We start from the raw sequence: 144,179 nt of genomic DNA, 5'->3' as shown, positions 1-144,179 counted from the left end.
TATTTGAAATAATGCCAATCACAATGGCATATCTTTAATGTGGTGATCTTAGATAATGTCTCTGAAGTATTCCTGATGTGCAGTATTTAATACACCAGACACCATCAATCAAACTTTAATTCATCAGAATGTATGTGTGTTTAAAAAAATGGATCTGCTTGCTCCAGGTAAATAACAAAATAGACATTAACTCTTACCATGTTGACACAGAAGCATCCCTTCAAATAATAAGGGAAGACAAACTGAAAAATATAAGGGGAATGTAATTGCTTTAAATGATCTGAGACAAGTTAGTGTTAAAAGACAAAAAGGCTTTTAAGAATCGATTATCTATTAGTTCATTTAAAAAAAAAAAAAAACAACTACTTTTATACCCTACGAATCAAAAAGGAAGTTGGTTATTTTTTTTAAGTGTTTTGTTTATATTTCTAGCCTTTTCTAATATAAGTAAGCTTATATTAAAAAATTAAGTGTTTTTTTCTGAAAATTGAATTTTCTTTTTTTCATTTAGAGGTATTGAAGTGGGTATTTGGACCATTTACAAAACATTTAACAACATTCTTGGTCAAAGACATTTTCAAAATAAAACCTTCTCTGGTATCACCGAAAAATTCTAAGCTCACTGTAATCAAAGCAAAGTATGGCCATACATAAGCCAGGAAGATGACAGAGTGGTCAAACACAATTTGAAAGAGGGAGGAAGGTCTAATAGAAAGCCCAACAAGGGATTTGAAACACTGTGGACAACTCATTTCATGTCTTGCAACATTCAGTATTGTAACAGTTTCTCAGGTACAAGCATTACATGATAGTTGAGAATCTCAGCTTCCTTTTTTAGAAAGAAATTTTATAATTCTTAAAGCAAGGATGATTCCCTCCTCCTCTCTGCCTTATACAGATACCTCAGTATTAGCTAGCAGACCACATGCTGGCTGTGGACCATGCTGTGGGAGAGGACAGAGGCAGACAGGCTTTTTGGAGCTAATCAACAGATAGCTTAATGTCCTTCCTTGGAAAAGCTATTTAAGAAGAGCTCCATTAGTTAATGGAGAGAGGCTTTGCTTTCTTAATGAGTTGATAAACACTGAGTTAGGGGTGATAAACTTTCCTCGCTAGGATAGCTGGTGGGGAGGGGAAATAATCAGAGCATCCTGCCCGGGCCTGGCCATACCCCCCCCTCAGCTCTGTCCTATGGAAGCAAAGGGAGGGCTGCTCTGATACCCCCAGTTTCTAGCCTGAGCCACTGCAGGCATGTTGCTGCATTTCTGGGATCTCTGTCTGGGTTACAAACTGATTTAGCCTGGCCAGGTTAGACGAATCTGCAAAGACTGAATCAATGCAGGCTCAGTCTTTTTGAGTGTCTGTCCCTAGCCTTGATGTTTAGGGGAGAGTTTATGTTAGTTACCTTCCGGTTGTAGTTCTCTTCCCTTGAGAATATCAAAGCATTGGAAGTTGGAACTAGGAAACAGGGGAGAGAATGGATGTCTGAGGGAGACAAAGATAGCTTAGTCACTTAAAGAACATTCATCCAGGCCTCCGCTGCTCCATAATAAAAAAAAAAAAACAATTATTTTCATTTTTCCATTTTTATGGTTCTAGCACAAACCAAAGCATTTCCAAAGTATAAATCTGTTTAGGTTTCAAACCAGTAAAAATAGATTTCCAAGTCTAATTTAAGAATTCTGTTTTAAAAAATGCAGTTGATCGATTCTGTAGGCAGAGTTCATTACACTATTCCATTCACCCTTCCAGCATACTTGATGCAGAGAACCTCTGTACCACCTTGCCATTCCTCCTTCATTGCAAGGACAACCTCTACTTCCACTTTTTCTGCCCCAACTCCTCTCCCCAAGCCTCTGGCATGTGGAATACAATCCTCATTTGTTTCCCAAACCCCTCCATATTGTTTCCTTTTCTTTCCATCTGCAAGAGAAGTGATTTAGAATGTCAACTTTCAAGTCTCAGGCAGCTGCATGTACCAGTCTAGAAGATATTAATCAACTTAATCTTTGTTATGTGGGCAGAGGTAGATGAAGCTGCCGGGCCTGGTAGCCAGATGAAAGGAGCTCTGGATAGCACCCCACCTCCTTTCAGTTTTCACTGAAATTAACAGGTTTCTGCCCATTGTTACCTAGGATAATCCCTAAAATTTTGGAATTAATCTGATGCAACTTTCAAAAGTTATGTTATTAACAAAGAACTACATGAAGATGAGGAAAGGAGCTTGGTAGAAGGGAACAATAAGAAAAACATACTCCAGTTCCTGCTATTTAAAAGATGATTAAAGTGATATATTTCTACCACCACTGGTATGGATATTCAAGTATTTTGACATGTTGTATGTGTACTAGGCAGTTTTGATTAAATGTTCAAAAGTAATAACATTCTGATTGCTCTACATTTGGTCATTATCCAGTTTTCTTGTGCTTTCTTTTGAAAGATAGCGGTAGAGTAGTAACATGAAATATTTCACTTCTCAAGAGAGATGACCTGAAAATGACAGTGTTTGCAAACAAGACTCAGAATATAGGTAGGACTGGTGCCAAGGGAAGTAGTGACTGGTTGCTTATCACACAAGTGAACCAGACTTACACCCCAAGTTAGCACACACAAACAGGGACAGGATCTTCAGATCAATATGTTTGGGTGCACATTCAGTACTGAGCTACTGTGAAAATATTTCCCTTTGTTGGACTGATATTTAGTTACGATGACACGTGACAAATATAAATGAAGAAGTTGCACTTAAGACACGTTTAATGTAGACACCAACGAACAAATGTGGCTAACATGATCACATTGCCTTTTGTACATAAAGAGAGTAACTGCAATAAGGGAGCTGAACTTGTACCCACTGAAATCAATGGCTAGTTACAGAACAAAGTACTGGTTTCAAGGGGAACCTTGTGAAAATTCAAAATATATAGTTAGATGTGCCACAGATTGTTTATTACCAGAGTTGTCTATACCTGAAATGTTGTTGCCCCGTCTTCAATTGCAATTCCAGTCTAACTAATAATGCCACTATATTTTGGCATGGCATTTTTTTCTGTACATATACTACCTAGTACTTTGGACATAGAGACCTCAGTGCAACTGAGTATGTAAATATCCTCCTAAATCCCATTAACTCCAGTGGGATTTAAATACATGATCAAGTGCATCAAACTGTATTTTCCTGTTGAAACATTTACCTGTGCATCAAATCCAGTGTGATTTAAAGCAATAGGTGCCTTCTAATCACAGGTGATGTGGAGGTCCTACCTTTTTTGTTTGCTTTGATATGGTGAATTCTAAAGTAACAAACCCTAAGCCTAGCTTTTTATCCTTCAATCACCCAAAACTAAATCCTTTGTGCTTTAGTCCATGTTGACTCTCGTCTTTGGAGGAGTTCCTTCTAACAAGCTGCAAAGCTACTCACTGCCCTTCAACTACAAAATACCCACCTTTTCCTCTTCCATAATGCCTAAAAAACAAGAAGAGGCTGCTGGCATGTAGAGACAACTCCCAATCTAACTAATCCTGTATGCCACCTCTATAATGATTCCCAGACTTCTGCCAAGAAACCAGACCTTTCCACTCATGCACATACTGTTTGCTAAAACTTTTTCCATAACAGCTTTTCAGCCCATGTCCAGAGATGTTCTCAGAACCTTTTTCTCTGGCATGCTCTTAAGAGTGGCACTGGGAAATTCTAGCACAGCCCTAGTAGCAAGCACACAATGGCTGTTTACAGACATGATGTTTTTCTAGGCTTAATCTGGATCACAGCCATCATCATATACACATATGGATGTCTGTAGTTTTAATTAAAACTGGCTCCAGTCCAAATTAAGTAATCCTTATTGAATGAGGATTACAGTTAATGTAGACCAGGGCAGTCCGAATTAAGCAATTTACACTGTATTAATTAACATGTATAAATGGTGTTCCTTTTAGAAAATGCAGCCCTTAGGAACTCAGCTAAGCAGATAAGCATGGGTCCCTGCAAAGGAATCTCACTTGGGTTTTTCCAAAACAACAGAGGGCTAATAGGCCACATAGTAACACCTTTACAAAGTCAAATGTGCCAACAACATCTCACCATGACAAAGTATCGGATCAGTTATGATTTCTGGAACAGCACTTTAGATAACTTCAACAATGTACCAGGGCTGAAACAGGTTTATTATCACCTCCTAATTACTTCCAACTCAAGGCCTATTTGGACAACTGCTAACCCAGGAGCCTAGAAAAAGGCTGAGACCCAAACCAGAAAGTCCAACAGCCCAGGAAAAGGTTGAGTTGGGACCAAGGGTGTGCAAGCCCAGAGGAGGGGCCCAAAGGGCCAAGTGTGTAAAGAAAAACATCAAAGGGAGGACACCCAGGAGACTTGGGGCATGGCATAAGGGAGGTGAAGGAACCATGAATGCAATTTGCCTTTAATGCTGTTGGTGCTCTACAGGGGCCTAGTCAGGCTGAGATGGATTTACCAAGCCTGAGCATTGGTTCAAGGCCCATGAGGTTTCAGGAGAGATCCAGTAGAAAATTATTGGGATCAGGGCTCACTTTAAGGTCTGTTGGCAGCCTCCCTGAATCAACTTGATAACATTTAGGAACCAAGCATAGCAGGCGAGTAATCTAAGGGGGAGTGGCATTAGCATTTGAGCCCAGCAGGAGCAGTAAGGCCACTAGGAGGCATCATAGCCACCCCTGTGGCAGTGAGCCTGTCACAGTTACTTAGGAGTCCAAGTAATACCATCGAAGCTTCAAATAGAAAATGCAACAAAATGTGGTTGCTGAAAGAAACTGGCAAGCTTTGCTAGGAGATTGTTGTAGGTGTGTCTCCCAGAAAAATCCAAAATTGTATATCCATTATATTGGGGAACAGAAACTCTACTTTAGCTCTGGGAGCATTTTTTACCCAGCCTAAGATGACTTTAGTAACTAGAGAAGTGCTCCTTGCTCAAGGAAGGTATAATGCTTTATTATGGGTTAAAAATCAGGTAAGCTGAGAGGGGTAGTTAGCTATGTTAGCTTGAAGTTAAGCAAAAAGCAGGAAAGGGTGGCTTTCTTTACAGACTTATAGACCTCTTTTATAGATATGTTTATAGAACTCATAGACATAGTTAAACCTCTTAGGGAGCATCTACACATCACCCTACAGTGATGCAGTGATGTGCTACGTTGTCATATGGCATGCTATAGCGATGTAGTGAGCATGTGGGTCTACACAAGATCAGCAACTATATCACCATAGCAGTGCACTCTCCCAGTTTAGCGCACCACTCCAGTGACATAGCAGCAAAATCCAATCATGCACCATGTGCACAGCGCAGTAACCATTTGTATTGCACCATGCTTTAATACTTCTAAAAGGAAGTACTAAAGCATGGCGCCATAGCGATGTCACCATATGGTGACATGTAGACACACCTTTATAAACTGCTTATAGTTATATCCTTTTTATAGTTATAGACCTTATAACTGTGAATTAGTTAATTTACATGATGTCATCCTGCCCTGCCTTCTGCCAAACTAGCATTAGTGCAGTCGTTCATGTTAGAAATAGTGCAGATTTATTGGTAGATTCTATCCTATGTAGAATTGCTAGGACATGACAGCTCAGTAATAGACAGTGGTGCCATCAAACCTCATGAGTGTCAGGTAGTGCTGAATCACTTTGTGCCTGCAGCAAATAAGGATCTATGTTCAAGTGGAAAGAGAAGCTGTAGCAATCATGTTCTGGGACAAGAAAATTTCCATCATCTTCTGTCTGAGAGCACTCACCCTGATCTGTTAGGACTCTTGTTCTAAAAACACTGGAGAGCCTAGCCTTGGCTGCTTATCACACTACCTGGATTAGTTTTTGACTCCTTTGTTCCTATGGGTTTATTGCTTGCTTGTTTGCTTCTCTCAGCACTGCTTTTACAGTTCTGCCTTTTGTATTATAATTCCTCTCCTCGTATACACTGCTTTGTGCATGTCCTTTCACAGCACCTGATGAAGTGACCTTCAGCCTACAAAGCTTGAGATAGTGGGTGCATCTACATGAGACACTAAAAATGCAATACACTAATTCAACTGCACATTAGAGCACCATGGCAAAAGCTGTGCTAACACACTAATGCTGAGTAGAATTAGTCTGCCTCACATTAGCTTCATGTAAAAAATGTGCGCCATTGCTACTGCTCAGTAGTGCTGATTACAGTGCATTTAGTACCTGTTATTACAGGCACTGAACTTAATGTGCCGCAATTGCAGTGCATTAATGCACATGTAGACATGTCCAGTTACTTTGATTAGTCTATAAAGGTAGAAATCTACCCTGCTACCTTCTGGATTTCACATTTGCTTAGAAGTGAGCATTGCAGGATAAAAGTGGGAGCATTAGAAAAGTATCTTCATGATTGGTGCATTGCAACCAAATTATATTAGAAACCCCTTATTTAAAAAGCATCTTATTGCCACATATAAAGTTGCAGTAAGTCTAAAGAGACATCATTTGTGTATATAGGTGGGGAAAAAAAAACAACTGTTCCTATTTAAAGGATGGTGTGAATAACCTGCAAGGTGAATTTCTTGCATTAGAGAATCTGAGAAGGAAAAATTTGATGAGACAACATACTGAGTTTACTCCACAGAGACTAAAATACCTGCAGGCCAGATTGTTTGCAGAACTGCAAAGAAGTCCTACTGGGACAGATGGCATTAAAGCTATCAGCAAAGTTAGGAAGACAGAATCAACAAAGCTATGGCAGAGCATGTTGTTGGGCTCCTGATGTGCCAGAAACATCATGCTTCCTCTGACAGATATGCTCTTTTAATTGGTATGCCTTTAAAACTGGTCTAGAGATAAGTCAAATGAAGCCCTGGCATGAATGGACACAACTGATGAGGTTAACAGCCAACGTTATGTCCAGTTAAAGTTCATAGTGTAGTTGCTTTTAATATTTCCTGAAAAGTGGAAAAGATTTTTTTTTCCCCCCTTGAAGTAGTCATTTCCTGAACTGAGGTGCACTGTGGCAGAAACCAGGTTATCTGGCTTGTATTTCCTGGTTCAGCTGGCAGCCAGATATGTCTCCTTAGCCTAATCACCAGGGATCTGGGTTTTCTGTTTCCCCTGGAAAAACACAGAAAACATGGATTTTCTCATTTAAAGAAGAAAAATGTGGGAAACCATGGATTTCCCCTTGTAGGCTGGCAGTGTTCTAGACTGGAAGGAGTTTCTTGAGGTTGGGAAGAGGGCAATTGGACGCAGGGGGCGCCACATGCATATAGGCACACATACACATATGGCCAGCATACAGTTGGGGAGGGTGGCAGGAGAAGCCCCACCAGCTGGATACAGATAAGTCTATGGAGGGGCTGGAGGGCCAGGGCTTAGGGATTGTCCAGGTGATTGGGATGGGGGTGGGTGACAGGGGTACGTGGAGTGTATGTGTGTCTGAGGTGGTTGCCTGCTTGTGGTCAGTGAATGTGTCCAGTTGCTAGAGCTATGGTGGGACAAGGGGTTCTGCGCCAGTGCTCAGTGCCACTGGAGAGTCCAGCTCCACACTGTTGTCAGTGGGGCCTGCCCGGAAGAGACTTTCCTGTTAGTAGCGGGAGGGGGTACAGTGGTTCTTCATGTGTGGTGGGGAGCTATGTGGCCAGGCCAGTGGCTGGTGCCTATGCTCTCAGAAGCAGGGGCAGAGTGTCTGGGAGATGTTGCCTGGGGGGTTGCGGGGAAGGGGGTATGGGCCATAGCCAGGCTGCCCTGCCATCTTGGGGTGGGGGTGCCACAGGTATTCCCTCCTCCTTCCTCCAGCCCACGGCTGGGCCAGCCTCACTCTGATGCCACCTGCATGAGCCAGAACCTCCGCATATACCATGCTCCAGCCCAGGTGGGATGGAGACTGCCTGGAGCCCTCACTCTCCACCTGCTGTCCTCAGCATGGCCCAGGCTAGAGCTGTGCTCCATTTAATGCTACTACTGTGGAGCATGGCACAAGTCTTCCCCACCATGCCGCAGCCCCGGCCCCAGCCCCAGCCCCACCTGGCAGTACAGGGCAGCATGTGGTGACCCAGCTGCTGCCTGAACTTCCACATGAGGTTCATTGCATGCAGCTCATAGAAGTCATCTCTGCCTTGTCCCTGCAGACCACCATCCCGTGAGTCTGCATGGGTCCAGGCAGGCTGGGGTAAGCTAGGGGCTCCCTTCAGCAGGGCTGGGGGACCAAGGAGCTGCAGGTTTAGAGTGAGGGGCACTGGAAGGGATGGGGGGGCTGTGGGTTAGGAGTGATGGGCACCATCATGGCCAAAGGGGGTGGGGGACTGTGGGTTAGGAGTGAGGAGCACCAGCAGGGCCAGGAGGCTGTGGGTTGGGAGTGAGGAACACTAGCATGGGCAAGGACAGGGCATCGGCATATCAGGGTTGCTCAGCACTACAAAGCAGCTGGGTGGGGGGCAGCTGCAGCTGGACCTACATCCTGGCAAGCAAAGGAGGCAGAGAGAGCTCTGATTTTCCATGTTAAATAAAACTAAAATGAGATGCCAAAATATACAGTTGTTTAGAATTAATTTTATTACTAGTATAAATGCCTGTAAAAAATGATGGGCAAAAATAGGCCACTTGTTATAGGGTACCACATTTCTGTTATCCACTGTGTCATTACCAACTTGCATTGTTCTGCCTGGTCTTCTTCTATACAACGGGTATCTATCAACATTTCCAAGTGTCTCCTCTGCAAACTCCTTCCAATATTTCTTCAGACATTAATGATTTTCCATGAATGATGCATTTGGATTCAATACTCCACATGGTCTATGAAGCATACATCTCGTCACAATGATCTTTGTTCAACAGGCAATGGGCTGCTGTACGATCAAATGTTTGTTTTAAAGACCTGGTAAGGTTCATTGTTCCAATTCGTCATCAAATTCCACAAATACTCTGAAAATGGTCTTCTTGGAGGCAGAATCACTTTACCTTTATGATAACAACTCCAGAATTGGCCATCTGACAGTCTTTCAGCTTGGAAGTTTAAAGAGTTACCAGATTGGCACACCACATTCATCAATCCACAACTATGTTCCTCAATCTCATTGTTAGAAAATCTATTGTTGTCTACTCTTTCAGCCGGTCTTCTATTATCTCTGTGAACCCTTTGCCTTTCCATTGCATCTCTTCTAGGACATCCTCTTTGCTTATTTTTTGTTTTGTTTTGTCTTAATCCTCCCACTCTTTCTGCATTCAATTGCTGTCTATTCTCTACTTCATCTTGGTAAGGGTGTTATGGGTTAAAGTTAAAGTAAGGGTGTTAAGTGACAATTTTTGCTCAGATACCAAGAGTACACCATAACAAATTGAAATCAATCACTAAAAATCCAGAAAAGTGAGCACAAATATGGTTTTTTGAGCACAGACAGAATGACAGAGAAACAAATGAAGCAAATTATTATAGAGGATAATGACTGAGGCACAGGTAGGCTTCCAAATTGCTTTAAAATTGTAAATATCTCAGTAAAACATTATGTTCAACTGATACCTGTATATATAGTAGTATTTCAATTTAATCACAGAAAAATGTGGATTTTTTAAAATCAGAGAATTTTTTATTTTTTAACAGAAAAAACCAGGATCTCTGCCAATCGTTTTGTTTGATTCCCCTCTTCCACCCATTGTCTTCTCTGTTTAGACTGTCATATCTTCAGTACAAGAAGCACCTCCTGACACCTTTTATACAAGCCTAGCACAAGGAGGCTCCCTACTTATGGTTGACACCTATCTGCACTATTGAACAAATACAAAAAACCCTCAATTTATGCTTGAGGCATTCCAGATATTGCTATAAAAGTGACTCTTGTCCATCCGGCATCTAAGAAGCTGATGCAGTATCTTGTTCCATCACTAAGAGGAGCAATAAACAAGGTACAAGACTGTCATTTTCTCATACTGTTCCCTCAATCAACAATGTAGCAGAGCTGGGAGACATTTATTTTTAAATGACATTTGAGAACCAGATTTCCTTAAGACCTTGAATAGCAGAACAATTTCAGAAGAGTAAGCTGAAGATAATGGATGGAATCTTATCAGGTATTCTCTCAGTCACCAGGTGCTTAAGGCATCAGGGCCAGGTACAGACAGTACATTTTTACCCATATAAGTGATCAGCAATCTTCCTATACCCCTAACAGAACAGAAGTTCAGCACATATAGACTGGTTTAATAATGGTGGAACATGATCTAAGATTTGCTCCCAGCACCAAAGGCCAAATGTATGTTCTGTTCACTTCCAATCTAAACTACGCTGTTAACAGAAAACTGCATAGCTTAGATCAATTCCATATCAGGCTTCTTGCGTATCTGTACCTAGCACAAAGGTAGAGTGGAAATGACACAATGCAATAAAACACTTCTATTGGTAACAGATAAAAGTTATTCAACTGGTAATAATTAGAAAACTTGCTGTTAGAGCACTCATCTTCTCTCAAGTTTCCCTTTTCTCCAAGTCAGAGAACAGGACTACAAATATCTTCAGCAGCCTGGATTATCTTGTTATCAAGATCCACAAAAAATAAAGACTTAGTACATCACAAAGGCTTCATTTCTAAAAGCTGCATTATTGTTTATGAGTGAAGAGGATGTTCATGGCACTAGGATAAACTTCTCAAAGCTCACATTTTCTGAAATGCTTTTTTCAATTCTAATGCACAGAAAAGTCTGATGTTTCATAAGAAAAAAGCCTTGGTTCTTCTGGTCAGTCTAATGTTTTCTGAATGAACAAAAATCTTTCATTGATTTTTGGACTGACAGAAATGGTAAATATTGTCCAAATAAATCCAACTTTGCAAGTTTTACTTATTCAATAATACAGCTGTTTGGGACAATTATATATTATATGTTAATTAGACTTATATTTCAAAAGTGCCCTCTAACTGAATTAGTAAAGTTAGAGTACTTAATGTCCAATAGACGGGATACAAATGCTCAACAGAACAGGAAGCTAGTCTCAAACTGGGCATTCAAGATTAAGAAACACTTAAAAGCATAACCCATAGCTAATTTTTTAATGATCTCTGTGTATACAACATTCCTTAAACTGAAGGATACGAGTCAATTTTTCTTGTTACCCAAAAGAGTATAACACATGGCCTCCCAGACTGTGGTTGCAGCGACCTTTCAACAGACTGTGCAGACATCCTGCCTATCTTAGATCAGGTTCCTTATATTAACGTAGATTAAACTTTCTAAATGTAGATCCAAACAGCTGTTATACAATTCTCCAATACACATCAAATAAAAAACAAGAACTTCTTACTGAAAAAGGAGACAGACTTGTGCAAATCGCACTTATCTCCTATAACTGTATATATCCCCATTACGTTCAATACTTTGGCTCAATATTATTAACCATTTGAAAAGCATAGCCCCAGGCCCTTTACATCTATACAGTGTAGCTAAGACCACACGTTTCACAGAATTCCTAAATACAGACTAGGGCTAGGTAAAAACTCTCTGTGGTTATAAACTGCACATCAACAGAGGGACAAGACACATCACACATTCATTACTTATTACTCACTCCATCAAATATGTTGTCTAGAGATTTAGATATAAGAATCAAGGTTACTACTTACTGATCTGACCGTGTCCCTGAGATCATATTAATATTGAATCAAAAAGACAGCATGGCAAGCAAATAGATCACGATATATTTAAAATGTGCAACATGGTGGGGAACATTTCATTGGTATGGAATGTGCCAAGATAAGAACTCAATATATCTGCTACCTAATACATCAATTTGTGAAGTAAATTGATACAGCCACTTTTGGAGATACATATAAAGAATGCAGGTGAAGCTAACTAGCAGGAAGTGATTAAATTAACTGAACTTCCAAAGCAGCAGTTTAGTTTTTCATTCTGACCTTCTGAAATGATACTCAGGAATTTTCTTTCTTTCTTTCTTTTCAGAGTAAAGTTTCTGATCAAGGTGAATGAAACATTTAGAGAATAGGAGTGCAGAATCTTATTTTGGCAACCAGAAGCAAATAATGCAACACTAGAGCCACTAAAAAAAATTGAAGTTTGACAGTTTTATGAAGACAAAAACAAAAAGGGACACATCTAAATGATCACCCTTTGAACCAGATCTATTTACATGTTGGTTGCATAGTTAGAGACAATGTTAAACCTAACCCTTGCCTTGAATGATTCACAATCTAATGTAAATACACAAGCAAACACCGACAGCAAAAAAGGGGCAGGTCAAGTGCATATACTGTGCACTCAAGCTGCATGATTAACTAGATCTCTGACTTATTTAGAAGTACCTCTAACTAGAAATAAATAGAGTTGATCTAACCCTGGCCATTCTTTTCTAGTAAATGGAAGGCTCGTTTCTATCTCTCATGGCAGAAACAGTTCTTTAGGAATCTGAAAAAAGCTATAAGAAGGGCATTCTAAATATTTAGGTGACTTTTCTTTTGATTGATAGGCTTATCAAGATGCACAGCTTGTTAAAAAGGTTTCAGCAAGAGCTCTAAGCCAAGCATTTGGGTTAGGAAAAGAAGTTACACATAAACCAGTTTCAGTGATCAGAAACAGGTTTCAACCTATAACAGAACACAAGTTCAGTGAACAAAAATCACTTTCAAAATGCCCAACTCCAGTTTAAGATAATCCTGGAGGGATGTAGTATTAGACTTAACTGATTTAGGTTAAAGCGGCTTATGGAATTTCTGTCCCAGATCCCTTCCTGGTTCAAGTTAACTCACAGCTCCCTAACATCCCAGGATGCTTGGCAGCCCTGGGCTGTGCTGCTTTCTCCAGCAGAGCTGGCCAGTCCTGTCCACAGCTGTCAAAGAGCTGAAGCAGTAAAGCCTCTGATCCCTAGACTGCTTCTTGCCTGTCAGTTCGGTGCCATGGGGGCCAGGGGAATGGATCCCCAGTCCCCACTAGCCTGGGTCTGCACAGTATGAGGGGAGGGAAATCCTCCCGTGTGGGGCTTTTTGGCACCCCCTGCAGCCCGATGAGCCAGGCTGAGATCAACACAGCCCTGCCTCTCCCCAGCTGCCAGCTTTTGAAGCGGTAGGGCAGGTGGCGAGGAATCCACTGGGCCCCCAGCCAGGGTCTAGATGGTATGGGAGAGAAAGCCCCTGCAGCACAGCAAACTGAGCTGGGATTACCTCAGCTGCACCCCCTCCACAGCCACCAGCTTCTGAGAGGCAGGAGGGAGCAGAGCAGGGAATGCAACCAGGGGTCTTACTATGAAACTATGAAACCCCCTGGACCAGCACCTCCCCCCACTCAGAACCTGGTGGTGGCCAGTGCTGGGATTGGGGGGGTGCATTACCCTCCCCACCTCTCAATCAGGCATGGGAGGCTGCTGCACTGGGTTCAGCAGCCTTAGGCAGGGTAGCATTGAGGAGTGGTATGTGTGAGCAACCCCGGGTTCCTAGCCTGGGCCAATGCGGGCTTCTGCCTGTATTGGCCACCCAAACACCAAATGTTAGTTCAGTTGTTTATTTAATTCAGGGGTTCAGTCTACACAGCTTAGAAAAACCTGCAAGGAGTGAATCAACTCCATCTTGGGCTTTTTGAACTTCTGTTCTTAGCCTTACAGAGCAAGGGCTTAATGAGATACTTTTCTTAGCTGTCCCCTTTGGTGATGGGATTATAGCTCCCACCTGCCCTTCTTCTGAACATCCCATCTACAGCTCACCAATACTTCCTTTCCACCTTCTCAAAGTCATAGCTAGGCATGCAGCCATAAACAGTCCTCAGAGAGTATTCAAAATAAAATAATACCTTTACTAGAAGGAAAGAGCCAGTACTAGATCTCCTCCAAAGTGAAAGCTAGGCTTTGGAAGAAACTGTTAAGAGAAAGAGGCCCTAGCCTTCAGCAAATAACAGTCACCTTAGCAACTCTCAATAGACAACAATGCTAATTTCATTTTTTTTTCCTTTTACCAACTTAAAGCATAGACTAGTTTCTTCAGACTTAAATTTTTAATATTTCTAAATCAAAAGAAAATTAACACAAAGAGGGATTGTGCTTAAGAAAGCAAAAACATGTTTAAAAGGACTTCACTTGAAAAAAAACAACCTAATCTTAGATTTTTTGTTCCCTAGGGCTGTGCGAAATTTCACCGGCTGTTTTGATTCGACACTGTTTCAACTCATCTTGAGTTCAAAACAGTGAAATCAAATCAATATGAAGGACTTTGAAAGAGCCTCGAAACAAAACAAAGCTAGTCAAAATGTTTTGGAAGTTTCAAAACTTTTCGAGTTTCAAAGCAACCAGCAGCCTGGGAGAGCGGGGAGAACCAGGGCTGCATTCCCAGTGACTCCGCAGTCCCATATGGCTCAGCCAGGAGTGCAGTCCTGGTTCTCCCTGCCTCCCATGGCTGGGCTGGGGGAAGCTGATCACAGTACAGGGGAAGGGAACTGAGCCCGGGCTCAGTTCCCTTCCCCAGCTCTGTGATCGAGCTGGGGAAGGGAACTGAGCTGGGTCATTCAGTTCCCCTGCCAAGTGCTACAACTGAGCTGGGAAAAAGAACTCAGCCCAGCTGGTCTGAGTTCCCATCCCCAGCATTAGATCGGGCTGTGGAAAGAAATGCAGCCTGATCTAGCACTGGGGAGGGGAACTCAGCCCAGCTCGGCTGAGTTCATTTTCCCAGCTCGATCGTAGCACTGGGGAGAACTGAGTGCTGGGGCTCAGTTCTCTTCCCCAGCTCCCCAGTCCCAGGCAGCAGCACCCGGCTTCCCTCCTTCATCTGGCAGGAAGATTGGGGGCCTGCAGCCCTGATAGGACTGGCATAGCCCCCTCTGCCTTCCCGGGGTTGGGGGCCCCCCCATCTGCCTGCCAGATGAGAGAGGCTGTTTCGAGCTTCTCAATTATAGCACATAGCCAAAACATCAAAACAGCATCGGAACAGCATCACTGTTACGATGAAGTGAAACGGAATAGTAGTTTCGAATCTAAATGCAATTCGAAACAAAACAGCGTTCCGTCAAAACCTCAAAACTCATGTCAAAATGGAATGGTGTCGTTTCGCAGAGCCCTATTGCTCCCCTTTACCAACCCTCCAGGCAGAGTGTTTGTGAAAGAAACCAATTCTAGTAGCTGCATTACTAGCCTCTGTCAATTGACTCTTTCTTCCCTCTCCTTAAGCCCCATTGATTTTGATTGGGTCACTTGCTCTACCATTTTGGACCTATGAAGAACAATGTGAAGTAAGCCTCCCAAAAAGGATTGGATATTGCAGTGCTGATTTGTGCAATGTCTAAATTTTAGGTCACTGGTGTGAGAATGAACTCCAGAATCCTATTGTAGGTATCTGGCTTGCATGGAATTATTTAGGCACCTCATAATAGGATGCATGGACCCTACCAAGCTTAGGTGAAAGCTGCCTACAGTAAACATGAAATGTGGTGATCTGTTTTAGGTAACCAAACAGGGAGTAGTCACTAATTTTGCCTCTAAGTGGAATTCAAATCCCATACTTGTGGCATCAGGGGGTATGTCTACATGTTCATTAATGCGCTGTAATTATGGTGCATTAAGTTTAGTACCTGTAATAACAGGTACTAACTTAATGTGCCATAATCAGCGCTACTGCACAGTAGCACCAGCACAGTTTTTGTGACACTAATACGCAGTAGACTAATTCTGCTTTGCATTAGTGCAATAGCATGGTTTTTCCCTGATGTGCTAATGCACAGTAGAATTAGTCTGCTGTGCTTCTAGCGTCTTATGTAGATGTGCCCAGGGAGGTACATTCATCCACTCAGTATCAGCCCCCAAGTATAGATGACTGTAACCTCTTTCAGAAGTGGAGCAGGTGGCACTTTTTGTTTGAACCACTGTTAAAGGAGAATATGGTGCTAGCACTCCTGCTTTTATAATGGCTAGAGCATTAAGCTAGGATGCAGGAGATTTTCATTTAATTTCTCTGTGTGCTTGAGGAAATTTAAACAAAGGAGAGCATCTCAACCACCTGCCTAGAAGCCAGAAAGGGCGTGTTCCCTCTTCTCACTGTAGATTTGACCCTTTTCAGTGGAGGATGCAGGTGTTAGTGGACAACAATCACAGAAAAGTAGGCTTTGATTGAATAGCAGGAAAAAACTTCTCCATGGTTCAAACAGCAAGGCACTAGAATAGACTGCCTAGTGAAGTTGTGGACCCTTCATCGCTGGAGGTGTTCAAAAAGAGATTGGACAGCCACTGGCCAGGGATGATTTGGACACTCTGGATTCTTATTTGAAATCGCTAGTCTCCAGAGATATGTGGGGAGCCTGCTCTGATGCACTGGAAATCCAGTGCGGAGCAGGCGTGAGTAATCACGTCTGCTGAAGCATGGAAACTGACATGCTCCAGCAGCCTTCTATGTCACATATCAGCATGCCCATGTATCCACATGCTAAAAAAAGGTGGCAGGATGCTTTGAAATAAAACACATTTGATGAGCTTTAGTTCAAAGTGCCCCGCCACCATTTTTTCAGCACAGGGACACTGACACATGTGACTCATGGGCACTTTTAATTAGCACAGCTCGCTAATTAAAACACCCAGCACCACATCCCAGAGCATATGTAAAAATGCCCTCTGTGTTGATCTGGTGAATCATCTGTATGTATTAGCTAGGAGGACTTAATTAGAAGGGCACCAAGAAAACACCTTAGTTTCAAGGCACACATGGTTTACTGATCCTGCTACAGCATCAGGTGGTTGCCAAGTTACTGAGCATTTTGAGGAGCAAAGCACTTCTAAACATACACAAAGAAAGTACTTTGGGTGCCTGGGGAATTTCCGAATGAAAAAAAAAAAAAAATAGATGCTGGATAGCTGGGGTGCCTCTAGGATAATGGAGGAGCTGAGCAAGTAATTTCAACTTCCCAGTTTAGGATTAGAATTTAAAGACTTCATTCCTATTTTTGCTGCTGAAGTCCTTTTCTGAATCTGACGGTCTCTCTTTAGTGTTGTCTACTGACAGGTAACTACTCTACCTCCTGTTTCCTTGAACTCTGAGATAATTTGCCAAGAATTTTGAGGTGCAGCCTATCATGCAGTCTGGGTCTTTGCAGAGACTCTAACTTGTTTTTCCATTTGTTGGCCCTCTTAATCTAAAAGCACAGTATGGCAGCAGGGGATATGAAGATAAGAGATCAAGCTTTGGCCCCAATTTGTGCCCAGGTGGACACAGCTTTGTGGCCATTTGAGCTGGTGAATGTAAAACAGCTTGATAGGATGCTAGGCACCTTATATCCTTGTGTACCATTAGTTATAGACCAAATTTAACAATCATAATTAAGGCCCAGGTCATGTAAGCAATGATATTTGATTTTCTTTCCTTGAAATCAGTGGAAATGTTAGGAAACATAAAACTATATTTAAGTTTACACAGTATTGGAGAATAAATTTGCAGATATACTCTCCCAGGTGATAGCATATTGTCATACACAGGTCAGTGCTGTCAGTGTTTGTACAGTGCCCAATATTAATTTAAATTGTCTTCCCCATAACTTCTCTTTGTTCTCAGAAGATATATTCCTTGGCATAATTCTGGTCTTCTACAATTCAAGATGTCTCATTTCATAGTACTAGTTCTTTGTGCCCACAAAACATCTGACACACAGGCACCAACAAGCAATAAAGGCCTCTCCCAAGTGAAATACAAGTTTACTTTAATTAATGGCTTTTGCATTAATGGTGTTTTGTTTGTTTATGCAAATCTTCAGAACTAAGGATTTTGGTATTAATTGTACTAACATGCGCAAGATCAGGAAGCAGTTGAGAAAAGAGACAAATTAAAAATAGAAGTTCAACATGATGAACTATTTCATTAGAGTCCTATCATGATTCAAGACCTTAACCTTTTTGAAAAATTTAATACCAACATGGGACAGAATATAAATAATTTCTACCGCTATGAATATGAACTTCAAAATGAATTAGTATTTTGTGGAATTTCAGGAGATCTCCCCACTCTCTCCCCCCAGAAGTAACATCACAGGATGCAGAAAACTGTTTCACAATGAGATGCCAGTGCAAGAAAGAAAGAAAGAAAGAAAGACTTTTGACTTTTAAGAGACCTTTATTCCCCGGAGGGTGATAACTCGGAGCCAGTAAAAAGCATGTACAAGGATGCCCGAAGCTCTGGGCCTCATGGACAAGGCCTGGGCTCATGGCCTGCAAGGCCTGCCCGTACACTCTAAAGAAAAAAAAACACAACACAACGAACATAAGGACTATTTACAGTATTTACAGTTCTGCCAGCAGGGACACCCATGGAGGCCTCTGGGGTCGACCTGCATGAGCAAAAGTCCAGGGCCTCAGCCCGCTTGACGCGTCTCTGCGGCTTGAGCAGCCGGTGGCATCACAGTACGAGGATCAGGCGTCCCGCCTCGACTCGGCACAGCACCCCCTCGAGGGCCCAGCGCTCCTCAAAGACGGGCACCGTCCGCCGGAAGACAGCGTGCTCAAACTCGAGCGAGAGGCGGGCCCGCACCAGCAGGCGGAAGAGCTGCAGGGCGTCGACCATCCCGGTGCCGGTGAGCTGGTTTCGCCGGCTCTTCAGGGTGGCCATCTTGGCCTGGCCCAGCAGGAAGTTGGCCAGGCTGACCGTGGCCCCCTCGGCCGCCCGGTATGGAAAGGAGTGGACGTAGGCGCCTTCAGAGAAGTCTCGGCCCAGTACCCGAAGCAGTGCGCCCAGGGCGGCAAAGAGAGGCTGCAGCCGGGGGCAGTCGAGGAACGCGTGGAAAATGTCCTCGTCCAGCACCCCTGGGCAGAAGGGGCAGGCCGCCGAGTCCAAGTGACGCACAAAGGTGCCGGTGGCCAGGATGCCGTGCACGAGCCGCCACTGCAGGTCGCCGGTCTTCTTGGCGATGGGTGCCTTATACAGCGTGCGCCATGCCGGGGTCCCGGGCCGTGCCAGGCGCCACCGCCACACGGTGTCAGGGCGGCCGGCCAGCACCTGGGCGTGCCAGGTGCGCACCACCCACATGTAGAGGCCCTTGCGGGGCAGGGTGCCAAAAGGGCAGCCCGTATTGCTGCTGGGGGGCACCGGGAGCCTGAGCAGCGTGTTGGGCCGCTCAGCCAGCTCGCCGGGTACCGCTGGGATGACGGGTAGCGGTGGGAAGGCGTGTTCCGCGGCGTCCGCGGCGGGGAGGGGCCGGCGAGTCTGGAGATGGGCTTCCAGGGCGGTCGCTGCCTCCGTCGGGAGGGCGGCCCTAACGGCCTGCAGAAGCCGCCCCGCGGTGCGGACGGAGCGCATCGCCAGCCGGGCAGCCAGGGCCTCAGGTGACAGCCAGTCCGACCGAGCGGGGTCCAGGAGGTGCTCCAGGCGGGTGGAGCGTGCCTCGACGAGAGCTGCCGTGAGGCTGGCGGAGGCCAGGCTTGGCACGACCCGGTGCAGGGCCGGGTTGTGGACCAAGGGCTCTCGAAGGAGTTGCGGGAACCGCAGGTGCCTGGCCTGGGGACAGAGATGGAAGGCCGCCCGCCAGGCCCGCACCATGCTGCGGTAGAACGGGGGAAGGACCGCCCCGTTCAGGAAGGTGAGGTCCAGTTGAAACAGCTCCCGGTCAAAGCCGAGGCCCCCCACTCGCCGCAGGAATCGGCACGCCAGCTGTCGCCACGGGAGGTGGCCTTCTGTGTACAGGAGCTGCTGGAGGGCCTGCAGCCGATAGGCGGCCACCCTGCTGGCCAGATCGATCAGGCCCTGGCCCCCCTCGCCGGGGGGCAGGTAGAGGGCAGCTCGTGGGAGCCAGTGGCGTCCGTCCCACAGGAAATCGACCAGGAGCCGCTGCAGTCTCTCCAGTAGCTCCGGCGGAGGGTCCAGCACCGCGCACCGGTGCCACAGGGTCGCCGCCGCCAGGTTATTGATGACGAGGACGCGCCCCCGGTAGGAAAGGCTGGGCAGGCGCCAGCGCCACCGCTGCAGGCGGGCCTCCACTCCCTCCTCGAGGCCATCCCAGTTGCGCGCCATGAAGGTCGTCGGCCCCAGGAACACGCCCAAGACCTTGAGGCCCTCGCGGCGCCAGGCGAGGCCCCCCGGCAAGTCCGGCGGAGGCCTGCCAGTCCATGCGCCAAGCAGCAGAGTGTCACTCTTGCCCCAGTTGATGCGGGCAGAGGAGGCGCGCTCGTAGGCCCGCTGGCAATCTGCCAGAGCCCGCACGTCTTCCTGGGTGGCGAGGAAGACGGTGACGTCGTCCGCATAGGCCGACAGCCGGAGACGAGGGCCAGCGGACGGGCCCGTGGCTGATGGCAGGGCCACCCCGCTCAGGCGGCAGCGCAGCGCGTGTAACAGCGGCTCGATGGTCAGGGCGTAGAGCATGCCCGACAGCGGACAGCCCTGGCGAATGCCCCTGCGCGTGGGGAACGGAGCGCAAAGCACCCCGTTCACCTTGAGCAGGCTGGAAATGTCCCGGTACAAGACCCGGAGGGCCCCGGTGAAGAGGGGCCCAAAGCCAAAGGCCTCCAGCGTGCGGAAGAGGTAGGCGTGGCCCACGCGGTCAAAGGCCTTCTCCTGGTCGAGAAAGAGGAGGCCGACGTCGAGGCCAAAGAGCTCGCTAGCCATGAGCAGGTCCCGCAGCAGGAACAGGTTGTCTTGTATGGTCCTGCCCGGCACGCAGTAGCTCTGCTCGGGCCCGGTGAGAGAGGCCATGACTGCGTGGAGGCGGCTGGCCAGCGCTTTGGCCAGAATCTTGTAGTCCGCGCACAGCAGGGAGACCGGCCGCCAGTTCTTCATGTAGCCCAGGTCTCCCTTCTTGGGCAGCAGGGTCAGCACCGCTCGGCGGCAACTGATCGGCAAGACCTTGTCGGCGAGACTCTCCTGGAAGACGCGCAGGAGGCTGGGGCCGAGGAGAGGCCAGAAGGTCTTGTAGAACTCGGCAGGCAGCCCGTCGAGGCCCGGGGCTTTGCCGGAGGCGAGGCCGGCCGTGGCGGCCGCCAGCTCTTCCAGGGACAAGTCCCGCTCCAGCTCGCCGGCCTCCAGGGCATCGAGACGCGGTAGGCCCTCGTGGAGTTCCCGCGTGGCCTCGGGGCTAGACCCGAGGGAGCGATGCGGCTGCTGCGCAGGAGTGGCAGGTGGTGCCTGGTGATATAAAGGCGGTCGAGGCGAGCCATGGTGAGACCGCCGGTACTCATCTTGGCCCAGGTGTACTGGCACGCATCGGGATGCAGGGCTCGCCAGACGTCCACGAGGTCTGCCCCCTCCAGGGCAGCTTGCAGCTTGCGAGCGGAGGGCAGGTGGGGCTCAGGCCCTGTGCGGTCGAGGCGCGGGGCAGTGGTGCAATTGAAATCTCCCCCGAGGAGGAGCAGGTCATCATCCTCGCTAGCGTCGCGCAGGAGGGCAGCCAAGGTCTCAAAGAAAGCGACCCTCTCCTGGCCATCGGAGGGCGCGTAGATGTTGATGAGCAGCAGACGGTGTTGCGCGAGGGTGACGCGGATGGTCAGCAGGCGGCCGGGGACGACCTCCCGCGGCACCGCCGCGTCAAGCTGCAGCTGCGGCGATAAGAGTGTCACGACCCCCGCGCGGAGATTGGTGCCGTGGCTCAGGAACACCTGTCCTCGCCAGGCAGCCCGCCAGGCCGCCTGGTTGAACCTGTCAGAGTGGGTCTCCTGTAGGAAGGCGACGGCCAGCCTCTTCTGTCGCAGGAGCTCCAGGACGGCCTCGCACTTCACCGCGTCTCGACAGCCGTTGACGTTGAAGGTGCCAATGTTTGTGGCTGCCATGGGTGTGGGTGTGGGAGAGGAGGAGCAAAGCAGAGTGCGGGTGGAAGAGCGAGCACCCAAGAGCAGAGCAAGGCAATACAGACAGGTCAGGGAAGGCCTACTGTGCCCTACTCTAGTCGAGGGACCCGCCCAGGCCCCACTCCACTCTCACCCTCTGGGCAAGCTTGTCCAGACGGTAGGCCATCTGACATGTGCCCCGATCTTGCTGCATGAGCTTGACTGCCGCCCTGGCAGCCTTGACAAACACTTTGGGGTCCGCACACCACTGGGTGATGCGCCCCGCTACATTTTTCTGCCCCTTGGTTAGCTTCAGCAAGGACAGGAGTCCCCCATAGTCAGGAGGGACCCAGGGGGGCTCCGCCAGCTTGGGGTGGATGTTGCCTATGGAAGAGCGGCGAGGCCGCACCCCCGGCGGGAGCTCGCCCGCAACTGTAGCGTCGACCCCCTCGATGTCCAGGCACATCAGCCGCCTCTCGTCGTCCGAGTCAAGGACCGGCTCCGTGAGGACATTCCCTGTCTTCTTGGGGGGGGAGGGGCCATCCCGCTCACGACGTCTCTTGCGAGACTCCGAGAGATGGATCTCCATCTCGCTAACTTCCCCATCTGCTCCGGTAGGCTGGGGCGTGACCAAAGGGGCAACGGGCTCTCCCGCCACCCCCGGGGCCAGGCCACCGGAACAGAGACATTTGCCACTATCCCTGCTGCCACCCAACTCCGGAGGCTGGGGGACAGGCGAGGGGAGGGGGACCCCTGAAGGCCCCTCCCCCCCACCCGCTAAGTCTGCCTCGTCGGTGGCTACATCCGACGGGGCGGGTGGTGTGGCAGCCGGAGTGGGGTCCGGCTCTGTAGTGGGGGGGCCCTCGGCACTGGCCGAGGAGGGGTCTGTCAGGGATGGGGTGTCCTGAGAGGCCCCCCTCATCTCCCTCTCTTTGTCGGGTGGTTGGGAGGATGCCTGAGCCCCATCATCCGATGAGGCTCCAGCGCCGCAGTCCCCGGCCACCCCAGCCACTTCGGCCAGGGCAGGCAGGGGGCAAGGGGAAGCTTCCGCCCTTCCACCCGGTGGGGCTGCCGCACCGAGGGCAGGGGGCGCCACAGACGGGGGAGGGGGCGGTGGGGCCATGGTAGTAGCACCAGCCCCTCGGCTGCACGATGGCTTCCCACTGGAGACCCCGGTCCCCTGAGATGGAATGGGGGGGGAAGGAGGTCAGGAGGAAGCGCTCCCAGCCTCCCTGGGCCTGCCGCGTGCCCCAGAGGTCGATGCACCGTCTTTCGGCGCTGCCGCAGGCAGCAATGGTCCGGCCACCTTGCCCTGAGGGCACTGCGCAGCCAGGTGGGAGGAGCCCCCGCACTTGAAGCATGTGGTCTCTCCCACAGATAGATAGATAATAAACCTCCGCCCCTCGAGCGTGAGGCTCAGGGAGCGAGGCAGCGACTGGGGGCCCTCCTTGAGGAGCATGAAGACCTGCCTCCGAAAGGACAGGACGTGCTTGCCCTGAGGGTTCTTGTTTCCCATCGGCAGGCGGCGAAAAGGACTCGCAGGAACCCCATAGGCCTCGAGTCCCCTGGCCAGCTCCCGATCGGAAACGTGCGGTGGGACGTTGGAAATCACCACCCTCACTGCCTGAGTCTCTAGGGACGTGACAGGGTAGTGGATGCCCGCAATGTCCAGGCCCTCCGCACACACCCTGTCAACCAAGGTGGGCTTGCTCAAATAGATCATCGGGACCGTGTTCACGCGCCCCGCGTAGCAGATGGTACGCCATCCCAGGAGGGCGGCCAGAGCCTCCACGCAAACCTCGAGCCCCACATGGAGAGGGGCATGAACCCTCAGGCCATGAGACAGTGGGAGGTCCCGAGAGACATCCTCATGCCAGCTGCCAGGCGTAGGAGCCGCCATTCCTCGCCAGGACAGGGTTAAACTGCGAAGCGCAGCAAAAAAAAGCCTCAGGCTGACACGGGGGACTGGGACTGGGAGGGGGCTGAAAACGCCCCAAAATCGGCCTGAGGGGGGGCAGAGCAACCCCGCAGGGGCTCAGGGCAAGCCCCAAGGCAGGGGCAGATGGCAGGGACCCAGGGAAGGGGCCCTGGGGGAGGGAGGCAGCAGAAATCAAAGGGACAACTCAGGCGGGGGTGGGGGAGGGGCAGAGGCAAACGAGGCTGCCAGAGCCCAGGGGAAAAAGGCTCAGAAAGTGGGGGGAAGGGGCAGGGAGGGGGTCCCCAGGGACAGGGTGGGGAGAGGCAAGGGGTTTTTCTGGGGGGGGGGGACAGGAAAAGGGGGGCAGGGAGTGCGAGGCAACGAGCTGAAAGCACCTGAGCTGGAGGAGCTTAGAAGGGCTTCGGCTGTCGGCGGCCATCTTGAAAGAAAGAAAGAAAGAAAATAAATAAATAAAGTAGGGGTAAATAGCACAAAATGCATATGTAAAATGCTATCCTGTCTATCCAGCAAAGAAAGACATTAAAGTCACCCTCAGATCTGTTTCAGGGCAGATTTTATAACTTTAAATATACCACTAAACCCAGGGGTGGGCAAATGACAGACCCAGCCAGCTGCCAGACTCCATTTCCCAGCAGCCCCTGCCCACATGGCTGGGACCAGTTTCCATGAAGGTCCCAGCAGCAGCCATGCTGTGATAGCCTGAGTCGAGGGTTTCTGTGGAGACTGGCCTCAGCAGTGCCAGCAGGGCACGCACCAGGGCGTAGAGCTGCTCTGCAACCAGGCTGGAAGCTCATGGTGGTAACACCCTGGTCCAGAGCCAGGACAGAGCCATGACCTGCTGTCTGTATGCCCCTGCCTGGAGCAAGAAGGCTGTAGATCATGGCTCTGGACTACACTGTCATTGTCACAAGATCCCAGCTCAGCCCCAGCACAGTTCCCCTCCTTGCCACACACTCTGCCAGCAGTGGCAGTGCTAGGAGGAGGTTTTGGGGGGGCTACAGTCACCCCCAAATCCCACAGCCACCCCTCCCAGTGCCACAGCCTGCCCTGCACAGGTGGCAGCAGCTGAGCCCACCCTGCTCCCACCCTCAGCACAGTCCCACCCCCAGGAAAAGGCTGGTGCCACTGCTGCTGGGACTAGTCTCCATGGAAACCCCATCCCCACACTATCACAGCAGCCTGCTGCTGGGGTACCCATGGAAACTGGCTCCAGCTACATGGGCAGGGACTGCTAGGAAATGGAGTCTATTGTCAACTAGATCCGGCCTGAGGGCTGGACTTTGCCCACCCCTGACTAAATCAAAGCAAAGTATTTCCACTGTCCACCATGGGGGAAAAAAAACACCTCCCAAATGCTTTTCTCCTTGCCAGTCTCAGTAGCAAAATCTTCCATTCAAGCTCCCTGCTTCGGAACTTGACCATAAGAAGTCACTGTCTTTTGTATCACTTCCTCACAGCTTCCCTAACCCTTTTTTTTTTTTTTAGTAGAGATAAGTCTTTTTTTTGTACTATCTTTTATTGGACCAAGTTTATAGTCAGGAAAGCTGTTGGATAAGCTTCCAGGCATCAGGTGCTTTTCTTCAGATTGGAAGGAGAAGCAAAGGCAGGCAGACCTAACTACCAAAGAAAGGACTATATGCAAATACAAACAGTTTGCTTGGAAAGAAGGAGGAGGGGTGCAAACTAGGAATTAGGGCTGTGCAAAACACCATTGTTTCATTTCAATGTCTGTTTCACCATTTTGAAGGGACAGCATTTCATTTCATCGTTTCGTTTCAAAGCACTGTCCTGTTTCATTTCATCGAAACTGTTTGCTCTTTTGACTCATTTCAATGTTTCGCCCACAGGCTTTAATGGGAAATCATGAAAATGCCCAGAATCTTATCATTTGTTGCCTGATTCAGATGCAAATTGCAGGAATGCTAGCCTCTTCCGAGTGCATGAAATCTGCCAAGCTTCAAGGAGATAAGTGAGGTTTCTCAGAAATTAAACCTCAAATTCTTCAATGCAAAACTCATGATATTTGCCAGTAATGGCAGCCTCCAGTGATCCAGCACACAGATCTGGGGGCCTGCACTCCTAGGAGGGCTGCAGGGCTGTGCCGCACTCCTCCCGGGGGCGCAGACCCCTGGACCTGCGCTGGATGACAGGAGACTATCATTGCTGCCTGGGACTGGCACTGAGTACAGCCAGCACCAGGCTCCAAGGAGCTCAGCCCAGTGGCAGGAGAGGAAGTGCAGCCCCAGCTCTCCCCACCTCCCACCACCAGGCTGAACTTTGAGCAGCTCCGCAGTCCCATGGAGCACAGCCTGGTGGTGGGAGTGGGGAGACCTGGGGCTGCACTCTGTCTCCCACCACCAAGCTGCTCTCCATGGGACTGCAGAGCCGCTTGGAGCACAGCCCAGTTGGTGGGAGGCAGGGAGAGCCAGGGCTGTGTTCCCCGCCAGGCTGAGCGACATGGGGCTGCAAAGCCTCTCCTGCAAAGCCTCTCAGAGAGCAGCCCTGACTCTCCCCTGCCTCCTGCCACTGAGCTGATTTGAAACTCGAAACATTTCAAAACTTTTGAAGCATTTTGAGTGCCTTCATTTCATTTAGAAGCTGATTTGAAGTTTTTTGCTTCATTTTGATTTTGCTGTTTTGAGCTCAAAACATGTCGAAACAGTTTCGAAATGAAACACTCGGTGAAATTTCACACAGCTCTACTAGAAATGAAGTGTTGCTTACATGGTTTTTGGTTGTAGCCATGTTGGTCTAAGGACATAGGCAGGCAAGGTTTGTTGGGTATATGTAATATGTTTCATTAGATCAACTGAGTAGTTGGAAAAAAGTTCTTAGCAAGCTTTCAGGGTCAGTTACCCTCCATCAGGCATAGGGAGTCTCTGCTTACATTAATTTGCAATTTAAGGCTGTAGAAAGTGGAGGACAGAATGTGGCTGTGGCTTCTTTATTGACTTGCCTTTGTAATCAAAATGGAGAGAAAAGGCAAATTACCTGCATTTATATCTTTGAAAATCTACATTTCAATGCAATTAGTTCAGCTCCTCTTCAAGCCTCAACTCCAGTGGCACGGATTTGATGATGTTCCATATGGATACCTTTAATCCTCTTTATCACCCCATTTTCTCTCCTGGCAATAACTTTTCCAAATTGAATATGTTAATCAAAATCTGTGACCATTTTAAGATGTGTGGTAGAGCTAAAAGCTTTCCAATGTTTTGCTAGCATGTATTTTATACACAAAGTGCTACAGTAATTGTTTCTTTCCTTTCTCCTTATGTTTATTAAAGAATTTATGCAAGGTATGAAACAGGAATATCCCTCCAGCTGTGTCTAACAGCACCTATCACTAATTATGCATGTTCCCAAAAGGTCCCAATCCCACAATGAGCTTTATTTGGACAGATCTTGCACCAATTCACAGCTCTATTGAATTTAGCTGCATTTCTCATGATAATAATTGTCTAATTAAATATATTGCCTCTACCACACTGACTTTCTAGCAATATTATTTTGCCATTATAATGGGTGAAGGTAACCAAAAAGCTACATCTTTCTAACAGAAATGTAAAGCTTACCTTGCTGATGTTATCTATTTCTCTCTTTCCATCTTCTTGGACAGACTCCTGCAGATGGGAGACTTGCAATACAAGTAAATAGGGTGTCACATAGGCATAGGAGTCTGCCTATGCTGAGTTCACATGAAGATGTCCAAGTAGCAAAACCCATTTTGCAAGTGTACAATGTAATCCACAGATTAAGGCTAGAGACAGACATTACACATAAACCAGTCTAAGGGATCAGAAACTGGTTTAAACCTGTAACAGAACAGATGCTCAGTGCACATAGCCATTCTCAAACTGGTTTAAAACTGGTTTGAGATACTACATTCAGCCAGGTTTATCTGACTTAACTGATTTGGGTCAAATCAGTTTATGCAATGTCTGTCCCAGACCCCTTGCTAGTTTAAATTAAATCGGACTCCCCCAGCATCCCAACATGCTCTCTGGGCTGGGTGGGGCTCTCTGTTCCTTGGCTGCAGCTTTGGCAGTCTCCATGGGCATTTGCCGGGCTTCTGCTCCCTACCTCCCCTCCCCTCCCCACTCTCTGCTAAGCATGCATGCATTCCCCCATCGCTCACAGATGCTTCTCAGCATTAGCTAGCAAACTACATGCTGGCTACCTCTGAACTGTGACGCACAGAACAAAGGCAGAATCAACAGATGCCTGGTAATGTCCCTCTGTTGTTTGCTTAATGGGCTAATAAATACTGAGTTAGGAGTGATAAACATTCCCTGCTGGGCTGGTCAGGAGTGGGAAGGAACTCCTCCTTAATCATAGTGGCGTATGGGACCTAACCATATCCCCCTTCAGTTCAGCTCTGTAAAAGGGAAGGGAGGGCTGCTCTACGCGCTCTCCGGCTTCTACACTGAGCCACTGCAGAAATGTCCCTGCATTTCTGAGATGCCTGTCTGATTACAAAACTGATTTAGCCTAGCCAGGTTAGATTAACCTGCAAAGATTGAATCAATTCAGGCTCAGGCTTTTTGAATGTCTATCCCTAGCCTAAATGATTTTGCTAGTAAAGGTAGAGCTAGCAGTGCTGCCTACTGCTGCAGTTGCTCAAGCAATTGACATTCTACCAATCCTTAGTTTCTGAGTGTAGGTCCATTAGTAAAACCTAGGATCCCCCATAAGAGGCTAGATCTTACAGTGGAAATGCACAATAAGAAAAAGGTCTCTACTCTAAGGACTAAAGGCACAGGCTGGTTAGAGTGACTTACCAAAGGTCACACACAGGTTAACAGCTCAAAATCAGGCCCTAAATCTCAGACAGAAATTGCCGCTATACTGCACCTCTATCCGCGCTCCCCCACTCCCCACAAAAAGAAACCCAACCACCAGGGGAAGACTGCTCTTTCAACTCTAGCAAACACTGGAGTAAAACAAAACACTCAAACATCTCTACATCAGTAAACCTCATCCTGAGCAAATGGTTCCACCCAAACAGAGCTCCCTGCAAAATACAGGCCAGAGACATTTCCAAATGAGATGCATCTGATCTTCAACCTTCATTAGTTATACATGGAACAACTGTGATAAATTAAGAGTGATTCTGACAAATGAACATTGATGGAAATGCCATTATCCTGCAGCCCTAAGGTCCTTGTCAGTCATTTAATAATGAATCCTGGTTAAGTCTGCTTTGTGAATAGCCCTGAAGAAAGGCTGCCACATACTACAAGATTTTTAATTGCCACATACAGTCAGAGCCTCATTATGGCACCATAGCTTCCATTCAGTATTTGCTGACTTGGAAGTAGATTGCTATCTAAAGTGCCGCCATTTCCCAAAATACATGGAGGAGACTTTTAAAGGTATGTAGGCACAGAGGGGAAGGCTCACAAAGGAGATTTAAATTTACCATTGGACATGACCAACTCTTAGGTGCATTACTGCTCAGTGGAATGCACAGCCCTGAGGTAAGCACCTAGGCTTCAGATGTAAGGCTGAGAGATGTACCTAAGACTGTGATTTTCATAAGCCTGTTGGCTGAGTATAGAAGCAACCCAGTGCAGCAAATATGCCATGCCACAGAGAGGAGGGACGCTTAGGCCACATCCTTCTCATGGCATGTCTATGACACTTACGCTACCCACAGGAGCACTGCTACGGGGCACGCCAATTTATTTGTCCTCTCACTCTCACCCTATATGTACCAAATCAAGCAAATATGATGGAATTGAGCTCAAGCCAATAAACACTCCCAGACAAAGTGTGCTCTTAGCACCAACTTTATGTCATTACACTGCCTCATTTTTGTGATTTGACATGTTGAATAGGAGCTAGTGGGAGGGGAATGCTTAACAGCAGCTGTCTCAGCTATGGCATGGTATCAAACTACCCCCCTCCTAGCCCTGCTGGTGCCCCTCATTCCCAGCCCGCAGCCTCCTGCACCTCCAGCCTTTCCAGTGCCGCTCACTCCTGACCCTCTATGCTCCCTGCTGCCTCTGATCACCCTCCCCCTGCTCCCACCAATGGAGCAATGCAAAATCACGAACTCAGCTTCCGATTGCGCATGTGCCATGCTAGGGAACTGTAGTTCTACCTAGCGGTGGCCATGTTGAAAATAGATCAGGGGAGGAAATCCAGGACATTTGGCTTGCATTTAAAAAACCTGCCTGGACACAGGCCTGGGGGCCAAAAATTAGGATGTATCCAGGAAAACCTAGATGTACGGGAACCCTAAAACCACTGTGTGGTGCCTAATCCTCCTCCTGCTTTGTACACAGGGAACACGAGCACTTAACTCTGTGCTGAGTCCCTCAGAATTAGATACTATAATGTTGAGCCTTTTGGCTTTATATGTATTTGGCTTTTTGTATATTACTCGGGTTTTCATCTGTGACCAGGCATTTAAGTCCCAATGAAATAATTGGGAATTAGGCTCCTACATACTTTTAAAAATCTTAGTAGGAATCTATTTGCATCTCTGGGGGCCTAACTACCTTTTAAAACATGTGCCTGTTCACCATCCATATATTGTCCCAGTCCCAAAGTATTTACCCTAGGAAGCCTAATATGAGCAAAGTTCAAGAGTGTTTGGCAAAGCAAGGAGCCATTTAAACTTATTGCTGCCCATCTCAATTAAGTGCATCATCCAAATACTTTTGCAGTTATTGTCTCAGAGTTCTTCAATAAATCCAGGGTAAATGAGATAAATCACATCATGTTCATTTCTATGTTGGTCTCATCGCATGTCCCATTAAAGGTTAATGATCCATAATGCTTGCTAATAGCATGTCTTGTTTAAAAAAAAAAAAACAAAAAAAAATTTTTAGAAAAGCCCTTTGCAGGGATACTCAATCACCTCTCTGTGGCTTCACATGGGAAATGCAGTTAATTGGTAGTAATGGAATCTGTCTGAGAAGGGATAGAGTAGGAATACAGGGGGGAGATTTAATTTCAATGTTACCATCCAACAATTCTGAGAAGGAAATCTCTTCACCAGCACAGCCCCCACACACTGTCCCTTATTTGGCCAGGAGAAAATAACTTCAATCCAAGGACCTTGTAAACCTTCCTAAAGCAGCCACAGGAGATAAGGAAGAAGCAGGGGCATGGTTTGTAACAATATGAGAAGGTTGCATGATCTATATACAGCCAGGGACAAGCTGCTTAATTATGGCAGACCTCTATCACTCTCCAGAATCACAAAGGTGCTTTAAAAAACAGCTTCCTTCCTCTGCAACACATAAACTGTACATGATTTCCCCAATCAGTTTCCTCCTAAACTCCACATCCTGCCATCTTACCAGGACATAACCCAAAGGACAGTCCTTTCATAGGTCTTTAGGCTTCTCCCATTTCTGGTCCAGTTGAGGTTCCACTAATATCCTCCCTTCTTTTTACCTCAATGAGCACCTATACACATTCAGTGAAGCTGCTTGGATGTGCTGTAATTACAGGGCATCAGAGCAGACTCAATTAATCAAGTCTGCTGGAGCGTGGTAATTATTGTGGTCCAGTAGAATCCAGCAGTATGTATATCAGTTTCCCCGCATTGAAAAGTAGCAGTGGGGGTGCTTTAGTTAAAGTGCCCCTGTCACCATTTTTTAGCCTAGGGATGCTGATACCCATGATTAGCATGCTGTCACATGTGCCTGCATGGCCATGCAGCTTAGAGGGAACACTGTCCATGATGCTCTGGGCACTTTGGATTAAATTAGTCCAAAAATAGCCAGCCTGCTCTAACTTAGCTCACCTTCTAAGAGCCGCTCCGATTAAAGTGTCCCCTTCCCTCCACTCCCAGAGTACATGTATAAATGCACTATGTGTCTGAGAAAGTTTGACCTGATGCTCCTTATCCTTTCTGCTCCCTTTCCTCTTTGGCTTTGCATGTCTAATTTCCCATGATATCAGAAATAAAAAGCCCTGATGAAACTTGATGAAGCAGTACAAACTAGTTCATACTTCCTTTAGAAATATAGGGAGGTTTGTAGCAAGTCACCTACAAGTATCTTTAGAATAGCGGTAATCAAGGGGAATACAGGCAAGCCAATCTGAAGATCTTCATCCTTCTTTATTGTTATTATTTGTGTTATATTAGTGGTTAGAAGCCCTGAGTGGCATAAGGGCTGCAACATGGCAGGCCACTTACACAAAAAACAAGACAGAGCCACCTGTCCCATCAGATTTATTCCTGAAGGGGTCAGTCCTGAGAGTGTTTATAAACACTTGCTTAACTTGAGGTCACTGAGGTTACCAGCTGCATTAATCTGTCACCAGTTCAACATTTCCACCCTGCCCCTGCACACCTGTCTCACACCTCTTGTCTTCCACCCCTCTAATCCTCAGTGTCTTGCCTTTGCATTTTGGCAGGCCTGCATTTTGCATTTTGACTTGCATTCTACCTAGGAAAGCACACAATTCACCAGCAGACTATATGCCTCAGGAAGGGTGTTTGTGTCTGAAAGCTTGCAAAGAACAATTTTTCCAACTATTTAGTTGGTCTAATAAAAAATATCACATCTACCCAAAGAAGCTTGCCTGCCTATGTCCTTAGACCAACATGGCTACAACCAACAACTCTGAGGTTACTCATGAGCTTACAATTAAGAGTGTGCACAGTTTCTGCAAAACAAGAAGTCTGTTATTATACGGCCTCCCTTGGATTGCTGGACTCATAGTTTGTTTTTTTTTGTTGTTTTTTTTTCCCCCTTTCTGTAACAGCTGCGTATTGGTGATGTTGATGGAAGCACAATGCTGTATATCCAAGAACAGCCTTTGCCTCCTACTTGCTTGTGCTGTGAGTCTCATCATCTGTGTCACTAAGGAGCTGTTCAATACTCTATGATGTCTGAAAGAAACTGAATGAATCATAGAAATATTTTTTTTCCATTTTTTAGCTTGGTTCTGTGTTTTGCCCCATAAATAATACAGGTGTCTTTGATTAGTCATGAAGAAACTTAAGTAAAGTCAAGCCACTCTCACAGCCACTGTTTAATCTGTTACCAGCTGTGAAGATAGTATGAATAAATCCCCAAATTCCCAATCACTCTACTTAATTAGCTGATGTATTTGTAATATATATCCTTTTTGCTGGCCTAATCAGTGAATAGAACAGATGGAGGTGGTTTATTTTGAGTCACATTAATTAAAATAACCAGGACTGTCAGTGCTTTTTCACCTAAGCAAGAATGAAATTCACAACAGAATAAAGGTTTGGCTCCCTAAAGGTGTCTGCAAAGAATGAGCTGTTGTGAGAAGCTGGACAAAATATGAATCCACATGGGATAATTGAGACCAAGTGGAGGGTTAATTTAGAAGATGCCATTCAAAAATGTATGCAAATTAGTGTTTGGCCATCAATAATATTTGTTCTACTGATACAGTGATTCTAATCTGTGTCATTATTAACTGAATATTTCCCCATGTGGGAGTACTGGAAGTGCTGAAAGTTCAGAAAACTTTCTAGATGATTAAATTAAATAAAACCCTAATTAAATGCAGCAACCTTTTACTGTATTCAGTGCTTCCACAGCTTAGTGTTCCCCGGATCTGGCCCTAAATACTGGCTGAAGAAAAGTAAAGCTTTTTTTTTTTTTGGGGGGGGGGGGGTTATTGCTTAAGAGTAAAGTGTACACTTGTATTTGCCTTTTGAGCATTTTCAACAGATTCACTTTGAACTTTCTCAAGGCATGCTACAACCTTCAGGGCTTTGTTGTTGAATACAATCATGCAATCACATTACTCTAATACTTTGGGGTTTAATGTAAAAAGAAAACAAAAAAGGGAATCTCATGCAATTCAGAGTACATATATACAGAGCCGACCCTATGGGTGTGTGGGGCCCAGGGCATATCAGCCTGTGCAGGGACTGGTGTGGGGAAGGGAGGGCAAGCAGCTGGAGTGTGAAGCTGGCGGTGCACAGTAGCTGTATGGAGTGGTGGCACCATCAGCACTGTCTGCAGGGCCCCCCCAAAGCATGTGGCCCGGGGCCGTTGCCCCGATTCACCCCCCTCAAGGGATGGCTCTGCATATATAACTAATAGCAATTCTGAATGGATCACTCCTACTCCTCCTGATGCAAAACCTTGGGATATACACATCTTTAAATGAGTGCAGAATAGGAAGTTTCATCATATTTACGTGGTAGGAAAAGAAAGAAAGGAAAAATAATTTTCAACATGTTTCCCTTTTTCTTTCTCCCCACCTTTCCTTTGCTTTTTCTTAATGGGACTATTGAAAGAATGCAGGGTTAATAAAAATATTAAATTATTTTCAAGAACAAGAAGTTATAATGGTACCTAGGATGCAATTATAGTAAGCTCTGCTGCGATGACACAAGCTGATAGTAAAGTGGAATGGACGTTTCAAATTGTTTCAAAATATTTGCTGTGTGCAGTTGTATTTTAAGTGTATGTACAGATGTTGTAACTAGAGTTAGGCTGATCTAAGTGCTGGTCTGTACAGGTGTTCAGGGAGATTAAATTGGTCCAAAAATGACCAGACTGTTCTAACTTAGTTCACCTTCTCATGTGAACTAAGTTAGATCAGGAATGGATTAATCTATGAGTCGGCAATTATTTGGGCCCATGGGTGACACAGGGAGTTTTGTTGAGCTGTTGTGGGCCAGGTTAACCAGCTCACGAAAATTCTCTATGTGGGATGGAGCTGCAGGCAGACAAGGAGCAGACTTCAAGAGTGGGACAAGTGGGCAAGGCCAGGATCATGGGGTGGGGTCACAGGGTATGGCAGTGTGGGACCAGGGCCTGGGGCAGACCTGCAATGGAGTGTCCAGGATCCACTCCCTGAACACCCATGCCTGTGGAACTGGCACCCCTTGCAAGGGCACACAGGCAGTGGATTATGGCTCTGCCCTGGGCCCCAGCCCTATGTTGTCACCATCCCAAGACCCTGGGTTCTCCTTGGCCCTGCCTGCCTATCTCACTCCTGGATACCACTCCCTGCCCACCCATGGCCCCGTCCCAGCTCTCTGGCCAAGTGCTCTGCCCGTCCAGGCCCCACCCCCAGTGGTGGGCGGTAGGGGAAAAGGATTGGGCTGCTTGGGTAGCAGGACTGGGTATGGCAGACAGAAGGAGCCACCACTGCCAGGGCTGCTGGGAAATAAGAGTACAGCTGTTTTACCAACCCAGCCCCGATGTACATCTGGGGGTGGCAGGACTGGCAGCATGCACCGTGGCCCCGTGCCTGGAGCAAGTGAGACTGAGGGACTTGTTGCAAGCTGGACAAAATCCCTCAGTGGGCCACATGTCGCCTGCAAACTATATTTTGCACCTCCCCTGCCACAGATTAGCCTTATCTAGCAAATGTTTGTATGTATTTGGAGTACAGTCGCAGGGCTGGGAAAGCCCAACCACTCACCCCAGTTCCAGGGCTGTGCTCTTCTTAACTCCCCAACTCCAACCAAGCTATTTTTAACTCCCCAGGCTCCCACAGCTGGACCTACAACCTTTCTGCAGACCCACCAAACCCCTCTGCCCCACAGACCCACCAGCCCCCTCTGATCCCAAACTCCCCTAGACCCACTACAGTCCTCCATGGACCTACTAGTTCCCCTCCCTCCTCCGATTCTACCTACCTCTCCCTCTACCCTGACTTACTCAGATCAAATCCCTGACACAGCTCCTGGCACTGGTGAATGTCTGCACAAGTGGGACCTGATCTATGATTGCATGATTTAAAGCAAGACATGTCATTGTAGATTGGGTCCTGTGAATATGTCCTATGGGTGTAGGAACATCCCCGAGAAACAGTTTAGTGATGTTTTCCATTCATTATTAGAAAGTGTATGCAAGAGAGAGGTGAGACGGGGAGGGAGGGATTTTTAAATTTATTTTTTAGTACTACTCTGTTATTCCCTATAGCTGGGTCAGACTGGAGTGATCTTTATGGGTCAGAGACATAGGGAATGACTTCAAAAGAATACCTGATTCACTGTGGAGGATCTGAAATTTAAACAGGTAGGAAGTAAGTTTTCAAGCAAGAATTTGGTACTGATGCAATAAACACCTTTCACTAATCCTTTTATTAAAATGCAAGGCATTACCGCTGTTTACATCTCTAGCCCAAAGGCTTATATAACAAATATACTGTAATTGAAATGTTCCATGAAACAGAAAGATATTTTGGATCACAAGGTATTTACACTTCAAATGAGCTGTCAGGAATAAGCATTTAATTTAGATTTAATAAAGCAGTTGCTAAAGGTTAATTAATGGAAGATAAAATATGTACTTTAACAAGCAGGGAAGAAAAAACAAACCTAGCTGCTCTGCTCTTAACTCAGAATTATATAGGTAATAACTTTTGATCATCATTTTAACATATTAAAACTTTATAGATTGAATGGCAACACTCTGAAATAAACTACAATTATTAATTCATTTGATACGCATCGTAACAGCATTCATCAAGATTAAATCATTTGGCAATAACATGGCTGCAGAGACAGATGGAGAGTTCCAAAGCAATTGACTGAAAGTTGCTAATAAAATAAAACTAAACAGGAAGGTACATCTAATAAAAGCAGGAAAGATACTGACAAGTCCTCCTTTTTTAAATTAGATGTGTGTGTACTGGTCCTAATACAACAGGAACTGATCTTGATCTTCTCTCATCATTCACAGAAAGCTTTTTGAAGTTGTAAAAGACACTTGCATAATCCTTAATGGATTTTTTAATACTGCTCTGTTCTATGTTTCATCCCATAGCAAAAGCAGAAGCATCAGAAAAGTAGCAAAACAAATCTATTCTCAGCCAATTTCTAACTCTACTCAAACCACAAAGTGCACTTTATTTCTTAAGAAAGATGGCTTTTGAGGTACTGAATTTCAATTTTTGAACTTCAGTTTCACTGCAATGTGTGTGCCTCCATAGCCATTTTGAACTGTGGGGATGCTGAATACGTCACGGTGAGGCTCTTGGAGTGTTCTAATTACAACTCTTTGGAGTTGACATCCCACATGTGTACAAGCACCCATTGCTTCTGGTCCCATCCCCTACAGGCACAGAGAAAAGCCCACTTTTAAATTCAGTAATTCTCCTTCAAGTATTTGAAGACAAACCTGGATTCAATTTTCTCTTCTCCAGATTAAATAAACCTCGTTCGCTCAGCCTAGTTCATAAATCAGGCCATGGGCTATATGAATGGTTTGGTTAGTGCTCTACAACAGCTTTTCTTAACCCATGGGTCACCATCGAAAAGCAAGAATCTATAAAAGGGTCACAAACAAACGTTAAACACAGATCAACAAATTTAAAAAATGGATTAATCTTTAAAGGAGAAACAGATGGGAAAGGGTGGCTTTTCCCTTGCAGACTGGCAAAGTTGCAGCCTGCAAGGCACTGCTTGGGGTCTCCCATACACCCCTCCACACACTGTGGGGCTGAGGCCTGGGAGGGCAGCAGGTCAGGAGTGAGGGGCACTGGGTTGGAACTGGTCATTGATGTTTATAAATGAGTCATGGTACAAAAATGTTGAGAACCACTGCTATACAATAACCTTAACAAAATTAGATGGCATACTTGGAAATAATATGAGAAAGTACTATGCTGAGTGATTTCTCTGTATCCAAGGCAAAGTTCAGTGTCCTCACCTCTTTGCTTCCACTAACAAACCAGCAAAATAAATAACATTTTCATGTGGTGTGAGAAATTTGTTCAAGCAAGTATGTGATTAACTATGACCTAATAGAAATCCCTTGAGCATGCACAACTGTAACTATTGCATGTGCCTCTAGAAGAAGATAACCTTTTGACCCACTATCCTATTTTTACAGTCTGGGCATGCTTGATGGATACAGAATGTGTGGCAGGAAAGAAAGGAGAGCGTCTGAGGTAAAAGTGATCAACTGATTTTGAGTGACAGCCAAAAGTTTCCAGTGGAAGAAACAGCTAAGTGAGATTGGCAGTTATCTGAGTGACACTGAGTGAGTTTACCACAGAGGATTGGTTGATGGAACGTGGTGCAACTGGAGTATATATAAACTGCATCAAAGGCACTGTGCGAGTTGTTCAAGTGAGTTTGTGGGGGTGGTTCTAGTGGGTTGTTCAGTGGGGTGCTGAGAGGTTTGTGTATGGTTTGGTTCTTGGTTGTGTTTGTGGTGGTTGTTGGATGCATCTGGTCCCATGGATTTGCTGTGTGGTGTGTTCTGTGAGACGATACTTCTGTGTGTTTTGGGAAGATGATCTTTGGGTGCCTATTACTAGTGACCACAATAGCAGACAGTAGAGTGGAGAGAAGCTGATAACTTTGTCTCGAGGATGGACAGAATAACAGTTCACTCCAGCCTTTCTCCTGTGTCCCACTTATTCTGGTTTTGACTTCTTGGATTGCTCATTGCATTTTCCAATGCAGATTGTTCTGGAGCTGTTTACTGTTGTCTAATCTCTACGCTTTTTCGACAATACTGTTTTGTTTTGTTTTTCTTTTTGTCCAGAGCTCCTTGTGTGGGATGGGATGCAGGGAGAGGGTGGCAGCAAAGGGTCGGCGTCCACCATAGACATGCAGCTCCATGCCCACAAATGGGATGATTTCCACACGAGACTGTATCTGCAGCTTGGAGGTCCCAGCGCTGGCCAATGTTAACATGGTGATGGGAGGAATGGGGGAGATAAAAGTCTTCACGTACATGGATGACTTGAACAGTTAAGAGGCTGTGACTTCGATGACTACACAGTCCGGTGGGTGGTGAATTGGCTAGAGGGTCGCACCCAGAGAGCCGTAGTGGATGGGTCAGTATCGACCTGGAAGAACATGTGCAGTGGGGGCAGCAGAGGGCAGGGAACAACTACAAGCAGACCTGGACAGGTTGGAGAAATGGGCAGAAAACAACAGAATGCAATTCAACAAGGAGAAATGCAAAGTGCTGCACCTAGGGAGGAAAAATGTCCAGCATACCTACTGCCTAGGAAATGACCTGCTTGGTGGAACGGAAGCGGAAAGGGATCTTGGAGTCCTAGTGGACTCCAAGATGAACATGAGTCGGCAGTGTGACGAAGCCATCAGAAAAGCTAATGGCACTTTATCGTGCATCAGCAGATGCATGATGAATAGGTCCAAGGAGATGATACTTCCCCTCTATCGGGTGCTGGTCAGACCGCAGTCAGAATAGTGCATTCAATTTTGGGTGCCACACTTCAAGAGAGATGTGGATAACCTGGAGAGGGTCCAGAGAAGGGCCACTCGTATGGTTAGGGGCTTGCAGGCCAAGCCCTATGAGGAGAGACTAGAGAACCTGGACCTTTTCAGCCTCCGCAAGAGAAGGTTGAGAGGCGACCTTGTGGCTGCCTATAAGTTCATCACGGGGGCACAGAAGGGAATTGGTGAGGTTTTATTCACCAAGGCGCCCCCGGGAGTTACAAGAAATAATGGCCACAAGCTAGCAGAGAGCAGATTTAGATTGGACATTAGGAAGAACTTCTTCACAGTTCGAGTGGCCAAGGTCTGGAACGGGCTCCCAAGGGAGGCGGTGCTCTCCCCTACCCTGGGGGTCTTCAAGACGAGATTATATAGGCATCTAGCTGGGGTCATCTAGACCCAGCACTCTTTCCTGCCTATGCAGGGGGTCGGACTCGATGATCTATTGAGGTCCCTTCCGACCCTAGAATCTATGAATCTGTGTTTGATAGCCACACAATTTTTTTTAGTAAAATATATTGTCTGTGTTTCCCTTGTTGTTTCTATTGTTCTCTTTCATTCCATTCCTTATTTGCTATATAAATAAATTATTTTGATCTGTTAATCCCTGCCTGCAATAGGAAGTGGTCACAGGTGGTTGGCTTAATATTACCTTAACCTTCACTTATACCAACCGTTAACCACCCATGTGGGTCTAACCCTAAAATTCTCCCACATTACATTGCTTTTCTGATGGGTTTGGTTCCATCTGATAGAAGACAGAGACATGACTGGAGTCCTCAAAGAACATTCAGGTACAGCAACATGTATATAGACAAAAGGAAGAAAAATGGGTCAAGTGCTCATAGTGACATAGCAGCTTCTAGATAACACACTAGCGTGCTCTCATATGCATTTGTGGTGTTGCCCATCATCAAGATGGCCACCATAACCACCCAGGGTCTCAAATAATAATGGCTGTGCATACTACGTAATCCCATTAATGCTAGAAAATGGATCACAAAAAATGGACTTTTGTAGCTGAGTGCTGGCTGCATGCATCAGTTATTAATAAGATTGATGCACACTGTATGAGATTAGAAGTATGGTGCTATCTGGTGCTATGGAAAATCCAGATTTAAGTTCTGTTTGATGAAGCTTTCCTTGATGTCCTTCAGTAAGTCACTTAGGAGACATCTGTACAATGCCCTAGTGCTCACCAGAGTACTACTAAGAAGCACAGATTTGAATATCTAACTCCTGCTCCACAGGAGCCAAATCTAGGAATAATGCACTTAAACTGCCCTGAGAATAACGCTTCTCCCAAGCATACCAGACTGAGATGTCACAGTTGCAGGATGGTTTCACTGCCTCATTTTCAGAGTGAGGAAACGGTTCTCAGCAGCCCTCTCAGGAATTCAGTGGAATGAATATATACATTATCTTTGAGTTAGATCCACAAAAAGACTTAGGCACCCAATAGCCTGCCTAGCTGTGCCCTGCCGGGACCTAAATTCTAAATCGAGATCCTTAAAGCTGCTTTGCCACCAATCAAATCTTGCAAGAACCTGAAGTCCACAGGCATGTTAGTTTCAACAACAAAGTTTCCCTGGTACCTGGGGACCAAAGTCCTTTCTATATATTAAGGCCACAGGTACAGGTGTACAAGACAAACACAAAAAAGGAGGCTAGCTTAAAATAATAAAATAGGAATGAAGAGTGGGAAAAATGTTCTGAATAGAGGTAAGTGAAAATTGGAACTTCTATCCTGTGGGAAATTCAACTTTTTTACATTTGTTTCAGGCCTTAATTAGCCTGAAAACCTAAATACTGTGATATTTCATGGAACCAAAAGTCCAATTTTCACTCACTTCTACTCTTAAGAATTAATTAGAAAATGATTACACTTGTTGAAAAATATTTATTTGGCAGAAACTGCAGTATACATTAAAATACAATTGACAGAAAACAATCCTGACCACCTTTATTAGGCTACTAAACATACTGCAGGAAGCAAAAGGTACATATACCCCTGAAGACGGACAACAAAAAGGAAGAACAAAATGAATCATTATGGTTACATGATGACTTGTAAGCAGCTAAGCATGAAAAAGGTGCACTTCTGTGACTTCACTACTTACCCTGCTCTCCCCATAAAAAAAAAAAAAAAAATAGTCCGAGGAATCCAACCAAATGCCAGAACTATGACACACAAGGTCAGTCATGAAAAGTGCAATCATCAGAACTTTTTCCCCAGATTATCTTTAGACTTTCCATTAGAATATTTAAACACACATTTTTTTCAAATATAAGAATTTATTAGTCTATAATGAGTGTCATCTCACCAAGAGAATGTGATGAATGTCCTCACTTCCCTCTCTGTGATTTATGATCTTCTGATACATGGGAAGCACCAACTGTCCCTTTTTTTACTAGAAGTACTTGGCAAGTATTCTGTAGGAGGTAGTTGCTGATTGTTAGTGATTTCCTCTTGGTGGGACAGGAGCTGCTCATTGTTATCTGTTCCCACTGCCTTAGACTGACTCATTTCAGATGGAAAAGTCTCCTCTTCTTTGGGCTGAATTTGTTTACTGTTACCCATTTCTTCTGCTTGTGACTGGATGTTCTGTGGGTTAGGGGTTTCTCCTGATTCAAGATGACTCTGTGGGTACTGGAATGGTATATCAGGCCTTTCATTACCTGACAGACTGCCACTAGAAGCAGCTGAGCATTCACAAACATGACTGCTGCTAAAGCAAGCCTCCCTTACAGATTGCAGATGCTTTACTTCTTCCTCATGTTTCATGTCCAGAAAACTGGGGAGTGATTCAACAAAGTATGATGCCATTCTCTCAGCTATTGTACTGATGATGGAATTCTTAAAGGAAGAGCAGTTATTGTCCTCATCTGAATGTGTGTCCCTCCGAAACCACCTCTGGAAATTGTCTCTTCTGGCAAGTTCTTCAGAAGACCCAAGAGTGAAAACCGAATCATCAACAGCCTGCTCCACACTTGACCAACTTGATCCTGGGACTTCATCATCTGAAGGCTCCTCATCATTACTGGCTGTTGATTCATCAGCAGTAGTATGACAATGACTCTCCTCCTCTTCCTCCTGCTCCAATTCTTCAGAACCTTCTTCCTCATCTGAAGATGTAGTAAGAGAAGAGTAAGACTGGTATACCTCTTCATGCAGAGGAAAAGGAATATCATAACTGGCTCGCCAGTCATATACCTTACTGTTGAAAGGAGATCGGGCAAAGTTGATGAATTCGTGCAAGAAGTGATTGGTGTAATAGAGCAAGTGAGGCTGTAAGATATCTGCAAATGCTTGACTCTCAAGATCATAATAAGTCATATTATGTAAGATGATATGCTGTATATCATTGACTAAAGACACATGAGAACCACACAGTACTCTCAATTCACGCTTTAGCCAGGGAACTAATCTTCGAAGGCTGCCTGGGTTTTGATGAAAAAAATCTGCGGAGATGTTCCTGTAGAATCCTCCAGACGGGACACTTCTCACCCTCACACCAGATCTATAGAGTGCTCTCCTGAACTTAATTGTTAACTGCTCCCGTACTTTCCCAAGAGATATTCCACCTGGATGAGATGTTCTCCTTATTGCGAAACGTCTCACCAGCTCATCAATTGCTCTCTCCCTCACTCGAGTTAGTGGACCTGAAAATCCATCATGCAGAATCCCATCATCTAGTGGGGATTCAGGCCTTTGAGTAGAAGCTGACCTTACCTCAAAAATGACAGATGACCTATTCTCCACAGGTAGGACATATTCCTCAAAGTCATTGTCAGCTTTGATGCTATGAAAGAATGAATAAAAATGCTGCTTGCAGAGAGGACATTCTGCTTTCCTTTCTGACCACTCCTGTATACAAACAAAACAAAACCCATGGAAACATGGATTTAAGTAGGATGCATTTTGGATTCTCTCCAAGCAAATAGGGCATCTTGAGTCTGAAGATGCATCTGTTGGCATAGACATATTTTCATTGCTTGTCCCAGCTGTGGAAGAAAAGCTGCCATCAGTTTTAAACTCTTCACTCGAGGATGCCATATCTGATGAAAAAGAAAAAGAAGCAGATCAGTAGGTTGATTCAGTGGTAGGCTTGTCTGGCTAGAGTAATGGGAGGAAATGGCTTGTTTTACCACTCCACCTGGTTTCTAAATATCTTTTTTGTCTAGAGCACATATATCCAGTGTTCCCTGTAAGGGTTACTGATCAGTGAGCAATCCTGGCTGGGATTACGCTGGTGTCTCAGTGTGCCCACCCCTCCCCCATCCTGCAGCAGCCTGTGGCTGCGTTGGGGCAGGTGGCGAACAACCAGACACAAAGCCAGCAGTGGTGGCAGAGAGAGCATTGGCATCCCCCTTGCTACAGCACTGGGTGTCCCCCCGAGGCCAGCACCCAGGGGCCATGGCCCCCTACCTCCCCCCACATTGGTTTGCCACTGTGTGCGCTGCATTAAATGTTATTGCATGGTATGATTTTTTTATTGTGCACAGCCATGCATGCATATAGCTTAGAGGGAACATTGCATATATCCACTCAACTAGTCGTGGTAAAAATCTTCTACTATAGGAAGAATACTGAAAGATGACAGGGAAGAAAAAGCTTCCTTTGAGGGTAATTACTACCATGCAACTTTTGTCCCAAATGCTAGCTACAACCTAAAGCCAAGCCAACTTTCTCTAAGCCTGACCCTACCATAACTTAAGCAGGGTGACTGGGACAGTACATTTATGGCAGGGACCACTGCTCTGGGAATGACACAGTTGCCTGGAACTGCCTAGCTGCACCTCTGAAATAAGTGCTACCTAACTCCACGCAAGAAATGGATCAGATTCTGGAAACCTGATTTCAATCGGATTACTGATTTCCAGAGGAGTTTAAGGAACCTGGATGCTTAATACTCTTTGTTCATTTGAAAGTATCAGTCCATGGGAGTAAAGGCAGCATACTTTTCCTCAGAAAGACAATCTGCAAAGTATGATACTGTCTGGCCCACTGAAATTACTCAGTCTGTCTCAGATGGCTTTTCCCCTCACATTAGCTCAGTTCAATAGGGAATTATCTAACTTCAGTTTTCTGTGATCAAGATTTTTTGGAAATGCCTTGAGGGTTTCAGGTGTTTTAATTTGTGTGTTCAACTTGAGAGACTGCACCTGAAGAGAAGGGAGGAAGGAGGTATTCAGGCCTCTTTAAAAATATACATCTAAAGTTGGATATTCAAACTGATGAGCCCAAAATTAACAGTTCTGTTTGAAAATACTGGCAAAGTCCCAGCAAAGCCAAGTGATTTCAAAAGGGAAACTTCTCCCTGCCCAAGACAGCAAGAGACTTCAGGGGCTACTAAATTGCTAGAGTTCATTTTTAAACTATCAGTTAGCAGCCCACCATTGCTCTCTCATTTGTCCTGGGCCTCTTTGCTTAAAAGAAAGGAAAAAACAAAACAAAGGAAACAGAATTGCCCACGCTTTAATTCTCATCAATTTTCCCAAAGGAATGACAACCCTTCCTCTCACCATACTATTTTTAGATCAGTTATTAAGACAAGTAGGGTTACTGGAATACCCTTGGGTTCCATGAGATCTTTTTCAGGATAACATGGGGCACGATGAAATATTAGCAGTGTTAGAGGTGCAAACATCTACACATGGTTCACAAACTAAACCCAGAGTTTTCAGATAGGAATCCATAGTGTCAAAAATATTTTGACCCGTTATGGTTTTTCTGTGCTCTTTGAAACATAAAAATTGCTTTATTATTTTTCAGTAGTCAAAAAAGAGGGAAAGCTAAGAGCAGCATTTTCAAAAAGGAACCTTGAGTCTAATGAGTGGTTCCTCAAGTTGGAAAAGGTTGGGAACTACTGATATAGATCAACCCTTCAATGGCAGTAGGGAAGGGGGAGGAAAATGAGGGAGGGGGAAGGGGGTGGAAAGATGCACCCAAAAATCCATTGGCAAATACCAGAGGCTCATTCTTACAACTCATCTTTTAAAAACTGAGCAAAACATGGAGACCTAAAAGCTGAAATAATTTGTTTTCAATAAGCATCATGATTTAAAAGACATGATTCAGAACCTATTCTTGAAACAACTTCACCACTAGAAAAGAAAAATAAAATATGTTCATCCTTGGTGAATGGCATTAAATAACTAATGACTTATACTCTTCATATGACCCAAAATGTACCTAACCTTCCTCCCCCAATCTCAGTGATTTTTAACCCCTGTAAGTACCCTGAGAGCTTTGTCTGTTGGATATTATATATTTCCATTATATCTGCCACCTTCCCCACCTATTAGAATGGAAAGCAACCCTCTCAATGTCATGGCCCTTGCATTACCAACACCTATAGGGACTTAAATGAGACTTTTCTCCAGCCTGCAAAATGCTGCAGGATTCTTCATATAGTCATGGTTCTTGTTAAAGCAGGTGGAAGACAAAGGTGACTCAACTGCTTCAGAACTAGAACTAGAAAGAAACATAGGTGACTTCTTGCCTACTGAAAGCTTTGCATTTTCATGTCACTGACCTCCAAATAAGAGTTGCACTTCAGACAGATGGATGCTCAGCCATATTAAGAAGCAACACATGAATAATTCAGACATCTGTGACAAGTGATAAAGGGTCTGGAAATAAAGTGACTCAAGGTCTTTGTGAATAGATTTAAAAACCACCACAGACATAATAAACATGTGTATTACAAGAGCATCAACAGGCCTGCAGTGGAGAGGATGCTGGACAAACATGAGACACTGTCCTACCAAAAGTCCAGAACAAACTTTCAGATATTAAAGAGTAAGTAATTTTGGGGGAAATATATGCTGTCTGCATCTTCATATGTAATTAAAAAAAACGAAGCCCTGTTCTAAATCCAAAGCACAGCTCACATTTGATTATGGAATCACTACTGATATCCATGAATAAGAAACACAAGTAATAGTAAACACTTTGTAAAATGCTTACCTCAAAGTAGGTCCAAAAGGTTGTATTGTTGGCTTTTCTGTTGCACTCCCTTATATCTCTTCTTCATTCCAATTTGGCATGGGCACCTCTCTCCTTTATAATATGTCTCTCTCTTTCTTTCCTCATGTCTTCAACTCTTCTCTTGGTCTCTTATAGCTTCAAAAGCCCATGTCTCCTCTGCTCCTTCAGACAACATTCTGATTGGATCTTTTTGGTGATGTCACAACCACACACCAGCTCATAATAGTTGCATAGCTGGGTCCTTGTTGTTATAATAAATACATTCAAAATTGCAAAGCAAGTCATGTTAATCTGGTCCCTTTGTAGAGGAAGTGGTTCAAGAGGGTGTTACCTGTCCTTGGGACCTGTCCTCGTCTCTGCATCTGGCTCCTATGGCTGGACAGTGCGGGGCTCCTACAAGTTGGCAGTGGAGTGCTGTTTCTGCTGTGTGCCAGTACCCAGCTCCTACAACTAAGTGGCACTGGGCTTTTCCAGCTGGACTCCTATGCCCAGATAGGGCAGGGCTGCTGCAGATGCTGCAAAGGTTCTGGGCAGTGGGGGCATCACTCTAGTGCCTCCTCTAAGACAGTGCTTGAGCCTAGTGTGCCTCTCAGCCCTTAGTTACACTACTGGGGGCATCCAGCTACTTCAGGCCTTGAAGCGCTCTACATTCCTAGTTCTCTTAATAACAGAGTATTAAATATGGTTTCTTACACTGTGGAAAGGAGTGAAAGGAAAAGGCCAGTGAAGGGACAGAAGACAATTAGATGCTTTCCCCAGTCCCTGACATTCTTCCTTTAGTATTCATTTCCATAGCACTGTGGTAAGACATTCCTGTGCCACAAGAGAAAAGGACGGAAGGAAATTTTCAAATTAAAATAAAGAAAGTTTAAATTCAATGCCTCAAAACTATTTTATTTTCATCTTTACTTGCTGATTAAAGTCTGGAAACTAAATATTTGGAATGTACACATTTTCCAAATATTAGGATTTTGTTTTAGGGTTCCTTCCCAACATAAGAAATCTATTATGTGAAAGTTGGGGTGGATGGGGGGGGAGGGGGGAAGAGGAAGAGGAACAATTTTTACTTTTTTCTATATAAGTGGGTATTTCTTTTTGAAAACAGAACAAAAATAAAGTTCCAAGAAAAACCTGAAAATGTCACAGCAATTTGTGGGATGGCCTTTTCCTGCTTCCTTAACTGCTTAAGTAGATCAAGAGTTGCCAGCCTTTTGGAAACAAAAGTATTGTAGTTGGCCAAGGTGCTGGTATTCCTTTCAGATGCAGATAGTAATCTCACCAGACTGATAAAGTGCAAGGAATATAGAAGGACATTGGAAGCCTCAGAATCCTGGGAAAAACTGTCCCTAGGAAAAGCTTATAACAGCATTTCAAAATGCACGGAGCATTTTATGGCAGGTTCAACGCTATAGAAGGCAAGGTGGAGCTACAATACACAGAATCAGGACATTTCAATGGTGAGTTATAGCTACCTTTATTCCTCTTACTTCTGTGGACAAATTAAAAAAAAAAAAAATCACAACTAGCAAAGCCTATTCCTAGATCTCTATGGTTATCTTTAAGGCCCAAGATAGTTTTTCTTAGGGTGGCCTGGGGGAGTTCTGATCCAGAGCTGTAGGGGGGGCATCTGTCTCCTGTTAGCAAGAAGCCATTCATCCCGAGGAGTTAGCTGGAGTCCTAATGTAAATAAAGCATGCATGCAAAGTGCCTTTGGTGGCAATTAATATACAGCAAGTAGCCGCTTGAAATCTTAGCATGGTATCAAAAGGGAATGCAAAAGAAGGAGATTCTTTCCCAAAGGCAGGGTATCTTTTCAAAGCAGTTTTCCTTGACAATTGCTTTATCTAATTTTTAAGATTTGCTACTGCCTTTAGCACAAACAGCCTCTGAAAGAGGGAACAAAAGGTCAGGTTTTTCTCTCTTGGTTAAAGAGAAACCATATGAAAGTGAAACAGACTTTTTTTTTCTTTATTCTGAAAACACCACCCACATCCTCCACAAATCACTCACATTTCTCAAAACAAAAGTGGCTGTTCCAGCCAATAACTAACCTCAAGCTAACAAAACAAACTGTTCTTCCCTACTCCAAAACAAGGTCTGCAGTGTGAGACATTTTATTATATCTGAGGCAGCTTTAGGTAGTGGTGGGAGGGATTGTTTAGGAAATGAAAAGACCAGAGAGTCATAATGGAAAATATCTTTCAGACTTGCTCCATCTGGAGAAGCAAGTGGTTAATAAGCCACATCCATGCTGATGATTAGCACTATATGTTTATCCAAGTATGTTGTAAGTGACTAAGGGAATTTTATGAACATAGGTTTTATTTGTATATGACAGCTTCAGTGGTCTCACACCATAAGAGATATTGTAATGGGTTTACATACGTATGTTTTTTGGTGTAATTAAAATAAATTTGCTTTTATTCTAGCCGTTTACTCCACATTAAAACACTGTTTTAAGAGGACAAGAAATATGCAAAAGGAGGAGGAACAGTGAATTGAACTTTCACCTTGCTACGCGTATGCCTCCTTCATTCTTTGAGATGCAGCCTGGTATAGCAAATAAAGAAATACAATAAGAGTTAAATTACCTGGTGCCAGCTCCACCACAGACCTGCATAGTGACCTTAGGAAGCCGCTTCTTCTATGAGCCTTTGACTTTCAGTCTGCCATTTATTTTTCATACCAGTATTTAAATGGAAAGCACTGCAGGACAGATTATGGACAAATTCAATTCCTAGGATTACAGAGCATGGATGTACAGTAGGGCCTCTATGTACTACAAATAGTACATAGTTTCTCCTGAGAATAAATCTGTGAATTGGTATTCTTTCTTCCATCCTTTGAAGTACACATTCCCTTCATTAACAATGAGACAGGGAATGTATCAGAGTCACGAAGCATCTCCAATAAATATGGGTCAGCAGGAGTTTTCCAGTGCCAAAAATTGTTTGCTTCCCCCATTTGGTGGAAAAATTATGAGCATCCTTTAATCACAGAGATAGGGCTAGAATTCCATCCTGATTGGTCAAGATTCAACAAAAAGTGATAAAGGAATATTAGAGCTAGTAATTATTTTACTATCTTATTAAAATATATATAATAAAGAATCATAAATGCTGTTTTTAAAGTGGGTTAAAACAATCTAAGGTCCATTTTTCATGATAGTAACTACTGTACATCTCATGTTCCTTTCAGCATTATTATTGCTTTTAAAGCATTTTTCATATAAAACACAGTTACAGTTAATTGACTGGAGGTATAAAGCTAAGAGTACACGCAGACTTTACACCTAAATCAATCTAACCCTAGTTAGGCCAATTTAAGCACCTTGTGGATAGATTTAAGTCTGTAAAGATGTTTGGGGAGGATAGATGGGATGAAAAAATGGCTGACCCAAACTTACTTAGTTCACTTTATCAGATGAACTAAGCTAGAAATCGGGAATGGGTTAACCCAATCTAACAAATGTCTCTTTACGTTCAGAATGCAGCCCCTGGGCTGGGAAAGCAACAGCCTCTCACCCCAGCCCCAGGGTTGTGCTCTTTTTATCCCCCAACCCACCTATGTTTAGCCCCTGATCCCTGTACCCCCCAGACAGAGAAGCCCTCAGCAGACACAACAACCACCCACCTGCCCTGCAGACCCACCAACCCCTCTGATCCTGCCAGCCCATTGCAGACCCACTACCTCCCTCCCCTCTCTACGATCCTGACTTAGATCAGGTTCCTGCCATGGATTCTGGCACTGGTGAATGTCTGCTCAAGTGCAACCCAATCTATGATCACACAGCTTAAAGTAAAATGTGCAGATTGAGGCCCCAGTAGTAACAATTTGAAATGTGGAGACACTGATACACAGGTCTTGGAGCCACTCTAATTAAAGCACTCCCATCCCTGCAGCACATGTAAAAATACCCCAGAAGTCTTGCATGCCCTAAAACAGTAGTCACCATTTTGTCTAGAAAAATGCTTATATCTTGTCCACCCATTTAGGATGCCATAAGTATAATTTCCCCAGTCTGCACCCATCTGTTACTTCTCTTCTTTGTTTCTGAGAAGAAACATTCATTTCATTTTCAGTGAAAAATGCAGTATGGTTAGATATAGCTGGCAGGACAAAGAAACAAAAAAGTGTATGTGTGGATGGGTGATATAAGCTACTGGAACTGAAAAGTTAAATTAGTATCTGGCTACACAAACACCCCCAGAGATCATTAGAAGTAAACAGAAAATCAAGTCTGATCATGACCAGATGATTTTCTGGTCTATCAGGTGGCAGATTCCTGTGCTCAACTTTTAAATAGGTGGAACATGACTACACAGATGCAAGTGCTCTCAAGCATCACTTGGAGAAGTCAAGTAGCCTCCTCAGTAGGCACAGCACTTAATTCTTTTGTCAGGTTCGCTGTCTTCGGAATTTGCTCAGAATCTTTATCTTCTATTCCATATGGAAATATGGGAAAGAGATTCTGTTTACTCTGTACTTACATTGGTGACAAGTTGATCCCCAGGAACTGCATGTAACATCTGGCTTATGGCCATGTGGCATCTATCCTAATGCAAGTTCTATGTATAATAGACAATAAGCCTGAAAAATCTGTAATGGCTCAAGATAAGGTCCCCAATGCCTCATCCTTGGTTTGACCAACTTTTTCTCCAGCAAGATGAGAATTTTAACTCGGCATTAATCATTGTTCTGAAAACTTCTAGATCCTACTTCTATACTAGTCCTTCCTCTCAGGCATTTTTCAGGTCAAGATAATTAATCCAGAACTTAAAACTTCTTATTTTCTCCCTCCACCTTCCCAAACTTCCCATTTCCCAACCCCAGTTGCATTCTTCCACAGCTAGTAAATAGAGTGAGATTCGCAGGTTTGCTGACTTTATCACCCTATGAAATCCAAATAGACCTGTCACAGCTAGGTCAAGAAGACTGGAAGGACTACAAAGGCTAAATTTGAATCAGAACTATAGATCAAAATAATGAGGAAATGTACTATCAATGACGCTTCCCCAAGATCTCTCTCAGATGGCATGATAGTTTTAAATAAGTTTCTCTGCCCATTAAATGCACACACGCACGCACGCACGCACACACTTGTGTGGACATAATATTCCATCTTTAAGCAATAATTGATTCAAGCTCTCTGAAACTACAGTTACTTGCTACAAAGACGTAATAAGTACTTCAGACAACCCCAGCAGATTCAACTTTTATCTCATGCTACACAAGACAGTAGATTTTAGGTTCAAAGTTTTTCCAATCTACTTCAGTTTTACCTGTTTTCTTCCCCATCCCTTCAGAGTCCACATTAAGTCTATTTCTACACTAAGTGGCCTCTGCAACTATCACCAACCCACCAAGTGCATGCAAGCCTTCACTCTTCTAGGAAAAACACTACGGGTTCTGGTACTATGGATGATGAAGCACAGTCTGGGAGAGCACCAGATGCTGAATGGACCATGCAGCTAGCTGAGCAGCCTCTCTGTGTACCTTTAGCCACCTGCGGGCTACTGGCAGAATGGATGATTGTGTCCTGAATGGAGGTGTTCTGCCTATAAAACTTTATAATGCAGATTAGCAAAGAGACCTAAGTTGTTCAGACTGTACACCACAAATGGATGCCATTGAAGGGTACAGTATGTTAAACTGAAAGCTCAGGAATGCAATAAAAAACAAGATTCTATACCAACTTTAAGGCAAAATGTCATCTGAGCAGACTCAGAAGACAGTAGGACACTCAGAATGCCTAGCTAGAAATTGTTCTTCACACTTAATTTTCAAGCTGACTTCCTTGGCATAACATTTTAGATCCTTCCTCTTTTATCTGAGCATCTTGCTGTGCAAAAGTAATCTGTTTGGTTTGTTTGCATTTCCAGTGAAGATCTTGGCAACAGAGATCCTAGTTTCCTTTCTTTTGTGCACAAGTCACTTGGGCTTGCAATCTATCTTCCAGGTGACTTAAGGTTAGGCAACCAAATATCTGTGAGGTTTGCCTACCTCAAATGCTGAAACATCATTTGAGGTGAAAAACCACTAGTTTGGAAGGGGCTGGCCTTGCAAAATGGGGAACTGCTCCATGTCTAGGGCCCCTAAGCATTATCACAGAACCAGAAAAATAGGGCTGGATAGGGTTTCAGGCAGCCATCTAGCCCAAATCCTCCTTATTACCTGCCCCCAATTCAAGGCATGATCATCTTGGTCTAAGCGAGGGGTGGGCAAAATATGGCCTGCTAACTGACAGCATCCAGGCTGCAGCTGCCCATGTCACTGCACATGGGGCAAAGCCCAGCCCACACTACACTCCAGCCTGCACCTGCTGATGGCATGGCCTTGGCCCCAGCCAGTATGCATAGCTTCCCAGTAGAGCTGCTCATGCTGCTGCTGCAGTGGCCCAGCTACTGCTTGGCTCCTCCTGCCTCCAGTTGCTCCTCCTCCTGCCCTTCTGCACCACTCTAGGCAGCAAGTAGTGTAGGGAAGTGGATGTGGCTGTGGGGGCACATGCCAGGCACCACATGCCCAAACAGGTGTAACCCGAATGGTACTCCAAGATGTACCCCCTCTCCAATTGAAGTGATCAGAGCAGGTTCACGAGCCCTGAGGGAGGTGGAGGGACCCTCCTTCCCTATTAAGCAGAGCCAGATCACCAATGGGGACTTAACCATACACCTTGTAAAGAGAGAAACAGTGGTAGGAACATAACATATAAACCAGGGGGCTATAGGGGACACTGCAATACCCCGAGGGGATGGGATTCAATAAAGGTTAGGCATTAACATTTGTAGACATATTCATCTAGTTAATAAAAGATAGGTTGAACAAAATATAAAAACACAAACAACACAATAAGCAAAACTAAATGACAAAATATAAAATGCACAAAATACAAAGCACCAAATAACAAGAGATACCTGAAGGGGGAAAATGCAATGACCCCCCTCCACTCCAACAAGTTTCTCCCCTGTTACTTCACTCACCCCTACTTGACACAGCTAAGACTTGAACTCAGATCTCCCACATGGTAGGCAGAAACTCTATCACACAGTTTCCATTGCTGGGCTGGGTCCTGGCTGCTGGGGCTTTTGACCTTCTGGAAGCTCCTACCTCACGTTGCGCTGCCCTGCCTCTTGTTGGAGAAACTGGAAGCAGAGCTGGGAGCCTCTCAGGTCACTGCACAGCTTTCTGCTGGAGCCAGGCAAGGAACCTCTCCTGCTGGCTATCACCTCTTGCTGGGGATCCCGGAGTCCAGCAGGGAGCCTCTCCTGCCAGCCATGCTGCTGAGAGTTCAACTGCTGCCTGTGGGTCCTGCTCCTTTATGCTCTTCTGGGGCAACTCCTCCCCCCGCTGGCCCAGCTCTTTCCAGCTCTTTGAAACTAGTTTCTCATCATCCCTTGCAGGTCTCCTCCAAGTCAGCTGCGCTGCACCTTTTATCCCCCTCCAGGTGACCCGAGGGGCCAATCAGGGGACATGAAGGGTGAGTCTCTGGTGCCTGATTGGTGAGGAAAGGGAATCCCAAGCCCTCCAATCAACTTTTACCCTTTCAAAACCCCTGGGCCAAATCACTACCAGCTGTAGGATAAAGTGCCAGGCATAGGATAAAGCGCAGCTGGGTGGCTCTTGACCCAGCATATGGGGCTCCAGTTCCTGACTACTTTCTACTCACTCAGCCCACCTCACACAATGAGTAGCAACCTGTAGGCAGCCAAGTGTGTGAAAGATAGCACTAATGGGAAGCTGTGCATGCTGGCCAGGGCCAGGACTCGTTCAGGCAGAAGGGCAAAGCAGGATGCTCCAGGCAGGAGCAGGTGTTGCTCGGTTCCCTGCAGAACATCATGGGGGCAGCTACAGGCTGAATGGGAGGAAAAGGACTAGACCTGTATCATAACACCTGGGTGAACTCTGCTGCATATGCTCCCTCCCAGCTCCCCCTGCCCCTGCTTCTCCCACCCCTGGCCAACTCCCGGGACCTAGCACACAGGCAGTCCCCCCCCCCCCACACACACACATGTGCACACCAACACCCATACACTTGCACCCTACACCACCTACCATCCACCCCCCACACACACACAGTCCCCACCTCCCCCTTCCAAATATACAAAAATAAGACTTTATTTTGGGCTATTATGCAATCACCCATATGGAAACCAGTAAAAAAACATAAATCAGAACAAAAATGTTTTTTTTAAATAAAATTAAAATGTTATAGTAGATGTTTGATTTTATATATATATATATATATATATATATATATATATATATATGTCTACAATTTGTTAAAATGATGCCTTCTGAAAGATTCTGTGTGCGGCCCCCAACAGCCCACCAAAACTCATTAAGTTTGGGCAGCCAAAATAATTTCATTCAAGTTTGTTTAAGCCTCTCTTAAAAACTTGCAAAGATAGGGATTCCACCACCTTTCCAGGTAATCACTGAGGCACTGAACTTGGAAAGACGTAGGCTAGGGAAACAGCATTTATATGTAACTTCCTAGACAAGGTGAACTGGTGAACTGTAAAAAAACTGTTGAGAAAAGAAATTGGGGGAGTTACATTTGTGAAACTTCTAAATGCAGAAGGAAAGCCCAATGGCTGTGGTATGGTAGAGTTTAGGAATAAGGACTATTTACAGAAAGCGCAAGAGATGTTGAAGCAATATGAACTTGGGGTGAGACCTTTTAGCATTAAGGCAGGCCCAAGGGGACAGTGGATTAGAAGGGGGTCTTGATGTATCCAGGGGCATGTTCTGAGGACTGGGAAACTTGCTAGGCTGCTGCGGTTACCAGAGTTACCCTTGATTGTCCCAGAACAGAACAGTTGACCTTGAAGTAATAGAAATGTGAAAGTGGGCTGAATCTGGGTTACAGGTTGGGTCAATGAACTGAGTCCAAAGGTCAGCAGGGAAGAAGAGTTCAAGGAAACATTTAGTGTGGTGTGAGTGGCAAAGGCAACAGATAGCAACGTGGATAAAACTGGCAGGGACTGAAGTCGAGGCAGGGTCATGTTTGAGCAGCCCTTAGAGGCCATCCAGGCAGCTTCAGGCTATGATAGATGATATTTGTCAGAAAACAGATGCAGGTTGGGACAGACATCAGATCCACCTCCTATGAGCAATTCCATGTGGCAACACACACAGATGTACAAGGGCTCTCTGATTTAAGGACTACTGAGGACTGGGACAGGAGAAAAGCCAAATCAGAATGTCCTAGACCTGCACCCAAGCAGCCTGCATGAAGGCAGATGACTAGGCAAACAGTATAAAAAGAGAAGAGACTATAAGGAACATCTGTGCCATGGGGCTGAAGGCTGAACATTAAGCTATGCCAGAAGGAGCAAGTTGGGTCATGTGGGAACCAGGCGTACTACGGTCACAGAGAATGCAGTGGGCTAAACTGGCTGTGCGGGGCTACAGAAGCAGGGCCATAGGCTGTCCCTTAATTAAAAGGGGAAACTCCTGTGCATGGCTGGGGGAGCCATATGACAGGAAGGGGGTGGGGTATCAAGGCATATATGCCCAGGGCCTGAACTAAAGCAGGCAGCTGGACCCTACATACTACAGGAAGAGGAGCTCCCTAGGGAAGCAGGCTGCAGGTCCATGGATACCCAAGTTACCCACAGGAGCAAGAGTGAGTTTGTTGCAGGGAAGCATAGCTAGTGGTAGGTTATTGACCCAGAGAGGGGAAGAACTCTATGGAAGCAGTCTGCCTGTATTACTGTTATGCTGATGTTTGTGTTCATTTAGAGCTGGAGGACCAGGTTGTTGTAGCTATGGGGGTGGTTTGGAGGACACAGGGGTGCCTGAGACACACCCAGTAAAGAGTTCCCTAGCAAGAGACTGGAGCAGGGGCCAGGGACCCTAGGTCCCTGAGGCCCAGAAGCACATGCGTGAAAGGCAGGGCTGGGTCCTAAAAGCTGAGACCTAAGACAGTGGACCTTGGGCTAGGGGGCCCAGCTAGAGAAAAGAGGCTGAAGCCAGGGAGGTGGAAGCCCTAGCAAAGGTTTGGAGCTTGAGGGGGTAAGTGCAGAGTCCAGGCCAAAGCCCACCCCCTCTGAACGTTGACTAACATCTGTTAGGCATGGGTGTGGCTATGGGGGCAGCTGGAAGTCATGATTATTGCCCCTAAGGCACAACTGGGGCTGCCTTAAAGAAGAAACCCATCTCATAGAGTTTAGGACAGAGAAGACCCAAGGGCTATAACCTGAGAAAAGGCACCCAAGAAGAGGTACCCTGGCCTCTGGAGGCATCCTCCCCAGTTAAAAGATGCTAAGATCAAGTCATGGCAGGTGAGAGATAGGAAGTAAAGGGAGACCAGAGGGCAGGTAGGTCTGACCACTAGGGGGTATCAAATGCCAGGCAGACTCCTTGATCCTGTCACACCAATGTACATTTCTCTTCTTGCAGTCTATGATCATTACTTGTTATGCCAGGTCATAGGCAGCCAGGTCTGAGGGTACCTCGGGGTCAGAAGCAGCAGCCGAGTTCTAAGGGGAGCGTGCAAAGATGTCTCCTAGACTTGGATAACCTGACTGAAGGGAGGGCCACAGATTTAACTTGCATTACTTTAATCAAATATGCTTACTCATTTGTAATGATTTTCAGTCACTATTATTTATACTATGGTGCTCCCAGAAGCCCCATGTTACTACAAGCATACTGTGAGATGGTCCCTATCCTTAATAGTATACACAAGACAAGGTGAAAAGGGAAGCAGAGGTATGGAGAAATTATTACTTAATCAAGGACATGAAGCCAGTAAGTAGTTAACAGAACTAGGAGAAGAGCTGGCAGTCCTGGGCCCCAGCTTCTAGGTCACACAGACTATTTGATAACTTCTGAAGTTCCTCCCTTCTTTCATGCTCATTATGAGGGAATATGCAAGTGCCAAAGAAAGGCAAATATGGCTTTACTTTACTTTTAAAATGAGGGCAAAGACCACATAATGAAATCCCTCTCAGCCAGCACTGTCTGTATCTAGGGATAAATCATTTTTCTGAACTCTGCCAATTACGAGTTCACTTCAAACTTGCCACTCAATTTCACCATCACATTAATTCATTGGTTCTTCAATCAAAGAACATTTCAAGTAAAAAGTTTTTACTTTTTAAAAATCCCTTGAGAAATGCACTCACTCTCTATCCAGCCCATGGGGCCCCTGAAAAAATTAAAAAATCAAAATTTATCTGCCCCTGGCTGCCTGTCAAAGATCACAGGAGTCAGGGGCAAGAGTACCCAGGGGAAGCTGCTGGCAGGACCAAGCTGCTGTAGAAGCAAGGCCCTCCTCGCCCCTCCAACCCCCACCCCCCCCCAGCCAGAAGCAGTGCCTAGCAGGCTTCTAGCCTGGGACTTGAGGCTGTTCCTTCCTCCCTGCACCAGTGAGAAATTCAGATAAGAAGGGGGAGGCAGGGAGGGAGGCAGGGGAGCACTGCAGGAAACTGCCCCAGTCCTCAAGGTTACATGGCCAGCTGCTATGGTCCTGGAGCTATAGCCAAGAACCACGTCGTGCATGAGCAGCCGGCAGAGGTGGAGGCGGGGGGGGGGGGGGGGGGGGCAGGGCAGGGCAGGGGCTGGTGGTGGAGGGAACCAGCAGCAGCTGCAGGCAGGAGAGCTGGGAAATGGCTGCGGCGGGCTGGGGGAGGGGCAGCGAGTGGGCACATGGAGCACAGCATTAGCTTGGTGGGAGCATGGGACCCTCACCAGTGCACCAGAGCTAGAGCCAGCAGGGCCCAGAATGGGGCAGCAGGAGCATGGGGCCTGGGCTGTTTCCCCACCTCCCTGCTGGCACACCCTGGCCTGGCTCCATAGAGCACCTGCCAGCCTGCACCCCATGCTCCTGCCGCCCTGGGGCCCTGTCATTGCTTTCTCTGGTGCAGTGGTGTGAGCCCCGTGCTCCCGCACAGCTGTTGCTGCAGTCTGCATGCTCACTCGCATCCTGGGCATGCAGAAGGGCTGGGGTGGCTCTGCAGTGAGGCTGGGGTGGCTTCCAGGCAGCCCAGGCCGTGCCAGCTCCTTTGCTGCTGCCACTGGCCCCAGCCCCATGGTACAAGCAGGGACCAGTGCATGCAGCCTGGACCCCACGAGCTCCGTGGTGGCTCTGGGTTTGCTGACTGGGCTAAGCAGCAGTGATGCTGGAAAAACTGCTGCTCAGTACAGGGAAAAAACACACCTCCACCCCCTCGGTCCCCCTGCCCCCACACAGCGCTTCCTGGTTCAGCACTGTGAACGGCAGTGGTGACAGAGCTGCACTGTAGCTTGGTGCGGGCTCTGGGCAGCTGCACCAAAAACAGTGGTCTGTCACCACAAACAATGGTCCCTCCCCCTCACCCAGCAGTAGTGAGGGGAGGAACCATTTTCCCCAAGCCAAGCAACAGTTTCTGCCCAGCACCACTGCTGCTGCTGCTGCTCATTCTGAACAGGAGAGTCCAGAGCTGGTGCAGGGTATGTAAGGTCAGGGCTGCATATGCTGGTCCCTGACCCTGAACACCCTGTGCCAGCTCCAGGCTTGCAGCAGGAGCCAGGACACAGAACTTAAGGATGCAGAATGCAACAGGAGCCAGCCTGGCCCCGCAGTTCCCAGCCAGCTGCTACTGTTACCTCTATGGCTGGACCACTGGGGGAAGCCCCATGCTGGAGCCGCTGGCATCCCCCTCCACCACACAGATACACAGACTGGGAGTGGAGGGAGCCCACCCCCTGCTTCCCTGTGGCGTTCAGCAGGGCTTCCCCATGCAAGGGCTGAAGCTGCAGGCATGGTGCGGAACCCTCGCGATAGAGATGCCCAGGCAGGCTGCACCTCTAACCCCCAGCAGAGCACTGGCTGGAACTGTGCCATGTCATGCATCAATTCCCTAAGCCCCTCCCCTGCTTACTGCTGCTGCTGCTAGCAGTGGGGGCTGCTATGGGGGCTGTGTGGGGAGGGGCTCAAACCCCCAAACCTCACACATCTACACCCTTCCCCCACAACCTCCACACCACATATAAACACATCCCAACATACCCTATGCCCCCAGCCCCACACAGCCACAGTCCCTCTTCCCCCTCACACACCCACACACGGGCACCTCCCACCCAATATAAAAGATTAAGACTGTATTGTTGAGTTATAATACAATACCTTCCATATACACTATACCAACATAAATCACAACAAATATTTTTTGTAATAAAATTAAAATATATTCTAGCAGGTGTTTGACTTTTAGTGCATGATTTGTTTTCTTTGTGGTTTTAAGATGGCAATCTCCCCTCCCAAAAGGAGTATTTCTGGGGGCCAGGGGGAGGGACTTCTGGTGAAAATGGTCAGGGGTTAGGGACCAGGACTTGTGGTTCAAATAAAGGGTGGGGCTACCTATGTGGCCCTCAACAGCTCACCAGAACTCGATAAGTGGCCCTCCACCAGAACTAATCGCCTGCCCCTGGCTTAAACTGCAACAAGGGAAACTTAGATTGGGTTTCAGGAAAAGCTAACTATTGAGGATAGTCAAGGACTGGAATTGATTACCCAGAGAGGTTGCAGAATCTTTGTCACTAGAAGTTTAAGAACAGGTTAGACAAATATCTATCAGAAACAGCTTAGGTTTAGCCAATCCTGTTTTTAAGCAGGAGGAAGTGGTACATGACTTACTGAGATCCTTTCCAGCACTGTGATTCTGTGGGCTATCTTGACCTGAGAATGCAGAAGTAGATAGGTCCGTGACCCTGTCTGCATCCTCCTGTGATGCAGGAAGGGATGGGACAAGGATTGGCTCTTTTTTTCCCCACTATCTAGGCAGCATCTGGTAGCAGTTATGAGCATAGACGATACATAGGGGGTGCACCCCCTGAGAGTGCTGATGCCCCCCACCGAGAGCAAGCACTCTCGGCTTAGGTGACAGACAGTGGGGACAGGTAGAGTGCTGCTTCCCCCCCAAGAAATGCTGTTGGCACTTCTGGGCATGCCGCTGGCACTTCTGGGCTCGGCATCCAGCTGCAGGGGGAACCCCCCCCCACACACACACACACACACACACACACACTGCTGACACAGCTGTGGCTGCTGCTCAACTCACCCTCACCGCCGACACCAGCATCACTGCCTGTGGGCAGTTGCCATGCCCTCCCAGCCTCAGGATGCATGAGTCACCTATGGTTATGAGGTCTCATTTTTTATGAGTGTAGACCAGCAGTAAGTTATTATGCCATGGGAGGAAAGAGGAGTAAAGGAGTCTGTACTGCAAAGAGATGCAACTACAAAAGGGGTAAACATTCCCAAACTAATTTCCAACCAGTTATTTCTGTACTGATAGCAATGAAGCTGCAGCATCAAGAGCTTTAATCACCAAGTATATATTCTGGGTTCCAGGAAGGCTTGGACACCCTGTATTCAGCTCTGTGGTATTGTAGCTTCATTGCACTTGGAATCTACCTACATTGAAGTTAGCTTTGATACAGAATCATAAAGTTAGAAGGGACTTCGGGGGTCATTTAGTCAAAAATCCCTGCAGGAAGGCAGGATGCCTTATTCTTATATTAACCTAGGCAAAGGCCTATCCTGTCTCTATCCAGGCAAGTTTCTATTACAGCTTGACAAAGCCTTGGAGGTATGGAAGAATCTCTCTGAAGCACAGTCCCTTATAGGGCTACTTCTGAGTGCATACAGTACCCTATGCTAATAGTTGTGACTAAGTTCACAAACTCTTAATAAGTAAGGATCCCCTGGCAGCCAAAGGGATTTAATCCTTAACCAATGAGCTCAAGTTACAAATCCTTCCTTGAAGCTTATTCTCAGTGTGCTTCATCTGTCCATTTTCCGATGATAACCACATAATTGGTTTTCAAGTTTTATGAGCTGTTTCAGGCCCCCATCCGACTTACTACGGTGTTGCAGTCCAGGTGGCCAGGCAACAATTAAACTGGGTGGTACCATACAGCTGGAAGGAGCTCTGCTGGTTTCCTTGGAGGCCAAGTGATTAAAAAGGGCCTAGAGATGGAGGCAGTAGGGAAGCATGCCAAACCCCCAGAAACAGATCAGGATGCTTTCCCCATTGTGGGAAGGCACCTGGTGCTAATGTGTCCAGGGAAGTGCTACACACACATCTGGCAGTTGAAGCATCTGGGGAAAACCTGGATGCACTCCCTGTGACTGGCTGGAGGCCAGTTGTTTTTCCTTGCCTGGGGCTGATGTTCTTGGGAAAGCTCAGGAAACCTCAATCACCAACAGGACATCAGGCACCAAACCAGACACCAGCTTGACCAATGTGGCCAGTGGGCCATGAAGCCCAGAAATGACACCACTCTCTATCACCCATGAAAGACCATAAGAAATAAGCCGGGGGCTGGGAGAGGGCAGTCCAGTGGGCACCCTGCCATGGAGCACCCCTGGCACTGTATGCCCTGACAGAGTGTCCATATACCCAGAGCACACTGACAGGGGATTGTTGGATCCACAAGCCTTGTGCAAGCATGGCGGGGAATGCCACAAAGCAGTGCCATAACTAGCTTTGCAGCAGGATGGGGAGAGCCTGAGCCATAAAGCCAAGTCACCAGGAGGTAAACCCAAAGGTGGGTGATGGAAGGGTGCACCAAGCACTGAATCAACCCACACTAATAGGGGAAGCACTCAGCATGGGGGCATCATTGCCTAGCCCACCACACCATCTGAGACACTTAAGTTAGATTTTTAATTGTGTTGTAATTCTTGAAAAATATAGGACAGTAGCAAGACTCCTTGTGGCATCTAGCCCAGGAAGAGAAGGCCCTGTCACCACACCCGAGTGCTGTCAAAGCTGATTGTAACACTCAAGTGGAAAAGGGTGGGGTGTAGTGGAGGAGAAGCCCCACAGAAAATGTGCCAATAGAGTCACTCCTGGGCCCTCTGAGAACCACTGATCACCACCTCCAAAGGGAAAACCCAGTGTGAACTGTAAGTCATGGCAGGATATAGATCCAGGTGCAATGCAGCCCATGGGGGCAGGGAATGCCCATCAGCTGGTGTGGTAGTTGTGAGCCTGTCACATGGGCTTTTGTACTTTCCACCTCAATTTTATATAAAGCTATTTGAAGATGGAAGTATCATTTAAAAGCACAGAAGTAGTCCTTAACTTTCCTTGTAAAGCATTTAGTTTTAACAGGGCCATTAGTCTGATATTTGTCTACCATCATGAGTTACTCATGGAAATGTAAACCATGCTCTCAGATACAGTCATTCTGTGGGGTGTCTGACAAGGTTGAAGCTTTCCCTGATGACTATGGCTCATAGCCTGGATTTTGTTTTGTCTGTTTATGCCAAATGCAACCAGTTTCCATACCTATAGGCAGGCACGTAGGTAATTAAATTCTTGATGATGCAATGCCAGGATTTTCCATTAAAACAAATCTGCAATGAGAAATAGATCAGCCCAGAGAGAAGAGTTTTTAAAGCTGCCTCTGGCAAACATGTGGGGGCGGAAGGGGGACTCAAAAATAAGGTTTGGGAACTGAAGAGGAAATAATTGCATTTTCATTCTTCTGTGTCTATCCTGTAAATTGCATACTGAAGCGGGGGGGGGGGGGGGGTGTTTGTAAGTTAGAGGTGGGCTACTTGGGCTTTCTTAATACACACCAAGGCATCCAATATGCATTTGTTTGATGATACCCATCTCCTACAAAAGCACAGCTTTGCTGTGCTTAAAGCAATTACAATAAACTGCTGCAAAGTTTTTTTCTAAATAAAGCCAGAAGAATACTTCCCCACTCCCTACTGCTTCAGTATAGAATATGAGGAAGCATCACCAGACCTTTACCTAAACTGTACTTTAACTAAACAGACACAGCCATAGCAGAGATATATAAAGTCACAATAGAAATCATTAGTATTTGTCAAAACAGGATAAACATCTCTGGAGGACACGTGAAACAGAGCTTGGCAGATTCAGCAAAGAAAACAGCAGAGTCTAATTCAAAGTACAATAGATCTTCAGATGAGAGCAACTCCTTTATGTGACAAGGATAGATGACCCTTGTTACAGTTTATGGCCTCATCACACTTAAAATAATCTTTCTTCCTCTATTCAGACCCCTTTAATTCCTTTGGGCAACAGCTATCAATTTACATAGATGGGCACAGAGGGGGAAAAAACACAGACTATTTGTCAAACTCAGTCTTTGTACAAACATCTCCCTCAAAATGAGAAGGCATCACATTTCAATTGTATCACACACATTCACCAGGATATTATAATAAATAGGCTCTCCGAAAGCCTATGGGAGAAATTTGATAGAGTGGATTTTAACTTGCCCTACCAAACTGTTTAACTATCTGCAAAGCTGGAAAGGCTGCTGACTGGTTAAGACTTCAGCTAGAATCTGGGAGATCTACATTCAGGTTCCAGCCTGCTGTTCCAAAGATTTCTTCCTTGACCACAGGCAAGCCACTAGCCTGTCTGTTCCCCAGTTTCCCATTTTTAAAATGGGGTCTAGACCACCTTACTAACTGTAGGAAAATAGCAAGGAGAAACATATAGAGGTACTCATTCCTTCTAATGAAAGGGTGTGATTGCAAGTAACATGTAAAAAAAATTATCTAAACAGTAAAGGTTAACCTATAGTTTGATGTTCCAAGGAATTTCTGAATTGATTTTAGTGGGGTTACAGCATCTTTTAAGATCAAGCCACTTATATTGTAAAAGGTGCTTAATTTTAGGTACCCACATATGCAATTTTTATCTTAAGGGACACATTTTTAAAGGCACGTGATGATGGAAATAAATCATTCAATAACAATTTTTAAAGGCACCTAAAAAGCTTTAAAAATGTATTCCTCAGCAGGGTTTTTAAAAGTAGTGAGGTCTGAACTCTTACAGACATCTCACAGGGCTCAATTCATCTGCCCTTAAAATCACTGGGAAAATGCCTATTGATTCCAAACATGAAATGCTCAGGCAGCAATAGTGCATGACATGATCTGAAGACCATGGGAGTGATCCTCAGCTGGTGGAAATCAATACCCCTCTGAAGACTTCAATGGAGCTGGACTGACTTGTACCAGGTACAGATCTGGTCAAAATACTGAATCTAAAGGAGGTGTGTTATAGTTTAGTGATGTTCACCAAATTTTCATAAACTCAGATCTCTTCCTGAACCATTCCATAATATCTTATGTGCTAGGCTACCACTAAAATAAACACACACACACACACACACACACACACACACACACACACACACACAGAGAGAGAGCGAGCGCGCATGCATGAGCAAGCAAGCGAGCCAGCTCCAGAAAGACCTATAATTTCCATAGTCTACATTTCCCACCAGAGACTCAGTAGAAACCTACTGGTAATTTTATCAAGAAAAATAATGGGAGATTTTTTTTGAAAGACATTAAAATATAGTCACCCATCCCAAGAAAATGCCTAACATGTCCTTCTTCCTTCCAGCTCTTGTACTTCTAACTGATGCATTTCACTATTGAAATTGGATTCTGCTCCATCAGATGAATATAGCAGGGTCAAGAAAGAATCAGTTCAGCAGCAATGTAATCCTGCTGTAATTCTACATTTCACATCTGTTTCATTGTTTAAATTTAGAAATGTCCAATAATGCTCTCATATTGTAACAAACAAATCAGGACCTCAAAGGACTCTGTTTGTTTTCTCTCACCACAGAGAATTGTACTGAAGAGCATCAAGAGTTAATGTTGAAGGGACCAGTCCTGCATTATGTGTTGCTCCCTCCTGCAAAATACTATTCCTGTGTCCCCAGATTCAGGGTCCAAAAGCCTGAGTCAGCAAATCAGTCAGCTACATACTCAATTGAAGTGTGTAAGGAGCTCCACTGAAGTCAAAAGGGACTGGTCATTGTGTGGGCCGGGTCCCGATCCCGGCGCCAAGTGCGAGTCGGGGGGGGGGGGGGCAATCCGCGGCCCGTCTTTGCGCACGCGGGCTGTGGCCAGCAGCCCGGGCATGCGGGGTCGGAGAAAACCGGTGGCGAGCTAGAATTAGTCACAAACGCGTAGTGGTTGATTAAAAAATTATTTACTTACACCCAAAGATGGTAGTGGTGTAGGCTGGACAGTTTTCCAGGTGCAGCTCCGCTTAAATCCTTGTTGGAGGACTACGACAAATTCTTTCCCACGGAGTTTTTTAGGCTCCGCGGGTTCGGCAATTCTTTCCCACAGAGTTGTTGAAGCTCCGTGGGCCGTCTGGTTCCCGGGCCCCGGAGTTGTTTAAGACTCCGTGGGTTCGAAAATTGGGTTTGGTTCCCTGGTCCCCCGGAGTTGTTAAGACTCCGTGGGTTCGAAAATTGGGTTTACAGGAAAGAGATACGTCTTGGATTGCGCTCGGCAATGGGGAGAGGCTAGAGGCGGTTCGTTCTTTTGTTCCCCCTCCGGAGTTGTTAAAGCTCCATGGGTTCGACTATTAAGCCTCTATTGCCTGCTTAAGAGAGGCGCATTGGGTCCGCAAGGGTCCATATCACTTAGAGATCTTCACACAGCGCGAAGTCTCCTCCTCCTGGTGTTCATGGAGTCCTCCAGTTTTCTCTCTCTCTCCAGCTTGGGCGGAAACTACCCAAGCCTTTTGTACGGCTAGCAAGCCAATAGCCAGCCGCCACGTATGCCTACATTTAGAACCGGCCAATAATGTGGCGCGAATCTAAATACAAACGGCGGGAACTCCTTTGCAACGTGCATCACTAGTATGCAGCAAAGAAATGCACCCTGCAAAGAAGCTACAAAATGGTGGGAAAGCCTTTTGCACCCGGAGCTCCCCTCCACAGCAGAGAACTCCACCATGCAAAGAAACTATAATTTGGCGGGAAAAATAATTTAGCGGTGCCGAAGCACACACAAACAAAAACCACAACTTTGGGTTGTGACAGTCATATGCATAATTTTAAGTGTGCAACTAAGTGCTTGGTGAAATTGGCACCGAAAAGAGGGCATGGCTGTAACAAGGTACCTTCCTGAGTTTTTTTCAGACATGCAACTTTTGCAAAGGAAATCATTTGCTCAGATGTCTCAGTGGAATGGAAGCCACTTAACACTTTGCAAGAGATGCTTAAGGCCGGACTCAGAGAGGCAAGACCCAGGCAGAACCTTCCATCCACAACCATGATATTCCCACAGGCATTAGAACACAATCTGTAAATATAATCAATCCACAAAAGCCTGCATGGAAATCTGATGACAAAATTACCCCTTTCAACAGTACAATTTAAAACCCCAAATCCAACAGTCTTGCCAGGACCATTCCGGGTGAAATTCTTCACCTTGTGCACAACCTCATGTGTCACAGACAGCACAAGGACTTCCGCCACTTCACATTCACATTGACCACACTACCTTCAGCAAACTTTAAAGTCTAAAACTCACTCGGTCACAGCAGTCAGTTTTTCTCCCTGCTGGGGTCTCTTCTGCAAGAAGTTGATTCTTCTCCCAGCTGCACTCAGACCAGGTTCTTCCACAATCTCCCTGGGGCCTGTTCACTGGTTCTTGGAGCATATCAGGGAGAATGCCCCTCCACGTATTAACCACTTTGACACTGGGCAAAATGGCCTCCATGGTGAAGCTCCTCTCTCCCACTTCCCCTCCTGCTAGCCCTCAAACCAGCCTGAGATCTGTAGTTCAACCCAGATCCCTGGGTCTGGTTTTCCTGGACTTGCAGGGGTGCCACCCCTCTCTGCTTAACTCTTCACAGCCCACAGGCAGGGTTTACATACTCTTCTGTGCACATCCAGAAACTCCTCCCCTGACATAGCTAAACAGATTGGTACAAATCTCCAAACTAGTCCCAATCCAGCTGTAGAAAGTAGGTGGACAAACATGTCCCAGTCCTCTGAAAGGCTAGATTCAGTAGGCAGTCTCAGAGCACTAACACATACCAGAAGGATTGGTCTCCTCATGGTACACTGGCAACCACTGCCTTTTTTAAAAGATGGAAGGAGGTAGCAGCTCTGGCTTTCCTATTTTATGCCATAACTTAATGGTTACTGCTTTATCCAGGATGTGAAAGATGCAAGGTGAACTCCTTCAGCAACATGACGGAACCGAAACCCACATTTCTTACCAACCTGGACACTGTCCACACCATGCAGTTACAGGAAAGGGATACACCCTAGCTATCCTGCTGAAGTCAATCTGATAGGTTAGGATGCACAAAATGTGGCACTGATGCCTTAGCAAAGTAGTCGGCTACATACTCAACTGAAATGTGTAAGTAGCTCTGCTGAAGTCAACAGGGACTAGAGATCAAGACATATCCCCAAAGCATTCTTAGCACCTGTAGGTAAAAACTGGAATTGGGTGGCATGACCTTGTTTTTTGGTAGCAATCCTCAACACAGGTAGACATACCCATACATGGGCAGATCTAAAATTTTAAAGATTGGGGTGCACATGATGAGGTACATTTCACTTTAAAAAAAAAAAGCATGCTTTTTTTTCTCCAGTTAAAAATAAACTAGAAACTTTGTGTGAGCCAGAAATCAAAGGGGTAGGTGATGTGTAAGTGCACCAGTACCTCCCCCCCCCCCCCCCCCGTCACCCCCCATCCACCCCTGTACCCATAGGTTTATTTTTTGTCTCCTTTTAAAACATATCCTGTCAGACTTGTTTAGAAAAAGTCTCATTGTAAGTGAAAATTAGACCCTTTAATCTCTTTATTATATCTCTGTTCTCATGAAAAACTGAAGCACCTGGTAAGCTAGTACTCTAATTTCATGTAATTAATGAGTCTCTACACCTCTCTGATTATTAAATAGAAGAAAAGTATAGCAGATTACTCAGTAAAACAAACAGAATATTTAAAAGGATATTGGCAAACAGTTTACATCTAATTTTCTAGGAGACAATATTGTGGGGTTTGTAATACCTTGGATTTCATTTTCTTCAGTATGTACTGTTCATTTGGGGTATTAATATAAACTTACCATGGTAGACTTACTAAACCATTTGTGTTTGCATTAAGGGTGGCTGAAATTCAGAAAATCCACCTTGTGGGAAATTCTGACATTTCCTGTATTGGTTTGGTCATGAACTGGGCTGAAAGTTGGGAGCGAGCGAACAAAGGCAGCAAACAGGGCAGTTCGCAACAAGTTCCCTGGGAGCAAGAGGAGGAAAGGAAAGAGGAAGAGGACCCAGGCATCTGGCACCAGATCCTGCTCAGAGAAAGTAGGTGAGACAGGGCTGTCTGTGTGTTTGGCTTCCTGAGTATTTGTTTGGTAGGCTGCATTTTTGGACGTGTGCTATGAGCAGCAAGGAGTTCTGCTAGCTGAGTGATTGCTGCCTGTGTCTGACAAAAGCCCTAACCAGGGGACAGAATCAGTCCCAGCCCAGGAGGGTATAAAAGGAGACTTCCCAAGAAACTAGGGAGTGAGTGACCGGGAGCAGCAAACAGAGCAGTTTGCATCAGTTTGAGTTGGTTTGTCATTCCCTTCTTTGAAGAGAAGCTTTTAGGGCAAGCTCCTTCTTTAAATAAGAGTAACTATCATATGTATATTTAACACAAGTAGCTAAAACCCAGCAGTAAGTGAATAATTAAATCCTTTGTTTAATAACAGTCCAGAGCAAGTGTGGTGTTCTCTAAGAAGTTTTGGGGGAAATTTTCTCTCATTCTTCTTCACTGTAAACTTGGTAAATGGAAACAGGTTAAAAGGAAAAAGGGAACTTTTCAGAACCAAGGAGCAAGGGACAAGTTATCTTTCAGGGGTGTTTGCTAGGGAAGGTCTGCTTGCAGAGGGGGGCAGGAAGAGAGAGGCAGCAGATTAAAAAGACCCAGAGAGATGGCTAGAGGACATCACAATGCCCAAGCCACTGCCACTGCCAGTTCTTCTTCTGTTTGTGCCTGTGAGGTATTTGTTCAGGCAGGACTTCCCACTCTCAAGCATTCCTCCTAGGTCCTGGTTTGGCACCGTGGGGACTGTAGCTTGCAGTTTCCTTCTAGTGACAGCCAGGTATGGGAGTGCCTGAAATGTGAGCAGTTCCTCCTGGTGGTGTCCCTTCAGGGAGCAGGCAAGAGAGCTAAAGAAGGAGATGGTGAGGCTCTGAAACATCCTGCACCATGAGGACTTCATTGATTTGCTGCTGGAGGAGACCTCTAGGACTGCAGAGGGAGGACTGCTAGAAGCAGTGCTAGAGAAGGAAGAGAACATGGACCCCGAGGAAGATGGAAGCTGGAAGCTTTGTGACCTCTGGCAGCAAGCAGAAGTCTTTATCCCCACTTGCAGCTGTTTGGCTGGAGAACAGATATGGAGCCATAGTAACAGGGGGGGAACAGCACATTCTGTTGGTGGGGAGGGCCAGGCCAGACCTCCCCAATGCTGGAAGTATTAAGACGACTGCCCCCCAAAAGAGGCAATGGGTGGTGGTGGTTGTTAGGGACTCTCTTCTGCAGGGGGATAAAAGCATCCACCTGCTGGCCTGACCTGTTGTCTTGGGAGGTCGTCTACTTGCCCAGAGTCTGAATCCAAGCTGTCACAGAAGGATTACCAAGACTCATCTGGCCTTCTGACAACTAATCCATGCTGCTTATCCATGTGAGTACCAATGATACTACTAGGAGCAATCTTGAGTAGGTAAATAGTGACTACAGGGGTCTGGGTCCAAGGGTGAAGGGGAAGGGGACTCAGGTGTTGTTCTCTTCAATCCTTCTGGTCAAGGGGAAGGGGTCAGACAAGAGTGGACACATCCTGCAGATCAATGCATGACTGGGCAGATGTTGCCAGCAGGGCTTTGGCGTCTTTGACCATGGGATGTTGTTCCAAGAAAGACTGCGAGGAAGAGATGGGATACACCTGAGAAAAAGGGGGAAGAGCATCTTTGCAGACAGACTTGCTAACCTATTGAGGAGGACTGTAAACTAGGTTTGCCAAGGGCTGGAAATCAAGCCTTGAGATGCATGGGGTGGTGAGTGACCTGGAGGAGGCAAAAGCAGGAAGGGACAACAAAGGAGACCTTCTCATTCTTTCTGAGATAGTAAGGCAATGAGCTAGTTACCTCGGGTGCCTGTACATGAATGCACTGAGCCAGGGAAACAGGCAGGAAGAATTGGAATCCTTACACAGTCCCGGAACTATGATGCGACTAGAATAACAGAGACTTGGTGGCTAGCTCGCATGACTGGAGTAGTGTCATGGATGGGTACAAACTTTTCATGAAGGACAGGCAGAGGATAAGAGGAGGAGGAGTGGCTCTTTTTGTAAAGGAAGTGGGAGACTGCTCAGAGATCCAGAGACAGGCCTGTTAAAAATCTCTGAGTTAGGGTCAAAGGAGAGAGCAACAAACATGATGTCATAATGGGTATCTGTCTGCTATAGACCACCAGACCAGAAGGATGAGATGGATGAGGCTGTCTTCAAATATCTAGCAAAGCAGTTCCTAACCTTGAGGTCACAACCCCATTTGGTAAATGATATGATAAATGATAAACAATGATAAAAAATGCAGTCACAAAGACATACGATAGTGTCGACCAACTATGATGAAAATCACAGAAAAAAAAATAAAAAATCAGGAAATGGTGGATTCCCCTTTCAGGCTGGCAGAGCCTCAGCCTGCAAGGGACTGTTCAGGGTCACAAAAAAAATTCCAGTGTTTACATGGGGTCATGCTGAGGAAAAGGGTGGGAAGCACTGAGCTAGCAGAAGTTTCCAGATCACAGTTCTTGGTTCTCCTGAGGGATGTCAGTTACTCTAACATCTGCTAGCAAGGCAATACAGCAGTACACAGGCAATCCAGGAAGTTTTTGGAGAGCATTGGAGAAAACTTCTTGGTGCAAGTGTTGGAGTGGCCAACTAGAGACCATGCTCTTCTTACTCTGCTCCTCACAAACAGGGAAAATATGGTACGGAATGTAGTAGTCGATTCAACTTGGGCAGCAGTAACCAAGAGTTGATTGCGTTCAGGAAGCTGAGGAAAGAAAGGAAGGAGAGTAGCAGAGTAAGGGCTCTGGACTTTAGAAAAGCAGATGTCAGGCAGGTGGGAAATGATGGGCAGGATCCCCTGGGAGGCCAGTCTAGGGGAAAGGAGTCCAGGGCAGTTGTACTTTAAAAGAACCTTACTGAGGGTGCAGGAACAAACCTTCCCAATGCATAGGAAGATTAGCAAGTATGACAGAAGACAGCCAGCTTGGCTTAGCAGGGAACTCTTCATAGAGTTAACACACAAAAGGTAAGCTTACAAGAAGCAGAAACTCAGACAAAAGACTAGGGAAGAGCATAAGACTATTGCTTGGACATGCAGGGATGAAATCAGAAAGGCCAAAGTGCAGTTGGAGTACAGAGTTGCAGCCAGCAAGGGACATGAAGAGTAACAAGGGTTTCTACAAGTATATCAGTAACAAGAAGAAGATCAGGTAAAGTACGGGTACCCTTATTGAATGGGGGAGGTGACCTAGTGACAGAAAATGCAGAAAAAAAACCACCTTTTATACCTCAGTGCCTTTTTTACCTGAGTCTCCACAGGCAAGGATAGCTCCCAGACTACTGCACCTAGCTGGGGAGGAGGTAAGCAACCAACAGAGTCAAAAGAACAGGTTAGGGACTATGTAGAAAAGCTGGGCCAGACATGGTGCACTTGAGGGTGCTTAGGCAGCTGGCTGACATGATTACAGAGCCACTGGCCATTATATTTGACAACTCCTGGGTGATTGGAAGAGGTCCTGGATGTTTGGAAGACAGCAAATATAGTGCCCACCTTTAAGGGAAAGAGGAGGATCCAGTGAACTAGAGACCAGTCAGCCTTACCTCAGTCCCTAGACAAATCATGGGGCAGATCCTCAAGGAATCCATTTAATAGCAGCCTTCAACTACCTAAAGTGTGGTTCCAAAGAGGATGGAGTTACACTGTTCTCAGTGATTGCAGATGACCGAACAAGGAGCAATGGTCTCAAGATGTAGCAAGGGAAGTTTAGCCTAGCTATTAGGAAATCTCAACAGGAAGGTAGTAAAGTTCTGGACCAGGTTACCTAGAGAGGTTGTGGAATATCCATCCTTGTGTGTTTTTTTTTCAGACCAGGCTAGACAAAGCCTTAGCTGGGTTGATCTAGTTGGGGGTGGTCCTGCTTTGAAGTGGGGGTTAGACAAGATGACCCTCTGAGATCCCTTGCAACTTAAGTTTTCTATCATTCTATGAAAAGCCAACAATCTAGGAATCTTTTTTGCAAATGGAAATAGTCTCAGAATAGTTTGCTTTGACTGTCATTTTGAATTACACACATATCAAGCTGAACAGAAATATATTTAGCATTTCCCAGGAAAGTGGCAAAAATTGAAATATTTCAAAGGAAGAAACTGATTTTGTCACATGATAATTGTCTAATGAAAAAGTGTTCCTTCACAAATTTTTCTACCTGCTCTTGTTTTCAGTGACAGACAAAATATATCCAGTTTTAATAGCTTGACTATGTCAGTTAGGGTTAACTAGCATAACTAGGGGTGGGTGAATGGCTGCATAAGTCCAAGATGCTGATTAAGGGGGCACTGGAATGGATGCGGCTGCACTGGGTGGAGTGGGGAAAGGAGCCAGGAGGTGACAGTAGAGGGGTGCCACTCCTTACACCTCTTCTGTCACTGAATTAGGAGTTGTATATCTTCCAGTATGGCATTTGGTGGTGCCTGCCATGGAGGCAAGAGGCTTGACATTTCAGCTTGGGGACACCTTCCCTCATAGCTGCCAGGACCCTGCCTGGGTCCACCCCCATGACTCCTCCTCTCTCTCCCTGCATCTAAAACCCACAGCTGCCAGGACTCTAGAGCCCCCCTGCCTCTACATCCTATGTTCTGGAAACCAGCTGCCCAGTGCATAAACACTACCAGATACTCCTCATAGGTACAACACTTCCGGCCAACACAACTACACTAGCATAGGTAAGTTATATCCCTACAGAAGTGCCTTTTACTAGTATTGTTTATTTAGGGTCCTGGACCTGAACTAGTTATAAACCAAATAAACAAGTTTAAACCATATATTTGCATCAAGACCAAGGAAGATATTTGCTCCTTTGGTCATTTTGGCATACTTAAAATAACACTTTCTAGATTAGATAAGCCCCTTGTCTCCCATAACTTAATGGGACAAATTTTCCTCCACTCATGTATGTCAATTGTAAGTACTTTGGTGAATCTATGTCAGACAGTTTTGCCTATTGACACAAGCACTGGGATGACCCTTGTAAGACCTGGTTTCTATTCCCAACTGCCACTGGCCTGCTGGGTAACCTTAGAATTCACTTTGCCTCTGTGCTTTTTTGTAAATATAAGTGTTCAGAAATCTAATAATAAAGAGATAGGCTTTCTTACCTTAATTGCTTCCTGCAGAGGATCCAGTGGCTGATACACTGCTGGCACATTCATCTTGTTCTGGTTCTTGCCATGAGAGAGTTCTGCTTTGAAGAAAAAAAAAAAAGGATTTTGCCTTACGCAACTAGAGACGTGCAATATGAATAATTACAGTTATAGATATTTGATTGCTTCCCCCCTACCCAAACACAGTCTTCTCAATCAAAAGACATTGTTGCTTATTATCCTAGGCTATCAGTTCATGCACAGCTGTTATGGATTTATAGTCAAATCTGCAATTTTACACATTGCTCTTTGTGGCTTAATTTCTATAATTAAATGGGTAAAAAAAATGAGAACTTTAAAGTAATTGCTTTGCCCTAGGCTTTTTTGATCAGATATTTTCAGAAAAGAACTAACACCATTACCTTGCTTCATTTATTCTGTGTTGGCTGTGTAATTATCAACACTTCTGAGCTCAGGTAAACTTGGAATTCTATGCACATCACCTACAATATCCATGAATAGTCATATTTTCTCAGGTATACTTTCAGAGGACTAGGATTACTGGGTGTAATTACCCTTTATAGAGGCTTTCTTGAAGATCCAATTTATATATTTTAGTAGGCACAGTATGTAAATTGCTAGGAGAATATGGATGAAGAATAAATATACTTTTATAGGCAAGGTTCTTTGGGTTAATGTGTTATCTTTTATTAGACCAACTGAATAGCTGGAAAAAATGTTCTTTGCAAGCTTTCAAGCACAAACAACACCCTTCTTCAGGCATAGGGAGAGTCTGCTGGTGTTTTGTGTTTTCCTGGATGGAATAGAAGCCAATATGCAAAATGCAAGTCTGTGAAAACGCATGTGCTTGGCAGTGGGGCTCAGAGGCAATGGGAAACAATAGATATGAGGCAGAGAGGTGGATGGGAGAATGTTGACCTGGTGGTAAAATGTAGCTGGGAAAATGTAAGAGAAATTACCTGGGGTTATCAGATGACAGGCAGGTTATAATGTGCAAAAATCCAATGTCTATATTTAGTCCAAGATTTTTTGTATCCAGTAGATTTATGAAGTGAAGTTCATAAGTTCATCTATAAAAGGTGTTTTGTAAATTCCCTTTGAGGATTAGACCTGAGAGATTGGAGAGAGAGTGGCTGTCTTGTGAGAAGTGTGCCCCCACAGGTAATTGGGTATTCCTGTCTTTGATAGATTTCCGTTGTGCATTCATTCTGGTCCACAGTTGTTGTTTGGTCTCTCCTACATATTTTCCATTTTGGACATTTACAGTTTTTTAAGCATTCAGAAATATAGGCCCCAATTCTCATTTCCATCACATCCCCTTTCACTTAAGATGGGTAAAATATTAATGCATTTTGGGTTAACCCATTTAGCAGCAAAAATTAGTCCTTTATGTAAGTGACCTGATGAAGAATCCCTTGCCTTCCAAAGCTGATCTCACTCTATCACAACTACACAGCAGGTCCATTAAAATATATCAGCCTAAGACATGTTTGCCTCTCCTTTATGTCAATGAGAGTTGGGCCCATCAAATTTTGGGAAAAGCAAGACTGTGGAACTCTTTCCTTTTTAAGAACTTTGAGTCCTTTTGAGCTGAATGCAAGACTTTCATATACTCATCTGACATAAATTGACACAAACCCATTGACTACTGTGCTTTATACCCACTGAACATCTGGCTCAAGTTCAGCTGAAATCTACTTCTGCATAGTGGAGAAAGTGTGAAATGGAGATATGCAACACTTTCAACCTATTATTCCACTGTAGTCTTGGTGGAAATCTGTGGCACAGTACAAGGTCCATAAACTAAGTAAATTCCATTTCAGCTCTCTTTGGTTGGTTGATGCCCCATCTACACTGTGACTGTAGAGATTCAAGCTAAAGAGCCATGGGTTGGACACAAAAGAATAAACAAGCAATAACTTTAATTTCTTTGAGCCAAGTAAGCTCATTGTAGAATCATAGAAGTAGGGTCGGAAGGGACCTTTTTAGATCTTCAAGTCCGACCCCCTGCCTGGGCAGGAGGAAAACTGGGCTCAATTGACCCCAGTCAGGTAGGCATCAAGCCGTTTCTTAAAGACCCCCAGGGTAGGAGCCAGCACCACTTCCCTTGGCAGTTGGTTCCAGATACTAGCCACCCTAACTGTGAAGTAGTTCCTACAGATGTCTAATCTAAACCTACTCTCCAACAACTTGTGGCCGTTATTCCTTGTTATCCCAGGGGGCGCTAGGGGAAACAAGGTCTCCCCCAAACCCTTCTGGTCCCCCCTAGTGAGTTTGTAGATGGTCACCAGGTCCCCCCTCAGCCTTCTCTTGTGAAGGATGAACAGGTTCAGGTCCCGTAGCCTCTCATTGTAGGGTCTGCCCTGCTGTCCCCGGAACATGCAGGTGGCCCTCCTCTGGACCCTCTCAATGTTGTCCACATCCCTCTTGAAGTGGGGTGCCCAGAACTGGATACAGTACTCCAGCTGTGGCCTGACCAGTGTCACGTAGAGGGGGAGGATCACCTCCTTGGACCTACTTGAGATGCACCTGTGGATGCCCGATAGGGTCCGATTAGCCCTGCTGACCGTGACCTCGCATTGTTGGCCCATTTTCATCTTGGAGTCAGTGATGACTCCAAGATCCCTTTCTGCCTCCGTGCTCTCAAGAAGGGAGTTTCCCATCTTATAAGTGTGCTGCTGGTTACTACTGCCCAAGTGCAGCACCCTGCACTTGTCCGTATTGAAACGCATCCTGTTTTTGTTAGCCCACCCCTGCAACCTATCCAGGTCATTCTGTAGTCTCTCTCTCCCTACTAACATGCCCACCTCACCCCAAATATTGGTATCATCAGTAAATTTGAACAGGTTGCTTTTCACCCCATCGTCCAAATCGCTGATAAAGAAATTGAACAGTGCAGGCCCAAGGACCGAGCCCTGGGGGACTCCACTGCCCACTTCCCCCCAGGTCAAATATGACCCGTCCACCACCACCCTCTGAGTATGACCCTTCTACCAATTTGCAATCCATCTGACTGTGTAGGCATCGATGCCACAGTTGCCTAGTTTTTGTTTTTTTAAGGAGGATGGGGTGGTCAACAGTGTCAAAGGCCTTGCTGAAGTCCAGAAAGACTACATCCACTTCATCCAAAGACTTCAAAGCCTACAATTTGAATCTCAGTGCAACCCTTCCTTATAGAATGGCCATATACTAGAAATTTCCAGAACTAAAAGCATCAGGTACAGCAGTTGAAGCTGAAGACTCTGCCAGGGTCTATATGTGTAGGCTGTAAACAGAGACATTTGTGAATTCAGCAAGTAGTAGGTGGGGTGAAAATGCAGATGGTCACTGTGTTATAAGTAGACTTGTGAAAGCCCCCGCTGCTTAAATCTTTTCAAAGCTACAGTCTGTCATTCTTGCCACTAAAAAGAAACCATTCCTTTGATCTAAGGTCACTTTTCCCCCCCTCCCCTCACCACTCACCTTCCTTTTCTGTTCCCAGGTACCCATTAGAGTCCATTAATTTAAATACTTGAAAGACTAGTATTTGAGATTTCTCTTTTTATAAAAGCACAATTCTTGATGTTTGGTTAGCAAGCAACACTTCACCTTTTCAGCTGCATTAGACTTTCAACTCAATTGAGAAAGAAAACATGGATAAAGTGGTTTCATTTTTTTTTTAGGTTTGAGGTAGACTAGTAATGATTACCTTTCGTACTAAAACATTTTCCCATAAGGTAAGTGTCATTGAATTTCAAAGGGCAGCTCTTCATCAAAGATACTCCATGTTCAGAGTGACTGAATTTCTCTGGCATCTTGAATAGAAGACTTAAAATCCAACAGCATTTCAGGGTCCATTTGCAAGGAAGAGAAAATAAAGTTCAGATTCTATTTCTCTGACTAGACACATACGTAGTTAGGCACCTGTGTGTTATTCTATTCCATCACAAGCAACTAATGAAAAAGGTGGGTAGGTCTTCCTCATTGATTTCTTTGTGACTTAATGTTAGGTAAATTGATGGTGTGATACAAAAAAAAAAAAATAGATGCATTCATGGATTTTCAGGGACTTAAACAAGGTGAAATAGAATCATTCTTAGAGCCTCATTACATGTTAATTTTAGGTGGCTCCTGGAGCTCTTAACCCCCGGTTTGTCCAGACATTAACACTTGACACTAGTTTTAAGCACACTTGAAGTTTAAAGTGTCTCAAAATTATGCCACTCCAGGGCATGTTTATCTCTAATTTGTGTTATCCATCTTGTGTTTCATTAATGTGTGGCCGCTCCCCACAGATGAGCTTCCCAATCTGTAGTCCTCCAACATCCCAGGATGCAGTGTCCCCTGCACTAGGCCTCCTGTTCTGTGGGGAACAAACTTTCTACCCCTTGAACTCTACTGTGCAGGGAGATGTTCTGGTACCAAGTCAACTCCTGCTCCCTTCCCTGGGGACGGGAACTTCCCTCCCCCAGGGATGCAACCTCCTGTAAACAGCCTACAGAGTACATACCAGCCAGTTAGATTGCAGGGCACAGATGCATTCAAGAGTGGGAGGGAAAGGTAGGAGGCTGGATCAAGTGCTCATGATATGGGGCTTCCTGACCAGGGCAGGGGTAGTAACTCCCCCAAAAGCATCTTCCCTCATTGCCCCCACCTCCCAGCTACCCTGGGAAGTGTGGTCAGCACCCCAACACTGCAATCCCAATCCAAATGTATTAAAATGCGATACCTTCTTTAATTGACTTCTCTTTTAAAATCCTTTTATTTTATTGTTTTACTTCTTTTTATTTGATGCTTCAGTGGCTGACTTCATTTCACCATCCACCCTATCCCATTAACTCGTCACCTCCTAGCTTCATGTTCCTGCCTCCCAACAACCCTCTCCCCCACTTGGAGCAGGGGTAGAAGCCTGTCCTGGCTCACCAGCCCTATAGTGGCAACTTACAGCTGTAGCTCACAGTGAAGCTCTTGCTTGCCCACCCTTTAGTGGCAGCTCACAGCTGTGCAGGTGGGGGACAGTCAGAGAAGATTTTTAGCTTTCAGGTGTGACTCCTCCAAACTCGAGCTAGAACTAACACCGATCAACATTTCAGCAGCTCAAAGTACAACAGGTAACAAGTAGGCCTGTGCGAAGCTTCAGTTGCTGATTCAATTTCGTAGAGATTCAGCCCTATTCAGTGGCCGAATCTCCAAATCCAAATAAGGATCTATTTAGGAGACCCTAAATAGATCTAATCAAGAGACCCTTTATTCTCTCCAAATTGAATCAAAACCCTTTGAATCGATTTGGAGAGATTTGGAAAGATTCAACAATTCAGACATAGACACAGCTTTAAATGTTTTTTCTACATACCTCATGGTACCAGGCAGCTCGTGAATGCTGCAGTGGTGGGGCAGATGGAGCGTCCCACAGGAGCATAGGGGGGGATCCCCAGCATACTCAGCAGCAGACTCAGAAGTGGGCCAGAACTTCTGGTCCATTTCTGGGTCCACCAGGGAGTGTGCTGCCCCCCACCCCCACCCGCACCCCTCCGGCTTGATGAATGGTGCCTCCTCGGTATGGGGGGGCACCCAGATCCTCCCCATACCCAATTGCCAAGCTGGAGAGATGCAGAGTGGCCCCCCAGCATGCTCAGTAGTAGATCTGGAAGTAGACTGAAAGTACTTCCAGTTCACTTCCGGGTTCACCGCCAAGCATGCGGGGGGGCTCCCCCACTCCTGTGGGTTGCTTCATCTGCCCCACAAGAGGTATGTAGAGAAAACATTTAAAGCAGTGTCTTTGGCCAAATCACTGATTCTCTGAATTAGCATTAAATCATCAGATTCGGATTTGGCCAAATCAAATTGGGACAGTGATCCTAATCAATTAACTGAATCACTGTCCCCGATTCAGGCCAAATCTGAAACCAAATCGAATACGACCAGTTTTGCACAACCCTAGCAACACAGCCCTTAGGGGCTTAAGTCCACTGAGATGCCTAATAAGCGGAAGAGAATCTGGCCCTAAACATCTTGCTTCTTTCCTTAGGGGAGCTCCTGAACCACCAGAACCCAGACGCCTTAGGATTTCCACCTTCTAGGATGAAGAAATCAGGCACCATCTATGAAGTAGCTTTGTTTCTTGGAGTCAGCTTTGCCCACCAGAAATGCAAAGAATTGAGTTGTAATACAAATCACCTGTGCTGCTTGGAATACTTTGTTGATGGCTTCCAGCAAGGGGTCCTGTGATATATGGACAATCACAGACCTCACTGGAACTAGAAAACCACAGTGACCTTTATTTTAAGCTAAATGGAAAAATGAACTAAGCTCATTTATGCAGTACAGTGACTGAAATAACAGGAGTCCAAGGAACTGGGTAACGTGGGGAAAAGGGGAAATAAAAGAGGTTTGCTTGCGGACTGGTTGCAAACAGGGTCTGAGGCACTGGTTTCCATTTGTGTGGCTACAGACATGGCATCAGTTGGAAAGGAGTCAATCACTTGGAGGCCAGGAGAAGGACAATGACAGGTTCTTTTGGGCATAGTGCTGACTAAAATAAAAGGAAAGCTTGAAAAATGCAGATAAGGAAACTGCTTCTTATTTGTTCCTACTGTTTTTCTGCAAAGAACGTTTTGTACTTTTGTAAATAAACAGCTCTGCAGCAAAACACTATTTGACTCTCATACTCATTTTCTTCTAATGGGAAACAACTAGCCAGACCCCAAATGTTGACTAACTGCTTAGGCTACTGCTCAGCCTTCTCTAATGCCTCGTCCAAAATATCTGCAGTATGCATGCCCCATTTTTTACAGGTAGAGAGCACCTTCAAACCCAATAGATTTCAAAGCACATAACATGTTTCAACTATCAAAGTTTCTACAAGAGGATCAGACATAGGCTGTGAACCAGAGAATTCCAGCACAGAGAATTTGGCCAAAAGAATATTTCGGCTAGGATAATAGGGTAAACATGTTAAATGCGCGCATCCTTCTGCGTCTGTCAGAGAGCAACATATCTCCAGAGATGTTGATTCTTAAAATATCGTAGTAATGCATTCTGGAGGCCTGAATACCTATTCTTTACAATAGAAGTTTCTCTTTTCAATCCCAGCCATGTGTCACAGATTTCCTGCTGGCATAACTAAAGCCTCAATTCAGTGTGCAATGCATATTGTAATTGCTTGATGCCTTCAGTAGAAGCAGAAATACAAGGCTGGAGCTTTCATTTTCCACACAATAGTAGCCAGTGGTTTCAGACTCAAAGTGAGGCATTGATGGGTAAACAAAGATTTCAATCCTGTTTTAACTGAACTCCTCAGCAGGTTCATTACAAACAGCTTAGAACTATTTTTACTTCATCAAGGCTTTGATAACTCAGTGAAAGAATTTGTGAAGTTTAGTTAGAGAAGAACACACTTTGAATTGTATTTTCATCTGCATACCTAATTTCTTTTAATCCTTCCAGTCTCAAACACAAGCAGTTAGGGTTCAGATAATGACAGGTCTAATTATCTTGGTTTGCTTCATTCAGGCTGACTTGGAGACATTTGTGTATTTCCCGATTAGCCATTTTGCTTGAAGTTATTTGTATGGCAGTTAATGCCAGCTGCATTACAGAAATGGAGAAAAAGCCAGCTCCTTGGGCCTACTGATAACAAGACATTTTCTGTGTTGTGGACTGCAGGCTGTGAATTAGCTTAATGCAAGTGCTACACAGCAATATTTTGTTGTGCAGAAGGAGGGGGAGATGGTGGCGTTATATTTTCTAACAAGGTTCTTGCTCTAGCCTCCGCAAAGTGCTACTTTTCATGAAATCCTAGTTCCAGTGTATAATATCCTGAACTCTCGCATTGAATGAAAGCTGATACATCCCATTACCTGCTACATGAACCAGCACAGATAACTAGAGACAAAATCATAGCTGCAAACTTATTACTCTACTACAAAATTGCTTTAATGTTGCACCCCGGGATAATACTCTCTCGGTAATTCATAGAATTACTTCACTGCGTTTCAGTAATTTGTTAGCCAAAGGTGGTTTCTGCATAACTGTAGCACACATAGTAAAACAAATAATATCTTACATGAAAAAATAGTATCTATGGAAGATAAAATATCCACTTCTTGACTGTGCACAATGCAAACATCTCTTTATGGCTTATCCCTTTTAAAGTTTGGACCAGCTTAAAAAATGGTTTCAGGTTTGAAAGGCAACCGAAGAAAAATGGAGCTTGTTTCCCCTTCTGCATGATCTAATGATAACGTTAGTGGCAAGTTTTACTACATTTAGCACTACATGTCGTGGGGAAAGTAAAGCAGACTGTATGTGCAAATCTGTGTTCAGATTGCAGGGTGCAAATTTGCCAAATTTGGCAAATTTGCCAAATTTTTCTCGGCCCTGGGAATCTGAGGACAATAATTCTGTCACAGTTCTGAGCACCTGCAACATGAAGTGCATTGAGCTTGGCATAAAATTCTGTCCAATACTGTACTATAGCATCAGTAAATCTACTGAAGAAATAATCAGCAGTATACAGGCCAGTAGTTTGTTATGCACTTAAAGGCAGAGCTAATGTCACCTGGAATTAAAAAGAAATTCAGCTGATTAGACAGCCTGCTGCTCATTGATTGTTCAGAAACAAAACCCTGTCAATCCAGTGCCACAGAGGAAAAAAAACACAGGTGAAAATCTCAGGTGCTATTGTATAATTTGGAGCTGCTCTCAGTTGTAGAATAGTGGGGGGTGGGAAAGAGGAGGTGTGGATGTAAGGGAAAAAAGGATAAATAGAAAAAGGAAGAAGTTCCTTCCCCAAAGTCCCCAGCTTTCACGCTTAGTAAATTGTGTTAATCTGTAGGAAGCACATTTTTACCTGAGGCAGCAGGGGGAATTTCTTGTTTTCTTAAATGTCAACAAGCAATTCATTGGCCTTTGCACAGCAGTTGCATACAATTATATAATCCTTCATCTCAGTACTCATCTGCATGGACTCAAAGAGAGAAGCTAGCATGAGCTCGATTGTGCGATCTGTCATGGTAATGTCAGAAAGAGGACAGTATTAGTACTTATATATTTCCTTGTGAACCATAGGTGCAACAGGAGAAACCCACAAAGTTCCAGAGAAATAAGGGAGAGACTAGGAGGAGTGACACAAGAGCGGAGCCATCGTGGTGTATGCTTTACGCAATCCAAGATTTGTACTTTCGTGCTTCTACGCTGTATGGTTGTTAGGAAGCAAGGGATTGAGCCAAAACTCATCACAGTCAGTCACTGAAAACTTCTTTACTAAACTTGGCATTAGGCCCTCAACGAGGCAGGGGTTTGCTCTTCGAACAGTGAAAGTAAAAAAGAAGAAACAGCTGTTTCCCTGGCATCAAACCACCCAGGCTGGTAAACACCCTGTGGAACTAAATAATAAGTATTAGCATGTAATTATAGGCTGTGCTGTGATGTGCACTCCCAAACAGTGAATATTAGAGGTGGGGAGAGAGAATGGGTGGGAGGAAATGAGAAAAACAAAACAAAAAGTAAAAAACACAGAGACAAATACCATGTTTTGGCAAAGCATGGAAAATGAGTGCTGACAATTCTGCAATGCTGAGATATGTTACACTAAATACAGTCATGGGAAAAAAATGTAACTAGTTAAAGTTAAAAGTTAGCATTCTTTAAAATTCACTTAAGTTAAAAGTTAAATATTTCCACTTGCAACTAGTTAAAAAGTAAGTTAAAAAAAAGAGAAACTAGTTAAAAGTAACTAGTTAAAAGTTGATTTGTGAGAAATGTGTGAAACATGGTGAATTGCCTCTTAGCATCATTTTTCATTTTCAAATGCAATGAGTGGTTTTCTTTTCCATAAGCCACAGAAGCACACCAATTTACGCAGAACTGACCCCGCTTTACCTGAAAACAATATTATACTTGTCATACAGTTTTCGGAATAACAATTTACCAATACCTATGTAATGTTAGATCCTTTTCATCCTCTCCATGTGACGTACTTTGTAATCAATGCACCATATAGGTATACCAGAATAACAGAAAGGAGATGTTCGTAGCCAGGTGACACTAAGAATTCATACTGTAGTACTACTTGTGAATATGTTCCCTATTGTAGAGGGTGATGGAAAAAACCTCTGTTGTTACAATTTTTATTGCTCAAAAGGTAACAAAAGGGTATTTCATACATCTGAATGAGAAATAATGAAAGTGTCTGAAAATCAAAATTAGACTGAAATGAGAAAATCAGTTTAAATGAGAAAAAGAATGTTCCATTGCATAGCAGAAGCTGTTTAAACATGCTTCTTGAACTTCATCAAAATTTCATCTAACAATTTTCCTCTTCTGTCTTGCAAAACTAAGCCCCCACTACCGAACAATCGCTCTACATGGGCAAATGAGGGAATGCTTGTGTTATAACAGATTAATAGTTTTTTTCATAGTAGATGACATCTCAGATAAGTTTCTCACAGTTGAGAAGTAATGCTCAACTTCCTCGGCCCTGGGCTGCTGGTTCTAATCTTCATTCAAATTACAAAAGTCATCATCTGCTTCACTCTCACTACTTGCTCCCACTCTTACTGGGATCAATGTCTCTGCTTGCTTGTGCTTGTTCCCTCTCCTGCAGCCAACTGGCTGCCCTGTTGGCTTCTGCAAATGCACAGAAAATGCCAGCATGAACTAAGGAACTCTGGTGCTTAAGAGACCATATCTCATAGGAAGGCGTGCTACTCTACATCTTTCAAACAAGAAGTCCTAGAGTTTCAATAAAGAAATATCGTTCATGTAAGTCCTAGAGAGTGGCTGTGTCAGGAAAAACTCTGGGAAAGACAGATTTCAATTTTTTTTTAACTTTTAACTTATATTTAAAAAAAATAAATTAAAGTTGACCTTTTTTTTAACTAGTTAAAGTTTAAAGTTAGCCATTTCTTTAACTTTTTGACTAGTTAATTAACTAGTTAATTCCCACGACTGACTAAATATTACTGGTCAAACCCTAAGCAGAAACAGGAAAGCTGTGAAGGAGGTATCTTTCATCAAGCACCTCTAGGTTTGGGTTTACCTTGGAACTCCAGTCAAGAATTTCAAACCCTTTATTAGGCCCTGTACAAATGAAAATGACACTCTTTGTCCTAAAGAGGTTATCGTCTAGGGGTTGGATCCTTTGATCTGGTAAGGCTACTATGAGCTGTTCCTATTTGAGCGCACGAGCTATAAAATAGAAATTGTCCAGATCTCTAGAAGGCAGCCACAGCTATACTCAACATACATTAACTCCCATCTCCCGAGCACGTTAATGTCAAAGGCATATTGTGTTTCTAGTGCATTTGGCTCTTTATTTCAGCTTGGTTTGTTTGTTTTTCTGGGTAACTCTTGTAGTGCAGAAGGATGGGTGCCAAAATAAAAACCTTACTGCTCATCTAAAGGTTTTAGAACTTCTTCCAAGAACAGGACCTGCAAGTACCTTAATAAATGGACTGGGAAGTTTGTCTAGGAGACTGCAGCTCTTAGGATCACCATTCTTTCTGACAACTTTACAAGCAAGCAAGAAAGCAATGGGATGCTTCAGAGCTGAGCAAGTCACTTGGAATCTCAGGGCTAGTGTTATTTGTGTAGTGTCATTGCTTAAGTGTAGTTCTACTAACTTACAGCAGCTGAAGAGCTGGCCTGCTGTGTATGGTCATTCCAGTGGGGACTGAGCTCTGCTAAACAGTCTGGATAGTTAATTTACAACCTTGATTATTAGAAGAGGAGAGGAGAATTGGAACATGCAGGGGGTTTTAAGTTTTTTTTTTAAGCCAATCGTGATTAATGGAAGACAAAAGGATGTATTAGCAATACCGCTTCAGTCCAGGCATTTGGGGAAAAACAAACAAACATTCATTTTGATGTTTCTGCAGACTTTAAGCTGCAAAATATTGTTTGACCAGCAGTTTGCTGTGACTCATTCTTCTCCTACTGAAATGAAAGGCAGAACTCTCCTTGATCTGATAGAGCTGCACAGGCTCAAAAAAGGCATGCATGAGTCTCCTACCAATTCTAGGAGATAGTATATTCATTATTAAATTTCATGGTGTGGTATCAGGGTCTGAGTGCTCATTACCTCTTCAGATGAGACCCAAAGCCAGTAGTACTGCTGGATGGTACACACAGCCAAGAGTGGTTTTTATTGGAAACCAGTGACAATACATGAGCATTCATTCTCTACACCATGTATTTTGATAATGTTGTTCTTTTCATTACCTTTCCATGAGAGAAAAAGAATGCCCTCTGTATACGCAAGCTGGTTAAACTTAGTTAATGGGTGAAAGGCTCTAGGCTATGGTTAACCAGCAATCATTAGAAGTGGATTTCCAATAATAGGGCAAGCCATGAGAGTGAAGACTGATAATGCTACCTAGTTCCTATTCAAATCAGTGGATATCAATGTACTACATAATAAATCTGTTTGGCAAATTAAATGTGGACTACATGCTTTTTTGTCATGAGTACTTAAGATTTTGTGGTGGACTTTTACGATGCAAATGTGAAACACCACTCCACGTTTATCAAACTAAAAGCTTCTCATGGTACATTAACAGGATTAGGCTCTCATAAGGCAGTAAACATAAGAACAGTTGAAGAGGAAATTTTAAATCAGCCTTTCCACTACAAGATTTAATTTTGCCTCTGGGTTGGACTGATGTTAGTCAGGGATTCAACTGCATTTCCAGTGAAAACTAAAATGCACACCCATGCACTATAAAGAGAGAAAAGACAGATATGATGCAGAACCAATTCAAAGTTTGGGCCCAGATACACATACACAAATCCAAAGCACATAAACCATGCACTTTAGGCAGGTGAGCAACCCTTTTGAAACCCAGGAGACTATTCTCACCCTTACAGTATTAATTCTTCTTGAATGTTGCACTGAATTTCTGCTTAGTTTTGTCTTGTCTAGAATTTCTACATCTAAATTTGCAAGTTTGTGAAATCCTAGTAACCACAACTACAAGCCACTAATTAAGCTGTACAAACATCCTCTGCTCTGCCTTACTAAGAATTCATACTGTAGTACTGCTTGTGAATATGTTCCCTATTGTAGAGGGTGATACATAATACACAGTCATAATAGGTACATGAAAAAATGTTGTAACTGCACGTACAGTTGTTAACGAAATGCATATACACAATGCCTTACACACATGAGGCTAGTAGTTTGAACACCAGCTATCAGAACCAATTATACTAATGTAGTATGGTATTGAGCCTTGCAATGGGACCTACATTCTATAAAGAGCAGGTAAAATAAGTGCTTCTTTAAAAGTTTGGGTATTTTGTTTTTTTAACATTCAGAGGAATAGATTTTTTACTTGTTTATAATTAAAAAGGGAAAACATTCCTTGCATTGTTGTGGCTGGGGTTTGAAATAAAATACAAGGAGAAAAAAGCTACAGGAGCAGGATTAAATATATGGTCCCACAGAGACTCAAATATGTGACAAAGGTTTTGTTGACATAAATTTGGAGGTACAATGTTAAAGGAGCACTGGCGAGAGCAACTTATGCAGTGCCTCATGATGACGTCACACTATACCATCATATATTCAATAGAACCCCAAATCATTATAGACATGCTAGAAAAATACAAGAGGAACACAGAAATTACCACAGGGAATCAGAGCCAATGGTGGATCCTGGGGCTGGAGAGAGGGACTGAACCCACCTTTGATTCCTGGTCCATTCAAAGTTTAAAATCAACTGCCTGGCAGTGGCAGCAGTGAGGGAGTCAACTGATTTAATGGGTCATTATAAATCTACCTAATTCCTTCTACATCCTTTATTCTATAGGTGTTAATGGCCTCTTTACTTTTTAATGGCTTTGATATTCCACTAATCAAACTATCCTTAATTGTTTTCCAACTATTTAAGTTGGTCTAATAAAAGATATCAGATTCACCCAAAGAACCTTGTCTGCCTATATCCTTTCTTCTGTAATTCTGCTTTCTGCTTGCTTCTCCTTGTAATGTAGCACTTGTTTCACAGCCCTGCAGACCGTTTTTAACTCAGGTGAACATTAACGGAGATGTGGAAGTAACTTTCACTGAAGTATTGCATGAACTATAAAGACTCTCAAGAAGGCTAGATTTATCTATCTGAAAAAGACACGTACATTTAATTCTAAAGACTACAGGGCTAAAGAAACAACACATTTTGATTATTTTTGCCTAGTTTGTTTGCTTTTTATATATATATACACAATGAATGATATAGCTGTCACAACCCAAGTTGTGAGTTTTTGTTTTGTGTGCTTCGGCACAGCTAAATTGCTCCCCGCTAAATTGTTCCCGCCAAATTGCAGCTTCTTTGCACGGTGGAGTTTTCTGCTGCAACAGAGAACCCCGGGTGCAAAAGAAGTTCCCCCCAATTCGTAGCTTTCTTTGCAGTGTGCATTTCTAAGTTGCAGCACGGTGATGCACGTTGCAAAGAGTTCCCGCCATTTGTATTCTAATTCGAGCCCCATTATTGGTTTACGTTAAATTATTCACACATGGCAGCTAGCGATTGGCCTGCTAGCCGTATAAAAAGCTTGTGTGGTTTCTGCCCTAGTTGGAGGACTCCACGAACACCAGGAGAAGGAGACTTTGTGCTGTGTGAAGATCTCTAAGCGCTGCGGATCCTCACGGACCCAATGCATTCTAAGCAGGCAACAGAGGTCTGATCAGCCTCTAGCCTCTCCCCGTCGCCGTACGATCCTAGACGTATCCTTCCCTGCGCGCCAAAGAGACGGATCCACGGAGCCTAGCAAACTTCGTGTGAGTGAGTCTATTCAGAGCTCTTTACCGGACGGACTTTCTCTGGTTGGTCCGACAGGCTCGCGGTTTAGAGCCTCCAACCGGATGGGCTAGAAGAGTGTTCCCGGAGGAACTCTAGTCTGCCTCTCTTCTTTTCTATCTGCAACTGTAACTCAAGCAAGTTTTTCAGCCTGCACCGCGACCATCTTGGTGTAAGTAAAATAATCTTAAAATCAACCGTTACGTGTCTGTGCCTAATTCTAGCTCGGCGACCTCCCTCTCCGACCCGGCCTGCCCAGGCTGCCGGCCACATCCCGTGTGCAGAGCAACGAAAAGGGCCCGGGGCTTGACCCGGCCCGCACAATAGCAAATTAATAAACATGCGAATGAAAACATAGCATATTTACTTCAATTCAAGACAAGGCTTTTCCTTCAATCAGCACCGGGGGGCAGGGGGGGGGGGGACAAGGCGGGGGGCTCATCTTGGATTCAAGTACCAGCTTAGGCCAAACTGAAGCTCTGCTTTGGCTCCAGACTCAGGATTGAATTGCTGCCTGCCCAGGGCTGAAATGGCTCACTTGGCAGGGGAGGGGGTGTGTGGAAAGGGGTTGGGGGACAGGGGTATGGAGGGGGGAGGCATAGGCATGGAGTGGCTGGCAGTAGTGAGACAAGCATGGGGGAAGGCAGGCCCAGGCATGGGGGGGAAGGAACAAGGGTCAGGGGAGCAAGTGGTAGGTGTCTGGCCCTTTTCCCAACCCTAAATCTGCATGCCCCTTTTCAAAATCCTAGATTCACCCATGATCAGAGTAATTCAAATGAACCAGTATCCAACATGAGAGTAGCCATTACACAATAGTTCAGAGCAAACTATAAACATTTGTTTAATATAACAGCTAACTTAGAGGAAAATTCTTAAGTCTTGTTATATATGGTCAGTCTCTGTACCTTTACTCTGAAAGTAACTTTATTAACTTTAATGAGAGTACCACTTAAAGTACACACTTTACACTCTCACCCTGAGAAGATAACTTATGCCTGTAGCATGGAAATGTGCATGCTGTATACATGCGAAAACATGAGTGTTAAATTTTTAGTATCATTCAAATTACTGGAACTCCAATAGTTCAGGTGAACAAAAGTTCTGAGTAAACCTAGAGAGACTGCCTACTTAGTCACAGTGGGCAGGTCTACACGAGACACTATCGCCACAGTGACAAGCTACATTGACATAGCTCGTCACAGTGACAGTGTCAATGGGCACAAACCGTGACACCAACACTACTGCACAGTAGCAACGAGCTACTTTGCAGTAGGATTGGAAACAACCTGTGCACTGCTGGGACTGTGCATTAATGTCTGTTATTGTGCAGTCATTTAGTACTTACAAATGCAAGTACTAAATGACTGCACAGTAACAACTGTGCAGTCAGGCACATGTGTAGACGTCCCCATTCTCTCTCTCTCCTTCATTTTAGGCCCCAGTCCCCTCCTTTAGAATGATCTTGGTGTGTACCACTCATCTGAACTTGAAAGCAGCATATCTTAAAGCACCCACCTAAGCTATATGGAGTTTTTGTCTGATACGTATGATTTATGGATCTGCCTTCTGATTCCAGCATATTTTAAGACTAAGTACATGTACATTTTACATACATCATATGAATGCAGGGGACACTAACATCCATGTGGAGAAATCTTATCTGTTTAATAAAACAGACTCAGAGTGAGAGCAGCACAAAAAAATGCACCTTGCAATCTGACAATTAATTGAGGCAGGCAGGACTGTTATTTTACATTTCCTCTCACTTACATTCCCTGGTGACTTCTCAGCACTAAATACCAGACATCAATCTTGATTCCTTCCTTTCATATAGACCACTGAATGATATAATGAACAGAAAATTGCAAATATGAGAGTGAGTCATCCATTACTGACTTTGCATTAATAAAGCTACCCTCAAATAACTAAGGATCTATGAAGGAAATGGAGGGAGAGACCTGCAATACATATAGTCTCACTAAATGTTTCAAGAGACTCTAGATTACTGCAAAGTGCTGAATGAATTATCTAATACAACTTCAGAGACATGATAAACCCGACGTGGATGGAATATGTTGCAACAGTCATTACAAAAGTTTTGTGATCTATATTTGGAGCTCAGTTCATTTGTATCATTTACATTTATTTATGAAGTTTATTGCAGCCCAATAGTGGCTGATCAAGGGATGTTTGCATAAACAATTAATGTATCATTAATAACAGATTGATAGTTTCAATACTATTTAGTACTAAAAAAAACCAGCCAACTTCAGCATGAGTCTCTCTCTCCCTGGAAAGTGTGTGTGTGTGTGGGGTGGGGGGGGGAGGGCGTATTTAACCATGAACATCAATGAAAATTGAATCAAATCAATGCTCAGCAATTTTGCAAGTCCCAGATGTTTTCTAGTGTTTTTTTTTGGGGGGGGGGGGGGGGGGTTGGGGGGTAGTATTGATACAGAAATTTCAATACCTCTTGGTGAAATTTCTGTATCAATACTAACCCCTCCACCCCTTCCCCCCATCCCAAACAAAAAAAACCCCAAAAGTTTAAGAAAAGGCATCAGGGACAGCAGTGCTGTGTGAACAGGAGAAGCAAACTTTGCCTGGCTTCAGGGTATCCATTGAAATCCATTAGCCCCCTGTTACCTAGAGCTACATGGGTATCTCCTAGTCTCCTAAGGAATATATTATGCCCACATGACCCACCTTTGCTCCTGTAACTTCAGGATTTTAGGAGAGTGTCTGTCTACTGCAACAACATTATGAATTGTGCCATTTCCAGTTCTATCAGGAAGGAGTATGTTTGTAAAAAGGAAGTGGACCATGACTCCTCCTCTTCCTAACCCACTCCAGCTAGTCATTACAACTGGAAATTAGCTGGACTCTTCAAACCATAGAGCATTTGAATGAATGTTTTAAACAAGTAAACAGATTAGAGTGTTGTAATACTGCCATGGTCAAGGAAATGCATGAGAGGCGAGGGTATTTTTGTGATCTTTTTTACTGGATGAACTGCACAGTTGGGAGATAGGCATGACAAACTTGCAGGCATGTGCTCCTTTTTGGAGACCTGATGAAGGGCTCTGTGTGCCTGAAAGCTTGTCAAACATGCAGCAGTGGATTAAGGTTTACTGGGGCCCTGGGCAAACAGAAAATTGGAGGCCTTCCATGAACCATTATAAACATGAATGTATCAAAAAGTATCAATAAATAGACCTGTTAAATGTTTACACAGTGCATTAATAAATAAAGCTCAACACACAAAGTCAAAATTAGCTACTCAATTTTGCCACACACAAAACTGAATAAAATGACTGCCTTAGGAAATTGACTTAGCTGCATGGGGCTGCCAAAAAAATGTATAACATGAAAGGAAAGATGTTTTAGTTTAGTGGTCATGTAGACTCCTGGTTGACCATTTTTTTAAAATATACATTTGATATTGTACCTACACTACGGTGAATTACTACAAGAAAAATACAGGCCATACCTATAGCCTTGAGTATGAGTCTAAGAATACCTTTAGTGATACTTGCAGGAGGCTTTATGTGAATAGGCTTTTTGTGAGATGTACACACTACATCTCAACGGTTTTTTTAATCTTTCCTAAAACATTAAACATGTGCTAAACTTCATAAACTGTAAAGCTCTCCTCTTTTATATATCCTTTACATCTGGGTGTTTAATGCTACCATCACATACTTATGTAACTAAAATGTATAGATATATTGATATATACATACATACACACACACACATAATGTCTCTCCCTCTCTATATATAGCTATATCTCTCTCTATGTAGATGTCTATATAGAAGTATATACACACAATCGCAATCTCTCTAGACAGACAGATAGACAGGTCTGTATCTAATCACCCCCTGGAAGAGCTCACACTTCCCCACATGAGGTGCTATCACTTGGAAAATATGCAGATCCATCTCTGTCAGCAGCCTTATTTAGGGTTGAATACTACAGGAATTATCCCAGAGGCAGCGGGATCCCCCTTCTCTGCACCCCAAAGCAGCCCTTGGCATCAGGACTAAAGTACCGTGCACTGCCCTGCAGGGGGATCTGGCGTAGCTGGGGTCACATCCCACCAACACACACTTTGCATCCACTGTGCATGGCACAGCAGCCCGTCCCGAATCGTCTGCCTGCCCTGTGACCTGACTCTTGGAAAGAGGGGAGGGCAGGATCAGGCTCCTTTCAGGCATAAGGACGAGAGACAGACCAGCTGAACAGTGAGTGGCAGGGGTGGCGGGGATCTTTGTTGCTGCCTCACTCCAGCCATCCCCACAGAGCTGTAAGATGAGTTCCCAGCTACCAGTTCTCACTAGTTCTCAAGCATTTAGCATGTAAAGGAGCTTCAGTGCTTTGCAGAACTTTCCTCTGCAGGTTGTGGAGCGCAGTGGGTCCCTGCCCTAGCCCCTGTTCCTAGGGGGCCCCTGAATGGCAAGGACCCCTAGGCCTGGGACCCACAAGCCTGTGCATTAGTCCACCACTACAATTGTGCCTCAACTATGCAGTTGGTCCACAAAAACCATCTGACTTCAATAAGAACACTCAAATGCTTAAAGTACTTACTTATCTAGAAGATCAAGGTCTCACTTCCAACTACATAGAATTATGTCCATCTCCTCTTTATCACCTCTAATGAAACCACATGCCTCTGGAAAAAAATATTTCTCTCCAGTTCACAGCATTGAACTATCCTTGCAAGTGAAAATGATGACTCATAAGAAGCAATTCTGGTTTTATAATTAAACTAGCAAATTACCCATCAAAAATGATGGGGAAAGGGGGAATGGCAGGGATGGAGCCCCATATCTGGCCTGTGCTTCCCCTCCCCCCCATCTCTTCAAGTCTGATCCCACTTCCCCCCTGCTTCAAGGTTGACCCTGCTCCTACCCCCTCCTTCCCTCACTTCAGGTCCTCCCCCACGCCACCCTTCCTCCCCTCTCCCCACCTTTGGTTCAACCCCACTCCCCCCCCCGCTTTGAGTCTGACTCCACCCCCCTTCTCCCCAGTTTGGGTGCAACCTCGCTCCACCCCGCACTTTGGGTCTGACCTCACTTCCCCCTCCTCCCCCTGCTTCTGGTCCAACCCCCGCTTTGGGTCTGACCCTGTTCCCCCCCCCCTACTTCTGGTCCAACCCCACTACCCCCCCTGCTTCGGGTCCAACCTCGCTCCCCACTCCCCACATTCAGGTATGACACCACCCTCCAGTTTGGGTCTAACCATGTTCCCCTCCCTCTGCCTGGTTCAGGTCTGACTCCATTCTTCCCTTCCCCCCCATTTTAGGTCTGACACTCCCCTCCTCCCCACAGTTTGGGTCCATCCCCACTCCCCCTCTCCCCCTCCTGTTTTGGGTCCGACTCCGCTCCCCCCTCCCCCTGACTTCATGTCCAATTTTGTGCCCCCCAGGTTTGGCTCTGACCCTGCTCTACACCCTCCCACCCTTCGGGTCTGACCAAGTTTCCCCCATCTCCCCCTGCTTCAGGTCCAAACCTACTCCCCCTCCACCTGCCTTCCTCTGCTTCGGGTCCAACCCCACTCCCTCCCTCCCCCACTTCAGGTCCGACCCTGCTCCCTCACTTGCCCCCCACTTTGAGTCTGATCCCAGTCCCTTCCCCCCATTTGGGTCTGACCCCACTCCAGCCCCCTTCCCCCATGGTTTGGGTCTGACCCTGCCTCCTCTCCCCCCGATTCTAATCCAACCCCACTCCCCCACCCCTGTTCAGGTCTGACCCCACCCCCTTTCCCCTGACTGGAGTCTAACCCTGCCCCCCTTCCCCTTGGCTCAGGCCCGACCCCACCCCACATTCCTCCCCCAATTTGGGTCCAACCCCACTATGATAGAGGAACTTCTTCTTTTCCTCAGCTGGCCCCACCACTTTTAAAGTGCTCTACCCATTGTTTTTTGGGGTTTTTTGCCTCTGTGGAGGTGGGGCGGAAGGAGCTGCTGCACCAGAGGCTGCAGGAAGAGGTGGGGCCAATGGAGGTGCTCCTGCCTTTCCTCAGCAGGCCCCACCACTTGTAAAGTGCTTGTGCCAATTTATTTTTTTTGCCATGTGTGGAGGTAGGGTGGAGGGAGCCACCACACCAAAGGCTGCAGGAGGAGGCAGCATGGTGGAAGGGCTCCCATTTTAACTCAGCTGGTCCTGTCCTGGTGACACAGCCAATTGGCACATGTACAGTTGGCCAGAAGCATTACAGATGGACAGACAGATAGACAGACAGACAGAATAAGCCTTTTATTATATTAGAATGCTATTAGCGTGTACCAAGTTGCACCAAAACACTATGCCTTGTCCTCTCCTGAGGAACCTTAAAAGACAAGTCATTCACTAATTGCATTCTTGTGCTCACAGTTTTCCCCTGTCCCTCCCCAAGAAATGTTTGGAAAAGTCTTGCAGATTATAGATTAATACAACTGTGGAGTTTTAATGACTAGGACAGTCTACTCAATGAGGACAGTCTTTGTTGTCATTATTCTATCTCTGTTTGCTCTGTTGACTAGTTCTGTAGGTGAAGGCAGCATGACTCACTTTCCAAAGCCCAAGATAGATCTGAGCAAATCTTAAGTCTGTTGTTTCGACTCAACAATAAGATGAGAGCAGTCTTCCTCCAAAAAAGGAAAATGATTTTTGTCAACAGGCTTCCAGCCTCCATCTACATGAAACTAACCACTCAGTTTTTCAGCTTTGAATACTGAGTATAAACATATGTTATGTGTAAATCCTTTCAAAAGAATGACCCATCAAGAAATTCTGTTTGCTTACTTTCCTGGAAAAGAAGGTGATCAGGTGATCAAAAAGTGACCAGGAACAGACAATATTGTTTTACTAGAAAAAAAAAGTCATACCTGACCAACCTGATTTCCTTCTATGATAAAGTAGTAGAGTCTGTGGATTGGAGGGGGGGGGGGGGGGGGGGAGAGGGAGAACAATAGATATGATATACCTTGGCTTCTGACCATTTTCTCTCACACCATTCTAATTAACAAGTTAAGGAAATACAGTCTTTAAAGTACTCCAAGGTAGATACATAACATAGCATGTTTAATGGGTGCATCTACTCATGCCCCTGACTGAGCATTTTGTACTGCACAGTCCTGGCACTGAACAGTTACTTTTAGATGCTATGTCGCTGTAGCGAATCTGAATTCACCTTATATCGAGTCTGAATTGGCCTTCCAGCAGTTTGTGGCCATTAGATGTAGTTATCCCTTGGGAAGCCCTAGTAAACAACTGTTCTCCCAGATCCTGATGCACCCCCCTTATATACTTACACACAGCCACCAAGTCCCCCCTGAGCCTTCTCTTCACCAGGCTGAAGAGTCCCATATCCTTCAGCCTCTCCTCATAAGGCTTGCTCTCTTGGCCTTTGATCATATGGGTGGATCTCCTCTGGACTTTCTCAAGCTTATCCACATCCCTCCTGAAGTGGGGGGCTCAAACCTGGACTTGGTACTCCAGCTTCAGCCTCACTAAGGCCGAGTAAAATGGGAGGATGACATACTTGGTTTTGCGCAAAATGCATCAGTAGGTGCATGCCAGAGTTTGGTTTGCTCTGCCAGCCATGGCATTGCATTGGGGGCTCATGTTCATCTTGTGGTCCCTTTTGGTCATGGTACTAGCAAGCATAGCATATAAGCATGATGCTGTTTTTTGTTTTTTTTTTTCTCCCAAGGTTGAGTACCCTGCATTTTTCTATGTTGAATGCCATCAGGTTTTTGTCTGCCCACTTTGCAAGCATGTCCAGGTTGGCCTGTCCTTCAGCGTGACCACCTTCTTCCACAGTTTAGTGTCGTCTGCAAACTTTGCCAGTCTGCATCTGATGCCCAAATCCAGGTCGTTAATGAAGATTTTGAAGAGTACCAACCCAAGCACTGAGCCCTGGGGGACTCCACGGGTAACCCTGAACCACATTGATTTGTTCCCATCAACTAATACCTTTTGGGTCTGGCCCCAGGCCCAGTTCCCCAGCCATCGGACCATGAGATGGTTGGTGCCCAGCTTGGTTCCCCAGCAGTTCCCCAGCTTGGTCACGTGAACATCATGGGAGACCAAGTCAAAGGCCTTCTTGAAGTCCAGATAAATGACATCAACCTCATCTCCCTTGTCCAGGCAATGCATCACCTGGTCATAGAAGGAGATGAGGTTGGTTAGGCAAGACCTTCCAGTAATAAAACCGTGTTAGCTGGCATTTAGTAGGTTGCTTGCCTTCTGTTAGCCTGTTGCAGATGGATCCCTTGATAGTTTTCTCAAAGATTTTTCCAAGGATGGATGTCAGACTGATAGGTCTGTAATTCCTTTAATCTTCTTTCTTCCCTTTCTTTAAGTTTGAGACCATGTTGGCTCTTTTCAAGTTTTCAAGTACATCACCCAAGTGCCACAAGCTTTCAAATATCTTAGCCACAGGGCTTGCTATGATGTCTGCCAGGTCTTTTAAGACTCTGGTGTGTAACCCATCCAGGCCCACAGACTTATGGATGTCAAGCCTCTCGAGGTGTTCTCTCACTTGATCTACATCAATTGGTGGCCCATCTCCCAATCCCTGGTTGCTTTGCATCCTGGTCTAACAGCGTGACCCCCTTGGGTAGGTGGAAAACTGATGCAAAGTAATCATTTAGGAGACTGGCCTTTTCTTTGGCATCAGACATCAGCTGCCTCATTTGATGTTGCTTTTGTTTTTTTGCCGACTTCCCACATATCTGAAGAATGATTTGTTGTTATCCTTGATTCTGGTAGCTAGCCTGAGTTCATTTGGTGCTTTGGCTTTTCTGGATCACTCCCTACAGGTAGGGGCTAGTGCTGAGTACCTCTCCTTGGTGATGATTCCAGTTTTTCATCTGGTGTAGCCATCTCTTTTTTGTCTCAGGAGACCCAGAAGTTCCCTATTGAGACAAAGGGGCTTCTCTGCCCTCTGACTGTATTTCCTAAAGGATGGGATGACTTCTCTTGTGCATTGAGAATTGAGTTCTTTAGGAACAACCATTCCTCATGGACTCCCCTTCCTAGGGGGCCAGAGTCCCCTAGTGCCTGACTGACCAGTCTCCTGAATGGAAGTCAGCCTTCCCAAAGTTGAGAATTTCTGAGGGTTTTGCCCACCTTCTGTTGGACAGGGCAAGTAATCAGATCATGGTCACTATCACAAAGCTTGCCCTTGTGATCCTCAGATCACTCATCTGATAATCCCCTGTGGCCAGAACCAGATCCAGCAGTGCCTCTCCCCTAGTTGGCCCATACACCTCTTGCATTACGTACAGGTCATCAATGCAGGTGAGGAAGTTATGTGACTGGTCAGACCTGGCCATGTGCTCATCCCACAAAATGTCAGGGAGGTGAAGTCTCCTACAACAATCATACATGGGAAACTTGTGGCCTCGGCCAGTTCCCTATTGAATTTGAGATCCAGTTCTTCTTTTTGGTTAGAAGGTTTGTAGTAGACTCCTATGAGTACATCCCCTTCTCCATATTCCCCCCATATTTTAACCCAGATAAGGCCATGGCTAATCAATTCAGTTTGAAAGGAAGTATACTGCTCCTTGACATACACAGCTACACCCCCACCCCTCTTCCCAATACAATCTCTCCTGTAGAGGGTATAGCCTTCTATACCTACCAACCAGTCATAGAAAGAGTCCCACCAAGTCTCCGTTATCTCTATGAGGTCATAATTATTATTGGCCAGAAGGACCAGCTCCTCTTGCTTGTTACCCAAGCTCCTGGCATTTGTGTATAGGCAGTTGAGTCTGCCATGGGAAGCCGTAGGCTTCCTTATGTGATGAAGCATAACCTTTCCTTGGGCTGTCATTGGGGTGGGTTCCCTTGGGCTACCTAAGCTGTTACTGCTGTGATTGGCATGACCTGGGCTAGAACTGTTGATTGACCGCCCATCCCCCAGCAATCTTAGTTTAAAGCTCTGTTGAGTAGGTTAGCCAGTATGGCCAAGAACAGCTTCTTCCCTTTCCAGGTGAGGTGGAGGCCATCCCTTCCCAACAGTCCACAACCTCTCTCATTGAAGTGTGGAGTGTGTTCAAAGAAGCCAAACCCCTCATGATGGCACCATCACAAGAATCTTCTGTTCATCTCACCAGTGCACCTATCCCTCCAGAGCCCATGACCTGTGACACAGAGGATCAAAGGAAAAAACAACTTGAGCCCCCAGCCCCCTGAGCCCAGCCCCCAGGTCACTGTAGTCAGGTATGACTTGGCCAGGATTGTTCCGAGCCACGTCACTCATGCCCACGTGGACAAGTAGCATGGGATGGTGGTCCAAGGGCCGGATGAGTTTGGGGATCCTCTCAGTCACATCACAAACACAAGTCCTAGGGAGGCAGCAAACCTCACAAGCTATGTGATTGGGATGACAGATTGGGTCCTCTATCCCCTCAGGAGGGAATCGTCCACCATGATTACTCTGCATCTTCTTCTGGGTGGTTTCTGGTGGCCCTTCTTCCTCACACGCTGACGCCAGGAATCTTAGTTTCCTATGAAAAGTTTCAGGTAGTTTTTTCCCCCGTCCTTGTAGTATTCTTTTTGTGAAACCTTAAGATGGTGGTTAAATTTGTCCTCGTGATATAATTTTAGTTAAGTTCTTGAGTTTTTCTTCAGTCATGACCATAAAGCTTAGCTAGAGCTGCTTGAATTGCTAATTGAAGATAATGATGATTCGTGTAAACATCCTTTTTATCTATTTGTAAATGGCTTGTTAACTGCTCCCAGTTTTGAATTTGTTGTTCAAAAGTATTTTTGAAAGCCTATGGAGTTGTTTACTTTCACTATTTGGTACTGGTTATTTGTGATAAGATAGCTTACCTGAGTTATAAAGTACAGAAAATGTTAGAGCTACCACAACATACATTTTTCTGCCACCTATGGACGCTAAACAAATAAGTACTATTGGTGTGGTGGTTGCACCCAGCAGACCTGATCAGAATCAGGTTCCCATTGTGCACTTCACTGCACAAATACTTAGAAAGAGACATTCATTGCCTTAAACAGTTTAGGATACTGAAGGCCACAGAGTAAGAAGAGCATGTCACAGTGTTGCTTATATCAGGAAGCAATTGTTAATGCAGTACACAGAGATTAGGTTTAGAAGATTTCTTAAACTACTACTACTACCCAACTATGCATAATGTTAGTCTAACAGTGGTACCTTAATGCTCAATTCCAAATTCTTTCCCTCCTAATATCTGCTTTATTCCCATGTTGCATCTTTATTTTAACTAGAATAAAATCTCATGAGAAAAAAGACTGTACAGTAGAGCCCCAGTTTCTGTTCAGGATATTAAAAGTGAACATTCATACAATCCATATTCCATAATAAGGTCCCACTGGAGTTGCATAAAAACCTAGAACTATACCATCATCATAGCTGGTTGGGGATTTTTCAGTGAAACATCTTTTTTGTTGGGAAATGAAAATTTGTTAAAACCAAGATATTCCATGGGAAGTGGTTAGTTTTGAAATATTACCAAAAAAGTTTTGAAGTTGCTGAAACTGTTTTTGTTTGTTAGTATGTTTCCAGGTTTCCAAAACAAAAAAAATAATTTTTTTCTGGCTTGAGAGAGTGTCTTGTTTTGAAATTTCATGTGATCACACTAAGAAATTTAAAAAAGGTCAACATCTTTTAGGTTCAATTGATCTAAACTGCAATTTTGATTTTCAGTTCATAAAAATTTGATACAACATCTTTGTAGATTGATTTAGGATGGGGGAAAATTAGGTCCTGAAATTTTTTTGCAGAATAAGGAAAAAACTGTTTCCTGGCGAGAACTAGCAACCAGATATTCCTGGGGAATTATCTCCTAGATGGACAAAGAACATCATAAAGCATTGAGGGGCATTTTCTAGGGCACAGGTCCCTACTGCTGATTCTGGCATCTAACTCCTGTGTGTGTTTGAAGCTTTCCAAACATTGCTTGGTGAAGCTTGTTAAAGGAACACTGATTTGCTATATTTTGAAAAATAATTTTGGATTGATGATAGATTTGGAGGATTCTCCTCAGTTAAATGCAAATAAAGAGAGCTGTTTTCTCAAGTAATAAACACTGTATCACCCCATCAGAGCTACTTTGTATTCCACAAGGTAAGAGACCATTGTTAAACATCTTTTAGGACTCAGAGAGTCCTATGAGTGGAAGCAGACATTGCCTGAGGTCTCATTTGTGCAGCCATCATTTTTTTATGGCATCACAAGCAGTGAGCAAATAGATGTCACTACCTTTTGTTACATCATGTCAAAAGAAAATATGGGTGCAACAAAAGGTAGTAACAGATTTGACTGCTGTATTGAGAGTACAGGCAGCTTGAGCTGCTTACACGCCCCACCCATCCCTGGTAGATGTTTCACACACTTGAGGGTCCCTCAAGTCCCCTGAAGCACCTACCTGCCTTTCCCCACTGATAGGGAGGCACCCTGGGGAATCTCAGGGTGCTTCTCTGTAAGGCATATGCTTCACCCCATGAAGCAAATTAGCTGTACTGTGACACATTATGGTACATTTGATCCATTTAATTTGGCAATATCTATTTCTAGCCGATCAGTAAGAAAACATAACACTGAGCAGATTCAAACAACTGTGATTAAATTGCAAATGAACAGGAAATGAGAAACTTCAGATTAAATAGACATTATCAGACTGAAAGAATAGATTGTGGGCAAAAACTGCAGGGTGCTTAGAAAAATTAAGAATCCAATATAGCAAGAAAAGGGTTTTTTTGTGGTAGAAGTTCCCTTCCAAGGCTTTGCCCTCTTACCACCACATCTTATACTTTAACATTTCAGTCTAGCCCCAGGTATGTTGCAATTCAAACTGGCAAAGTAAAATAAAGATTTGTTTTCACAAAAGACTAGCCCATTAATTGCCCAGCAGGCACCAAGGAAGTTTTATAAATGCTTTTTAAAGGACAATTAGAGCTCCAGCGTGGACTTACTCTTTTTTACTGAATCTGTTTCAATCATGACCAGTTTGGTTCTAAGCCAGTTTGGTCAGCTTACCTGAACTAGATCAAAGGTTGCTTAGGTGTCAACTTTCTTGCAGAAGAGAAGGTGATATATAAATAAAATAAAACCTTGCCAAATTCATTGGTAGTGGGATGCCATGGAAAAGACAAATGACACCAAAAATGAATATGATTCTGCATATTTCAACCTTTATTAATTGCGTCTCATCCTTGATTGTTTTCCACTGGTAATTCTAAGTCAGCTGGCCACAGACAAAACAAAGCTTGTTTCTATCAGAATGACCAGTTATACTACCACTGAAAAAATCTAGAAGAGATTCCTAATAGCTTCACTGAGTGTTGGATCAGGCTTCCGGTGCAGTTTTCTTACCAACATTAATTGTTAAGGCCTCTTACAGTACTTCAGTTCCCTTCTCCTTTGAACCAAACCCCTCCTGAAATTAAGCTAAAATTAATTAGATTCAAATAAGGCCGGCCCACAATTTTTTAGAGCCCCCTGCAAGGTATAGCTTTGGGGACCTCTGATGGTAAGAAGGCATCGGTGGTGAGGGGCTGGTGAGGACACAGGCAGATTAAGGTGTACTGGGGCCCTGGGCAAGCACCAAGTTGGAGGCCCGCTCCCCCCATGGGAGCTGGGATGGAGGTGGGGGTCTTCCCCTCCTAGTGCTGGCAGGGGAGGCTGAGTGGACCCTGCCAGACTGGGGGGCACATGCCCACCACTTCTCCCTGCTCCCCACCCCTGCTACTGCCAAATGTAGACATACACATAGCAGCCAAGGTTCTCTGGGTAAATCTGATCTCTTTTATTAGAACAACTAAATAGTTGGAAACATTTTTCTAGCAAGCTTTCAGGTTTAAAAACCCTTGATCAGGCTGAGGAAGCATCTGCAGTTGATGTGTGCTCTTCCTGGATGGAAGGAATAGTAAAGAAGCCAGAAGCTGGTCTGCATGCAAGCCAGTCGGTGAAAATGTAAATTGAGGAGTCAGTAGGTGAGAGTCAGTGGATTTCATGGAATCAATCCTTAAACCACTTGTTACCAAAAGAGTGAGTTTTGTCCAAAACACTACAGACTTTATACAAAAACTTAAGAACACAGACCACCTTCCCAGCAACACCCTCCTAGCCACCATGGATGTTACCAGCTTATATACCAACATCCCACAGCTTCCTTATGCACCTACAAGATCAAGATGACAATTCAAAGATATTACTGAAAATATATGAGTCATCCTCTCACACAAAGATTTCATTTTTAATAACTAACACTTCCTCCAGACCATGGGCATAACTATGGGCACCAAAAGGGCCCCACAATATGCCAACCTTTTTATGAGCCACCTGGAAGAAGGATTCCTCAAAGACTACAGCATTAACCCCTTGCTATACTTAAGATGTATCAATGACATCTGTTACACCCTGCCCAACGACTAGGGAGATGACAATCCAATTGCTCAGGATCCAGTTGCTCAGGGAGCAAACACCAGCACACATTGCTTGCAACAGCTTTATTCAAAATGGAAACTGCTTTGGGCAAGCTCCCCAAAAAAAGAAAAACCAGGGAGCAGCAGTGAACATTAGTTCTTTTCACATTTATACACCTTGGTTCATAATCATTAACATTTACTCCACCTTTGTCCCTCCTTTGTTCCACCCATTTTCCCTCCTATCTCAAGCTCCACCTCTGTTTACTTCATTAGTGTGGAGTTACCTATTAATTTCATTCTTTTGCATGTCTTTTTGCTATAAGCGCATGCATAAGACTTTGACCTCCACTTCCTCCAGTCACTTGCTGTTTCTTGCTGACTCCATCTCCAAGGTCTTACTTCTGCTTTATCTCCTGATGATAGCTGGTAGCCTGCATACTGTTCCCTTTTTACACAATGAATTATACATCCTGCACACTACCACACTGTTAGGAAACTGCTTGCCTAAGTGTTTTGCAATGTTGCTTTTCATATATTATTCTGCCTTGTGGTTAGCAGCTCTGCAAGGCCACAGGTTATAGCCTCGTATTCAGCTGCAAATCCAATGTTCCCCAAGATCCAAATACTGTCACCCTAACAACATGTTCATCATTTAGACTGAAAACCTGCAATTTCTGATTGAGTTCCAACAGAAATTCAGCAATCATCACCCCTCCATCTGACTCTCTTGAGTACTCCAGCACCAGCATCTCCTTTTTAGGCAAAATGATCAGCATCCAGAATGGTAAAATACAGATCACATTATACAAGAAACCCTCAGACCAACACACATATCTGCACAGAACCACCAATCACCCTAAATGCACCAAGAAATCTGTGATACACAGCCAAGCCCTCAGATCTCACTGAATTTGCACTGAGAACACCCAGGATTGCTACCTCACAAATCTTAAAAAGGCTTTCACACAACAAAGACACTCCTCCAGAGAGATAGATGCACACTTGAAAGAGCCACGTGGATACTACGTGAAGAACTGCTGCCGTGCAAAAGGAAAACCCCCATGAATCACACACCACTGGTTATGACATATCATCCCTCCCTCGAGTCTATATGGAAAATCCTCAAACAATTGCAACCCATACTTGAAGGAGACCCAATTCTTAAAGAGATCTTCCCAGATCCACCTATCCTAGCCTTCAACCAAGCACTGAACCTCGCTAACCTCATCACCAGAAGCAAACATCCTATGGCCTAAAACACATTGAATGGATCCAGGTCATGCCACGAAAAGAAATGCAAAACCTGCCAACATATCTCCACCACCCCCACAATTACTACACCCCACAACAGAACCATCACTATTCCTGAATCTTACACCTGCACCTCCAGAAACGTTGTATCTCTCATCCAGTGCACCAAATGCCCTGATGGAAAATACGTAGGAGAGACCAAACAACTGCTCACCAGAATGAACACACACTGGAAATCTATTAAAGACCAAAATACCCAATTACCAGTGGGGGCACATTTCTCACAAGAAAAATCACTCTCTCTCCAATCTCTCTCTCAGTATTAATTCTCAAGGGAAATTCATAAAACACTTTTCACAGATGGGCTATGAACTTAATTTCATCAACCTACCGGATACAAAAAATCATGGACTAAACATAGAAGAAACACAAAAATGTAGAACTCTGTTCCAAAATGGTACTTTTTATTAGACCAACTGGGAAATCACAAGAGAATTGTCCTTTTCTGCAAGCTTTTGGGCTCAAAGGCCCTTCATTGGGCTTTGAGAAAAGTATAGATAATAAAAAGTCCCCATAGGTAGGAAATAAACTTAATTTTTGCACAGAAGGAGCTGGAGATGGAAAGTTTTTCTTCTGGGTCCAGTTTTTTCTTGTGATCCCCCACTTGGTCTAATAAAAGATATAATTATGGAACCAAGAGTTCTACATTTTTGTATTTCTTCTCATCTCAGACCAAAATGGCTACCAAGTACATCCCTGAAACATGGAAGATTCCAAAATTGGCTAAAATTTGACTTTTAAATTTCATTTCAGAACAACAAGAACAAATTTGTACCTCCCTGCCTGCCATCTGACACCTCCAAGGAAGGGATTTTACTTAATCTACATACCAAAGAGCAACTCAGCATAACTCTCAAAGACACAGCTACTAAGTACATCTCTGGACTAAACATAGACATTGGATTTATGACACACTACAACCTGCCTGACATCTGACTCTGCAGGTACCTCTCCACTTTTCCCTGCTATATTCATCCCCCTTCCTCTCCACCTCAGCCTGCCTCTCACCCACTGGCTCCTCAATTAACATCTTCACTGACTGCCCTTCTTGCTGCAGCCCAGCCTCTGGCTTCTTTACTATTCATTCCATCCAGGAAGAGAACACACCAACTGCAAATGCTTCCCCAGCCTGACCAAGGGCTTTTAAGCCCAAAAACTTGCTAAGAAAAATGTTTCTAACTATTTAGTTAGTCTAATAAAAGATATCACACACACACACACACACACACACACACACACACACACACACACACACACACACACACACACACGCACCCCCCCCCCAACAGACAGCCATCCACCCCCTCACAGATAGCCCCTGCTGCAGCCACAAAGCTTGCCAGCTGTCGAGGAGATTGTGCAGGGGGGTTCAGGGACCCTGAACCCCTAGCTGCTGACAGTCAAAACTCGTGTCATGGGTGCTTATGAAACTGCCTGTGTCTGTCTTGGGGTGAGGGGGCAGACTACTGCAGGCCTGGCTTCTAAACTACTGTTACCAGTTACCAATCAATCATGATTCACTCAGGGACCAGCTAGCTAATGTAGCCAGTTAATTAGCAACAAATAACACCTACAAAAACACAGATTAAGGAGAGGAAATAATCAATACAGACAATCAACTGCCCAAAGACAGAGACAGTCAGTTGCAGAAGCACCCATGTCATGAGTTTTGCCTGTCAGCAACTTGAGTTGCAGTTTCCCCCAAACCCCTGCACCTATATCCTTGAAACTTGACAGGCTTCGTGGCCTGAGCAGGGGCCACCACCCCTGCAGTTTTCAGCCCGCTGCACCTTAGCACACACCAGGTCATCTATGTCATGAGTTTTGCCTGTCAGCAGGTTGAGGTGCAGTTCCCCCCAAACCCCTAAATCTATCTTCTTGAAACTTGTCAGGCTTTGTGGCCTCACCAGGGGCTACCACCCCTACAGTTTTCACCCCCCTGTGGTGTAACACATACACATGACATGAGTTTTGCTTTCAGGAATTTGGGGTTCAGTTTCCCCCAAACCCCTGCACTGATCTTCCTGAAACTTGATAGACTTCATGTTCTCAGCAGAAGCTACCAACCCTGCAGGTTTAATCAAAATCAGACAAAAAACAACAAACTTATAGATATTTAATTAATTCCCCATTATACTCTATGGCAGAATCGGCTCTGAGTCTTTTCTGAAGCAACTCAGAAAGCCTAAAGCTTCCAGCGATATGATTCAGATTCATAGATTCATCTACTGAATCAACCAAATCATCTTCAAATCCGAATCATGATCCGAAGCTTTACACAGCCCTAACGAGCAGACACAAAACAAACAAATAACAAACCTAAGACTGCAGGGGGAGGGAGGGATCAGAAATAAAAACAGAGGAAGTCATTTTAATAAAGTTAATTAAACCTGATTTCTGCAGAAGAAAAGAATATTTTTTGAGGGAACGTGTTGAAGACAACAGGTACTTTTTACCCTGAATTAATTAGGACTGAGACTTTTTAAGAACAAGAGCACAGGTGGAGGTGGATGCCTCCTAAGAGATATCCATGAGCAACAAAGACTTGTGGGGATAGTCTCCTTTTAACAGATGAATGCAAGTTATTCCCATCCCTAACAAGAGTTATGGGCATATCAAAAGAAGAATGTAGCCCTTAGGAGTGGTCTAAATGGCCACTAGGTATTTTTATGGGCTCTCTAAATTCATTTGCATGTACCAGGTTTCAGCTAATCAGAAATGTTGTTTATTTTTCCCCTTGTTAATTGGACACCAACATTTTTATGAACACTGACATTTTCAAGCTCTGAAACCCTCTCCAATGTTAATAAATAGAAATTTAGTAAATCTAGGTCTTAGTAATATGTCTCATTCAGAGTCCCTGCTTGTTCAGACTGTAATTTCTAGAGGTCCCATAATTTTAAAGTAACTTTCCCATTATAAATAATATTTGATGATCTTAAAGGAAATGCATACCAGAATGAGCCTGTTATTGCTAAGCTTCCTGGTCTGTGCTTGATGTGATTTATGGCATCATTACAACCCACTGAAAGAGCTACAGTCTTATTTTCATTTCCCATCTCTCACACTAACAAGATTGTTCTCCAAGATAAAAATATAACACTGGATTAGCATATATAATGTACATATTTATATGTAGCTATATGGCCTTGGTCTATATGCTTTCTTCTAAACATGCAGAGTAACACGCAGGTGCTTTCCGTTGACTTCATTTATTTTTGGGTTAGTGGAACTGAACCTTATGCAATGCTCACCTTCTCCAAGACTCCACAACTGATCCAAGAGAGCCTCCTTGGATTTTAGGATAGGATATGGATTAAGAGACAAAGCAGAAGCCCAGTTTATCTACCAAAAAGAAGAATGCTAGAATTGACTCAGTGTTGATAGATATAGAGTCTTGCCCTTCTCAAGGATTCCAAGAGAGAAAAAAAAAGAAGGTCAAAGGAAGGAGGGAAGTTTTGCAAGAAAACAAAGCCTATCCTCTACCCACAGAGAGGTGGGAAGTCTTTGGAAATGAATCGCATGGGAGAACCCTTCCCATGGATCTTCTCCCCAAGAATAGCTATTAACAAATTCTGAAGAACCAAAATAGATCTTGGTCCCATTTTCTCAAAGGGGGAGCATCTACTTGTGTATTGACATGCTTTAGTTAATGCACATTAAATCTAGTACCTCCATTGTGAGTTACTAGAAAAATGTGCATTAGCTTATCTTCACGTGCACTAACCAAAGAACACAAGGCATTTATAGATGTGCTCTGGGAGGCTGGAGGGGGGTGGGGGTGGGTTTGGGTGCTTTAATTAAAGCACCCTGAGCATCACATGTATCAGTGTCTGCATGCTGAAAAATGGTAACGGGGTGCTTTGAACTAAAGCTTGAATATAATCCATGCTGATTTCCCTGCTGCGTTATTTTTCCCGCTGGACTCCAACAAATATGATCCTTCATAATTTTTTCAAAGACTTTTCCAAGGATGGAGGTGAGACTGACTGGCCTATAATTACTTGGATCTTCTTTCCTCCCCTTCTTGAAAATAGGGACCACATTGGCCCTTTTCCAGTCCGCCAGAACCTGACCCAAGCACCATGAGTGCTCAAAACAGCTGTGCTAGTAGTTCTGCTATGACATTGGCCAATTCCTTCAGTACTCTTGGATACAACTCATCCAGGCCTGCTGACTTAAACACATCCAGTCCATCCAAGTGATTGTGCACCAAGTCAGCGTTGACAGTTGGTGGGCCGGCGTCCCTCTGATGCCCATCTAAGAACCCATTAAGAGACTTATCTTGAGCCCTGTTCAGGAACACCAAGGCAAACTCATTGAATAGCTCAGTCTTGTCTCCCCTGTCTGTCACCGATCACTCCTTCTTGTTCAGTAGGGGTCCAGTAGCACTGGCCTGGGCCCACTCTTCCACCGCCCCCCCCCCCCCATTGCCACAGCTCGCTCACTCCTCCCCATCCTACATTGGGCCCATTCCTCCCCCCACTGCCACTGTGTTGGCCCTGCAGATGGTGACAACGGAAATGGGGGGTGGGCTGAGGCCAGCACCAGTGGCCGCACTGCGCCTCCTGCAGTGTCCTAACCCTGCTCCCCCCTGCACTGCCACCATCACCTCCAAGGAGCAAGGGGGGACCAGGCCACTTTGGTGGCCTTGCCACCCCCTCCGCTCCATCATCGTTGTCTGCAGAGATGTCTTCTGCTCCCTGTGTCCCTTGCATCCCCACCATCAAGGCAACACTCTGCCGTGGCACCACCTCCTGCCCCGACACTGTATTCACACTCTGACTGGTTGTTTCAGTCAGCCAATCAGAGTGCAAATAAAGCATTATGGACAGACAGACAGACAAAGGGTTTTATATTAGAATATTCACAACTATATATGAATATAGATAAATGCATGTAAGTTTATGGTTATAAGTTTTATATTATTTGTATTCATTAAACCTGTACATAGTTAAATGTCACTGAGTATCCTTGGTCTCTGCTCTGCTCTGTAGGGAAAGGAAGGTGAGCAGGCCTACAGCTAAGTGGCTGCATTTCCCCCACCCCAGAACATACATGCACCTGCTGACATCCCTTCAAGAGGTGAGGGGGTACCTTCCATATACCACCTGGGTTACCGTACCTTCTTGTTAAATTGAGGTAGTCTTGGGGGAAAATGAGTCACCACAGCCACACACCCACACCCCCTCACGAGAGGGTTTATAGGAGTTTGGTGCTTCAAAGGGAAGAGGAAGAATCTTTAAGAACCGAATTGAAAGGGAAAGGTGGTTGTTGTTGTTATTATTATTAATTTTATTTGTTGAAAATAATAGGCATCCTGGGCTAAATGGTTTGTATCAAAAGAGGACTCCAAATAAACGGTCTGTTGCTTGACCACCTGAAAGAACTATGGCTGTGACTTACATTAACTGAACTGGCAGAAGACATAACCAGCTCATAAGCACCTAAATAGCTTTGGGACTTTGGGGTTTAGTATTTTACACTGAAACATATGTTTGCTGGATTACACTTATTAGCCTCCTTGTAAGGGTTGTTCAGTGGAGGGTCTGTGTTGTAGAAGTGTGTCATGGATACTGGAAAGTTTTTGTTGCTATGTGTTAAGAATCTTTTTTACTTGTTACATTTAAGTTTGTGATAAGTTCATAATAAAAGAGAAATTAAAAAATCCCTTTCTAAGCTCCTCTTCCCATCCCAGCTTCTATCCTGCGTTGAATACCCTCACCCATTTCATAAAATGGGAATGCACTCAGGTTTATACTGCTGTTAGTTTGCATGCCTAAGAAAGTCAACCAGGCAATTTTTAACCTTTCTATGCTTGATTTATTCTGAAGTGCTTTCTTCTTATAACCCCATGTAACATGAACCAAGAATTACTAGACAACAGGCAAATTACTTTAAAAACTGAAAACTGCCAGTTAAAGATATGTTAAGGTACGTGCAAAACAGCACTTTAAATGGTTGGGGTTTTTTGGATGGGGACTGGGAGAAGTTACGGGTTCTTTGTAAAAAGACAGTTTAGAGATTTCTGTTCTTTCCCATTTGTTAATAAAATAACTTATTAGGTTCATTTATCAAGAATCATAATTTGCCTTGAGTTTTGGAGCTTTTTGTCAGACCTACATGGGAATGATCCACATGTTTAACAGTAATAGAATAAGATGCATTTGAATACAGGGGGAAATAGAGTTTCACTGTGACCAAGCAAAAGAAAAACATCAGACTAAACATGAAATAAATTACCAGCCTGCTCACAGGATCTACTACTGCTAGAATGATTGCATTCCATTTAAATAAGTCTCCTATTATAGTAGGTGGTCCTCTCCCCTTACCTTCTGTGCTTTTAATGTACTTATTGTACAACACTATTAAGAAAGGTGGCTCGGCTGGGCTGAGCCAACTCGAGGTGATTCAGAAATTACTCGTTCGTCAGGGCGGGCTGGTGAATGGAGAGGCTGACAAGGTTTAATGGTTGCAAAAAACTTTACTTACGTCGCGGGTGGCTGCGACAGAAACGGCTCGGTTGTCTGGACAACAATTTGAGTTGCTCCAGCTGGCGAGGCCAATGCCAGTAAATCCGTCCGTAACTCAAGCCGGCGGGAAAAGGGTACGTCTGGGATTGCGTTCGGCGACGGGAAGAAGGATCTATAGGTGATCAGTCTATTGATCAGCTAGCCGCAAGTCGGATCTCTTAGAGGCACTCTGCAACGTGCTCAAAGCTCTTCGACTTGGGCGGAAGTTGCGCTAGTTTTTAAACGGCCAGCAAGCCAATTACCGGCTGCCACGTGTGAATAATTTAGCACTAGCCAATTGCAGGGCACAAATTTGCATCCAAATGGCGGGAACTCTTTGCACTGTGCATTTCTGTGCTGCAAAGAGAAATGCATCCTGCAAAGACAGCTGCAAAGTGGCGCGAACTCTCTCCTGCACGAGGGTTCTTTATGCAGCAAAAACCCTTGCTGTGCAAGAGGCTCTCAGGTGACAAGAAAATTCCATAGTGCCGAGGCACCAAACTCACTGGGTTATGACATGCCCCCTTGCCGATGGCACAACTGGAATTTTCGACACATGAGCACATCATACGGCATCTTTGTTAGAGGATTCACTGACTTGGCAAAGCCTTCACAACCAATATATATATATAAACAAATAACTTTGAACATATAACAACAACTGTTGATCATCGTCGGATTGGAGAACAGCCGCTTCAGTCCGTCTTCTCCTATAGCAGACAATGTCAGTAAACACCCAACAAATGAAAACAGTGCCACAACAAGTCCTGAGCAGATGGGTTCATTGCCGTCTCAGTGCCTCCCTCGCAACTATCACTCTTTGGCTTCGAATGGACTGCAGTCTGGTCTCATAATCAGGTGGTTGTGGATTACTGCTTTTGCTGGGGTCAAATCTGTGAAGAAAACAGAACAACAAGACAAAACACAACGAGAAAGAATCATAACTGGCTTCACTGTAAGGATACTGGGTGAACATCGGAACAGCGAGTCATCCAGTTGTGATGAACAATAATAGGGGGACAATCAGGCTTCTCTTCCAGTTGGACAGAATAGGTATTGGGATATTGTCCCGGCCATTGAACTGTCCCTTTGTGAACTTGTGGATGAGACTGATGAGGGCGAGGTACTGAAATCCACACGAACTCGTCAGGTTGGAACTTGGGCTCCTAAGGTGGGGGTTTCCGGATATCAGCTTCATCCCATAATGGTTTAGCAGTGTTTAGTGAAATAAGGACATCGTGATTAAATTTAGTCCAATTTTTAAACATCCCTCCTCCTCTAAGGCGAAGCTGCTCCTTGTATAGACCTATGTGTCTCTCCACAACGCCGTTGGACTGCAGGTGGTATGGCAGATGAAGATGCCATGCCACATTGTGAAGACGAGTAAATTTATCCAGAGCATTAGAGTTAAACGGAGGTCCTCCATCAGACTGGATTTCATGAGGGGGTTGCCAGGTGGCAAACATAGCAGTCAAGGCAGCAATAACAGCAGTGGCATTGCTTTTTCGTAAGGGAATAACCTGCAACTGTCTGGTCTCCAAATCAACCACAACTAATCCTTTGTTTGGTGGTTTAGACCCTGGGAGGGGTCCCAGTAAATCTACCTGCCAAACTTTTCCTGCCTGAAACTGTGAAGAATCGAAAGCTCCGGTCTGATGCTTGGTTTTATGACACTTCTCTTTAGCACACATTTCACAGGCCTGAGCTACCTTTTCCCAATCCCGCCTGGCTCCATATGAGGCCGGCTCTGTAATGGTTCGGCACCAACGTTGATGACAAGCCTGTGGTCCCGGGTGATCCCAATGTTCGTGAAGCCACGCAAGGAATGGATTTGCTTCAGGATCAGTGGGAGATGTGACAGGCAAGGCTATGTCGGTCCGGAGTGGATCCTGCAAGAGCTTATCAATTACCTCATGCACTGGATCAGTATCTGGACGATAGGACTTAGTGTGCCTAATCAACGGAAGGCGTACAAATCTAGTTAACGTCCTCCAGATGTCTCGCCAAACATCCAGGTTATCGGAGGGAAAAGCTGTGCCCGTAAGGATTTTGTAGATATACTGTGAATCAATTGCGATGATGGGAACTGGGAGTGTATCGTTATGATACATCAAACAATGTTCCAGTACCTTCAGGAATCCTAATAATTCACATTTTTGGGACGAATTATCATCTGGGTCGGCTTGGAAAATTTCCTTATCATGACAAGCTTTACAATAGTATCCATAGCCTCCTTCATGTTGGGAGGTTCCATCTGAGGCCATCCACGCTGGGGCTGAAGTTCCATACAGCGTAGGAACCTTGTCCTCATCTTCTGGGTTTGGATCAGGTACTGTGTCTTCCAACTTCCAACAATGCCAATTATAATGGTGGGTAAGTACTAGCGTATTCCAGGTCTTAGACTCCCCTTGAAAATGTGGGTCAATTCTTCCCGCGTCTAGCAAGGGTAATAATGTGGCACCAGGAGCGCGTAACATCCCATGCCCCCTTGCTAACGGCTCCACCAGTTGTTCGGCTAGGAGAATCTTTCCTAAAGCTCCATATCGATGTTGCGCCACTTGAAGCGTCTTATGGGCCATATATACTAACTCATCGCAGGGTTTGTGCACGACAGCCCACACGTGGTTGGTGGTGAATCCAAGGATTACGGTTAGTGACTCACCCAGATCGATGGCATGGAGTTGTGTACCTTTAACTGTGGTTAGCAGGCGAAGCAGATTTTGCTGATCCTTTTCCGTCCAAGGCATGGACTTTCACGACTTGTCACGAATCTGTCGCTGTAATTTAGTGAGGAGTGCCAAATCGCTGGGTTCAACATAATGTCGATACCAATTAAAATGACCCATCAGCTGTTGAAAATGCCTCTTAGTGACAGGGTGGAATGTTTTTAGCGGATCGATGTTAGGACCCTCATGCGATACTCCGTGGCGGATGGAACCGGTATATCAAGTGCCAAGGAACATAATGTCATCTACAGGATGTAGGCTTGACTTCTCCTCGTTGATTGTCCATCCCTCACTTTGAAGGTGAGCAACTAGTTGGTTTACTACACTGGCAACTACAGAGCTATCGCGACCCATGATGGCAATATCATCAACATAACTCCAAATTTTTAATTCTTTTTCTGAGGGAAGAGAGTGCAAGGCTCGAAAATTCTTCAGGGTGTTATTCATGGCACCAGTGGCTAATGATGGAGCATTGCGATATCCTTGTGGACAAACTGTCCACCTGTACATGATGCCATCAATACACATATTCAGTATTCCTTCCGGGTCAGTTATTGGGATAGAAAAGAACATATTTTTCAGATCTAATGTAACTCCGACCCACGGACTTTGCTGGAACTGTGCCATCTCAAACATACACTGTGGCAGAGTAGACGGATTAGGTTGTTGAAGTACCTGACACCTTTTATTGACTTCTCAATAGTCCATGACCAACCAGGCTTCATTAGGCTTCCCAGGTTTCGCCACTCCCCATCCTGATGATAGGTAGTTGCTGGCTGTTACAGTCTTAATACAGCCTCGTCGCTCGAGTCGCTGCAGAAGGTTAGTAAGGGACTGTTTTAGAGAATCCTTAGTTGGGATTGGCTGATATCGCCAGGTAGAAGTGTCACGAAGCATTGGTCGATGCCAGTCCTGCTCTGGGATAATTACGGGTAATGCCTGTAGCACTTGTTCCTTAAGGTCAAGCGTTTTTATCCCCGGGATTCCTAAAATGTTGGTGCCCCCTAGAACAGCCTCTAGGGGATATCGGTGATCCTGAACCCAAAACTTGACCTTCATTGTGACGGTGATAGCGTTAAGCCCTTGTACCTTGATCGTCTTGGTGGTCTTTTGATGAGGTATCATTGAGGTAATCACATTGGTCTGAGTTCCAGTATCGAGAAGGAAGGATACCTGTTGTTGATCATCCGGATCAGTAGGGTTGTAAACAGTGAGTTCAGCGTATGGTCGAGAATCAGTAGGATCAGGTTTGAGTTGAGGAAGGCCGCCGGCGGAGCCAACGGCCATTACTCGTTTTTTGATGGATCCTCAAAATTAAATCCCAATGCTTCGGCCATACTGGCCTGGGCCTTGTCTCCCAAAAGTCTCAACTGAACCTTTGTTAGTCCGGAGAGAGCGAGAAGAAATCCGAACATAGTTCTTTCTTTCAGAGTTCTTTCCTTTGAGGTCCTTTCTTTTGGGGTCCTCGGAGGTGACCCCCATGGCTCTCGCCGAGGGGTATACCCTTGACGCCTAGGCCTCAATGTTGCAGCCAGGTACGCTGAAGGTCGATCCCTTGTGTCATTAGAAGCTTCCTCACCTTGCTTCATAAGTGCCTGCAATCGTGGGAGATGGCCTAAAAGATTTCCCACTGGTTGACCTGCCATTGGGTTCAAGAAGAGTCGGAGTGTAACAGCATTCTCTCCTCTGTACACCTCCACACAGGCATCTATAGCTTCCAAGGGCATTGGGATTGCCCCAGGGTCTGATAGGTGATGATGAGCCCATCTCTCTTTACGCTGGACTGCTGTTAGTCCCATTGGATTTGTTCTTGGGCTCCATGAGAGATATGACACTCCAACTATAGCCAGGAGAAGTTGTTCTGCCGTAGCCTTCTTCGGGCAACCCTCGTGCCAGGTGTGAAATTATGTGGGTTACCTGTCCTACCACAAGCACCGGGAGCGGGATGGGCCAGTGGGCACTGTCTGTGACCACATTCAAATCAGTAGCGCGCCCTCCGCTCCACGCTGCTTGTCGTGTCAGGGCACTCGATTCTTCTTTACCCAGAGAGTGTCGGATCCAAATTCCACTATCAGTCTTCCTAACCACATGGCCAAGGTTTCTTCCGGTCTGATTTTAGATTCTTTGCAAAGCTCTTGAATCTCTGGTGTGGTGCGTGTGCGAGAGATAACAGTGGTACGCGTGGTACCTTCTTCATCCTCAACATGCTTCGTCACAGCTATCGGGTAAGCTGAGGCAGAGAGAGGGTTAAATTCTGTATCTGGGAGCGTTGGGTATATCCCTCCTCCCATTGCCCCCTCCCCATGGTAAAGAGGTGTGATTGCAGGGAATGATGTCACCTCAGGAGGTAGAGTCACCAGGGGGATCCCCGCCGGGTCTTCCAAAACTCCGCCCCTCCTTTCCGGGTTCCCCGGGCAGCTCGCGCTTCTTTCAGCACCATTTTCTGCTAATAGCACCATGCGGCTGGCACTGTTAATAAACGCTGCTCCGGAGCCCTTTGCTGTCCGCTCCAACGACTCTTTACCCGCAGTATACATCTGAGTCTCCAGATTCGCGTATTCCCTCAGTAAGCCCATTACTGCACGGAACAGCACATTTATCATCTTTCCCTTTTTCCATTTAATTAGACCCCACTTCGGCTTGTGACGGCCCTTAGTTTCCAAATCCTTCCGTAGCTGAACTAGGAGCTCATGGCCCCGCGACTCAGGCACCAAATCCGGACAGTTGAACCAGTCTGCGGGGGTGGGTTCCCCCCCTCCTTCAAGTATCGGGTGCATTGGGCGAAATCCTGAGCGGGGGTCAGCTTTTCTGCCTTCCGCGCTTTCACCCCAGCTAGGGATATTGTTAATATTTCCTCCGGGGGCCGATAGTAAACCCGGTCGCTCCCCATTATGCATCCGAACTCCCCTAGGGATAGCTTGGTTCTCCATTCTTTCACCACGGCTTCTTCTCTTTTTACGGAGAAGTAACCATCAATACTTCTTTCCTCCCCTTCTACTGCCTGGTGGTAAGCAATATGCGCCCATAGATCATTAGTGTTCTCTACGTGGCGGTTCCCGGTGCGCCAGGGGCAGCACCCAATTAAGTTCTTCTCCATCACCGTGCCCTTTAATCCCATCCTCGTCGCCATGTCTCGGCTGGGCTGAGCCGACTCGAGGCGATTCAGAAATTACTCGTTCGTCAGGGCGGGCTGGTGAATGGAGAGGCTGACAAGGCTTAATGGTTGCAAAAAAACTTTACTTATGTCACGGGTGGCTGCGACGGAAATGGTTCGATCGTCTGGACAACAATTTGAGTTGCTCCAGCTGGCGAGGCCAATGCCAGTATATCCGTCCGTAACTCAAGCCGGAGGGAAAAGGGTACGTCTGGGATTGCGTTCGGCGACGGGAAGAAGGATCGATAGGTGATCAGTCTATCGATCAGCTAGTCACAAGTCGGATCTCTTAGAGGCACTCTGCAGCGTGCTCAAAGCTCTTCAACTTGGGCAGAAGTCGCGCTAGTGTTTAAACGGCCGGCAAGCCAATTACCGGCCACCACGTGTGAATAATTTAGCACTAGCCAATTGCAGGGCATGAATTTGCATCCGAATGGCGGGAACTCTTTGCACCGTGCATTTCTGTGCTGCAAAGAGAAATGCATCCTGCAAAGACAGCTGCAAAGTGGCGCAAACTCTCTCCTGCATGCGGGTTCTTTATGCAGCAAAAACCCTTGCTGTGCAAGAGGCTCTCAGGTGACAAGAAAATTCCATAGTGCCGAGGCACCAAACTCACTGGGTTATGGCAAAAGGTTGGAAGGATCTTTTTACAGTGATGTCTGAATCAACTACTTAAGGCTTCACAGCCTTTATAGGGGAGATACAGTTAATAAAAGGAAATGGTAACTCAGGTCTCATTAAAACAGTCAGCAAGTCTAATTTTCCTGTATTGCACTTTAGGAAGCTATGTATACACAATGTAGAGAGGCTGTAAAATCCCACTGTTTTGGTCAAGTAACATTTTGTGCTCTGGCTCATAAGGCCTAAATACATAGGAAACGGTTGCAAGGAAAGGGCTTTAGTTTTGCTTCTAATAAAGGGGACAACCCCTGCCCCCCTCCCACCACCACCACCACCATCATGGTAGTATCGTGAGACTTATAATTTGGAAGCAGTCCTTCATTATTTATTGACACTTGTGTATCATATTTACAGTAAGAGGTAACGGTTCACTGTTGCCTTTGTGGCTGGCCTGCTCCTATTCTGTGACTCAGAAGTTCCTGCTGATCTCATGCAGAGTCTAATGGTGTAACATACTTGCTGGATACTCTCTGTGTCCAAAAGGACTTTGTCATAAATTTCCCACATAAAACTTTCTCCCATCCCACTTCAAAACTTATTTAGCACACTGTCAGGACTGAACATTTGGGGTCATACCTTATTAGACTGTTCATCCAATCTGGATTTTAGATGCAGTCCTAACATTAGTAATTAAAGTCACCACTGCTGTTCCCAGACTTCCCTCTCCTAGTTTTTAGAGACTGTACATAACTTAATTTCTCCAAAATTATTAAAGAACATATACGAGCAGAGGCATCTCTGAGTCAGTTAGTCTATAAGGTGCACCTCTACCCTGCCTTCTGGCTCAAGAACATATAGGTAATGGAGACAGATTTTAATAGACTGCTTGAAAGGAGGAAATAAAATATAACACCCTGGAACACCATTCAAGAAACAGTACACAGGGATAAAGAGAGATGCAGATTTTTCCTGCTGTTCAGCAAATGTTGATAAAGTCTCACATACTAAATGTTGTAATACTGAGAGAAGTCATGTCTACGCATAGGGTTTGCCACATCCTTCAGCATCACCCATGAGCATACTAGTTTTCTCTGCACAAGCCCTTTCCTGAACTGCAAACATCATGGCTTCATTTGAATGGTCCTTTGGGCAGGCTAACAAGCACTGCTGAATGACAATACCAATCAACCAGTTTGTAGAGCAGTATGGTATGTTAGCAGGTGCCCTTGCTGGGCACAGTAAGCTTACCAGAGATATAGAGAGTCTCTTAAGTACCTGGGGCATCAGGGAGGGGTGGGGGAAACATTATACTGACCACCGCAGGCAGGATGGGGGAAAGGAGGGAAGGAAGTCTCTCCTACCTGGGTGAATGGCAAAAACCTCAGTGAGAACTGAGGTACTTCTTGAATAATAGGGGTGGTACCGAGTGATCCTACCTGTGAGGCTTGCTTGTTAGAAATTTCTTCAGTATGCTCTTTAAAGCACAATTGAATCTCTACTAGGCCATTGGTTTGTGGGTGGTATACTAAAGTCCGTAATTATTTAATCTTAAGGGTTTCACGCATACCCTTCATCACACTTGGCATTAGTCCCCTGATCTGTCAAGATATTTTTTGGGAGTACTACTTGGGTGAAGACTTTCAAAAGCTCCTCCGCCACCTTCTGTGCAGTGACAGTTCTTATGGGTATGGCCTCAGGATACCAGGTTGCATACATTTTCGCAGTGGTCCCATAATGTCCACCCACACTTTCTTTTGAAGTACCAATCTACCAAGGGTAGTGGAATTAGAGAAGCTCCTGGGGGCTTCCCAGGGCCACTACTGATATTCTGGACATGCCTCACAAAAGTCTAACACCTCTTGGTGTATGCCTGCTCAGTGGAATTGCTTCATCAGTTGGGCCAGCCCATTTTGTTCCACCCCAAATGTCCTCCCATAGGCAGTTCATGGTCATAGATTCATAGATGTTTGGGGCTGGAAGGGATCTCAAGAGATAATTGGGTCCAGTCCCCCTGAACATGGGCAGGAAAGACTGCTGGGGTCAGATGACTCCAGCAAGCGTGCGTCAAGATTTTTTTTTAAATCTCCAGGGTTGGCAACTGTACCACGTCGGGGGGGGGGGGGGGGGGTCTGTTCTAGACCCTAAGAGCTCGAGTCGTAAAGAAAAGTTTTCCCATTAGTCCATTCTGAAGCGATCTTCAATCAGTTTGTGTCCATTGTTTCTTGTCTTCCCCTGGGGTGCCTTGGTGAACAGATGCTCCCCCAGGCCCTGATGTACACCCCTCACATACTTACAGGCTGCCACCAAGTCCCCTCTAGGTCTTCTTTTCTCCAGGCTGAAGAGTGCCATGTCTTTCAGCCTCTCCTCGTATGGCTTGCTCTCCAGACTTCTAATCATGTGTGGCCCTCCTTTGGACTCTCATGGTGCTCTGTAATCCCAGCAAGACTGCTTACTTTCTTCCCTTTTGACTGTAACTTCCATTCTGCAGGTCCAAATTGAGAGAGCTCTAAGATGCAAAGTTCATTTTAAGAATTTTATTCCTCAAGTGACAGAATTTAATCATTATTTTTCTTTCCCTCAGACAGTGGGTGCCAAGTCAAAATAAAACCAAGACTGTGGAAGGAATAGATAACAAAGTACTTATAACAATCAATTGTTTAGACATGAACTGTGTACTTTGAGAGTTTGGACAGCATCTAGTACAATAAAGTTGTGCCTTTAGCTTCTACCTTAATACAAATAGACACAGCTAGTTCAGTGAATTCCCTAGGAGCTTACTCAATTATAAGGTTAGCTAAAGACTACAAACATCAGGAGTATTTACACAAAACTTTATTCATCCCTAGCGAAGACCTGTGTTGTCTCAGGGCAAGATTACCCAAGTTAAGAGCATTTTTAATCTAACATTCATAAAGAGTTTTTTAAAGATCAACTAGAAAAAATCAATTTACTTCCAGAACGCTAATGAAAAAGGCATCTAAAGAGACAGCATTATAGTCTTGGGAAATAAATAAGTGAGATTCAACTGAAGTGTGATGTATGGTCATCAAGATGGAGTTGTTTGTGTGTTCTGCTGATTCTGACAGGTATGTTCTCTTCTCCAGGCTTATCCATCCATGTAAATTGATGATTTCAAATGAAAAAAATAAACAGAGATGCTAACATTGGACAGAAAGTAATCTGTGTAATGAGGCTCAAAATGTTTCTGGGTACATTGATCCCCATCACAAAGTGGTCATTTTGGTTCCACAGAACTGTTGTTGTGCTGCTTTTCCAAGTAAGATGGGACTCTTCATAGGTTCACATTTTCTAAGAGAAAAGTCCCTCTTCCAGCAGTGTCACATGATAATCACTACATTGTGGCTTGAAATGATTTAGTTATGGCTAAATATAGGACAACAGGTCAGATCTGCTACCCATTACAGTGATTTCTAAATTAGGGAGCAACTCTAAACTATATTTGTGTTGGTAATTGGGAGATGGGTCCTTCAGTTAAGACCAGCTGGTTGGTCAGTTAGAGAGAGACAGAAGGGGTTGCTTACTGCTCCAGAATAAAACCTGTTGTGCAGTTCTTCTCCCTCATGTATGCCTGTGTTTACTGAACCTGATTATTACTATACTCACTCTGGTTAGATTGAAGCCATGATATAGAAGGTTCAACCCCACACTCTGCATTGCAGATATCACTTGAGTTCAGGATTTTAGAGAAGGTAAAGGATTAGGATCTTGTGCAACCAGCTGCCCAAGATACTCAGTTTGGAACAAGAAATGGTTTCTGTTCACACAAGCTTACAGTGCATTTGTTGAGTGTCTGCGCATTAGGGCACCTAAGCGCTGCTATAATAAAAGCAATGCCTCCAGCTTCGTGTTCCAGTTCATCTCACAGCTCTTCTGCCAAAGCAGATGGACTGGAATACTGACCAGAGTGAGCTCCCATGAACCCCTCAAACAGGTGACATAAGAGCTGCCTCTGGGAACAATTTTCCCATGACCTCCCCTAGCATCCTGTTTGTGCTGCTCACCACAATACCACAGTTAACCTATATCAGTCTCCTCAGTGGAGTTATGCCATAATAGCACAGATCTCTAATCACTGTTGCTGAAGTCCCAAATATCACACCAGCAAATATGTACATTCTGCTGAAAGCAACATGTGCCTTTCTTTTTATTTTTACAGCATAAGCTATTTATGCTGCATTCACATACCATCCATGTTACTGCACTGCTTTCATACATTTAAATATAAAACGTATATTTTGTGAATAAATTTTGTTGTTGGGTAATCGCATGCAAATGTGCTGTAGATCTGACAAAAAAAACCCAACACACTGACTTCTAATCTATTGCCCTGATATAATTGAGATCAAATCCGGCCCAAAGGCATCCAAAATACTTGAAGAATTTGCATATATAAATTGAAAATGTAGCATAAAAGAAGTCATTTTTGTCAGGGCTGTATGGAGGGGGAATCTCCCTAACTGCATGTTTGAGCCAAGAGGATAATGTTAAGGATGAAATTACCTGAGGGGATACATAGCTTAATTCAGGAGTAGTCACTGCAACTAGAACTATTAAGAAGCCCCAAAGAAAAGAACATTGGTTAGGGGAAAATAAATAAATCAATCAATCAGTGGCTTGGCACTGATTACAGAGAATGAGTCTTTGGCTTAGCTTAGATCCATCTTGGAAGCCATGGTACTAGCTTTATCAATTAGCTAATGATTAACGTTTCTCACAATTGCAGCAACAGAAGGAGAAAGCTAGTTAAATACAATACAGTAACTATTTTTCATTTCTCTGCAAGACCTACTTTATTTCTCTCCTCACCAGTGAAGAAGAGAGTGTATATGTCTTTAAGGCCTACCCCCTGCCCTCCCTTAGGCACTTGCTAGATGAGCACTTGATGAACTGATTTGCTTTGCTGTGAATTACAACTGAAATCAATGGTAATTAGATGCCTATAAGCATTTCACCAGACCCCTATGTGCATTTTTAAGCCCTCAAATATCTTTAAAAATCTGGCTCTAAATGCTTTTTTTTTTTATTTTTTGCGCTTGGCTTTATGTAAGATCATTTCTTTTAAAGGTAGCAGCACCTTAAGTCATACTTCTAAGTATAAATTAAGGATCCAGTCCTGTAGTTAGATCTATTCAAGTGGATCCTTGTGCACATGCATAAACCAATGGCATGCCGCTGTTTTTATTTGGACTTGCCTCTGCTATCAGGTAGTTCATGCAATCATAAACATATACACTGCAGTTGAAAGTAAGAATACACATCATGAAGCGGGATGGGGTCACTTAGTACTTGCTTTACACAACTGCAAATTAGTTTGCAGAATTTCAGGATGGGACTGTTTCAGGCAATTCATTTTTCCCTCTAAAGGGACTTCTCTGGATAGATGCACAGCTATAGTTTTCTGCAGACATATTAACAGTTGCACATACAGAATAATTACATGTTTCAGTTGTTATTTGTTATCTATTCAATTTCTAGAGTTCTGTTTTATCCAATTTATAATTATGAACAGCACCTGGGTTCCTTGAGATCATGTTTTCTTTTGGGTGCACTTTAACCCACAGTAGTCTAAACAAATTCATTCCTCAGTTTTCAGGCCAGAGGAGACCTCAACACCACTTAATTGGACCTTCTACATAATATAGGACACAAAATATTTATTCCTGTGATTTAACAATGGATGCTCTCATCTTGTTCTAAATTATTTCTGGCTTTTAGGTTTAGGGTTTTTCTCCTTTCCCCATTAGAGGCAAAGTTTTTATCATTATACCACTCCTTTATAAATTCAGGCAAGATTTACATTCATATGCTGCCAGGACTTTGGATGCTGTACCCACTGCACTGGAGTTTTTACTCTGATGTTGTTGCTAGACTCTCCGCTCCCCAAACCGACCCCTCGCTCCTAATCTGCTTGCCCCTCTCCCTGCTCTGAATGAACTGCTGTCAGCTCCAGGCACTAGCAAATACCAGTAAAACCAGCTCTGGCAACCGCTTGCTGGATCAGGGGGTGTGACAAGTTTGGAGGGGAGGAAGAAGGCTGCCCATCTGGGGTTGATGGGGAGGGGCTGGGGAAGTAGGAAATGTGCAAGCCCTGGGCCTGGGGCCAGCAGCTGGACTTTCCCAGACCTAAGGCTGCACGGGGAAAGTATACATAAGTTGAGTTAGGTCAGTCTCCCTGTACCTGATCCAAGTTGGACTACCTCCAAGGTATAGTTAACTTAGATTGGATTGGCCATTTTAGATTGATCTAACCTTCCTGAACTTCTGTACAGTTCACACTTAAATCAACCTGCCTCAGAATCTAAGGGTGCAGATAGACATGATATTTGTCATGTGACTGGCCCCTTGAAATCACTCTAAAGCTCTGCCCAAGTAGAATAGAGTTGCTGCAGAGCCCTATAATTACATGACAAATTAACCCTCATTGGATGAGGGTTCAAATGAAGCCACTCTTTAAGTACATCAATTTAATTAATTTCTGTTTGCTCTGGCTGTAGCACAGTGCACTGAAGCTGCTGTCTCTGGATGGAAAGGGGAGAAGGCAGGGAAGGGAGGTCCCTTCTGGGGTTTTGTCAGCCCTGTTGAAGTGTGTGTGTAGGGTAGGCAGTCACTGGTGGATTGGAGGCCACACTTCAGGTGGGCTATAATCTACTCACCTGACCACTCCAACAGAGCCAAGAAAACCCCAGAAAGTACCTCCCTTCCATGCCTTCTCCCCCACCTACTCAGAGATAGCAACAGAGCTGGGAGGTGTAGCTAGGGGAAGATACAGCCTCTCTCCCTGGATAGGCTCCAAATTGGAGTCGATCCTCCACCCTCCTTATCCAACAACTAATGTCTGTTGGATTGGAGTTATAGGTCTAATTCATGGCAATTTCTATGAATCACCATGAGTTAGATCTGTGAGCTGCACTTCTGTCCTTGCCCTATGTGTAAGGCCCACACGTCGGTGAACTAAGTTAGATTGGGCAGCTATTTTTAACAGAATATACCTCCCCTTAACCTCCCCAAATACATGTACCCAACCTAAGACTGGCCATTTAGGCCAAGGCAGAGACATCCTCAAATTCCTTCTGCAGTCCCAGTAGTGGATGAAGGAGATATACACTGTGACTTTGAGGAGGTTGTTAAGAATTGATCCTCAGTGTGCTCCCCACAGCATTCCAAAGGCAACTCAGTGCAAAAAATATCTGGAAATTACATATGATCTAGCAATCCCATTTCCTGTATGCTCGTTTCCACCATAAATCATAGACAAAGCCACGCTCTTCAACCATATGCTACAAGGCACTATGTACATACATGCACATCATCCTTCCAACCCTGCCATAGAAGTTTACCTTCAGTTAAGAAAACCATGACAAGATGGCTTTATTGCAGTATAGGACACTCTTCATTAATAAAAAACACATTTGGAGAAGTGGAGCCTAAATACATAGCTATGTTGATCTTGAATCACTTTAATTTCTAGTGAGCAGGACATATACGCATCTAAGTGTGAGCATGAAATGGAAAAAAAATCCAGCCAAAATTTGTATAATCTGTTCTAATTTTCAGTTATGTATCTGACAAGTTTGAGAAGAATTTGATCCTTTTTCCTAGCACCGCTGTGTTAACTCCAGAGTCCCTGAATACTGAAATAGCTTGTGATCTTTAGAATTGCTAGATCTCCAATTTAAAGTTGAAGAAAATGACAAATTATGTAGTTCCAACTCCCTTGCTTTAAACCAGACCTCTTGAGTATAATTTTAAAACTCTGTAGGTTTTGTTTGATTTAATATTTTTTGTGTTTGAGGAAAGTGTTGAATTAGAATCAAATTTAATATAATATGGATTTCATACTATGGCTGTTAACTATATTACTTTGTCTCCTCTATTCATAAACAACATAATAAAAGCTACTGCTTTGTCAATAGAAAATAATTATGTTTTTTATAGTTGCTTTTTTTTTAGTTTTTACACTAATCCCAAACTTCTAATTGCAATCCACTTTAAAGTAATTTCCATTTGAGTTAATTCCCCCCCTCCCCCATTTGCCCCTCCCTCATACCTACTCTTAGAACTCATTATCAGTAACATACAAGTTTTGTTATGATTATGCCAGATTACAACCCAGAATTTAAATAGACTGCAGCTCAATCGCAGAGAAAAATATAATAGTTTAATTGGCTCATTTTAATTTCCGAGTAGCCCCAAACCTAATCTCAGACATCTCAAAGGTATCATCTCCTATAACTGGTTGGAAAATGTGCATCTCGCCTACCTCCAAGCCAATGGTAAAAAAGTTACACTTTTAGGAAGAAAGAGTCATTAGACTTGAAGATTTCTTATTGCCATAATCTGAAACATTTCCATCCTAAAGTGCTTCTCCAATGTCTTAGACCTCTGTTGTCCACTGTAGGCTGAGATACCTAGTTGCTTAACACATTCCATGAAACACCTTGGTCCTCTTCTTGATGATGGTAGGAGGTGTTGCAAGACTGACTGCAGTACACCTTGGAGAAAGTCCAGCAGAGGAGCCCAGCCAATGGAAGTAAATGGAAGCAAGAGGCATTCACACAAGGACTCCCATGAAACACTGAAACATTGTTTCAGGATTGAAATATTTCAGTTATCCTCTGAAAAGCAGCTTGGGGACACGTTTTTCCAATGAAGTTTTCCAGAGAAAGCAGAGGTTTCTCTTATGAAATAACTTGTTAGTCATTTTTCTGTCAAAATACATGGCTGATGGACATTTTGACCAGTGTCGTTAACTAGATTCCTCACACCATTTTGTCATTCCCCTATTATTCTTGACAAATATTTCAATCATATGTATAGAACCATAAAACTCATGATGAGAACAGGGTTTATGCTTGATTTTGAACAGATTCTACAGCAGTTGTTTTCTGCAGGAAAAATGCAGGGTCAATGGCATGGCCTGTATATAAATGTACAGTACTTCGGGGACTCCCACGCTACCAGGAGCTCCACCAGGCTGCCCAAACCCAGCAGGGTTCAGTTTTAGGTCATGCCCAGGACAAGAAGCCTCCAAACCATCCCCATAAGCTCCTGCCCTTATCTCCAAGATGTTCCATACAGCCTTTCAGCCAGGCAATGTTTCTGCCTGGCTGTCAGTAGCAAACTGCTGTGTTTATATAGGCAGCCAGTGTTATAACAGCCACAATCAAGCACCTTCTGGCTGTTTGGCTCAGCCCTTAAAGTTGCAGGCACTGCAAGTCTTGAGGCACCAAAGAACAAGCAGGGAAATCAGACACTTTCATGCACACATGCAGGAATGACAACACAAAGGCCACAGCCTAGCTCAGAATTTTTTTTACCTAAACCAAGAGATCTGGGGAAAGACACAAGAGATCCTTCAAGCTGACACTTTCTACTCCTGGAGTAGCCTTCACCTGCAACAGACCCTAGCAGAACACCTGTATAAACTTGAAATCACCATTAATTCCTTTTAGCCTCCCTTGAAGAGAAATAATCATGTCCAAAGGAAGAAAGCAGTGAGTCCTTTATTTAAAAAACCTCTCTTTTTCTGATCATCTTTTCTATGACTTTAGCACCTAAAAACCAAAATAAATCCAATGCACAAAAACTGTGCAGATAATTATTTAGTTGTTGCCTCATAGTGCTTACCTTCTACATGGACAATACTTTATAGCGAAACTGTGTCAGAGAGAGATGAAATTGGTGTTGCACCGGTATTTTTTGGCAAGGGCAGGAAGTGAAACCCAAGCTGAGTAGCATTTGGGCCACATGACAGCATATGCATTACATGCGTGACTTATACATTTGTATAGATGGTGCCTGTTAGACATGTCTTGCAAAACAAAAATGTACATTGAGTGCAAATTATTTTAGAAATCAAATAGAAATTTCTAATTTAAATTATATTAGAAATCAAATGGCAATCAAATAAAATTTCAAATAGAAATTTACACATTTCTTTTAAGGCAAAGACGCAATTTGTTCATGGAAAGGCAAGTCCCTGTAGTAAGTCCATCACTGACGAACTATCCTTAGTTACCTTATAACTGAGGATAGGAAACCAAGAGGAGTTTAGTAACTTGCAGTTTCTCACTGCACATCTAACACTGCAGGACACAGCAGTTGCTTTCAGAGCTCCCAACTATACATGGAGCACAAATTCTCCACAAATTGGGTTCCAAATCTGTTATGTCAGAAATCCCTTCTGGTGCTTAGCATTTTAAACTTATTTCCTTCACCTAGTATTGTGCAAATAAGGATGCATTTCCCTGTCACCATTTTCATTCCCACAGACACCTTAATAAAAGATATCATTATGGCTTTAGCTAATGCACAGCAGCAAGTTTTGGAGAAAAATGAACCCCAGCTCATAAACACCGACAAGGCAGTGAGATTCGATTTCTTATTTAATTTAATCTAAAGGCATTTTTACTGGAAAAGCTCACTGAGATGAAACACCTCATTAGCAACAGTGTCCTGTGGGTTGGAATGTCTCTCTCTAATACAGAGATTGATTTAACCAGCTCTAAAGAAAAAAAGAAAAAAAAAAAAAAACAACTTTCTAAACCACTAAATTCTGTAAGATGTTCACTCATAGCATTGGATTTGAAGCCCACTGAAGTCTGCAGGAGGCTTTAACCCTGGTTCAGTGGTTTCTCATTCTGGCCTTTAATACCCAAATTGTATTTACGGGATGTAGCCCGAGTAATTCAGGGCTGTACTCTGAAGATATTCTTTAGGGCTGGTGGGAGGAGGAAGAATCCTGTCCCTTGTATTGCACTGGCAGGTTGCAAAGCACTATTGAAATCTTACCACTGCAGCAGCACCTGCAGTTGGTATGCATCCTCTAGGACAGGGGCAGGCAATTATTTTGGGCGAAGGGCTACTTACTGAGTTTCGGCAAGCCATCTTGGGCCACATGACAGGCAGCCCAGGGCAGATAAATATTAATTTTCTAATTTTTTTAGGGGCCCCCACGAGCCAGACAGAATGGTCTGGCAGGCCGCATCCGGCTCCCAGGATGCATTTTGCCCACCCCTGCTCTAGGACATGGGGGATGTCTCATAGATCTGCAAAATCAGGGATGCAAAATGGATGTGTCCCTGCACAGCTGCCCCTCATCCACCTCACAAGCCTATGCTATTCCTAACCTGAATCAGGATCCTATGTAGAGCAAAGAAGAGAAATGTACAGGGAGTGCCCACATCCTGCAGAAAGCTCCAGTAGTTAGATCCAGAGGTGCATCCCAAAGCAGGGTACACAAGCAGCAACCTGCACTGCAGGGGTGGCTATACCCACTGCTTCCAGACTCCTCTGTCCTCACCAGTGGGGGCACACGACATTGTAGGGGCCTCCCAGGACTTTAAGTCCATAAAGATGACAATGCCTCCCACTCTTCCCCTTCCTGCTCAGAGGCACAACTACCACCCCAATTCCCTTGCTGCCTGCTGCTGCTGCTTTGTCTGGCCTCAGCTGGGGTGGGGACAGCAGCATCAGTGCCACAGAAGATTAGTTTCCCCAACCCTGTCCAGTCCCCTGGGAGCAGGCACAGGTCAGGATCCTTGCTGCCACTGTCCCCTCCCCAACTGAATCCAGCACTCCCATGGGCAGGAATAGCTCTGGTGTTTCCTCTACTCTCAGAACAGTGGGGAAAGCAACACTAGCAGACAGGGAGGGGAGAAAAGAAGAGAGGGGTGTGCCTCTCAGCAGGAAGGGGAAGGGAGGGGGATTTTTATCTGCTTTAGGAACTTTAAAAAGTACCTGGGGATTCCCATGGTGTAGCCCAATCCAAAAGTGGAGTACAGCTATGCCACAGCATCCTTTTTTGATCCACCCCTAGTTAAGTCTATTTAATCTATATAATCAAAAGCACATAGACATGATGCTGGCTACATCATTCCCTTGTGTGCTATTGGCAGTGGCAACACATAGGGGGTATACATGGGTGCACATGCACCCCCTGAGAGTGCTGATGCACCCCCTAAGAACCCCAGCTGGGTAGTGCATCAGGAGAAGCAGTTCCCCACGACTGATTCCACTGACCTGGAAGTGCCAGGCGGTAGGACTGGCCACGGGGGACACCCCCTGGTAGCTGACTGTCTGCTGGGGGGACAAGTGGCCCCCCTGACTCAGGAGGCACCAGTCACCCATGGCTACAAAAACTGAGCTGGCACAATGGACCATTAAGGTTTAGGCGGAGCTTTGACTATATTTGCCTACCTATAAGAAATAAAACATAAGAAGAACCTTATTCTGATTTCATTTACATGTGGGGCAGGGGTGTTTTCAGAGAACTAACAAGGCTTGGTTCTGCTTCAATTCTGGTGCATGGAAGAGAAGGGAACACACAGCCACCAGCCTCATTCATTTGGTTCATGGAATCAATCGAGCATGCTTCCAAGTATTAACAAGAGAAAGCAGCAATTGTTCCCTTCATAATGCTCTGGGTAAGCATACTTCCTTCAAAGGGCTGCAAGAGCAATGGCGAGAGAAAGGAAAGAAGCAGCCCCATGACTCTGGTCATCCCCATGAACTATAGCAAGTACTTTAAAAACTATGAAGGCCACTAGCAGCATTCCTCTCTGGACTTCTAGGAGAAATGCTGTCCTTGAGGCACACTTTGTTGCCTTCAGTGTGTATTTCTCTGCCATCAGCATGGACAGCCTACATAATGTAGCACACAGCATTTATATTGGCTTAACGCTTCAGTGAGAACAAACTTATCTAGAATAATATCACTGGAATCCCTTGGGCCCAATTCAAAATTGATTTGCACTTCTTCTCTAAACCAACACTATCCTGAGGGGGTGAGTGTACAATAAATACATCCAACACAGAGCAGAGAATCAGGCTTGTTCATTTACATGAGTTAATATGGCATTAATATACTGCTGTTGTATCATACAAGAATTGTTGTTTCAGAAAATATGTAAAAATTAAAGCAAGCTGCAAAAATACTCGTTCACTTGTGTTGCTGGGACTTACAGAAGTTAAAGAAGAATGCTACAAATGATGGATGAGTTCCATATGTTGTAACAGTGTCTAAGCCTAACACTTAGAATCTTCAATGAGTTCCAGCAGGAACTCCTGGTCCCCACCCCCAAAATAGCATCTATAGCCTTAGAAGCTCAGCTTCAAACCAAACCCGTCATTTGTGAAATCCAAGTCCTTTCAGCTTATCCCTTCCATCTGGTGTTCCATCTCCTAGCATATAAAATAAGCCCGTTTTAAATGCTTTGCTTTCCATTCTACAAGCTCTCTTTCATTGAAACAAAAATCTTTACTGCAGCTCTTTTGCCATACTCCTACTTTGGGAGGAGATAAATGGAAGGACACAATGAGACTCAAGACAACTAAAAGAAGCCTTTGAGGACAGTATATAAGCTACATTTACCCAGTTTTGTCAGGCTGCGTAATTATTAGTGTGAAAACACACAACAATATTTGTTTGAGGAGCACAGAGGGAACATGGCGATTGCTGAGAAATAATCTGCTATTTCCAAAAAGCCAGTTCATTAATTAGTCAAGTCTCTGTGGTACAATTTTTCTTTGGCTTAATCTAAATATAAAAAAGAACTAAGAAATGCATACATTTGAGAGAAAGCATGGCCTAAGAGAAAGACCAGAGGTTTGGGGCTGGAGAGACCATCATTCTATTGCAGGTTATTTTATTCTGGGTAAATGGAGGAAAGGCATTTCATGTCACAAAGTGAATGGGTTATCAGAACATACTTTTTTTTTTTTTAGGTAAGTGACTGAACAGGGGCAAATCATAATGTGATATCCCCATAGGCATATCCAGGATTTTGAAAACATGGTGTGGTGCATTATCACATATAACACAGTAGATACTTTTCTCCATGTATAAAGAAACTAAAAGCTTTATTAATATGCTAGGGCCCTAGGGGTATATTATTCAAAGACAAATATAACTTTATTGGAATGTGCATTGATTTGATATACCCTGATTTTTAATATAAAATCCATAACAATATAGGCAAAACTAAATTAATTAATTAAAATGTTGTTTCAGTAGTCCTGTAGTCATTAGAACTCAGTGTAATCTCTTCTAGATTCATAAAACAGAATCAACCCTTCCTGAGCATCTTGATAGTACATCCAACACTTTACTGAAAGCTATTTCCACACCAGGGTTAATGTTTCCACATCTGAGTTAATGTTTTCAACAAGAGTTAAAAACAGTTTGCAGGGCTGTGAAATAGGAGCTATGTTGCCAGGAGGAACTGCAGAAAAAAAAATAAACTGGAGGAGTGAATGCTTGGGCAGCACGTGCTGCTGAGAAGTGGAGCCGAGCTGACTGGAGCCATACTGTGGCTGCTGGCCAGACTCTGCCCAGCAAAATCACCATGTCTGCAGCCCCCGGAAACCTGCAGGCCCCCAGATAAGGCTGCTGGGGCCAGCCCAGTGCTGGCCCCAGCCTCCCTCACTAGCCCCAGGGTAACTTTATTTGCGCCAAAGCGTGCATGGCACAGGCATTCCCCAGGGACAAGTAGCTGCAGTGCAAGGTGCACTACTGCTACTTGTCCCCAGGGAACCAAACATCCGCGTGCATCTGGATGAACCCTTACAGACCTAATAGGCAGAGCAGAATTTGACCTATGGTCTTCCAGTTTACCATGCACAGTTGTAACTGTTTAAATTAGAGGTGCACCAATACATAAGTCCCATATCAGATCAGAACCAATAAAAGGAAAATTGACTGTACTGACAATCGGCTTTTTTTTGGCTGATGTGGCCTACACCACTGATAAAATGCCCCATCCATGTGCAGCCACAGTGCAGCATGCAGGTTGCCAGGAGCACAGCCTGACAGCATGGAAAGCAGCTAGGTCCAGCTGGTAAGTCTGTTGTGAGGGAAAGGGCATGGGGGTGCAGATCGTGGGCCACATGGGGCTGCTGTGGTGAGGAAGTCAGTGGAGCTGGGGAGGGAAGGGCGCTACACAGCCAGGGTGGAGCAAGGGATGGAGCCATGAATAGCTCATCCCAGGGGTGGGGTAGGAGCAGCTCCCACCACTACATGCAACCTGGCAGGGCATGGGGAGCACATGCCCTGGGATCTGCACTCAGGGCAAGGGCAGGCTGCCACTGCGGGCTGGGGTGGTGCTGGGATCTTCCCAGTGGGGGTTGCACCAGGCTATGCTTGGGGCAGGTAGTGGCAGTACTGGGAGTGGGGGCTATGGCAAATTTTGGGGTGGCTGCAGTCACCCCCCTAGCTCCGTCCCAGTGCTGCCACTGTCCACCACAAGTGCAGCCTAGCCCAGCCCCCCATCAGGAAAAGCCCAGCGCAGCCCTGGCTCCAGCCCAGAGCGGCAGCCTGCCCTCACCCTGTGCGTAGATCCTAGGGTACATGTCCCCCCAGTGCCCATCTGGAGTGCATGCAGTGGTGGGAGCCGCCTCCCCCTGTACCCCCCAGACAAGTCACTCATGGATCTATCCCCCATTCTGCCCCAGCTGTTCAGCGTCTTCCCCTGCTCCAGCCCCTGATCTTCCTCCCCATGGCACTTCCCTCTCCCCTTGTCCCTTCCCCCCACAACAGACTTACCAGCAGGATGCCACTCTCTAACTTGCCCAGCTGCATATCAGAATCAGATTGGCATCAGCCATTCTGGCTTGTTAAAAATTGGCCATCTGTATTGGCCCCAAAATTCTCTATCAGTACAGCCCTAGCTTAAACCCTGACTCTTTGTGGTATTAGTCCTGCCTTTGAGACTCGGCTATTTCAGAAATCTCCTATTTAATAGGTGGTAAGCTAAGATTACTTTTTTGCCTACCAGCCTATCACCTATAGTATTATGTGCATATATGTCTTTCATCAAACGGCTGATATGCAGGTGATGACTCATGGGAGTGCTCTAGTAAGGTAGTGTTATGATTTGCACTCCATGGAATCCTCAATTTTAAAGACTTGTTCTTCACAAGCCCAAGGTAAGGTTATAAAATTAAAACTCTGGAATGATCATTACAGGGGTCCTTTCAGGGATTTAAGCTTTTAAATGTCTACCACCAAGTTCAGCATTTTGGTCATATTGTATTAGCACTCTGAGGTTCTTAACCAGCCCAAGCTGAGAATGATAAAGCATTACAGAACTTACAAAGGAGAAAGGAATTTGTGGAATTTAATAGCTTACACAGAAAGTATCTTAAATCCACATATTTTTACTTTGGCTATCAGCCAAAGGGAACACCTGTGGTGATGTTCTGTGTTCACATACAAGGAGTTTGACACAGCCCTGCCAGTAAGAGCTGCAATTTCACCAACTCCATTTTGTACTAGGACAATTTGGTTTAAAAGATTTAGAAAGATCATGATATAGAAGCCAAACACTTTGCTTACCAGACACAGCCGCCATGGCGGGGGGGGGGGGGGATAAGTTCTTGTTGACACAGTACTTTCCAATTTTAGATTTTCCAAATCTAAAACTATATTCACATCCAAGAGTAGAATCAGCAAGTATCAGGTCAGTATGCATCCCTGCATCAGCATTCATTTTAAAGCTGCTTCCAGTTAACTAAATAGTAAAATACATAGATGAATAGGAATCCTACCCAAGATACCTACCTGTTTCAGAATTTTACATAAGGCCTATTACTTGGTAGCTCAACATGGTCTATTGCATGCATTTAAACAGGGAAATGATTTTGTACAACCCTTTGTACAACCCTGACACTTTCATAGCTTCCAGGTGCACTACTACAGGGTCAGAGTACAGGGACAGCATATTACTGCAGCACATTCACAACTGAATGGCAATATTCCTGACTTCGTTAATGTTCTGAAATAATATCCTTATCCTCAGCCACATCAAATTGGGCCCTGAAGACAATGGGAGTTTTTCCTGTGTATACCACAGCTTAATTTGCCCTGGTTCTGAAACACAAAACATGAGCTTGATTATATTTAGATCTCAATCACCATTTTTCCATCCACAAATAAAACCCCATATTGATGGGGAGTTTGTGTTTGTTTTGGCAGGAAGGTGCTGCAGCTGAAAGCTAATAAGGACAGTTTGACATAGTGATAAGCAGCAGCCCATGAAGCAGAGCTTTGGATAGAATTTCCTCGAGTGTAGTTAAAGGGGAACTTACTGTAGAAGCAGTTTTGGAGTTGTTTTCTGCTTGCTGCCCAGAAGATTTCTTACATGCAATGCTTTTAATTACTGTGAATAATCCATAATAGAATTAAGCTAGTAGAGCACACCAGAGGGAACGATGTCTAGCAGCAGGGAGCTGCATGCAAAGCTCATCTGAGAAACTCAGTAAATATTCACACAGTTAACCTGCACTGAGCACAGCCTTGCCAGGATAAGACTACTACTAGCATCCAACCAACTAGCTTAGCATAGCACAAGCGTACCTGCAGGAGTTGCAATCACAGCAGTGACTATAACACAGACAGGCTGCACTAGAGCTTATGGCTCTAGTCCAGCTCTCCTCAAGGAGCATCCAAACCAATTTGGACAGCAGGGTGTGAACATTTCACTTCAACATTCAGGACAAATCATTTTGTGGACGTCAGCATATGGCAAGCCAAGCTAAGCTTGTCAAAAAGAATTACTCCCCGTAAAAATCAAAACCATTATCTTGGAACAAAAAGGGAGCAGAACAGCTCAAGGGAGATTGCTATATATAAAAATCCTACATCAGGCTTACCTGACCTTGAGAAGCTTTGGCTGCTACTAGGATCTTACCAAACACACTAAGAAATGCATGAACCACCAAGCAAGCTGATCCCTTGCACAATCCCTTCCACCTGACACCTCCTGCAGGTGCAATGGAGTGAGATGGCTTCAGCCCTCAGCAGCTTATTAACCCTTTGGCAATCAGTGTGGTATTCACATTCTATACGAAGACTGTATTGGATCTATAGGTCTTGCCCTATCTACAGTTCCTGTCTGTCTGTCCCCGTCTCACATGCAGATTAAAATCTTTGTGGAATAGGGAACCTTTATTCATCTCTTCAGAGCTGAGCACCATGAGGCCTTGATCCTTGAATGAAGCAAATGAGAAGAAGAATTGATACAGTTGTTTTCTCTGTGGAATGAAGTCCTCCAATAAAAGGTTGAATCCTAGGACTAAAAATTTTACAGTCTTACTTGGGCCAAGGCCCACCCCCTGCATTTGAATGTAATTGGCAGAGCTTCCCCAGGGTAGCATTTGTATGGATTCAGGGCTGGGAGGTTCTAAGGGACACAGTATTGGAAGCCCAACAAGAAGCTGTCCTAATACAACAGAAGCACAAGAAGAATGGCAAGAAACCAATGTGGCTGTAGAAGGAACTTCTAAAATCCCTTACATGCAAAAGGAAGGTATACAGGCAATGGAAGAATGGGCAGGTCACCAAGGCAAAGATAAAGAATGAGCTGCACCTGGCAAAAGAGATTAATGACAAAAACAAAAAAAAAGAGACCCTGTAAGTATGTTGGCCAGAAAAGAAGGACCAAGGAAGCTGTAAATCTTCTGTTAACAAGGCATGGGGAACTCCAAACCAAAGATGCCAAGAAGGTGAAGCTACTCAACAGATAATGTGCCTCAGTCTTCACAAAAATATTAAATTGCGGGACACTAAATAGGGATTATCTGAATAAGGAAGGAGGAAAGCTGAGGGAGGAGATAACAAAAGAGACAGTCAGAGAGCTTTTGTTGGGTCTGAATTAATTCAAGCCATCAGGGCTGGATTCGCTTCATCCCAGGGTCCTGAAAAAACTGGCAGAGATCTCAGAGTGCTTAGCAAAAGCTGTGAGAGACAAGCCAGATCCCAGAGGACTGGAAAAGGGCCAATGCAGTAGGGCTGTGTGAAATTTTGGCGGGTATTTCATTTCAGTGCTGTTTCAACTCGTTTCAAGCTCAAAACAGCAAAATTGAAATGAAACAAAAGGCTTTGAAACAGCCTTGAAACAAAATGAGGGCACTTGGAACATTTTGAAACATTTTAAGTTTTGAAGGTGGGCTTGCTTGCAGGGAAACAGAAAGCAAGGAGTGGGAGGAGGAAGAGCGGGGGAAGGACTGCTTTAATATTGACTGTGTAGCTGGTCATTGACTGTGATCCTTCCCTGAGGTCCCTTCCAATCCCAGTGCTCTGGGGGAGGAATGGAAAAACAGCATAAAAGGCAGGATTGTTTGAACTGAGCTTCCCCTGTGCCTTGGGGTCAGTTACTGAGATGTGTCTTATAGCAGCTTAGCAGAGTCAGAGAAAGGCTATCACTTCCTACTTGCTAGCCTGTTTCTAGCAAGTGGGATCCAATACCTTTTGCTTTCCTAATACCCTTTATTATTTTATTAATTCATTCCTTTCAATTTATTCCTCCCCAAAATCCTCATTGTGTTTTTGTTAGTCTATTTTGATTCTTTTCCCCCAGAAAAGAAATCTGTGTTTTTTCTCACAGTGTGCATTCCAATCACTGTGCAGGGAAGCACAGCATGTATTGCATATTAAAATATAAAATGTATTCAAGAACACATACATACATTTATATATTTTATTTATTACATAAATACATACATTACATAAATACAATTATCCACATATATTACATAAATACAGATTATGTTACAGAAGAACACACAGATCTTCCAGCATACCAAACACTATGAAACATGCTGGAAAGGCAGCTGTCAAGGGAGGAACAGAAGAGGGGGTAGAGGGAGAACAGTTAAGTTCCCCCCTCCCCAAACTGAGATGCAGCATCTTTACTACAACTAGCAGGCATGAGGCTTCCAATTCTACTGGCAGCAAGGACAGGGGAGCAGTGCCACTGCCTGAGTCTGCATCCCCTCCAAAAGCACCAGACTTAACCCCCTGACCACCACCATGACAACAAGAAGGAGCACCAGCATAACAGTCTCTTCCACCCCCATTTCACTTCCCACGCTGAGCCTTCCAGTGCCAGAGGAAGAGCTGGATCTGGATCTGAGTGCCATAGCAAGGGAAATTCTGGGCAACGAGGGGGAATCATCTGAGTTTTTGTTTCATACCCCTCAAATTTCCTCTAGAGCCAGGTCTCCTTACCCAGAAGGCACTTCAGAGGAGGCTGAGGTAGAGGTTGTGGAGGCAAGTGGCTCAGCTGAGTCTTCTCCTCCTCTTGCTGTGCCTCTGCTTGCTGAGGAGGGGGAAAAGGCAGCATCCACACATGCACCCACACCCCAGAAGAAGAGAGTGGGTACTGTGGTTTGGGATCATTTTGATTTGGCAGATGATCTCACATATGCTATCAGCTTGCACTGCATAGCCAAAACCAGCTGGGGCAAGGGAACAAGACACATGAGCACCACGGGAATGCTGATGCATCTCTGCAGGCACCACCCCCTTGCTCTTGCTCCTCCTCAGCCTGGCACCAGTGAGAGCATGCCCAAATTGAAGACCCCCTCTCACTCCAAAGCCCCTGTTCCACCGAAGCAGAGGCAGGTTACCCTGGAACAGTGTGGGAAAGGTGGACAGAAAGGGGAGCATGTTGCAAAGGGGAGCAAGATCACCCAGAGCATTGGGGAGATGCTTGCTGTCAATGGCCAGCCCTTCTCCTTAGTTGAGTGGCCAGGGTTCAGGTGGCTCATGGTGCTTGTGGCCCCATCATACCAAGTGCCTGCATGCACCACCTTCAGCTGGATGGTAGTTCTCTCCCTGTATGAGACATGCAGGGAGTACTTGAGGGAGGAACCATGCAAAGCAGGTCCACAGGTGGCCTTGCACTTCACCTTGGACATCTGAAACAGCCAAGGTGGATATCATGCCTACCTCTTCCTCACAGGGCACCAGTGTGACCAGGCAGGCCATCAGTGGGCTTTCATAGATTCATAGATTGTTAGGGGCTGGAATGGACTTTGTAGATCATCAGGTTCAGACCTCCTGCACTAGGCAGGAAAAGACAACTGGGGGGTCAAGTGACCACAGCAAGGTGACTGTCCAGTCTCCAGTTGAAGATTTCCATGGTAGGTGATTGCATCACCACTGGAGGGAGTTTATTCCACAGTCTGGACACCCTGACTATGAAGGAGGTTTTTTCCTGGAATTGAGCCTGAAGTGGCCTTCCATGAGTTTGTATCCATTGCTCCTGGTCTTCCCCAGGGGTGCCCTGGTGAACAACTATTCACCTGGTCCTTAATGTACTCCCCTGATGTAGCAGTAAGCAGCTACCAAGTCCCCTCTCAGCCTTCCCTTCTGTAGGCTGAAGAGGCCCAAGTCCCTCAGCTTCTCCTCATATGATTTGTCTTCCAAGTCCTTGATCATACAGGTGGCTCTTCTCTGGACCCTCTCAAATTGTTCAATGTCCTTGTTAAAGTGTGACACCCAGAACTGGATGCAGTACTCCACCTGTGGTCTCACCAGTGTGGAGTACAGTAGGAGTATCACTTCCTTAGTTTTGCATGAGTTGCAATGGTTAATGCATGCCAGTGTCTTGTTTGCCCTACTGGCCAGAGCATCACACTGCAGGCTCATGTTCATGCAATGGTCAATCACTACCCCTAGGTCCCTTTCAGCCATGATGCAAGTCAAATTGTTTCTGAGCCTGTAGGTATGTTGGGGATTGTTTGCCCCCAGGTGGAGCACCTCACACTTCTGAGTGTTGACCTTCATATGGTTCTAGTCCACCCAGCTCTCCAGCCTGTCCAGGTGCACCTGTACCTGCAACCTATGTTCTGGCATGACCACACTCCCCTATAACTTGATGTCATCCGCAAACTTAGCCAGCGAGGTTTTCACCACTACATCTAAACCACTGATAAAGATATTGAAAAGCACCAACCCCTGAGGGGCACCACTGGCCACTTCTCACCAGAAGGACACAGATCTGTTCATGACAACTTTCTGGGTTCTACCATGAAGCTAGTTTTCCACCCACTGACGTGTTGAGCTGTTAAGCCCACAATCTTCCAATTTTTCCACAAGGATATCGTGGGATACTAAATCAAAACCCTTTTGGAAGTCTAGGTATATAATGTTGACCTTCTCTCCCATGTCCAGGCAGCAAGAGACCTGTATGTAGGAGATGAGATTGGTAAGACAAGACCTACCCATCATGAAGCCATGCTGGCTGTCATTCAGAATCTTACCCTCAATGAGTGCATCACGCATAGATTCTTTAATGAGTTTTTTCAGGATTTTCCATGGGATGGAGGTTAGGCTGATTGGCCTATAGCTCTCTGGGTCCTCCCTCTTCCCCTTCTTGAAGATGGGCACAATGTTGGCCCTCTTCCAATCCTAAGGAGTTTTGCCATGGGTTTGCCTGGAGTTTTGCCTCAAGCCCTTCCTAGAGGCCACTGAGACCCTCAGTGCTGCCGATGCCCTCCTTAGTCAGGTGATCCCTATAGTGAGGGAACTTCAAAACCAAATGGAGAAGTTCCAGGGGAATCAATGTTCCTGTCTGGGGCAAGCTGTTGCCAGCAGATGTGAAAGCACTGGTGAGGTGGCTGAATGAGGGCATCAGGAAACGGCTTGATCTCTTGTGGTCTAATACGGTCCACATGCTGGCCACCATGTGTAACCTGAGGGTGAAGGGCAGTATCAGCATATGTGACAGAAAAACTCTGGATCAGTAGACGGAGGTGCTGGTGAAGAGAGTCATGGAGGCAGAAGGCTGGAGGCAGGGGGACTTGGAAGAGCAGGATACACTGTCCGATGCCAGCACAACATCCACCAGCCAGTCTCTTCCTCCACCACAGGTGCTGCCAATGTGGGCCAAGGGCATGGCTTCCATGGTAGGGTCCAGAGGCACCAGACTCCTCTATAAGGGAGGTAGCATTCAGGCCTTGGTGACTGCCTATCTCACTGAGGATGTGGAGCCCCTGCTGTGCGACCCCTTGGCCTACTGGGCAAGCCACAGCCAGATGTGGCTGGATCTGGCCACAGTTGCCCAGAAGCACCTGTCCTGTCCACCAATCAGTGTTCCAAGCGAGAAGGTGTTCAGCATTGCTGGTGATGTTGTGATACCCCACCATACCTCCTTGGATCCGGGTTTGGTGGAGCAGCTGGTGTTCCTCAAGGTAAACATCCTGTTCCTAGGGTTCCCTAAGCTCCAGATGCAGATGGAGTGAGTGCCACCCTTCTCTCCCCATCTACACTTTCTTCTTTTATTTACCCTTGGGTTTCACAATGATTTAGCACCCCACTCTCAGAGCTGGAGGGGGCACTCACTGTATCACAAGCCAGTAGGGGTAGAATATGTCCCTGCTGAGCTCCTGTGCCAGGACGAACTTGGAGGTATGGTCAGGGGCTGTGGAGAAGGAGGAGGCCCCAGGTCCTGAGCATGACCAGTAAAACTGCATCCTGCCAGGGTCAAGAGGTCTGGTGGGACTGCAGGTGGTGTGGTAGCCCCAGAAAAATGCCAGGACCAAGGATCTCCTTGGTGAAAAGTTGGTAGGAGGCGCCTTATAACCTCCAGCCACCACACACATGTAGTCATGGCTGGGGAAAGCCCAGACCTGTCACATCTTTGACAGGCCTGAGGCTTGCTGGTTGCAGTGGAGTTGTGAGACTCCAGGTGAGTTCAGCTTAGCAGCCTGGGATCCCAGCTTTGGGTTGAAAAACCCTTCATCAGGCTGAGGAAGCACCTGCAGTTTGTGTGAGTGCTCTTCCTGGATGGAAGAATAGTAAAGCCAGAGGCTGGCATGAAATGCAGGCAAAAAATTCCCTTTGAGGATCAGGCCTTAGAGATTGGAGACAGGTAGTTGGGTGTTCTTGTCTTTGATAAATTTTCAGTGTGCACTCATTCTAGCACACAGTTGTTGCTCAGTGTCTCCTACATATTTTCCATCAGGGCACCAAGTCCTGGGACCTACCATGTCAGGTAAGAAGTTAGGGCATGGGGAGGTGTCAAAACTGGAAGATAAAGTGCACCTGCCATGACATGTATTGTTGTGCAGGACTCGCCCACCCAAATGGCATTGTTCCGCACAATCTTCCATGTTCTTTTCAGAAACAAGCGAACAGGATATAATGCTAGAAGATGTGCTGTGCTGGGATGGGTTGCATGACGGACACTCTTTTCTTAACACCAAGGGAAACAACGGCATGACCAAACTACAGAAGGCACTACAGCCCGGTGGCCACAAATTAGTAGATAGCAGCTTTGACCCAGTTCTGCGAAGTGCAAAATGGGGGCAAAACTATTTTCCTCCTGCACTAGGGGTGAGGGTGCTCATTAGCAAACACCTGTGCCGTCCTTGAAAAACATAAAAGCTGCACAGCAGACAGAGTATTTAGATGCCTCATCGTGAGAAAAAGCAGAGGGCGGCACTGCCAGGGAGAGTATAACTTTTGAGTTTTGGTAGGAGATGGATTAAACATCTGCAAATTAATTGATTCTTTTTCCGCATAGAGAAGCGAGCTAGTTGATAAGTGTTTTCTTGGGGGGCGGGGAGCAGGGTGTGAAAGATAGTCTCAATGTCAGGCCTAAGCACCTATTCAAATATGGGATGTGAGATTTGCTGTTGTTTCCCACTCAGAGTGTGGCAGAGTCTCTGGACCTGTGTCTAGAGACTCTGCCAAAAGGTAGCCAGAGCTGTATCCAACTTCTCGCCCCCCCTGACACTTGTAGTAGGGTCAACTGGCAAAATTAGGTCATCTCTCGGCTCATGTGGGGGAACCCTGGCCCTGCTGAAATCAGAGACAAACCTCCCCTGGCCTTCAGGATGGTCAGCAGTTTGTTCCATGGTCTTCATGTCAGCCTTTCAGAAACAAACTTGGGGAGAAGCAATGCTGATCCTAATTTGCCCTTCACTGACCTTTCCTGAACTGGCTGTTTCTTTATTTCCTATATTTATTCTGTTAGATTTATATTCCACCCTGACCCCAGCCTTCTTTTCTGCCCGGCAGGGGGTCGGACTCAATGATCTGTTGAGGTCCCTTCTGACCTGAGCATCTATGAATCGATGTCACTTTTCATGAGAGGCTATTATTATTTATCCTAAAAGTTTGGATCACACCCAGTAGACTGCTGTTGCCCTGTGCAGAAGGGAGAATGAAGGAATTAACCTTTACTGTCCTTTCTCATTTGTTCCTGCTACACAAGAACAAGACCAAGGAGATGACCAATGCAGTTACAAATATAATGACATGGTTTGTGGATGAAGTAACAGATATCATCTGTCCTGCAACAATAGAATATGGAGAGAGAAAAATAACAGAGAGATACGAGATGATGAGGCCAATGCCAAAAAGTGTGTGCGCACAGGCAGAAAGATAACACTCAGCAACTCACCACGATGTGGGAAGAAAGGGAGTAGAGGAAAACTAACCTCACTTTTTTCTCAACAGTCATCTGGCCTGTCTCCAAGTCTTGCCACAGAGTTTTGGGAAGACAATCTTCCCGAGACTGAACTGGCAGCAGTACCTCCTAATTCGGCTAATAATCTCTCTCATTTGTGCAGGGAGAGTATGTGCATGGGAGCTCTGCTTGAGCATCCCAGGCAGAATTTCCAAGCTGAGCAATTTCCCCGTGGCCAGTTACTTTCAATACAAATCCACACAAAAAGATGGCCAATTAGAAACCCATCTCACTAGGGAAGATGTTTCTTCTGACGTTACACAAGATCACCCTAAAACAGGGAATCTTAGAAAATTATTTTCACTGATCAATGCCCAGGAAAGAGAACTCAGTTCTGGGGAACAAGTCCAAAGGGAAGGACAAATGTCACGACAGCTTCAGGTCCCCGAGCTTGTACAACCTACCTCAGAAGGCATCAGAAAGCTGCATTACCATGCAGGAGCTCTGGGGCTCAAATCTTCTGCATCTCCCCAGGACATATTTACCAAGCTAAGGGCACTTCAGTCAAGCAAAACTCAACCCCAGATTGGCAAACAGCTTACGAGAAAGCCCTTCTTGTCATCATGCAGACAAATATTCCCTGAAGAGGAAGCACCACTGCCAAGATACACCATTGAGCCTCAGCCCTTGGAGTCACTTGCCGGTATTTTTGCTGATGCCTTTTTGAAAAACACATACGATGACCTAAGGAACAAATATGTCCCTTCCCAAAATTTACTTGCTCAGGACAGCGCAATCCCAAATTATTCACTCTAGTTTATCTGACTTTCTGCATGAAATTGCTTCTAAAGTCACAGTTTATAAAAACATGAAAAGCAACAAGAGTGTGTCAGCAGAGGGGTTAAGTGTTTTGAGAAGGAGAAAAATTACTGATCACCAGCCCTTAGCAAAAGCACCCCCTTCAGCTCTGTATAAACCTCCAGAGCCTGGCAAAACTGATGAAAAGCTTTTAGAGGATGCTACCAAAAGCACCTCCCAGTGCCAAAGTCACACACCATCTACTCCGGAGGTTTGCCTCAGATATTCAGAAGATATAATCAGCGGGCTTTTATCTGATATTCTCCCTGCCGCTGCCAGCACATCTTCCTCTAAAGAAAAGAAAATGGAGCTTGCAAAATTTGACTTGCTTCACCTGAAAGTAATCAGACAAGTGATGGCAAAAATCTCTATAGATGATGACACTTGTAGCCAGCATACTGAACATCCACATGCCTGAGAGGATGCTGTGATTCAAACCATTGCTGATTTGGTTTATGACAAGCTTTTGGCACAGTTTCAGCATCAAGTCAACATGCAGAACTGTTTAAGAAATGGGTGCCTGGTTATTTCCGAAGCTCTTTGTTACTTGGTCTTCCAAGAGATTTCTGGGAGTCCACTGCAGAGCTCTCTTTCTGGAGAATCATGACTTCACCACCATGCCGAAGCTGACAATATTGTTGGAGATACACTAAGAGATGTTACTGAGCCTCTGGAGAACCCAAACAGCTTACCACGAGACCTTAGTAAAATAGTTCCTCTTATCATCAAAAGAGTAGCTGCAAATCTTCTGTCCACGTTTTCTTCCCTCTTTCCCATTGTGGATTTGGATGCTGAAAAGACTTTGTTAGTGAAGGATGCAGCTAGAAAAATACTACAGGCTTTGCAAGTACTCCTCTCAAAAGAGCAGATGAACATGAATGAACACATCAGTGAAGAAGATCTTTTACCCACTAAAGACAGCCAGGTGATGAGAGACCTGTTCAATTCAGCTTGCACAAGCACTGCAGAACCTGCTGATTCTGGCATTTTTTGTTGGCAGACACCTAACAAATCAGAAAGATATTTTAGCTCACAGGATAGCAGCTTCAATAGCAAAAGAAGTTGCCAAACCTGAGTTTCAAGCCTGGTCAGAGGATACTTCATCTTCAGCAACAGAAGGTGTGAAGATTGCTGACAAACTCCCTAGTGATCTTGACATGATAAAGGAGATGCCAAAACCAACTCTGAATCCATGCATTCCTGTGGTACCGTGACATTTGTGGAGGAAATATTAAGTAGATTCCTGTCAAAAGTTTTATTTTCAACTGTTGGCAGAAGCCCACAACACAAGAGATGTTTATCAACAGCCGAAATGAATGCATTTGCTGAGAATCTGAAACAGGCCATGGAAGAAGGCCTGTCCAGACATCAAGTCAGCCTTGCGGCAGCTACAGGAGAAGAACCACTGCTATGTCCAGAGCAGGAAGAAGTACTTAATCAAGTTGTACTTTCGACTTCCAGGAATGTGTTACAAAGATCTGGATCTGAGCAAGACCTGTACGATGATGTAACAGGTTTCAACGCATGTTTTCCTCAAGACATGGTTACTGTC

The 144,179-nt window shown here is 44.9% G+C and overlaps 1 protein-coding gene across 7 annotated transcripts; it reads right to left on the bottom strand.

Moving 5' to 3' along the window:
- Nucleotides 1–40,686: 40,686 nt before the first annotated feature.
- On the bottom strand, nt 40,687–134,333 carry LOC102569358 (E3 ubiquitin-protein ligase Topors). 7 transcript variants are annotated; one of them, XM_059724601.1, is made up of 7 exons: nt 134,223–134,333; nt 81,879–82,033; nt 76,737–76,855; nt 73,043–73,128; nt 48,383–48,497; nt 45,771–46,604; nt 40,687–42,856 (listed from the first exon to the last, which is right to left on the bottom strand). In XM_059724601.1, exon 7 carries the CDS (start codon nt 42,852–42,854, stop codon nt 41,163–41,165), a length of 1,692 nt encoding a protein of 563 aa, XP_059580584.1. In that variant the 5' UTR covers nt 42,855–42,856; nt 45,771–46,604; nt 48,383–48,497; nt 73,043–73,128; nt 76,737–76,855; nt 81,879–82,033; nt 134,223–134,333; the 3' UTR covers nt 40,687–41,162. The 7 variants fall into 7 exon arrangements, with proteins under 7 accessions (XP_059580584.1, XP_059580585.1, XP_059580586.1 ...); XM_059724602.1 differs by having other exon boundaries at nt 73,043–73,125; XM_059724603.1 differs by lacking the exon at nt 76,737–76,855.
- Between the last annotated feature and the right edge of the window lie 9,846 nt (nt 134,334–144,179).

The sequence above is a fragment of the Alligator mississippiensis genome, chromosome 3, assembly GCF_030867095.1.
Source record: "Alligator mississippiensis isolate rAllMis1 chromosome 3, rAllMis1, whole genome shotgun sequence".
Lineage (NCBI taxonomy): Eukaryota > Metazoa > Chordata > Crocodylia > Alligatoridae > Alligator > Alligator mississippiensis.
Note: the sequence above shows the minus strand (reverse complement) of the source record. Positions and strands in the feature narration are given on the sequence as shown.

What these genes read in the sequence shown, in the direction of transcription:
- LOC102569358 (XM_059724601.1), bottom strand. Translation starts at nt 42,854, where the DNA reads ATGGCATCCTCGAGTGAAGAGTTTAAAACTGATGGCAGCTTTTCTTCC.